The sequence below is a fragment of the Taudactylus pleione genome, unplaced genomic scaffold (assembly GCF_031769625.1).
Source record: "Taudactylus pleione unplaced genomic scaffold, aTauple2 ptg000428l, whole genome shotgun sequence".
In the NCBI taxonomy this organism is placed as follows: domain Eukaryota; kingdom Metazoa; phylum Chordata; class Amphibia; order Anura; family Myobatrachidae; genus Taudactylus; species Taudactylus pleione.
This window is the reverse complement of record NW_028284830.1, coordinates 2,996,889-3,141,067: the sequence shown is the minus strand read 5'-3', so window position 1 is coordinate 3,141,067 and position 144,179 is coordinate 2,996,889.

Here is a 144,179-nt window from a genome sequence, read left to right as displayed (position 1 = left end):
AACGGTCAAGCCAGCCGGCCCTTTACTTATGACACAGGCGCACGCTTGGCACTACTTTGTTGATGCACGTGCGGCTACTGCGCACACAATTCACAAACACAGAAAATATATATTTTTTTGGTTTGGACTGGAGTGTACTTTGGGGGTTACAGCACCCTTTAACTGTCAAGCCAGCCGGCCCTTTACTTATGACACAGGCGTACGCTTGGCACTACTTTGTTGATGCACGTGCGGCTACTGCGCACACAATTCACAAACACAGAAAATATATATTTTATTGGTTTGGACTGGAGTGTACTTTGGGGGTTACAGCACCCTTTAACTGTCAAGCCAGCCGGCCCTTTACTTATGACACAGGCGCATGCTTGGCACTACTTTGTTGATGCACGTGCGGCTACTGCGCACACAATTCACAAACACAGAAAATATATATTTTTTTGGTTTGGACAGGAGTGTACTTTGGGGTTACAGCACCCTTTAACAGTCAAGCCAGCCAGCCCTTTACTTATGACACAGGCGCACGCTTGGCACTACTTTGTTGATGCATGTGCAGCTAGTGCGCACTCAATTCACAAACACAGAAAATATTTATTTTTTTGGTTTGGACTGGAGTGTACTTTGGGGGTTACAGCACCCTTTAACGGTCAAGCCAGCCAGCCCTTTACTTATGACACAGGCGCACGCTTGGCACTACTTTGTTGATGCACGTGCTGCTACTGCGCACACAATTCACAAACACAGAAAATAATTTTTTTTTGGTTTGGACTGGAGTGAACTTTGGGGGTTACAGCACCCTTTAACGGTCAAGCTAGCCGGCCCTTTACTTATGACACAGGCGCACGCTTGGCACTAGTTTGTTGATGCACGTGCGGCTAGTGCGCACACAATTCACAAACACAGAAAATATATATTTTTTTTAGTTTGGACTGGAGTGTACTTTGGGGGTTACAGCACCCTTTAACGGTCAAGCCAGCCGGCCCTTTACTTATGACACAGGCGCACGCTTGGCACTACTTTGTTGATTCACGTGCGGCTATTGCGCACACAATTCACAAACACAGAAAATAATTTTTTTTTTGGTTTGGACTGGAGTGTACTTTGGGGGTTACAGCACCCTTTAATGGTCAAGCCAGCCGGCCCTTTACTTATGACACAGGCGCACGCTTGGCACTACTTTGTTGATGCACGTGCGGCTACTGCGCACACATTTTACAAAAACAGAAAATATATATTTTTTTGGTTTGGACTGGAGTGTACTTTGGGGGTTACAGCACCCTTTAACGGTCAAGCCAGCCAGCCCTTTACTTATGACACAGGCGCACGCTTGGCACTACTTTGTTGATGCACGTGCGGCTACTGCGCACACAATTCACAAACACAGAAAATGTATATTTTTTTGGATTGGACTGGGGTGTACTTTGGGGGTTACAGCACCCTTTAACGGTCAAGCCAGCCGGCTCTTTACTTATGACACAGGTGCACGCTTGGCACTACTTTCTTGATGCATGTGCGGCTACTGCGCACACAATTCACAAACACAGAAAATATATTTTTTTTTGGTTTGGACTGGAGTGTACTTTGGGGGTTACAGCACCCTTTAACGGTCAAGCCAGCCGGCCCTTTACTTATGACACAGGCGCACGCTTGGCACTACTTTGTTGATGCACGTGCGGCTACTGCGCACACAATTCACAAACACAGAAAATATATATTTTTTTGGTTTGGACTGGAGTGTACTTTGGGGGTTACAGCACCCTTTAACGGTCAAGCCAGCTGGCCCTTTACTTATGACACAGGCGCACGCTTGGCACTACTTTGTTGATGCACGTGCGGCTACTGCGCACACAATTCACAAACACAGAAAATATTTTTTTTTTTGGTTTGGACTGGAGTGTACTTTGGGGGTTACAGCACCCTTTAACGGTCAAGCCAGCCGGCCCTTTACTTATGACACAGGCGCACGCTTGGCAATACTTTGTTGATGCACGTGCGGCTACTGCGCACACAATTCACAAACACAGAAAATATTTTTTTTTTTGGTTTGCACCGGAGTGTACTTTGGGGGTTACAGCACCCTTTAACGGTCAAGCCAGCCGGCCCTTTACTTATGACACAGGCGCACGCTTGGCACTACTTTGTTGATGCACGTGCGGCTACTGCGCACACAATTCACAAACACAGAAAATATATATTTTTTGGTTTGGACTGGAGTGTACTTTGGGGGTTACAGCACCCTATAACGGTCAAGCCAGCCAGCCCTTTACTTATGACACAGGCGCACGCTTGGCACTACTTTGTTGATGCACGTGCGGCTAGTGCGCACACAATTCACAAACACAGAAAATATATATTTTTTTGGTTTGGACTGGAGTGTACTTTGGGGGATACAGCACCCTTTAACGGTCAAGCCAGCCGGCCATTTAATTATGACACAGGCGCACGCTTGGCACTACTTTGTTGATGCACGTGCGGCTACTGCGCACACAATTCACAAACACAGAAAAAAAAATTTTTTTTGGTTTGGACTGGAGTGTACTTTGGGGGATACAGCACCCTTTAACGGTCAAGCCAGCCGGCCCTTTACTTATGACACAGGCGCACGCTTGGCACTACTTTGATGATGCACGTGCGGCTACTGCGCACACAATTCACAAACACAGAAAATAATTTTTTTTTTGGGTTGGACTGGAGTGTACTTTGGGGGTTACAGCACCCTTTAACGGTCAAGCCAGCCGGCCCTTTACTTATGAAACAGGCGCACGCTTGGCACTACTTTGTTGATGCACGTGCGGCTAATGCGCACACAATTCACAAACACAGAAAATATTTTTTTTTTTGGTTTGGACTGGAGTGTACTTTGGGGGTTACAGCACCCTTTAACGGTCAAGCCAACCGGCCCTTTACTTATGACACAAGCGCACGCTTGGCACTACTTTGTTGATGCACGTGCGGCTACTGCGCACACAATTCACAAACACAGAAAATAATTTTTTTTTTGGTTTGGACTGGAGTGTACTTTGGGGGTTACAGCACCCTTTAACAGTCAAGCCAGCCGGCCCTTTACTTATGACACAGGCGCACGCTTGGCACTACTTTGTTGATGCACGTGCGGCTACTGCGCACACAATTCACAAACACAGAAAATATTTTTTTTTTTGGTTTGCACCGGAGTGTACTTTGGGGGTTACAGCACCCTTTAACGGTCAAGCCAGCCGGCCCTTTACTTATGACACAGGCGCACGCTTGGCACTACTTTGTTGATGCACGTGCGGCTACTGCGCACACAATTCACAAACACAGAAAATATATATTTTTTGGTTTGGACTGGAGTGTACTTTGGGGGTTACAGCACCCTATAACGGTCAAGCCAGCCAGCCCTTTACTTATGACACAGGCGCACGCTTGGCACTACTTTGTTGATGCACGTGCGGCTAGTGCGCACACAATTCACAAACACAGAAAATATATATTTTTTTGGTTTGGACTGGAGTGTACTTTGGGGGATACAGCACCCTTTAACGGTCAAGCCAGCCGGCCATTTAATTATGACACAGGCGCACGCTTGGCACTAATTTGTTGATGCACGTGCGGCTACTGCGCACACAATTCACAAACACAGAAAAAAAAAATTTTTTTGGTTTGGACTGGAGTGTATTTTGGGGGATACAGCACCCTTTAACGGTCAAGCCAGCCGGCCCTTTACTTATGACACAGGCGCACGCTTGGCACTACTTTGATGATGCACGTGCGGCTACTGCGCACACAATTCACAAACACAGAAAATAATTTTTTTTTTTGGGTTGGACTGGAGTGTACTTTGGGGGTTACAGCACCCTTTAACGGTCAAGCCAGCTGGCCCTTTACTTATGACACAGGCGCACGCTTGGCACTACTTTGTTGATGCACGTGCGGCTACTGCGCACACAATTCACAAACACAGAAAATATATTTTTTTTTTGTTTGGACTGGAGTGTACTTTGGGGGTTACAGCACCCTTTAACGGTCAAGCCAGCTGGCCCTTTACTTATGACACAGGCGCACGCTTAGCAATACTTTGTTGATGCACGTGCGGCTACTGCGCACACAATTCACAAACACAGAAAATATTTTTTTTTTTGGTTTGCACCGGAGTGTACTTTGGGGGTTACAGCACCCTTTAACGGTCAAGCCAGCCGGCCCTTTACTTATGACACAGGCGCACGCTTGGCACTACTTTGTTGATGCACGTGCGGCTACTGCGCACACAATTCACAAACACAGAAAATATATATTTTTTGGTTTGGACTGGAGTGTACATTGGGGGTTACAGCACCCTATAATGGTCAAGCCAGCCAGCCCTTTACTTATGACACAGGCGCACGCTTGGCACTACTTTGTTGATGCACGTGCGGCTAGTGCGCTCACAATTCACAAACACAGAAAATATATATTTTTTTGGTTTGGACTGGAGTGTACTTTGGGGGTTACAGCACCCTTTAACGGTCAAGCCAGCCGGCCATTTAATTATGACACAGGCGCACGCTTGGCACTACTTTGTTGATGCACGTGCGGCTACTGCGCACACAATTCACAAACACAGAAAATAATTTTTTTTTTTGGTTTGGACTGGAGTGTACTTTGGGGGATACAGCACCCTTTAACGGTCAAGCCAGCCGGCCCTTTACTTATGACACAGGCGCACGCTTGGCACTACTTTGATGATGCACGTGCGGCTACTGCGCACACAATTCACAAACACAGAAAATAATTTTTTTTTTGGGTTGGACTGGAGTGTACTTTGGGAGTTACAGCACCCTTTAACGGTCAAGCCAGCCGGCCCTTTACTTATGACACAGGCGCACGCTTGGCACTACTTTGTTGATGCACGTGCGGCTACTGCGCACACAATTCACAAACACAGAAAATATATATTTTTTTGGTTTGGACTGGAGTGTACTTTGGGGGTTACAGCACCCTTTAACGGTCAAGCCAGCCGGCCCTTTACTTATGACACAGGCGCACGCTTGGCACTAGTTTGTTGATGCACGTGCGGCTAGTGCGCACACAATTCACAAACACAGAAAATATATATTTTTTTTAGTTTGGACTGGAGTGTACTTTGGGGGTTACAGCACCCTTTAACGGTCAAGCCAGCCGGCCCTTTACTTATGACACAGGCACACGCTTGGCACTACTTTGTTGATTCACGTGCGGCTATTGCGCACACAATTCACAAACACAGAAAATAATTTTTTTTTTGGTTTGGACTGGAGTGTACTTTGGGGGTTACAGCACCCTTTAACGGTCAAGCCAGCCGGCCCTTTACTTATGACACAGGCGCACGCTTGGCACTACTTTGTTGATGCACGTGCGGCTACTGCGCACACAATTCACAAAAACAGAAAATATATATTTTTTTGGTTTGGACTGGAGTGTACTTTGGGGGTTACAGCACCCTTTAATGGTCAAGCAAGCCAGCCCTTTACTTATGACACAGGCGCACGCTTGGCACTACTTTGTTGATGCACGTGCGGCTACTGCGCACACAATTCACAAACACAGAAAATATATTTTTTTTTGGATTGGACTGGAGCGTACTTTGGGGGTTACAGCACACTTTAACGGTCAAGCCAGCCGGCCCTTTACTTATGACACAGGCGCACGCTTGGCAATACTTTGTTGATGCACGTGCGGCTACTGCGCACACAATTCACAAACACAGAAAATATATTTTTTTTTGGTTTGGACTGGAGTGTACTTTGGGGGTTACAGCACCCTTTAACGGTCAAGCCAGCCGGCCCTTTACTTATGACACAGGCACACGCTTGGCACTACTTTGTTGATGCACGTGCGGCTACTGCGCACACAATTCACAAACACAGAAAATATATATTTTTTTGGTTTGGTCTGGAGTGTACTTTGGGGGCTACAGCACCCTTTAATGGTCAAGCCAGCCGGCCCTTTACTTATGACACAGGCACACGCTTGGCACTACTTTGTTGATGCACGTGCTGCTACTGCGCACACAATTCACAAACACAGAAAATGTATATTTTTTTGGATTGGACTGGGGTGTACTTTGGGGGTTACAGCACCCTTTAACAGTCAAGCCAGCCGGCTCTTTACTTATGACACAGGTGCACGCTTGGCACTACTTTCTTGATGCATGTGCGGCTACTGCGCACACAATTCACAAACACAGAAAATATATATTTTTTTGGTTTGGACTGGAGTGTACTTTGGGGGTTACAGCACCCTTTAACGGTCAAGCCAGCCGGCCCTTTACTTATGACACAGGCGCACGCTTGGCACTACTTTGTTGATGCACGTGCGGCTACTGCGCACACAATTCACAAACACAGAAAATATATATTTTTTTGGTTTGGACTGGAGTGTACTTTGGGGGTTACAGCACCCTTTAACGGTCAAGCCAGCTGGCCCTTTACTTATGACACAGGCGCACGCTTGGCACTACTTTGTTGATGCACGTGCGGCTACTGCGCACACAATTCACAAACACAGAAAATATTTTTTTTTTTGGTTTGGACTGGAGTGTACTTTGGGGGTTACAGCACCCTTTAACGGTCAAGCCAGCTGGCCCTTTACTTATGACACAGGCGCACGCTTGGCAATACTTTGTTGATGCACGTGCGGCTACTGCGCACACAATTCACAAACACAGAAAATATTTTTTTTTTTGGTTTGCACCGGAGTGTACTTTGGGGGTTACAGCACCCTTTAACGGTCAAGCCAGCCGGCCCTTTACTTATGACACAGGCGCACGCTTGGCACTACTTTGTTGATGCACGTGCGGCTACTGCGCACACAATTCACAAACACAGAAAATATATATTTTTTGGTTTGGACTGGAGTGTACTTTGGGGGTTACAGCACCCTATAATGGTCAAGCCAGCCAGGCCTTTTACTTATGACACAGGCGCACGCTTGGCACTACTTTGTTGATGCACGTGCGGCTAGTGCGCACACAATTCACAAACACAGAAAATATATATTTTTTTGGTTTGGACTGGAGTGTACTTTGGGGGATACAGCACCCTTTAACGGTCAAGCCAGCCGGCCATTTAATTATGACACAGGCGCACGCTTGGCACTACTTTGTTGATGCACGTGCGGCTACTGCGCACACAATTCACAAACACAGAAAAAATTTTTTTTTTTTGGTTTGGACTGGAGTGTACTTTGGGGGATACAGCACCCTTTAATGGTCAAGCCAGCCGGCCCTTTACTTATGACACAGGCGCACGCTTGGCACTACTTTGATGATGAACGTGCGGCTACTGCGCACACAATTCACAAACACAGAAAATAATTTTTTTTTGGGTTGGACTGGAGTGTACTTTGGGGGATACAGCACCCTTTAACGGTCAAGCCAGCCGGCCCTTTACTTATGACACAGGCGCACGCTTGGCACTACTTTGTTGATGCACGTGCGGCTACTGCGCACACAATTCACAAACACAGAAAATATATTTTTTTTTGGTTTGGACTGGAGTGTACTTTGGGGGTTACAGCACCCTTTAACGGTCAAGCCAGTCGGCCCTTTACTTATGACACAAGCGCACGCTTGGCACTACTTTGTTGATGCACGTGCGGCTACTGCGCACACAATTCACAAACACAGAAAATAATTTTTTTTTTGGTTTGGACTGGAGTGTACTTTGGGGGTTACAGCACCCTTTAACAGTCAAGCCAGCTGGCCCTTTACTTATGACACAGGCGCACGCTTGGCACTACTTTGTTGATGCACGTGCGGCTACTGCGCACACAATTCACAAACACAGAAAATATATATTTTTTTGGTTTGGACTGGAGTGTACTTTGGGGGTTACAGCACCCTTTAACGGTCAAGCCAGCTGGCCCTTTACTTATGACACAGGCGCACGCTTGGCACTACTTTGTTGATGCACGTGCGGCTACTGCGCACACAATTCACAAACACAGAAAATATATTTTTTTTTGGTTTGGACTGGAGTGTACTTTGGGGGTTACAGCACCCTTTAACGGTCAAGCCAGCCGGCCCTTTACTTATGACACAGGCGCACGCTTAGCAATACTTTGTTGATGCACCTGCGGCTACTTCGCACACAATTCACAAACACAGAAAATATTTTTTTTTTTGGTTTGCACCGGAGTGTACTTTGGGGGTTACAGCACCCTTTAACGGTCAAGCCAGCCGGCCCTTTACTTATGACACAGGCGCACGCTTGGCACTACTTTGTTGATGCACGTGCGGCTACTGCGCACACAATTCACAAACACAGAAAATATATATTTTTTGGTTTGGACTGGAGTGTACTTTGGGGGTTACAGCACCCTATAACGGTCAAGCCAGCCGGCCCTTTACTTATGACACAGGCGCACGCTTGGCACTACTTTGTTGATGCACGTGCGGCTAGTGCGCTCACAATTCACAAACACAGAAAATATATATTTTTTTGGTTTGGACTGGAGTGTACTTTGGGGGTTACAGCACCCTTTAATGGTCAAGCCAGCCGGCCATTTAATTATGACACAGGCGCACGCTTGGCACTACTTTGTTGATGCACGTGCTGCTACTGCGCACACAATTCACAAACACAGAAAATAATTTTTTTTAGGGGTTTGGACTGGAGTGTACTTTGGGGGATACAGCACCCTTTAACAGTCAAGCCAGCCGGCCCTTTACTTATGACACAGGCGCACGCTTGGCACTACTTTGATGATGCACGTGCGGCTACTGCGCACACAATTCACAAACACAGAAAATAATTTTTTTTTTGGGTTGGACTGGAGTGTACTTTGGGGGTTACAGCACCCTTTAACGGTCAAGCCAGCCGGCCCTTTACTTATGACACAGGCGCACGCTTGGCACTACTTTGTTGATGCACGTGCGGCTACTGCGCACACAATTCACAAACACAGAAAATATATATTTTTTTGGTTTGGACTGGAGTGTACTTTGGGGGTTACAGCACCCTTTAACGGTCAAGCCAGCTGGCCCTTTACTTATGACACAGGCGCACGCTTGGCACTACTTTGTTGATGCACGTGCGGCTACTGCGCACACAATTCACAAACACAGAAAATATTTTTTTTTTTGGTTTGGACTGGAGTGTGCTTTGGGGGTTACAGCACCCTTTAACGGTCAAGCCAGCCAGCCCTTTACTTATGACACAGGCGCACGCTTAGCAATACTTTGTTGATGCACGTGCGGCTACTGCGCACACAATTCACAAACACAGAAAATATTTTTTTTTTGGTTTGCACCGGAGTGTACTTTGGGGGTTACAGCACCCTTTAACGGTCAAGCCAGCCGGCCCTTTACTTATGACACAGGCGCACGCTTGGCACTACTTTGTTGATGCACGTGCGGCTACTGCGCACACAAATCACAAACACAGAAAATATATATTTTTTGGTTTGGACTGGAGTGTACTTTGGGGGTTACAGCACCCTATAACGGTCAAGCCAGCCAGCCCTTTACTTATGACACAGGCGCACGCTTGGCACTACTTTGTTGATGCACGTGCGGCTAGTGCGCTCACAATTCACAAACACAGAAAATATATATTTTTTTGGTTTGGACTGGAGTGTACTTTGGGGGTTACAGCACCCTTTAATGGTCAAGCCAGCCGGCCATTTAATTATGACACAGGCGCACGCTTGGCACTACTTTGTTGATGCACGTGCGGCTACTGCGCACACAATTCACAAACACAGAAAATAATTTTTTTTGGGGGTTTGGACTGGAGTGTACTTTGGGGGATACAGCACCCTTTAACGGTCAAGCCAGCCGGCCCTTTACTTATGACACAGGCGCACGCTTGGCACTACTTTGATGATGCACGTGCGGCTACTGCGCACACAATTCACAAACACAGAAAATAATTTTTTTTTTGGGTTGGACTGGAGTGTACTTTGGGGGTTACAGCACCCTTTAACGGTCAAGCCAGCCGGCCCTTTACTTATGACACAGGCGCACGCTTGGCACTACTTTGTTGATGCACGTGCGGCTACTGCGCACACAATTCACAAACACAGAAAATATATATTTTTTGGTTTGGACTGGAGTGTACTTTGGGGGTTACAGCACCCTTTAACGGTCAAGCCAGCCGGCCCTTTACTTATGACACAGGCGCACGCTTGGCACTACTTTGTTGATGCACGTGCGGGTAGAGCGCACACAATTCACAAACACAGAAAATATATTTTTTTTTGGTTTGGACTGCAGTTTACTTTGGGGGTTACAGCACCCTTTAACGGTCAAGCCAGCCGGCCCTTTACTTATGACACAGGCGCACGCTTGGCACTACTTTGTTGATACACGTGCGGCTACTGCGCACAAAATTCACAAACACAGAAAATATATTTTTTTTTGGTTTGGACTGGAGTGTACTTTGGGGGTTACAGCACCCTTTAACTGTCAAGCCAGCCGGCCCTTTACTTATGACACAGGCGTACGCTTGGCACTACTTTGTTGATGCACGTGCGGCTACTGCGCACACAATTCACAAACACAGAAAATATATATTTTATTGGTTTGGACTGGAGTGTACTTTGGGGGTTACAGCACCCTTTAACTGTCAAGCCAGCCGGCCCTTTACTTATGACACAGGCGCATGCTTGGCACTACTTTGTTGATGCACGTGCGGCTACTGCGCACACAATTCACAAACACAGAAAATATATATTTTTTTGGTTTGGACAGGAGTGTACTTTGGGGGTTACAGCACCCTTTAACAGTCAAGCCAGCCAGCCCTTTACTTATGACACAGGCGCACGCTTGGCACTACTTTGTTGATGCATGTGCAGCTAGTGCGCACTCAATTCACAAACACAGAAAATATTTATTTTTTTGGTTTGGACTGGAGTGTACTTTGGGGGTTACAGCACCCTTTAACGGTCAAGCCAGCCGGCCCTTTACTTATGACACAGGCGCACGCTTGGCACTACTTTGTTGATGCACGTGCTGCTACTGCGCACACAATTCACAAACACAAAAAATAATTTTTTTTTTGGTTTGGACTGGAGTGAACTTTGGGGGTTACAGCACCCTTTAACGGTCAAGCCAGCCGGCCCTTTACTTATGACACAGGCGCACGCTTGGCACTAGTTTGTTGATTCACGTGCGGCTATTGCGCACACAATTCACAAACACAGAAAATAATTTTTTTTTTGGTTTGGACTGGAGTGTACTTTGGGGGTTACAGCACCCTTTAACGGTCAAGCCAGCCGGCCCTTTACTTATGACACAGGCGCACGCTTGGCACTACTTTGTTGATGCACGTGCGGCTACTGCGCACACAATTCACAAAAACAGAAAATATATATTTTTTTGGTTTGGACTGGAGTGTACTTTGGGGGTTACAGCACCCTTTAACGGTCAAGCCAGCCAGCCCTTTACTTATGACACAGGCGCACGCTTGGCACTACTTTGTTGATGCACGTGCGGCTACTGCGCACACAATTCACAAACACAGAAAATATATTTTTTTTTGGAATGGACTGGAGCGTACTTTGGGGGTTACAGCACACTTTAACGGTCAAGCCAGCCGGCCCTTTACTTATGACACAGGCGCACGCTTGGCACTACTTTGTTGATGCACGTGCGGCTACTGCGCACACAATTCACAAACACAGAAAATATATTTTTTTTTGGTTTGGACTGGAGTGTACTTTGGGGGTTACAGCACTCTTTAACGGTCAAGCCAGCCGGCCCTTTACTTATGACACAGGCACACGCTTGGCACTACTTTGTTGATGCACGTGCGGCTATTGCGCACACAATTCACAAACAAAGAAAATATATATTTTTTTGGTTTGGTCTGGAGTGTACTTTGGGGGCTACAGCACCCTTTAATGGTCAAGCCAGCCGGCCCTTTACTTATGACACAGGCGCACGCTTGGCACTACTTTGTCGATGCACGTGCTGCTACTGCGCACACAATTCACAAACACAGAAAATATATATTTTTTTGGTTTGGACTGGAGTGTACTTTGGGGGTTACAGCACCCTTTAACGGTCAAGCCAGCCGGCCCTTTACTTATGACACAGGCGCACGCTTGGCACTACTTTGTTGATGCACGTGCGGCTACTGCGCACACAATTCACAAACACAGAAAATATATATTTTTTTCGTTTGGACTGGAGTGTACTTTGGGGGTTACAGCACCCTTTAACGGTCAAGCCAGCCAGCCCTTTACTTATGACACAGGCGCACGCTTGGCACTACTTTGTTGATGCACGTGCGGCTACTGCGCACACAATTCACAAACACAGAAAATGTATATTTTTTTGGATTGGACTGGGGTGTACTTTGGGGGTTACAGCACCCTTTAACGGTCAAGCCAGCCGGCTCTTTACTTATGACACAGGTGCACGCTTGGCACTACTTTCTTGATGCATGTGCGGCTACTGCGCACACAATTCACAAACACAGAAAATATATTTTTTTTTGGTTTGGACTGGAGTGTACTTTGGGGGTTACAGCACCCTTTAACGGTCAAGCCAGCCGGCCCTTTACTTATGACACAGGCGCACGCTTGGCACTACTTTGTTGATGCACGTGCGGCTACTGCGCACACAATTCACAAACACAGAAAATATATATTTTTTTGGTTTGGACTGGAGTGTACTTTGGGGGTTACAGCACCCTTTAATGGTCAAGCCAGCTGGCCCTTTACTTATGACACAGGCGCACGCTTGGCACTACTTTGTTGATGCACGTGCGGCTACTGCGCACACAATTCACAAACACAGAAAATATTTTTTTTTTTGGTTTGGACTGGAGTGTACTTTGGGGGTTACAGCACCCTTTAACGGTCAAGCCAGCCGGCCCTTTACTTATGACACAGGCGCACGCTTGGCAATACTTTGTTGATGCACGTGCGGCTACTGCGCACACAATTCACAAACACAGAAAATATTTTTTTTTTTGGTTTGCACTGGAGTGTACTTTGGGGGTTACAGCACCCTTTAACGGTCAAGCCAGCCGGCCCTTTACTTATGACACAGGCGCACGCTTGGCACTACTTTGTTGATGCACGTGCGGCTACTGCGCACACAATTCACAAACACAGAAAATATATATTTTTTGGTTTGGACTGGATTGTACTTTGGGGGTTACAGCACCCTATAACGGTCAAGCCAGCCAGCCCTTTACTTATGACACAGGCGCACGCTTGGCACTACTTTGTTGATGCACGTGCGGCTAGTGCGCACACAATTCACAAACACAGAAAATATATATTTTTTTGGTTTGGACTGGAGTGTACTTTGGGGGATACAGCACCCTTTAACGGTCAAGCCAGCCGGCCATTTAATTATGACACAGGCGCACGCTTGGCACTACTTTGTTGATGCACGTGCGGCTACTGCGCACACAATTCACAAACACAGAAAAAATTTTTTTTTTTTGGTTTGGACTGGAGTGTACTTTGGGGGATACAGCACCCTTTAACGGTCAAGCCAGCCGGCCCTTTACTTATGACACAGGCGCACGCTTGGCACTACTTTGTTGATGCACGTGCGGCTACTGCGCACACAATTCACAAACACAGAAAATATATATTTTTTGGTTTGGACTGGAGTGTACTTTGGGGGTTACAGCACCCTTTAACGGTCAAGCCAGCCGGCCCTTTACTTATGACAAAGGCGCACGCTTGGCACTACTTTGTTGATGCACGTGCGGCTACTGCGCACACAATTCACAAACACAGAAAATATATATTTTTTTGGTTTGGACTGGAGTGTACTTTGGGGGTTACAGCACCCTTTAACGGTCAAGCCAGCTGGCCCTTTACTTATGACACAGGCGCACGCTTGGCACTACTTTGTTGATGCACGTGCGGCTACTGCGCACACAATTCACAAACACAGAAAATATATTTTTCTTTGGTTTGCACCGGAGTGTACTTTGGGGGTTACAGCACCCTTTAACGGTCAAGCCAGCCGGCCCTTTACTTATGACACAGGCGCACGCTTGGCACTACTTTGTTGATGCACGTGCGGCTACTGCGCACACAATTCACAAACACAGAAAATATATATTTTTTGGTTTGGACTGGAGTGTACTTTGGGGGTTACAGCACCCTATAACGGTCAAGCCAGCCAGCCCTTTACTTATGACACAGGCGCACGCTTGGCACTACTTTGTTGATGCACGTGCGGCTAGTGCGCTCACAATTCACAAACACAGAAAATATATTTTTTTTTGGTTTGGACTGGAGTGTACTTTGGGGGTTACAGCACCCTTTAATGGTCAAGCCAGCCGGCCATTTAATTATGACACAGGCGCACGCTTGGCACTACTTTGTTGATGCACGTGCGGCTACTGCGCACACAATTCACAAACACAGAAAATAATTTTTTTTTGGGGTTTGGACTGGAGTGTACTTTGGGGGATACAGCACCCTTTAACGGTCAAGCCAGCCGGCCCTTTACTTATGACACAGGCGCACGCTTGGCACTACTTTGATGATGCACGTGCGGCTACTGCGCACACAATTCACAAACACAGAAAATAATTTTTTTTTTGGGTTGGACTGGAGTGTACTTTGGGGGTTACAGCACCCTTTAACGGTCAAGCCAGCCGGCCCTTTACTTATGACACAGGCGCACGCTTGGCACTACTTTGTTGATGCACGTGCGGCTACTGCGCACACAATTCACAAACACAGAAAATATATTTTTTTTTGGTTTGGACTGGAGTGTACTTTGGAGGATACAGCACCCTTTAACTGTCAAGCCAGCCGGCCCTTTACTTATGACACAGGCGCACGCTTGGCACTACTTTGTTGATGCACGTGCGGCTACTGCGCACACAATTCACAAACACAGAAAATATATATTTTTTGGTTTGGACTGGAGTGTACTTTGGGGGTTACAGCACCCTTTAACGGTCAAGCCAGCCGGCCCTTTACTTATGACACAGGCGCACGCTTGGCACTACTTTGTTGATGCACGTGCGGCTAGAGCGCACACAATTCACAAACACAGAAAATATATATTTTTTTGGTTTGGACTGGAGTGTACTTTGGGGGTTACAGCACCCTTTAACGGTCAAGCCAGCCGGCCCTTTACTTATGACACAGGCGCACGCTTGGCACTACTTTGTTGATGCACGTGCGGCTACTGCGCACACAATTCACAAACACAGAAAATATATTTTTTTTTGGTTTGGACTGGAGTGTACTTTGGGGGTTACAGCACCCTTTAACTGTCAAGCCAGCCGGCCCTTTACTTATGACACAGGCGTACGCTTGGCACTACTTTGTTGATGCACGTGCGGCTACTGCGCACACAATTCACAAACACAGAAAATATATATTTTATTGGTTTGGACTGGAGTGTACTTTGGGGGTTACAGCACCCTTTAACTGTCAAGCCAGCCGGCCCTTTACTTATGACACAGGCGCATGCTTGGCACTACTTTGTTGATGCACGTGCGGCTACTGCGCACACAATTCACAAACACAGAAAATACATATTTTTTTGGTTTGGACAGGAGTGTACTTTGGGGGTTACAGCACCCTTTAACAGTCAAGCCAGCCAGCCCTTTACTTATGACACAGGCGCACGCTTGGCACTACTTTGTTGATGCATGTGCAGCTAGTGCGCACTCAATTCACAAACACAGAAAATATTTATTTTTTTGGTTTGGACTGGAGTGTACTTTGGGGGTTACAGCACCCTTTAACGGTCAAGCCAGCCGGCCCTTTACTTATGACACAGGCGCACGCTTGGCACTACTTTGTTGATGCACGTGCTGCTACTGCGCACACAATTCACAAACACAAAAAATAATTTTTTTTTTGGTTTGGACTGGAGTGAACTTTGGGGGTTACAGCACCCTTTAACAGTCAAGCCAGCCGGCCCTTTACTTATGACACAGGCGCACGCTTGGCACTAGTTTGTTGATGCACGTGCAGCTAGTGCGCACACAATTCACAAACACAGAAAATATATATTTTTTTTAGTTTGGACTGGAGTGTACTTTGGGGGTTACAGCACCCTTTAACGGTCAAGCCAGCCGGCCCTTTACTTATGACACAGGCGCACGCTTGGCACTACTTTGTTGATTCACGTGCGGCTATTGCGCACACAATTCACAAACACGGAAAATAATTTTTTTTTTGGTTTGGACTGGAGTGTACTTTGGGGGTTACAGCACCCTTTAACGGTCAAGCCAGCCGGCCCTTTACTTATGACACAGGCGCACGCTTGGCACTACTTTGTTGATGCACGTGCGGCTACTGCGCACACAATTCACAAAAACAGAAAATATATTTTTTTTTGGTTTGGACTGGAGTGTACTTTGGGGGTTACAGCACCCTTTAACGGTCAAGCCAGCCAGCCCTTTACTTATGACACAGGCGCACGCTTGGCACTACTTTGTTGATGCACGTGCGGCTACTGCGCACACAATTCACAAACACAGAAAATATATTTTTTTTTGGATTGGACTGGAGCGTACTTTGGGGGTTACAGCACACTTTAACGGTCAAGCCAGCCGGCCCTTTACTTATGACACAGGCGCACGCTTGGCACTACTTTGTTGATGCACGTGCGGCTACTGCGCACACAATTCACAAACACAGAAAATATATATTTTTTTGGTTTGGACTGGAGTGTACTTTGGGGGTTACAGCACTCTTTAACGGTCAAGCCAGCCGGCCCTTTACTTATGACACAGGCACACGCTTGGCACTACTTTGTTGATGCACGTGCGGCTACTGCGCACACAATTCACAAACACAGAAAATATATATTTTTTTGGTTTGGTCTGGAGTGTACTTTGGGGGATACAGCACCCTTTAATGGTCAAGCCAGCCGGCCCTTTACTTATGACACAGGCGCACGCTTGGCACTACTTTGTCGATGCACGTGCTGCTACTGCGCACACAATTCACAAACACAGAAAATATATATTTTTTTGGTTTGGACTAGAGTGTACTTTGGGGGTTACAGCACCCTTTAACGGTCAAGCCAGCCGGCCCTTTACTTATGACACAGGCGCACGCTTGGCACTACTTTGTTGATGCACGTGCGGCTACTGCGCACACAATTCACAAACACAGAAAATATATTTTTTTTTCGTTTGGACTGGAGTGTACTTTGGGGGTTACAGCACCCTTTAACGGTCAAGCCAGCCAGCCCTTTACTTATGACACAGGCGCACGCTTGGCACTACTTTGTTGATGCACGTGCGGCTACTGCGCACACAATTCACAAACACAGAAAATGTATATTTTTTTGGATTGGACTGGGGTGTACTTTGGGGGTTACAGCACCCTTTAACGGTCAAGCCAGCCGGCTCTTTACTTATGACACAGGTGCACGCTTGGCACTACTTTCTTGATGCATGTGCGGCTACTGCGCACACAATTCACAAACACAGAAAATATATATTTTTTTGGTTTGGACTGGAGTGTACTTTGGGGGTTACAGCACCCTTTAACGGTCAAGCCAGCCGGCCCTTTACTTATGACACAGGCGCACGCTTGGCACTACTTTGTTGATGCACGTGCGGCTACTGCGCACACAATTCACAAACACAGAAAATATATATTTTTTTGGTTTGGACTGGAGTGTACTTTGGGGGTTACAGCACCCTTTAACGGTCAAGCCAGCTGGCCCTATACTTATGACACAGGCGCACGCTTGGCACTACTTTGTTGATGCACGTGCGGCTACTGCGCACACAATTCACAAACACAGAAAATATTTTTTTTTTTGGTTTGGACTGGAGTGTACTTTGGGGGTTACAGCACCCTTTAACGGTCAAGCCAGCCGGCCCTTTACTTATGACACAGGCGCACGCTTGGCAATACTTTGTTGATGCACGTGCGGCTACTGCGCACACAATTCACAAACACAGAAAATATTTTTTTTTTTGGTTTGCACTGGAGTGTACTTTGGGGGTTACAGCACCCTTTAACGGTCAAGCCAGCCGGCCCTTTACTTATGACACAGGCGCACGCTTGGCACTACTTTGTTGATGCACGTGCGGCTACTGCGCACACAATTCACAAACACAGAAAATATATATTTTTTGGTTTGGACTGGAGTGTACTTTGGGGGTTACAGCACCCTATAACGGTCAAGCCAGCCAGCCCTTTACTTATGACACAGGTGCATGCTTGGCACTACTTTGTTGATGCACGTGCGGCTAGTGCGCACACAATTCACAAACACAGAAAATATATATTTTTTTGGTTTGGACTGGAGTGTACTTGGGGGATACAGCACCCTTTAACGGTCAAGCCAGCCGGCCATTTAATTATGACACAGGCGCACGCTTGGCACTACTTTGTTGATGCACGTGCGGCTACTGCGCACACAATTCACAAACACAGAAAAAATTTTATTTTTTTGGTTTGGACTGGAGTGTACTTTGGGGGATACAGCACCCTTTAACGGTCAAGCCAGCCGGCCCTTTACTTATGACACAGGCGCACGCTTGGCACTACTTTGATGATGCACGTGCGGCTACTGCGCACACAATTCACAAACACAGAAAATAAAAAATTTTTTGGGTTGGACTGGAGTGTACTTTGGGGGTTACAGCACCCTTTAACGGTCAAGCCAGCCGGCCCTTTACTTATGACACAGGCGCACGCTTGGCACTACTTTGTTGATGCACGTGCGGCTACTGCGCACACAATTCACAAACACAGAAAATATATATTTTTTTGGTTTGGACTGGAGTGTACTTTGGGGGTTACAGCACCCTTTAACGGTCAAGCCAGCCGGCCCTTTACTTATGACACAAGCGCACGCTTGGCAATACTTTGTTGATGCACGTGCGGCTAGTGCGCACACAATTCACAAACACAGAAAATATATATTTTTTTGGTTTGGACTGGAGTGTACTTTGGAGGATACAGCACCCTTTAACTGTCAAGCCAGCCGGCCCTTTACTTATGACACAGGCGCACGCTTGGCACTACTTTGTTGATGCACGTGCGGCTACTGCGCACACAATTCACAAACACAGAAAATATATATTTTTTGGTTTGGACTGGAGTGTACTTTGGGGGTTACAGCACCCTTTAACGGTCAAGCCAGCCGGCCCTTTACTTATGACACAGGCGCACGCTTGGCACTACTTTGTTGATGCACGTGCGGCTACTGCGCACACAATTCACAAACACAGAAAATATATATTTTTTTGGTTTGGACTGGAGTGTACTTTGGGGGTTACAGCACCCTTTAACGGTCAAGCCAGCCGGCCCTTTACTTATGACACAGGCGCACGCTTGGCACTACTTTGTTGATGCACGTGCGGCTACTGCGCACACAATTCACAAACACAGAAAATATATATTTTTTTTTTTGGACTGGAGTGTACTTTGGGGGTTACAGCACCCTTTAACTGTCAAGCCAGCCGACACTTTACTTATGACACAGGCGTACGCTTGGCACTACTTTGTTGATGCACGTGCGGCTACTGCGCACACAATTCACAAACACAGAAAATATATATTTTATTGGTTTGGACTGGAGTGTACTTTGGGGGTTACAGCACCTTTTAACGGTCAAGCCAGCCGGCCCTTTACTTATGACACAGGCGCATGCTTGGCACTACTTTGTTGATGCACGTGCGGCTACTGCGCACACAATTCACAAACACAGAAAATATATTTTTTTTTGGTTTGGACAGGAGTGTACTTTGGGGGTTACAGCACCCTTTAACAGTCAAGCCAGCCAGCCCTTTACTTATGACACAGGCGCACGCTTGGCACTACTTTGTTGATGCATGTGCAGCTAGTGCGCACTCAATTCACAAACACAGAAAATATTTATTTTTTTGGTTTGGACTGGAGTGTACTTTGAGGGTTACAGCACCCTTTAACGGTCAAGCCAGCCGGCCCTTTACTTATGACACAGGCGCACGCTTGGCACTACTTTGTTGATGCCCGTGCTGCTACTGCGCACACAATTCACAAACACAGAAAATAATTTTTTTTTTGGTTTGGACTGGAGTGAACTTTGGGGGTTACAGCACCCTTTAACGGTCAAGCCAGCCGGCCCTTTACTTATGACACAGGCGCACGCTTGGCACTACTTTGTTGATGCACGTGCGGCTAGTGCGCACACAATTCACAAACACAGAAAATATATATTTTTTTTAGTTTGGACTGGAGTGTACTTTGGGGGTTACAGCACCCTTTAACGGTCAAGCCAGCTGGCCCTTTACTTATGACACAGGCGCACGCTTGGCACTACTTTGTTGATTCACGTGCGGCTACTGCGCACACAATTCACAAACACAGAAAATATTTTTTTTTTTGGTTTGGACTGGAGTGTACTTTGGGGGTTACAGCACCCTTTAACGGTCAAGCCAGCCGGCCCTTTACTTATGACACAGGCGCACGCTTGGCACTACTTTGTTGATGCACGTGCGGCTACTGCGCACACAATTCACATACACAGAAAATATATTTTTTTTTGGTTTGGACTGGAGTGTACTTTGGGGGTTACAGCACCCTTTAACGGTCAAGCCAGCCAGCCCGTTACTTATGACACAGGCGCACGCTTGGCACTACTTTGTTGATGCACGTGCGGCTACTGCACACACAATTCGCAAACACAGAAAATATATATTTTTTTGGATTGGACTGGAGCGTACTTTGGGGGTTACAGCACCCTTTAATGGTCAAGCCAACTGGCCCTTTACTTATGACACAGGCGCACGCTTGGCACTACTTTGTTGATGCACGTGCGGCTACTGCGCACACAATTCACAAACACAGAAAATATATTTTTTTTTGGTTTGGACTGGAGTGTACTTTGGGGGTTACAGCACCCTTTAACGGTCAAGCCAGCCGGCCCTTTACTTAAGACACAGGCACACGCTTGGCACTACTTTGTTGATGCACGTGCGGCTACTGCGCACACAATTCACAAACACAGAAAATATATATTTTTTTGGTTTGGACTGGAGTGTACTTTGGGGGCTACAGCACCCTTTAATGGTCAAGCCAGCTGGCCCTTTACTTATGACACAGGCGCACGCTTGGCACTACTTTGTTGATGCACGTGCTGCTACTGCGCACACAATTCACAAACACAGAAAATATATATTTTTTTGGTTTGGACTGGAGTGTACTTTGGGGGTTACAGGACCCTTTAACGGTCAAGCCAGCCGGCCCTTTACTTATGACACAGGCGCACGCTTGACACTACTTTGTTGATGCACGTGCGGCTACTGCGCACACAATTCACAAACACAGAAAATGTATATTTTTTTGGATTGGACTGGAGTGTACTTTGGGGGTTACAGCACCCTTTAACGGTCAAGCCAGCCGGCCCTTTACTTATGACACAGGTGCACGCTTGGCACTACTTTCTTGATGCATGTGCGGCTACTGCGCACACAATTCACAAACACAGAAAATATATTTTTTTTTTGTTTGGACTGGAGTGTACTTTGGGGGTTACAGCACCCTTTAACGGTCAAGCCAGCCGGCCCTTTACTTATGACACAGGCGCACGCTTGGCACTACTTTGTTGATGCACGTGCGGCTACTGCGCACACAATTCACAAACACAGAAAATATATTTTTTTTTGGTTTGGACTGGAGTGTACTTTGGGGGTTACAGCACCCTTTAACGGTCAAGCCAGCTGGCCCTTTACTTATGACACAGGCGCACGCTTGGCACTACTTTGTTGATGCACGTGCGGCTACTGCGCACACAATTCACAAACACAGAAAATAATTTTTTTTTTGGTTTGGACTGGAGTGTACTTTGGGGGTTACAGCACCCTTTAACGGTCAAGCCAGCCGGCCCTTTACTTATGACACAGGCGCACGCTTGGCACTACTTTGTTGATGCACGTGCGGCTACTGCGCACACCATTCACAAACACAGAAAATATATATTTTTTTGGTTTGGACTGGAGTGTACTTTGGGGGTTACAGCACCCTTTAACAGTCAAGCCAGCCAGCCCTTTACTTATGACACAGGCGCACGCTTGGCACTACTTTGTTAAAGCACGTGCGGCTAGTGCGCACATAATTCACAAACACAGAAAATATATTTTTTTTTTGTTTGGACTGGAGTGTACTTTGGGGGTTACAGCACCCTTTAATGGTCAAGCCAGCCGGCCATTTACTTATGTCACAGGCGCACGCTTGGCACTACTTTGTTGATGCACGTGCGGCTACTGCGCACACAATTCACAAACACAGAAAATAATTTTTTTTTTGGTTTGGACTGGAGTGTACTTTGGGGGTTACAGCACCCTTTAACGGTCAAGCCAGCCGGCCCTTTACTTATGACACAGGCGCACGCTTGGCACTACTTTGTTGATGCACGTGCAGCTGCTGCGCACACAATTCACAAACACAGAAAATATATATTTTATTGGTTTGGACTGGAGTGTAGTTTGGGAGTTACAGCACCCTTTAACGGTCAAGCCAGCCGGCCATTTACTTATGACACAGGCGCACGCTTGGCACTACTTTGTTGATGCACGTGCGGCTAGTGCGCACACAATTCACAAACACAGAAAATATTTTTTTTTTTGGTTTGGACTGGAGTGTACTTTGGGGGATACAGCACCCTTTAACGGTCAAGCCAGCCGGCCATTTAATTATGACACAGGCGCACGCTTGGCACTACTTTGTTGATGCACGTGCGGCTACTGCGCACACAATTCACAAACACAGAAAAAAATTATTTTTTTTGGTTTGGACTGGAGTGTACTTTGGGGGATACAGCACCCTTTAATGGTCAAGCCAGCCGGCCCTTTACTTATGACACAGGCGCACGCTTGACACTACTTTGATGATGCACGTGCGGCTACTGCGCACACAATTCACAAACACAGAAAATAATTTTTTTTTTGGGTTGGACTGGAGTGTACTTTGGGGGTTACAGCACCCTTTAACGGTCAAGCCAGCCGGCCCTTTACTTATGACACAGGCGCACGCTTGGCACTACTTTGTTGATGCACGTGCGGCTACTGCGCACACAATTCACAAACACAGAAAATATATTTTTTTTTGGTTTGGACTGGAGTGTACTTTGGGGGTTACAGCACCCTTTAACGGTCAAGCCAGCCGGCCCTTTACTTATGACACAAGCGCACGCTTGGCAATACTTTGTTGATGCATGTGCGGCTAGTGCGCACACAATTCACAAACACAGAAAATATATATTTTTTTGGTTTGGACTGGAGTGTACTTTGGAGGATACAGCACCCTTTAACTGTCAAGCCAGCCGGCCCTTTACTTATGACACAGGCGCACGCTTGGCACTACTTTGTTGATGCACGTGCAGCTACTGCGCACACAATTCACAAACACAGAAAATATATATTTTTTGGTTTGGACTGGAGTGTACTTTGGGGGTTACAGCACCCTTTAACGGTCAAGCCAGCCGGCCCTTTACTTATGACACAGGCGCACGCTTGGCACTACTTTGTTGATGCACGTGCAGCTACTGCGCACACAATTCACAAACACAGAAAATATATATTTTATTGGTTTGGACTGGAGTGTAGTTTGGGAGTTACAGCACCCTTTAACGGTCAAGCCAGCCGGCCATTTACTTATGACACAGGCGCACGCTTGGCACTACTTTGTTGATGCACGTGCGGCTAGTGCGCACACAATTCACAAACACAGAAAATATATATTTTTTTGGTTTGGACTGGAGTGTACTTTGGGGGATACAGCACCCTTTAACGGTCAAGCCAGCCGGCCATTTAATTATGACACAGGCGCACGCTTGGCACTACTTTGTTGATGCACGTGCGGCTACTGCGCACACAATTCACAAACACAGAAAAAAATTATTTTTTTTGGTTTGGACTGGAGTGTACTTTGGGGGATACAGCACCCTTTAATGGTCAAGCCAGCCGGCCCTTTACTTATGACACAGGCGCACGCTTGACACTACTTTGATGATGCACGTGCGGCTACTGCGCACACAATTCACAAACACAGAAAATATATATTTTTTTGGTTTGGACTGGAGTGTACTTTGGGGGTTACAGCACCCTTTAACGGTCAAGCCAGCCGGCCCTTTACTTATGACACAAGCGCACGCTTGGCAATACTTTGTTGATGCATGTGCGGCTAGTGCGCACACAATTCACAAACACAGAAAATATATATTTTTTTGGTTTGGACTGGAGTGTACTTTGGAGGATACAGCACCCTTTAACTGTCAAGCCAGCCGGCCCTTTACTTATGACACAGGCGCACGCTTGGCACTACTTTGTTGATGCACGTGCGGCTACTGCGCACACAATTCACAAACACAGAAAATATATATTTTTTGGTTTGGACTGGAGTGTACTTTGGGGGTTACAGCACCCTTTAACGGTCAAGCCAGCCGGCCCTTTACTTATGACACAGGCGCACGCTTGGCACTACTTTGTTGATGCACGTGCGGCTACTGCGCACACAATTCACAAACACAGAAAATATATATTTTTTTGGTTTGGACTGGAGTGTACTTTGGGGGTTACAGCACCCTTTAACGGTCAAGCCAGCCGGCCCTTTACTTATGACACAGGCGCACGCTTGGCACTACTTTGTTGATGCACGTGCGGCTACTGCGCACACAATTCACAAACACAGAAAATATATATATTTTTTTTTGGACTGGAGTGTACTTTGGGGGTTACAGCACCCTTTAACTGTCAAGCCAGCCGGCCCTTTACTTATGACACAGGCGTACGCTTGGCACTACTTTGTTGATGCATGTGCAGCTAGTGCGCACTCAATTCACAAACACAGAAAATATTTATTTTTTTGGTTTGGACTGGAGTGTACTTTGGGGGTTACAGCACCATTTAACGGTCAAGCCAGCCGGCCCTTTACTTATGACACAGGCGCACGCTTGGCACTACTTTGTTGATGCCCGTGCTGCTACTGCACACACAATTCACAAACACAGAAAATAATTTTTTTTTTGGTTTGGACTGGAGTGAACTTTGGGGGTTACAGCACCCTTTAACGGTCAAGCCAGCCGGCCCTTTACTTATGACACAGGCGCACGCTTGGCACTACTTTGTTGATGCACGTGCGGCTACTGCGCACACAATTCACAAACACAGAAAATATATTTTTTTTTGGTTTGGACTGGAGTGTACTTTGGGGGTTACAGCACCCTTTAACTGTCAAGCCAGCCAGCCCTTTACTTATGACACAGGCGTACGCTTGGCACTACTTTGTTGATGCACGTGCGGCTACTGCGCACACAATTCACAAACACAGAAAATATATATTTTATTGGTTTGGACTGGAGTGTACTTTGGGGGTTACAGCACCCTTTAACTGTCAAGCCAGCCGGCCCTTTACTTATGACACAGGCGCATGCTTGGCACTACTTTGTTGATGCACGTGCGGCTACTGCGCACACAATTCACAAACACAGAAAATACATATTTTTTTGGTTTGGACAGGAGTGTACTTTGGGGGTTACAGCACCCTTTAACAGTCAAGCCAGCCAGCCCTTTACTTATGACACAGGCGCACGCTTGGCACTACTTTGTTGATGCATGTGCAGCTAGTGCGCACACAATTCACAAACACAGAAAATATTTATTTTTTTGGTTTGGACTGGAGTGTACTTTGGGGGTTACAGCACCCTTTAACGGTCAAGCCAGCCGGCCCTTTACTTATGACACAGGCGCACGCTTGGCACTACTTTGTTGATGCACGTGCTGCTACTGCGCACACAATTCACAAACACAAAAAATAATTTTTTTTTTGGTTTGGACTGGAGTGAACTTTGGGGGTTACAGCACCCTTTAACGGTCAAGCCAGCCGGCCCTTTACTTATGACACAGGCGCACGCTTGGCACTAGTTTGTTGATGCACGTGCGGCTAGTGCGCACACAATTCACAAACACAGAAAATATATATTTTTTTTAGTTTGGACTGGAGTGTATTTTGGGGGTTACAGCACCCTTTAACGGTCAAGCCAGCCGGCCCTTTACTTATGACACAGGCGCACGCTTGGCACTACTTTGTTGATTCACGTGCGGCTATTGCGCACACAATTCACAAACACAGAAAATAATTTTTTTTTTGGTTTGGACTGGAGTGTACTTTGGGGGTTACAGCACCCTTTAACGGTCAAGCCAGCCGGCCCTTTACTTATGACACAGGCGCACGCTTGGCACTACTTTGTTGATGCACGTGCGGCTACTGCGCACACAATTCACAAAAACAGAAAATACATATTTTTTTGGTTTGGACTGGAGTGTACTTTGGGGGTTACAGCACCCTTTAACGGTCAAGCCAGCCAGCCCTTTACTTATGACACAGGCGCACGCTTGGCACTACTTTGTTGATGCACGTGCGGCTACTGCGCACACAATTCACAAACACAGAAAATATATTTTTTTTTGGATTGGACTGGAGCGTACTTTGGGGGTTACAGCACACTTTAACGGTCAAGCCAGCCGGCCCTTTACTTATGACACAGGCGCACGCTTGGCACTACTTTGTTGATGCACGTGCGGCTACTGCGCACACAATTCACAAACACAGAAAATATATATTTTTTTGGTTTGGACTGGAGTGTACTTTGGGGGTTACAGCACTCTTTAACGGTCAAGCCAGCCGGCCCTTTACTTATGACACAGGCACACGCTTGGCACTACTTTGTTGATGCACGTGCAGCTACTGCGCACACAATTCACAAACACAGAAAATATATTTTTTTTTGGTTTGGTCTGGAGTGTACTTTGGGGGCTACAGCACCCTTTAATGGTCAAGCCAGCCGGCCCTTTACTTATGACACAGGCGCACGCTTGGCACTACTTTGTCGATGCACGTGCTGCTACTGCGCACACAATTCACAAACACAGAAAATATATATTTTTTTGGTTTGGACTGGAGTGTACTTTGGGGGTTACAGCACCCTTTAACGGTCAAGCCAGCCGGCCCTTTACTTATGACTCAGGCGCACGCTTGGCACTACTTTGTTGATGCACGTGCGTCTACTGCGCACACAATTCACAAACACAGAAAATATATATTTTTGTCGTTTGGACTGGAGTGTACTTTGGGGGTTACAGCACCCTTTAACAGTCAAGCCAGCCAGCCCTTTACTTATGACACAGGCGCACGCTTGGCACTACTTTGTTGATGCACGTGCGGCTACTGCGCACACAATTCACAAACACAGAAAATGTATATTTTTTTGGATTGGACTGGGGTGTACTTTGGGGGTTACAGCACCCTTTAACGGTCAAGCCAGCCGGCTCTTTACTTATGACACAGGTGCACGCTTGGCACTACTTTCTTGATGCATGTGCGGCTACTGCGCACACAATTCACAAACACAGAAAATATATTTTTTTTTGGTTTGGACTGGAGTGTACTTTGGGGGTTACAGCACCCTTTAACGGTCAAGCCAGCCGGCCCTTTACTTATGACACAGGCGCACGCTTGGCACTACTTTGTTGATGCACGTGCGGCTACTGCGCACACAATTCACAAACACAGAAAATATATATTTTTTTGGTTTGGACTGGAGTGTACTTTGGGGGTTACAGCACCCTTTAACGGTCAAGCCAGCTGGCCCTTTACTTATGACACAGGCGCACGCTTGGCACTACTTTGTTGATGCACGTGCGGCTACTGCGCACACAATTCACAAACACAGAAAATATTTTTTTTTTTGGTTTGGACTGGAGTGTACTTTGGGGGTTACAGCACCCTTTAACGGTCAAGCCAGCCGGCCCTTTACTTATGACACAGGCGCACGCTTGGCAATACTTTGTTGATGCACGTGCGGCTACTGCGCACACAATTCACAAACACAGAAAATATTTTTTTTTTTGGTTTGCACTGGAGTGTACTTTGGGGGTTACAGCATCCTTTAACGGTCAAGCCAGCTGGCCCTTTACTTATGACACAGGCGCACGCTTGGCACTACTTTGTTGATGCACGTGCGGCTACTGCGCACACAATTCACAAACACAGAAAATATATATTTTTTGGTTTGGACTGGAGTGTACTTTGGGGGTTACAGCACCCTATAACAGTCAAGCCAGCCAGCCCTTTACTTATGACACAGGTGCACGCTTGGCACTACTTTGTTGATGCACGTGCGGCTAGTGCGCACACAATTCACAAACACAGAAAATATATATTTTTTTGGTTTGGACTGGAGTGTACTTGGGGGATACAGCACCCTTTAACGGTCAAGCCAGCCGGCCATTTAATTATGACACAGGCGCACGCTTGGCACTACTTTGTTGATGCACGTGCGGCTACTGCGCACACAATTCACAAACACAGAAAAAATTTTTTTTTTTTGGTTTGGACTGGAGTGTACTTTGGGGGATACAGCACCCTTTATCGGTCAAGCCAGCCGGCCCTTTACTTATGACACAGGCGCACGCTTGACACTACTTTGATGATGCACGTGCGGCTACTGCGCACACAATTCACAAACACAGAAAATAATTTTTTTTTTGGGTTGGACTGGAGTGTACTTTGGGGGTTACAGCACCCTTTAACGGTCAAGCCAGCCGGCCCTTTACTTATGACACAGGCGCACGCTTGGCACTACTTTGTTGATGCACGTGCGGCTACTGCGCACACCATTCACAAACACAGAAAATATATATTTTTTTGGTTTGGACTGGATTGTACTTTGGGGGTTACAGCACCCTTTAACGGTCAAGCCAGCCGGCCCTTTACTTATGACACAAGCGCACGCTTGGCAATACTTTGTTGATGCATGTGCGGCTAGTGCGCACACAATTCACAAACACAGAAAATATATATTTTTTTGGTTTGGACTGGAGTGTACTTTGGAGGATACAGCACCCTTTAACTGTCAAGCCAGCCGGCCCTTTACTTATGACACAGGCGCACGCTTGGCACTACTTTGTTGATGCACGTGCGGCTACTGCGCACACAATTCACAAACACAGAAAATATATATTTTTTGGTTTGGACTGGAGTGTACTTTGGGGGTTACAGCACCCTTTAACGGTCAAGCCAGCCGGCCCTTTACTTATGACACAGGCGCACGCTTGGCACTACTTTGTTGATGCACGTGCGGCTACTGCGCACACAATTCACAAACACAGAAAATATATATTTTTTTGGTTTGGACTGGAGTGTACTTTGGGGGTTACAGCACCCTTTAACGGTCAAGCCAGCCGGCCCTTTACTTATGACACAGGCGCACGCTTGGCACTACTTTGTTGATGCACGTGCGGCTACTGCGCACACAATTCACAAACACAGAAAATATATATATTTTTTTTTGGACTGGAGTGTACTTTGGGGGTTACAGCACCCTTTAACTGTCAAGCCAGCCGGCCCTTTACTTATGACACAGGCGTACGCTTGGCACTACTTTGTTGATGCATGTGCAGCTAGTGCGCACTCAATTCACAAACACAGAAAATATTTATTTTTTTGGTTTGGACTGGAGTGTACTTTGGGGGTTACAGCACCCTTTAACGGTCAAGCCAGCCGGCCCTTTACTTATGACACAGGCTCACGCTTGGCACTACTTTGTTGATGCCCGTGCTGCTACTGCACACACAATTCACAAACACAGAAAATAATTTTTTTTTTGGTTTGGACTGGAGTGAACTTTGGGGGTTACAGCACCCTTTAACGGTCAAGCCAGCCGGCCCTTTACTTATGACACAGGCGCACGCTTGGCACTACTTTGTTGATGCACGTGCGGCTAGTGCGCACACAATTCACAAACACAGAAAATATATATTTTTTTTAGTTTTTACTGGAGTGTACTTTGGGGGTTACAGCACCCTTTAACGGTCAAGCCAGCCGGCCCTTTACTTATGACACAGGCGCACGCTTGGCACTACTTTGTTGATTCACGTGCGGCTACTGCGCACACAATTCACAAACACAGAAAATATATTTTTTTTTGGTTTGGACTGGAGTGTACTTTGGGGGTTACAGCACCCTTTAACGGTCAAGCCAGCCGGCCCTTTACTTATGACACAGGCGCACGCTTGGCACTACTTTGTTGATGCACGTGCGGCTACTGCGCACACAATTCACAAACACAGAAAATATATATTTTTTTGGTTTGGACTGGAGTGTACTTTGGGGGTTACAGCACCCTTTAACGGTCAAGCCAGCCAGCCCTTTACTTATGACACAGGCGCACGCTTGGCACTACTTTGTTGATGCACGTGCGGCTACTGCACACACAATTCGCAAACACAGAAAATATATATTTTTTTGGATTGGACTGGAGCGTACTTTGGGGGTTACAGCACCCTTTAACGGTCAAGCCAACCGGCCCTTTACTTATGACACAGGCGCACGCTTGGCACTACTTTGTTGATGCACGTGCGGCTACTGCGCACACAATTCACAAACACAGAAAATATATATTTTTTTGGTTTGGACTGGAGTGTACTTTGGGGGTTACAGCACCCTTTAACGGTCAAGCCAGCCGGCCCTTTACTTAAGACACAGGCACACGCTTGGCACTACTTTGTTGATGCACGTGCGGCTACTGCGCACACAATTCACAAACACAGAAAATATATTTTTTTTTGGTTTGGACTGGAGTGTACTTTGGGGGCTACAGCACCCTTTAATGGTCAAGCCAGCCGGCCCTTTACTTATGACACAGGCGCATGCTTGGCACTACTTTGTTGATGCACGTGCTGCTACTGCGCACACAATTCACAAACACAGAAAATATATATTTTTTTGGTTTGGACTGGAGTGTACTTTGGGGGTTACAGCACCCTTTAACGGTCAAGCCAGCCGGCCCTTTACTTATGACACAGGCGCACGCTTGGCACTACTTTGTTGATGCACGTGCGGCTACTGCGCACACAATTCACAAACACAGAAAATGTATATTTTTTTGGATTGGACTGGAGTGTACTTTGGGGGTTACAGCACCCTTTAACGGTCAAGCCAGCCGGCCCTTTACTTATGACACAGGTGCACGCTTGGCACTACTTTCTTGATGCATGTGCGGCTACTGCGCACACAATTCACAAACACAGAAAATATATATTTTTTTGGTTTGGACTGGAGTGTACTTTGGGGGTTACAGCACCCTTTAACGGTCAAGCCAGCCGGCCCTTTACTTATGACACAGGCGCACGCTTGGCAATACTTTGTTGATGCACGTGCGGCTACTGCGCACACAATTCACAAACACAGAAAATATATTTTTTTTTGGTTTGGACTGGAGTGTACTTTGGGGGTTACAGCACCCTTTAACGGTCAAGCCAGCTGGCCCTTTACTTATGACACAGGCGCACGCTTGGCACTACTTTGTTGATGCACGTGCGGCTACTGCGCACACAATTCACAAACACAGAAAATAATTTTTTTTTTGGTTTGGACTGGAGTGTACTTTGGGGGTTACAGCACCCTTTAACGGTCAAGCCAGCCGGCCCTTTACTTATGACACAGGCGCACGCTTGGCACTACTTTGTTGATGCACGTGCGGCTACTGCGCACACCATTCACAAACACAGAAAATATATATTTTTTTGGTTTGGACTGGAGTGTACTTTGGGGGTTACAGCACCCTTTAACAGTCAAGCCAGCCAGCCCTTTACTTATGACACAGGCGCACGCTTGGCACTACTTTGTTAAAGCACGTGCGGCTAGTGCGCACACAATTCACAAACACAGAAAATATATTTTTTTTTTGTTTGGACTGGAGTGTACTTTGGGGGTTACAGCACCCTTTAACGGTCAAGCCAGCCGGCCATTTACTTATGACACAGGCGCACGCTTGGCACTACTTTGTTGATGCACGTGCGGCTACTGCGCACACAATTCACAAACACAGAAAATAATTTTTTTTTTGGTTTGGACTGGAGTGTACTTTGGGGGTTACAGCAACCTTTAAGGGTCAAACCAGCCGGCCCTTTACTTATGACACAGGCGCACGCTTGGCACTACTTTGTTGATGCACGTGCGGCTACTGCGCACACAATTCACAAACACAGAAAATATATATTTTTTTGGTTTGGACTGGAGTGTACTTTGGGGGTTACAGCACCCTTTAATGGTCAAGCCAGCCGGCCCTTTACTTATGACACAGGCGCACGCTTGGCACTACTTTGTTGATGCACGTGCGGCTACTGCGCACACAATTCACAAACACAGAAAATATATATTTTTTTGGTTTGGACTGGAGTGTACTTTGGGGGTTACAGCACCCTTTAATGGTCAAGCCAGCCGGCCCTTTACATATGACACAGGCGCACGCTTGGCACTACTTTGTTGATGCACGTGCTGCTACTGCGCACACAATTCACAAACACAGAAAATAATTTTTTTTTTGGTTTGGACTGGAGTGTACTTTGGGGGTTACAGCACCCTTTAACAGTCAAGCCAGCCGGCCCTTTACTTATGACACAGGCGCACGCTTGGCACTACTTTGTTGATGCACGTGCGGCTACTGCGCACACAATTCACAAACACAGAAAATATATATTTTTTTGGTTTGGACTGGAGTGTACTTTGGGGGTTACAGCACCCTTTAAAGGTCAAGCCAGCTGGCCCTTTACTTATGACACAGGCGCACGCTTGGCACTACTTTGTTGATGCACGTGCGGCTACTGCGCACACAATTCACAAACAAAGAAAATATATTTTTTTTTGGTTTGGACTGGAGTGTACTTTGGGGGTTACAGCACCCTTTAACGGTCAAGCCAGCCGGCCCTTTACTTATGACACAGGCGCCCGCTTGGCACTACTTTGTTGATGCACGTGCGGCTACTGCGCACACAATTCACAAACACAGAAAATATATATTTTTTTGGTTTGGACTGGAGTGTACTTTGGGGGTTACAGCACCCTTTAACGGTCAAGCCAGCCGGCCCTTTACTTATGACACAGGCGCACGCTTGGCACTACTTTGTTGATGCACGTGCGGCTACTGCGCACACAATTCACAAACACAGAAAATATATATTTTTTTTTTTGGACTGGAGTGTACTTTGGGGGTTACAGCACCCTTTAACTGTCAAGCCAGCCGGCCCTTTACTTATGACACAGGCGTACGCTTGGCACTACTTTGTTGATGCATGTGCAGCTAGTGCGCACTCAATTCACAAACACAGAAAATATTTATTTTTTTGGTTTGGACTGGAGTGTACTTTGGGGGTTACAGCACCCTTTAACGGTCAAGCCAGCCGGCCCTTTACTTATGACACAGGCGCACGCTTGGCACTACTTTGTTGATGCCCGTGCTGCTACTGCACACACAATTCACAAACACAGAAAATAATTTTTTTTTTGGTTTGGACTGGAGTGAACTTTGGGGGTTACAGCACCCTTTAACGGTCAAGCCAGCCGGCCCTTTACTTATGACACAGGCGCACGCTTGGCACTACTTTGTTGATGCACGTGCGGCTAGTGCGCACACAATTCACAAACACAGAAAATATATATTTTTTTTAGTTTGGACTGGAGTGTACTTTGGGGGTTACAGCACCCTTTAACGGTCAAGCCAGCCGGCCCTTTACTTATGACACAGGCGCACGCTTGGCACTACTTTGTTGATTCACGTGCGGCTACTGCGCACACAATTCACAAACACAGAAAATATTTTTTTTTTTGGTTTGGACTGGAGTGTACTTTGGGGGTTACAGCACCCTTTAACGGTCAAGCCAGCCGGCCCTTTACTTATGACACAGGCGCACGCTTGGCACTACTTTGTTGATGCACGTGCGGCTACTGCGCACACAATTCACAAACACAGAAAATATATATTTTTTTGGTTTGGACTGGAGTGTACTTTGGGGGTTACAGCACCCTTTAACGGTCAAGCCAGCCAGCCCTTTACTTATGACACAGGCGCACGCTTGGCACTACTTTGTTGATGCACGTGCGGCTACTGCACACACAATTCGCAAACACAGAAAATATATTTTTTTTTGGATTGGACTGGAGCGTACTTTGGGGGTTACAGCACCCTTTAACGGTCAAGCCAGCCGGCCCTTTACTTATGACACAGGCGCACGCTTGGCACTACTTTGTTGATGCACGTGCGGCTACTGCGCACACAATTCACAAACACAGAAAATATATTTTTTTTTGGTTTGGACTGGAGTGTACTTTGGGGGTTACAGCACCCTTTAACGGTCAAGCCAGCCGGCCCTTTACTTAAGACACAGGCACACGCTTGGCACTACTTTGTTGATGCACGTGCGGCTACTGCGCACACAATTCACAAACACAGAAAATATATTTTTTTTTGGTTTGGACTGGAGTGTACTTTGGGGGCTACAGCACCCTTTAATGGTCAAGCCAGCCGGCCCTTTACTTATGACACAGGCGCATGCTTGGCACTACTTTGTTGATGCACGTGCTGCTACTGCGCACACAATTCACAAACACAGAAAATATATATTTTTTTGGTTTGGACTGGAGTGTACTTTGGGGGTTACAGCACCCTTTAACGGTCAAGCCAGCCGGCCCTTTACTTATGACACAGGCGCACGCTTGGCACTACTTTGTTGATGCACGTGCGGCTACTGCGCACACAATTCACAAACACAGAAAATGTATATTTTTTTGGATTGGACTGGAGTGTACTTTGGGGGTTACAGCACCCTTTAACGGTCAAGCCAGCCGGCCCTTTACTTATGACACAGGCGCACGCTTGGCACTACTTTCTTGATGCATGTGCGGCTACTGCGCACACAATTCACAAACACAGAAAATATATTTTTTTTTGGTTTGGACTGGAGTGTACTTTGGGGGTTACAGCACCCTTTAACGGTCAAGCCAGCCGGCCCTTTACTTATGACACAGGCGCACGCTTGGCACTACTTTGTTGATGCACGTGCGGCTACTGCGCACACAATTCACAAACACAGAAAATATATTTTTTTTTGGTTTGGACTGGAGTGTACTTTGGGGGTTACAGCACCCTTTAACGGTCAAGCCAGCTGGCCCTTTACTTATGACACAGGCGCACGCTTGGCACTACTTTGTTGATGCACGTGCGGCTACTGCGCACACAATTCACAAACACAGAAAATAATTTTTTTTTTGGTTTGGACTGGAGTGTACTTTGGGGGTTACAGCACCCTTTAACGGTCAAGCCAGCCGGCCCTTTACTTATGACACAGGCGCACGCTTGGCACTACTTTGTTGATGCACGTGCGGCTACTGCGCACACCATTCACAAACACAGAAAATATATATTTTTTTGGTTTGGACTGGAGTGTAGTTTGGGAGTTACAGCACCCTTTAACGGTCAAGCCAGCCGGCCCTTTACTTATGACACAGGCGCACGCTTGGCACTACTTTGTTGAGGCATGTGCGGCTACTGCGCACACAATTCACAAACGCAGAAAATATATATTTTTTTGGTTTGGACTGGAGTGTACTTTGGGGGTTACAGCAACCTTTAACGGTCAAACCAGCCGGCCCTTTACTTATGACACAGGCGCACGCTTGGCACTACTTTGTTGATGCACGTGCGGCTACTGCGCACACAATTCACAAACACAGAAAATATATATTTTTTTGGTTTGGACTGGAGTGTACTTTGGGGGTTACAGCACCCTTTAATGGTCAAGCCAGCCGGCCCTTTACTTATGACACAGGCGCACGCTTGGCACTACTTTGTTGATGCACGTGCGGCTACTGCGCACACAATTCACAAACACAGAAAATATATATTTTTTTGGTTTGGACTGGAGTGTACTTTGGGGGTTACAGCACCCTTTAATGGTCAAGCCAGCCGGCCCTTTACATATGACACAGGCGCACGCTTGGCACTACTTTGTTGATGCACGTGCTGCTACTGCGCACACAATTCACAAACACAGAAAATATATTTTTTTTTGGTTTGGACTGGAGTGTACTTTGGGGGTTACAGCACCCTTTAACAGTCAAGCCAGCCGGCCCTTTACTTATGACACAGGCGCACGCTTGGCACTACTTTGTTGATGCCCGTGCGGCTACTGCGCACACAATTCACAAACACAGAAAATATATATTTTTTTGGTTTGGACTGGAGTGTACATTGGGGGTTACAGCACCCTTTAACAGTCAAGCCAGCCGGCCCTTTACTTATGACACAGGCGTACGCTTGGCACTACTTTGTTGATGCACGTGCGGCTAGTGCGCACACAATTCACAAACACAGAAAATATATATTTTTTTGGTTTGGACTGGAGTGTACTTTGGGGGTTACAGCACCCTTTAACGATCAAGCCAGCCAGCGCTTTACTTATGACACAGGCGGACGCTTGGCACTACTTTGTTGATGCACGTGCGGCTACTGCGCACACAATTCACAAACACAGAAAATAATTTTTTTTTTGGTTTGGACTGGAGTGTACTTTGGGGGTTACAGCACCCTTTAACAGTCAAGCCAGCCGGCCCTTTACTTATGACACAGGCGCACGCTTGGCACTACTTTGTTGATGCACGTGCGGCTACTGCGCACACAATTCACAAACACAGAAAATACATATTTTTTTGGTTTGGACTGGAGTGTACTTTGGGGGTTACAGCACCCTTTAACGGTCAAGCCAGCTGGCCCTTTACTTATGACACAGGCGCACGCTTGGCACTACTTTGTTGATGCACGTGCGGCTACTGCGCACACAATTCACAAACACAGAAAATATATTTTTTTTTGGTTTGGACTGGAGTGTACTTTGGGGGTTACAGCACCCTTTAACGGTCAAGCCAGCCGGCCCTTTACTTATGACACAGGCGCACGCTTGGCAATACTTTGTTGATGCACGTGCGGCTACTGCGCACACAATTCACAAACACAGAAAATATTTTTTTTTTTGGTTTGCACCGGAGTGTACTTTGGGGGTTACAGCACCCTTTAACGGTCAAGCCAGCCGGCCCTTTACTTATGACACAGGCGCACGCTTGGCACTACTTTGTTGATGCACGTGCGGCTACTGCGCACACAATTCACAAACACAGAAAATATATATTTTTTGGTTTGGACTGGAGTGTACTTTGGGGGTTACAGCACCCTATAACGGTCAAGCCAGCCAGCCCTTTACTTATGACACAGGCGCACGCTTGGCACTACTTTGTTGATGCACGTGCGGCTAGTGCGCACACAATTCACAAACACAGAAAATATATATTTTTTTGGTTTGGACTGGAGTGTACTTTGGGGGTTACAGCACCCTTTAATGGTCAAGCCAGCCGGCCATTTACTTATGACACAGGCGCATGCTTGGCACTACTTTGTTGATGCACGTGCGGCTACTGCGCACACAATTCACAAACACAGAAAATATTTTTTTTTTGGGGTTTGGACTGGAGTGTACTTTGGGGGTTACAGCACCCTTTAACGGTCAAGCCAGCCGGCCCTTTACTTATGACACAGGCGCACGCTTGGCACTACTTTGATGATGCACGTGTGGCTACTGCGCACACAATTCACAAACACAGAAAATAATTTTTTTTTTGGGTTGGACTGGAGTGTACTTTGGGGGTTACAGCACCCTTTAATGGTCAAGCCAGCCGGCCCTTTACTTATGACACAGGCGCACGCTTGGCACTACTTTGTTGATGCACGTGCGGCTACTGCGCACACAATTCACAAACACAGAAAATATATATTTTTTTAGTTTGGACTGGAGTGTACTTTGGGGGTTACAGCACCCTTTAACGGTCAAGCCAGCCGGCCCTTTACTTATGACACAGGCGCACGCTTGGCAATACTTTGTTGATGCACGTGCGGCTACTGCGCACACTATTCACAAACACAGAAAATAATTTTTTTTTTGGTTTGGACTGGAGTGTACTTTGGAGGATACAGCACCCTTTAACTGTCAAGCCAGCCGGCCCTTTACTTATGACACAGGCGCACGCTTGGCACTACTTTGTTGATGCACGTGCGGCTACTGCGCACACAATTCACAAACACAGAAAATATATATTTTTTGGTTTGGACTGGAGTGTACTTTGGGGGTTACAGCACCCTATAACGGTCAAGCCAGCCAGCCCTTTACTTATGACACAGGCGCACGCTTGGCACTACTTTGTTGATGCACGTGCGGCTAGTGCGCACACAATTCACAAACACAGAAAATATATATTTTTTTGGTTTGGACTGGAGTGTACTTTGGGGGTTACAGCACCCTTTAATGGTCAAGCCAGCCGGCCATTTACTTATGACACAGGCGCATGCTTGGCACTACTTTGTTGATGCACGTGCGGCTACTGCGCACACAATTCACAAACACAGAAAATATTTTTTTTTTTGGTTTGGACTGGAGTGTACTTTGGGGGTTACAGCACCCTTTAACGGTCAAGCCAGCCGGCCCTTTACTTATGACACAGGCGCACGCTTGGCAATACTTTGTTGATGCACGTGCGGCTACTGCACACACAATTCACAAACACAGAAAATATTTTTTTTTTGGTTTGCACCGGAGTGTACTTTGGGGGTTACAGCACCCTTTAATGGTCAAGCCAGCCGGCCCTTTACTTATGACACAGGCGCACGCTTGGCACTACTTTGTTGATGCACGTGCGGCTACTGCGCACACAATTCACAAACACAGAAAATATATATTTTTTGGTTTGGACTGGAGTGTACTTTGGGGGTTACAGCACCCTATAACGGTCAAGCCAGCCAGCCCTTTACTTATGACACAGGCGCACGCTTGGCACTACTTTGTTGATGCACGTGCGGCTAGTGCGCACACAATTCACAAACACAGAAAATATATATTTTTTTGGTTTGGACTGGAGTGTACTTTGGGGGTTACAGCACCCTTTAACGGTCAAGCCAGCCGGCCATTTAATTATGACACAGGCGCACGCTTGGCACTACTTTGTTGATGCACGTGCGGCTACTGCGCACACAATTCACAAACACAGAAAAAATTTTTTTTTTTGGTTTGGACTGGAGTGTACTTTGGGGGATACAGCACCCTTTAACGGTCAAGCCAGCCGGCCCTTTACTTATGACACAGGCGCACGCTTGGCACTACTTTGATGATGCACGTGCGGCTACTGCGCACACAATTCACAAACACAGAAAATAATTTTTTTTGGGGGTTGGACTGGAGTGTACTTTGGGGGTTACAGCACCCTTTAACGGTCAAGCCAGCCGGCCCTTTACTTATGACACAGGCGCACGCTTGGCACTACTTTGTTGATGCACGTGCGGCTACTGCGCACACAATTCACAAACACAGAAAATATATATTGTTTTGGTTTGGACTGGAGTGTACTTTGGGGGTTACAGCACCCTTTAACGGTCAAGCCAGCCGGCACTTTACTTATGACACAAGCGCACGCTTGGCAATACTTTGTTGATGCACGTGCGGCTAGTGCGCACACAATTCACAAACACAGAAAATATTTTTTTTTGGGGTTTGGACTGGAGTGTACTTTGGAGGATACAGCACCCTTTAACTGTCAAGCCAGCCGGCCCTTTACTTATGACACAGGCGCACGCTTGGCACTACTTTTTTGATGCACGTGCGGCTACTGCGCACACAATTCACAAACACAGAAAATATATATTTTTTGGTTTGGACTGGAGTGTACTTTGGGGGTTACAGCACCCTTTAACGGTCAAGCCAGCCGGCCCTTTACTTATGACACAGGCGCACGCTTGGCACTACTTTGTTGATGCACGTGCGGCTACTGCGCACACAATTCACAAACACAGAAAATATATATTTTTTTGGTTTGGACTGGAGTGTACTTTGTTTGTTACAGCACCCTTTAACGGTCAAGCCAGCCGGCCCTTTACTTATGACACAGGCGCACGCTTGGCACTACTTTGTTGATGCACGTGCGGCTACTGCGCACACAATTCACAAACACAGAAAATATATATTTTTTTTTTTTGGACTGGAGTGTACTTTGGGGGTTACAGCACCCTTTAACTGTCAAGCCAGCCGGCCCTTTACTTATGACACAGGCGTACGCTTGGCACTACTTTGTTGATGCACGTGCGGCTACTGCGCACACAATTCACAAACACAGAAAATATATATTTTATTGGTTTGGACTGGAGTGTACTTTGGGGGTTACAGCACCCTTTAACGGTCAAGCCAGCTGGCCCTTTACTTATGACACAGGCGCATGCTTGGCACTACTTTGTTGATGCACGTGCGGCTACTGCGCACACAATTCACAAACACAGAAAATATATATTTTTTTGGTTTGGACAGGAGTGTACTTTGGGGGTTACAGCACCCTTTAACAGTCAAGCCAGCCAGCCCTTTACTTATGACACAGGCGCACGCTTGGCACTACTTTGTTGATGCATGTGCAGCTAGTGCGCACTCAATTCACAAACACAGAAAATATTTATTTTTTTGGTTTGGACTGGAGTGTACTTTGGGGGTTACAGCACCCTTTAACGGTCAAGCCAGCCGGCCCTTTACTTATGACACAGGCGCACGCTTGGCACTACTTTGTTGATGCCCGTGCTGCTACTGCGCACACAATTCACAAACACAGAAAATAAATTTTTTTTTGGTTTGGACTGGAGTGAACTTTGGGGGTTACAGCACCCTTTAACGGTCAAGCCAGCCGGCCCTTTACTTATGACACAGGCGCACGCTTGGCACTACTTTGTTGATGCACGTGCGGCTAGTGCGCACACAATTCACAAACACAGAAAATATATATTTTTTTTAGTTTGGACTGGAGTGTACTTTGGGGGTTACAGCACCCTTTAACGGTCAAGCCAGCCGGCCCTTTACTTATGACACAGGCGCACGCTTGGCACTACTTTGTTGATTCACGTGCGGCTACTGCGCACACAATTCACAAACACAGAAAATATTTTTTTTTTGGTTTGGACTGGAGTGTACTTTGGGGGTTACAGCACCCTTTAACGGTCAAGCCAGCCGGCCCTTTACTTATGACACAGGCGCACGCTTGGCACTACTTTGTTGATGCACGTGCGGCTACTGCGCACACAATTCACAAACACAGAAAATATATATTTTTTTGGTTTGGACTGGAGTGTACTTTGGGGGTTACAGCACCCTTTAACGGTCAAGCCAGCCAGCCCTTTACTTATGACACAGGCGCACGCTTGGCACTACTTTGTTGATGCACGTGCAGCTACTGCGCACACAATTCGCAAACACAGAAAATATATATTTTTTTGGATTGGACTGGAGCGTACTTTGGGGGTTACAGCACCCTTTAACGGTCAAGCCAACCGGCCCTTTACTTATGACACAGGCGCACGCTTGGCACTACTTTGTTGATGCACGTGCGGCTACTGCGCACCCAATTCACAAACACAGAAAATATATTTTTTTTTGGTTTGGACTGGAGTGTACTTTGGGGGTTACAGCACCCTTTAACGGTCAAGCCAGCCGGCCCTTTACTTAAGACACAGGGACACGCTTGGCACTACTTTGTTGATGCACGTGCGGCTACTGCGCACACAATTCACAAACACAGAAAATATATATTTTTTTGGTTTGGACTGGAGTGTACTTTGGGGGCTACAGCACCCTTTAATGGTCAAGCCAGCTGGCCCTTTACTTATGACACAGGCGCACGCTTGGCACTACTTTGTTGATGCACGTGCTGCTACTGCGCACACAATTCACAAACACAGAAAATATATATTTTTTTGGTTTGGACTGAAGTGTACTTTGGGGGTTACAGCACCCTTTAACGGTCAAGCCAGCCGGCCCTTTACTTATGACACAGGCGCACGCTTGGCACTACTTTGTTGATGCACGTGCGGCTACTGCGCACACAATTCACAAACACAGAAAATGTATATTTTTTTGGATTGGACTGGAGTGTACTTTGGGGGTTACAGCACCCTTTAACGGTCAAGCCAGCCGGCCCTTTACTTATGACATAGGTGCACGCTTGGCACTACTTTCTTGATGCATGTGCGGCTACTGCGCACACAATTCACAAACACAGAAAATATATTTTTTTTTGGTTTGGACTGGAGTGTACTTTGGGGGTTACAGCACCCTTTAACGGTCAAGCCAGCCGGCCCTTTACTTATGACACAGGCGCACGCTTGGCACTACTTTGTTGATGCACGTGCGGCTACTGCGCACACAATTCACAAACACAGAAAATATTTTTTTTTTTGGTTTGGACTGGAGTGTACTTTGGGGGTTACAGCACCCTTTAACGGTCAAGCCAGCTGGCCCTTTACTTATGACACAGGCGCACGCTTGGCACTACTTTGTTGATGCACGTGCGGCTACTGCGCACACAATTCACAAACACAGAAAATAATTTTTTTTTTGGTTTGGACTGGAGTGTACTTTGGGGGTTACAGCACCCTTTAACGGTCAAGCCAGCCGGCCCTTTACTTATGACACAGGCGCACGCTTGGCACTACTTTGTTGATGCACGTGCGGCTACTGCGCACACAATTCACAAACACAGAAAATATTTTTTTTTTTGGTTTGGACTGGAGTGTACTTTGGGGGTTACAGCACCCTTTAACGGTCAAGCCAGCCGGCCCTTTACTTATGACACAGGCGCACGCTTGGCACTACTTTGTTGAGGCATGTGCGGCTACTGCGCACACAATTCACAAATGCAGAAAATATATATTTTTTTGGTTTGGACTGGAGTGTACTTTGGGGGTTACAGCAACCTTTATCGGTCAAACCAGCCGGCCCTTTACTTATGAAACAGGCGCACGCTTGGCACTACTTTGTTGATGCACGTGCGGCTACTGCGCACACAATTCACAAACACAGAAAATATTTTTTTTTTTGGTTTGGACTGGAGTGTACTTTGGGGGTTACAGCACCCTTTAACGGTCAAGCCAGCCGGCCCTTTACTTATGACACAGGCGCACGCTTGGCACTACTTTGTTGATGCACGTGCGGCTACTGTGCACACAATTCACAAACACAGAAAATATATATTTTTTTGGTTTGGACTGGAGTGTACTTTGGGGGTTACAGCACCCTTTAATGGTCAAGCCAGCTGGCCCTTTACTTATGACACAGGCGCACGCTTGGCACTACTTTGTTGATGCACGTGCTGCTACTGCGCACACAATTCACAAACACAGAAAATATATATTTTTTTGGTTTGGACTGGAGTGTACTTTGGGGGTTACAACACCCTTTAACGGTCAAGCCAGCCGGCCCTTTACTTATGACACAGGCGCACGCTTGGCACTACTTTGTTGATGCCCGTGCGGCTACTGCGCACACAATTCACAAACACAGAAAATATATTTTTTTTTGGTTTGGACTGGAGTGTACATTGGGGGTTACAGCACCCTTTAACGGTCAAGCCAGCCGGCCCTTTACTTATGACACAGGCGCACGCTTGGCACTACTTTGTTGATGCACGTGCGGCTAGTGCGCACACAATTCACAAACACAGAAAATATATATTTTTTTGGTTTGGACTGGAGTGTACTTTGGGGGTTACAGCACCCTTTAACGATCAAGCCAGCCAGCGCTTTACTTATGACACAGGCGGACGCTTGGCACTACTTTGTTGATGCACGTGCGGCTACTGCGCACACAATTCACAAACACAGAAAATATATTTTTTTTTGGTTTGGACTGGAGTGTACTTTGGGGGTTACAGCACCCTTTAACGGTCAAGCCAGCCGGCCCTTTACTTATGACACAGGCGCACGCTTGGCAATACTTTGTTGATGCACGTGCGGCTACTGCGCACACAATTCACAAACACAGAAAATATTTTTTTTTTTGGTTTGCACCGGAGTGTACTTTGGGGGTTACAGCACCCTTTAACGGTCAAGCCAGCCGGCCCTTTACTTATGACACAGGCGCACGCTTGGCACTACTTTGTTGATGCACGTGCGGCTACTGCGCACACAATTCACAAACACAGAAAATATATATTTTTTGGTTTGGACTGGAGTGTACTTTGGGGGTTACAGCACCCTATAACGGTCAAGCCAGCCAGCCCTTTACTTATGACACAGGCGCACGCTTGGCACTACTTTGTTGATGCACGTGCGGCTAGTGCGCACACAATTCACAAACACAGAAAATATATATTTTTTTGGTTTGGACTGGAGTGTACTTTGGGGGTTACAGCACCCTTTAACGGTCAAGCCAGCCGGCCATTTACTTATGACACAGGCGCATGCTTGGCACTACTTTGTTGATGCACGTGCGGCTACTGCGCACACAATTCACAAACACAGAAAATAATTTTTTTTTTTGGTTTGGACTGGAGTGTACTTTGGGGGTTACAGCACCCTTTAACGGTCAAGCCAGCCGGCCCTTTACTTATGACACAGGCGCACGCTTGGCATTACTTTGATGATGCACGTGCGGCTACTGCGCACACAATTCACAAACACAGAAAATAATTTTTTTTTTGGGTTGGACTGGAGTGTACTTTGGGGGTTACAGCACCCTTTAATGGTCAAGCCAGCCGGCCCTTTACTTATGACACAGGCGCACGCTTGGCACTACTTTGTTGATGCACGTGCGGCTACTGCGCACACAATTCACAAACACAGAAAATATATATTTTTTGGTTTGGACTGGAGTGTACTTTGGGGGTTACAGCACCCTTTAACGGTCAAGCCAGCCGGCCCTTTACTTAAGACACAGGGACACGCTTGGCACTACTTTGTTGATGCACGTGCGGCTACTGCGCACACAATTCACAAACACAGAAAATATATTTTTTTTTGGTTTGGACTGGAGTGTACTTTGGGGGCTACAGCACCCTTTAATGGTCAAGCCAGCCGGCCCTTTACTTATGACACAGGCGCACGCTTGGCACTACTTTGTTGATGCACGTGCGGCTACTGCGCACACAATTCACAAACACAGAAAATGTATATTTTTTTGGATTGGACTGGAGTGTACTTTGGGGGTTACAGCACCCTTTAACGGTCAAGCCAGCCGGCCCTTTACTTATGACATAGGTGCACGCTTGGCACTACTTTCTTGATGCATGTGCGGCTACTGCGCACACAATTCACAAACACAGAAAATATATATTTTTTTGGTTTGGACTGGAGTGTACTTTGGGGGTTACAGCACCCTTTAACGGTCAAGCCAGCCGGCCCTTTACTTATGACACAGGCGCACGCTTGGCACTACTTTGTTGATGCACGTGCGGCTACTGCGCACACAATTCACAAACACAGAAAATATTTTTTTTTTTGGTTTGGACTGGAGTGTACTTTGGGGGTTACAGCACCCTTTAACGGTCAAGCCAGCTGGCCCTTTACTTATGACACAGGCGCACGCTTGGCACTACTTTGTTGATGCACGTGCGGCTACTGCGCACACAATTCACAAACACAGAAAATAATTTTTTTTTTGGTTTGGACTGGAGTGTACTTTGGGGGTTACAGCACCCTTTAACGGTCAAGCCAGCCGGCCCTTTACTTATGACACAGGCGCACGCTTGGCACTACTTTGTTGATGCACGTGCGGCTACTGCGCACACAATTCACAAACACAGAAAATATATATTTTTTTGGTTTGGACTGGAGTGTACTTTGGGGGTTACAGCACCCTTTAACGGTCAAGCCAGCCGGCCCTTTACTTAAGACACAGGGACACGCTTGGCACTACTTTGTTGATGCACGTGCGGCTACTGCGCACACAATTCACAAACACAGAAAATATTTTTTTTTTTGGTTTGGACTGGAGTGTACTTTGGGGGCTACAGCACCCTTTAATGGTCAAGCCAGCTGGCCCTTTACTTATGACACAGGCGCACGCTTGGCACTACTTTGTTGATGCACGTGCTGCTACTGCGCACACAATTCACAAACACAGAAAATATATATTTTTTTGGTTTGGACTGGAGTGTACTTTGGGGGTTACAGCACCCTTTAACGGTCAAGCCAGCCGGCCCTTTACTTATGACACAGGCGCACGCTTGGCACTACTTTGTTGATGCACGTGCGGCTACTGCGCACACAATTCACAAACACAGAAAATGTATATTTTTTTGGATTGGACTGGAGTGTACTTTGGGGGTTACAGCACCCTTTAACGGTCAAGCCAGCCGGCCCTTTACTTATGACATAGGTGCACGCTTGGCACTACTTTCTTGATGCATGTGCGGCTACTGCGCACACAATTCACAAACACAGAAAATATATATTTTTTTGGTTTGGACTGGAGTGTACTTTGGGGGTTACAGCACCCTTTAACGGTCAAGCCAGCCGGCCCTTTACTTATGACACAGGCGCACGCTTGGCACTACTTTGTTGATGCACGTGCGGCTACTGCGCACACAATTCACAAACACAGAAAATATTTTTTTTTTTGGTTTGGACTGGAGTGTACTTTGGGGGTTACAGCACCCTTTAACGGTCAAGCCAGCTGGCCCTTTACTTATGACACAGGCGCACGCTTGGCACTACTTTGTTGATGCACGTGCGGCTACTGCGCACACAATTCACAAACACAGAAAATAATTTTTTTTTTGGTTTGGACTGGAGTGTACTTTGGGGGTTACAGTACCCTTTAACGGTCAAGCCAGCCGGCCCTTTACTTATGACACAGGCGCACGCTTGGCACTACTTTGTTGATGCACGTGCGGCTACTGCGCACACAATTCACAAACACAGAAAATATTTTTTTTTTTGGTTTGGACTGGAGTGTACTTTGGGGGTTACAGCACCCTTTAACGGTCAAGCCAGCCGGCCCTTTACTTATGACACAGGCGCACGCTTGGCACTACTTTGTTGAGGCATGTGCGGCTACTGCGCACACAATTCACAAATGCAGAAAATATATATTTTTTTGGTTTGGACTGGAGTGTACTTTGGGGGTTACAGCAACCTTTATCGGTCAAACCAGCCGGCCCTTTACTTATGAAACAGGCGCACGCTTGGCACTACTTTGTTGATGCACGTGCGGCTACTGCGCACACAATTCACAAACACAGAAAATATATTTTTTTTTGGTTTGGACTGGAGTGTACTTTGGGGGTTACAGCACCCTTTAACGGTCAAGCCAGCCGGCCCTTTACTTATGACACAGGCGCACGCTTGGCACTACTTTGTTGATGCACGTGCGGCTACTGCGCACACAATTCACAAACACAGAAAATATATATTTTTTTGGTTTGGACTGGAGTGTACTTTGGGGGTTACAGCACCCTTTAATGGTCAAGCCAGCTGGCCCTTTACTTATGACACAGGCGCACGCTTGGCACTACTTTGTTGATGCACGTGCTGCTACTGCGCACACAATTCACAAACACAGAAAATATATATTTTTTTGGTTTGGACTGGAGTGTACTTTGGGGGTTACAGCACCCTTTAACGGTCAAGCCAGCCGGCCCTTTACTTATGACACAGGCGCACGCTTGGCACTACTTTGTTGATGCCCGTGCGGCTACTGCGCACACAATTCACAAACACAGAAAATATATTTTTTTTTGGTTTGGACTGGAGTGTACATTGGGGGTTACAGCACCCTTTAACGGTCAAGCCAGCCGGCCCTTTACTTATGACACAGGCGCACGCTTGGCACTACTTTGTTGATGCACGTGCGGCTAGTGCGCACACAATTCACAAACACAGAAAATATATATTTTTTTGGTTTGGACTGGAGTGTACTTTGGGGGTTACAGCACCCTTTAACGATCAAGCCAGCCAGCGCTTTACTTATGACACAGGCGGACGCTTGGCACTACTTTGTTGATGCACGTGCGGCTACTGCGCACACAATTCACAAACACAGAAAATATATTTTTTTTTGGTTTGGACTGGAGTGTACTTTGGGGGTTACAGCACCCTTTAACGGTCAAGCCAGCCGGCCCTTTACTTATGACACAGGCGCACGCTTGGCAATACTTTGTTGATGCACGTGCGGCTACTGCGCACACAATTCACAAACACAGAAAATATTTTTTTTTTTGGTTTGCACCGGAGTGTACTTTGGGGGTTACAGCACCCTTTAACGGTCAAGCCAGCCGGCCCTTTACTTATGACACAGGCGCACGCTTGGCACTACTTTGTTGATGCACGTGCGGCTACTGCGCACACAATTCACAAACACAGAAAATATATATTTTTTGGTTTGGACTGGAGTGTACTTTGGGGGTTACAGCACCCTATAACGGTCAAGCCAGCCAGCCCTTTACTTATGACACAGGCGCACGCTTGGCACTACTTTGTTGATGCACGTGCGGCTAGTGCGCACACAATTCACAAACACAGAAAATATATATTTTTTTGGTTTGGACTGGAGTGTACTTTGGGGGTTACAGCACCCTTTAACGGTCAAGCCAGCCGGCCATTTACTTATGACACAGGCGCATGCTTGGCACTACTTTGTTGATGCACGTGCGGCTACTGCGCACACAATTCACAAACACAGAAAATAATTTTTTTTTTTGGTTTGGACTGGAGTGTACTTTGGGGGTTACAGCACCCTTTAACGGTCAAGCCAGCCGGCCCTTTACTTATGACACAGGCGCACGCTTGGCACTACTTTGATGATGCACGTGCGGCTACTGCGCACACAATTCACAAACACAGAAAATAATTTTTTTTTTGGGTTGGACTGGAGTGTACTTTGGGGGTTACAGCACCCTTTAATGGTCAAGCCAGCCGGCCCTTTACTTATGACACAGGCGCACGCTTGGCACTACTTTGTTGATGCACGTGCGGCTACTGCGCACACAATTCACAAACACAGAAAATATATATTTTTTGGTTTGGACTGGAGTGTACTTTGGGGGTTACAGCACCCTTTAACGGTCAAGCCAGCCGGCCCTTTACTTATGACACAGGCGCACGCTTGGCACTACTTTGTTGATGCACGTGCGGCTAGTGCGCACACAATTCACAAACACAGAAAATATATATTTTTTTGGTTTGGACTGGAGTGTACTTTGGGGGTTACAGCACCCTTTAACGGTCAAGCCAGCCAGCCATTTACTTATGACACAGGCGCACGCTTGGCACTACTTTGTTGATGCACGTGCGGCTACTGCGCACACAATTCACAAACACAGAAAATAATTTTTTTTTTTGGTTTGGACTGGAGTGTACTTTGGGGGTTACAGCACCCTTTAACGGTCAAGCCAGCCAGCCCTTTACTTATGACACAGGCGCACGCTTGGCACTACTTTGATGATGCACGTGCGGCTACTGCGCACACAATTCACAAACATAGAAAATATTTTGTTATTTTGTTTGGAGTGTACTTTGGGGGTTACAGCACCCTTTAATGGTCAAGCCAGCCGGCCCTTTACTTATGACACAGGCGCACGCTTGGCTCTACTTTGTTGATGCACGTGCAGCTACTGCGCACACAATTCACAAACACACAAAAAATATAATTTTTTTGGTTTGAACTGGAGTGTACTTTGGGGGTTACAGCACCCTTTAACGGTCAAGCCAGCCGGCCCTTTACTTATGACACAGGCGCACGCTTGGCACTACTTTGTTGATGCACGTGCGCCTACTGCGCACACAATTCACAAACACAGAAAATATATATTTTTTTGGTTTGGACTGGAGTGTACTTTGGGGGTTACAGCACCCTTTAACGGTCTAGTCAGCCAGCCCTTTACTTATGACACAGGCGCACGCTTGGCACTACTTTGTTGATGCACGTGCGGCTACTGCGCACACAATTCACAAACACAGAAAATATATATTTTTTGGTTTGGACTGGAGTGTACTTTGGGGGTTACAGCACCCTTTAATGGTCAAGCCAGCCGGCCCTTTACTTATGACACAGGCGCACGCTTGGCACTACTTTGTTGATGCATGTGCGGCTAGTGCGCACACAATTCACAAACACAGAAAATATATATTTTTTTGGTTTGAACTGGAGTGTACTTTGGGGGTTACAGCACCCTTTAACGGTCAAGCCAGCCGGCCATTTACTTATGACACAGGCGCACGCTTGGCACTACTTTGTTGATGCACGTGCGGCTACTGCGCACACAATTCACAAAAACAGAAAATATATATTTTTTTGGTTTGGACTGGAGTGTACTTTGGGGGTTACAGCACCCTTTAACGGTCAAGCCAGCCAGCCCTTTACTTATGACACAGGCGCACGCTTGGCACTACTTTGTTGATGCACGTGCGGCTACTGCGCACACAATTCACAAACACAGAAAATATATATTTTTTTGGATTGGACTGGAGCGTACTTTGGGGGTTACAGCACACTTTAACGGTCAAGCCAGCCGGCCCTTTACTTATGACACAGGCGCACGCTTGGCACTACTTTGTTGATGCACGTGCGGCTACTGCGCACACAATTCACAAACACAGAAAATATATTTTTTTTTGGTTTGGACTGGAGTGTACTTTGGGGGTTACAGCACCCTTTAACGGTCAAGCCAGCCGGCCCTTTACTTATGACACAGGCACACGCTTGGCACTACTTTGTTGATGCACGTGCGGCTACTGCGCACACAATTCACAAACACAGAAAATATATATTTTTTTGGTTTGGTTTGGAGTGTACTTTGGGGGCTACAGCACCCTTTAATGGTCAAGCCAGCCGGCCCTTTACTTATGACACAGGCGCACGCTTGGCACTACTTTGTTGATGCACGTGCTGCTACTGCGCACACAATTCACAAACACAGAAAATATATATTTTTTTGGTTTGGACTGGAGTGTACTTTGGGGGTTACAGCACCCTTTAACGGTCAAGCCAGCCGGCCCTTTACTTATGACACAGGCGCACGCTTGGCACTACTTTGTTGATGCACGTGCGGCTACTGCGCACACAATTCACAAACACAGAAAATATATATTTTTTTCGTTTGGACTGGAGTGTACTTTGGGGGTTACAGCACCCTTTAATGGTCAAGCCAGCCAGCCCTTTACTTATGACACAGGCGCACGCTTGGCACTACTTTGTTGATGCACGTGCGGCTACTGCGCACACAATTCACAAACACAGAAAATGTATATTTTTTTGGATTGGACTGGGGTGTACTTTGGGGGTTACAGCACCCTTTAACGGTCAAGCCAGCCGGCTCTTTACTTATGACACAGGTGCACGCTTGGCACTACTTTCTTGATGCATGTGCGTCTACTGCGCACACAATTCACAAACACAGAAAATATATATTTTTTTGGTTTGGACTGGAGTGTACTTTGGGGGTTACAGCACCCTTTAACGGTCAAGCCAGCCGGCCCTTTACTTATGACACAGGCGCACGCTTGGCACTACTTTGTTGATGCACGTGCGGCTACTGCGCACACAATTCACAAACACAGAAAATATATATTTTTTTGGTTTGGACTGGAGTGTACTTTGGGGGTTACAGCACCCTTTAATGGTCAAGCCAGCTGGCCCTTTACTTATGACACAGGCGCACGCTTGGCACTACTTTGTTGATGCACGTGCGGCTACTGCGCACACAATTCACAAACACAGAAAATATTTTTTTTTTTGGTTTGGACTGGAGTGTACTTTGGGGGTTACAGCACCCTTTAACGGTCAAGCCAGCCGGCCCTTTACTTATGACACAGGCGCACGCTTGGCAATACTTTGTTGATGCACGTGCGGCTACTGCGCACACAATTCACAAACACAGAAAATATTTTTTTTTTTGGTTTGCACCGGAGTGTACTTTGGGGGTTACAGCACCCTTTAACGGTCAAGCCAGCCGGCCCTTTACTTATGACACAGGCGCACGCTTGGCACTACTTTGTTGATGCACGTGCGGCTACTGCGCACACAATTCACAAACACAGAAAATATATATTTTTTGGTTTGGACTGGAGTGTACTTTGGGGGTTACAGCACCCTATAACGGTCAAGCCAGCCAGCCCTTTACTTATGACACAGGCGCACGCTTGGCACTACTTTGTTGATGCACGTGCGGCTAGTGCGCACACAATTCACAAACACAGAAAATATATATTTTTTTGGTTTGGACTGGAGTGTACTTTGGGGGATACAGCACCCTTTAACGGTCAAGCCAGCCGGCCATTTAATTATGACACAGGCGCACGCTTGGCACTACTTTGTTGATGCACGTGCGGCTACTGCGCACACAATTCACAAACACAGAAAAAAAAATTTTTTTTGGTTTGGACTGGAGTGTACTTTGGGGGATACAGCACCCTTTAACGGTCAAGCCAGCCGGCCCTTTACTTATGACACAGGCGCACGCTTGGCACTATTTTGATGATGCACGTGCGGCTACTGCGCACACAATTCACAAACACAGAAAATAATTTTTTTTTTGGGTTGGACTGGAGTGTACTTTGGGGGTTACAGCACCCTTTAACGGTCAAGCCAGCCGGCCCTTTACTTATGACACAGGCGCACGCTTGGCACTACTTTGTTGATGCACGTGCGGCTACTGCGCACACAATTCACAAACACAGAAAATATTTTTTTTTTTGGTTTGGACTGGAGTGTACTTTGGGGGTTACAGCACCCTTTAACGGTCAAGCCAGCCGGCCCTTTACTTATGACACAGGCGCACGCTTGGCACTACTTTGATGATGCACGTGCGGCTACTGCGCACACAATTCACAAACACAGAAAATAATTTTTTTTTTGGGTTGGACTGGAGTGTACTTTGGGGGTTACAGCACCCTTTAATGGTCAAGCCAGCCGGCCCTTTACTTATGACACAGGCGCACGCTTGGCACTACTTTGTTGATGCACGTGCGGCTACTGCGCACACAATTCACAAACACAGAAAATATATATTTTTTGGTTTGGACTGGAGTGTACTTTGGGGGTTACAGCACCCTTTAACGGTCAAGCCAGCCGGCCCTTTACTTATGACACAGGCGCACGCTTGGCACTACTTTGTTGATGCACGTGCGGCTAGTGCGCACACAATTCACAAACACAGAAAATATATATTTTTTTGGTTTGGACTGGAGTGTACTTTGGGGGTTACAGCACCCTTTAACGGTCAAGCCAGCCAGCCATTTACTTATGACACAGGCGCACGCTTGGCACTACTTTGTTGATGCACGTGCGGCTACTGCGCACACAATTCACAAACACAGAAAATAATTTTTTTTTTTGGTTTGGACTGGAGTGTACTTTGGGGGTTACAGCACCCTTTAACGGTCAAGCCAGCCAGCCCTTTACTTATGACACAGGCGCACGCTTGGCACTACTTTGATGATGCACGTGCGGCTACTGCGCACACAATTCACAAACATAGAAAATATTTTGTTATTTTGTTTGGAGTGTACTTTGGGGGTTACAGCACCCTTTAATGGTCAAGCCAGCCGGCCCTTTACTTATGACACAGGCGCACGCTTGGCTCTACTTTGTTGATGCACGTGCAGCTACTGCGCACACAATTCACAAACACACAAAAAATATAATTTTTTTGGTTTGAACTGGAGTGTACTTTGGGGGTTACAGCACCCTTTAATGGTCAAGCCAGCCGGCCCTTTACTTATGACACAGGCGCACGCTTGGCACTACTTTGTTGATGCACGTGCGCCTACTGCGCACACAATTCACAAACACAGAAAATATATATTTTTTTGGTTTGGACTGGAGTGTACTTTGGGGGTTACAGCACCCTTTAACGGTCTAGTCAGCCAGCCCTTTACTTATGACACAGGCGCACGCTTGGCACTACTTTGTTGATGCACGTGCGGCTACTGCGCACACAATTCACAAACACAGAAAATATATATTTTTTGGTTTGGACTGGAGTGTACTTTGGGGGTTACAGCACCCTTTAATGGTCAAGCCAGCCGGCCCTTTACTTATGACACAGGCGCACGCTTGGCACTACTTTGTTGATGCATGTGCGGCTAGTGCGCACACAATTCACAAACACAGAAAATATATATTTTTTTGGTTTGAACTGGAGTGTACTTTGGGGGTTACAGCACCCTTTAACGGTCAAGCCAGCCGGCCATTTACTTATGACACAGGCGCACGCTTGGCACTACTTTGTTGATGCACGTGCGGCTACTGCGCACACAATTCACAAAAACAGAAAATATATATTTTTTTGGTTTGGACTGGAGTGTACTTTGGGGGTTACAGCACCCTTTAACGGTCAAGCCAGCCAGCCCTTTACTTATGACACAGGCGCACGCTTGGCACTACTTTGTTGATGCACGTGCGGCTACTGCGCACACAATTCACAAACACAGAAAATATATATTTTTTTGGATTGGACTGGAGCGTACTTTGGGGGTTACAGCACACTTTAACGGTCAAGCCAGCCGGCCCTTTACTTATGACACAGGCGCACGCTTGGCACTACTTTGTTGATGCACGTGCGGCTACTGCGCACACAATTCACAAACACAGAAAATATATATTTTTTTGGTTTGGACTGGAGTGTACTTTGGGGGTTACAGCACCCTTTAACGGTCAAGCCAGCCGGCCCTTTACTTATGACACAGGCACACGCTTGGCACTACTTTGTTGATGCACGTGCGGCTACTGCGCACACAATTCACAAACACAGAAAATGTATATTTTTTTGGTTTGGTTTGGAGTGTACTTTGGGGGCTACAGCACCCTTTAATGGTCAAGCCAGCCGGCCCTTTACTTATGACACAGGCGCACGCTTGGCACTACTTTGTTGATGCACGTGCTGCTACTGCGCACACAATTCACAAACACAGAAAATATATATTTTTTTGGTTTGGACTGGAGTGTACTTTGGGGGTTACAGCACCCTTTAACGGTCAAGCCAGCCGGCCCTTTACTTATGACACAGGCGCACGCTTGGCACTACTTTGTTGATGCACGTGCGGCTACTGCGCACACAATTCACAAACACAGAAAATATATATTTTTTTCGTTTGGACTGGAGTGTACTTTGGGGGTTACAGCACCCTTTAATGGTCAAGCCAGCCAGCCCTTTACTTATGACACAGGCGCACGCTTGGCACTACTTTGTTGATGCACGTGCGGCTACTGCGCACACAATTCACAAACACAGAAAATGTATATTTTTTTGGATTGGACTGGGGTGTACTTTGGGGGTTACAGCACCCTTTAACGGTCAAGCCAGCCGGCTCTTTACTTATGACACAGGTGCACGCTTGGCACTACTTTCTTGATGCATGTGCGTCTACTGCGCACACAATTCACAAACACAGAAAATATATATTTTTTTGGTTTGGACTGGAGTGTACTTTGGGGGTTACAGCACCCTTTAACGGTCAAGCCAGCCGGCCCTTTACTTATGACACAGGCGCACGCTTGGCACTACTTTGTTGATGCACGTGCGGCTACTGCGCACACAATTCACAAACACAGAAAATATATATTTTTTTGGTTTGGACTGGAGTGTACTTTGGGGGTTACAGCACCCTTTAATGGTCAAGCCAGCTGGCCCTTTACTTATGACACAGGCGCACGCTTGGCACTACTTTGTTGATGCACGTGCGGCTACTGCGCACACAATTCACAAACACAGAAAATATTTTTTTTTTTGGTTTGGACTGGAGTGTACTTTGGGGGTTACAGCACCCTTTAACGGTCAAGCCAGCCGGCCCTTTACTTATGACACAGGCGCACGCTTGGCAATACTTTGTTGATGCACGTGCGGCTACTGCGCACACAATTCACAAACACAGAAAATATTTTTTTTTTTGGTTTGCACCGGAGTGTACTTTGGGGGTTACAGCACCCTTTAACGGTCAAGCCAGCCGGCCCTTTACTTATGACACAGGCGCACGCTTGGCACTACTTTGTTGATGCACGTGCGGCTACTGCGCACACAATTCACAAACACAGAAAATATATATTTTTTGGTTTGGACTGGAGTGTACTTTGGGGGTTACAGCACCCTATAACGGTCAAGCCAGCCAGCCCTTTACTTATGACACAGGCGCACGCTTGGCACTACTTTGTTGATGCACGTGCGGCTAGTGCGCACACAATTCACAAACACAGAAAATATATATTTTTTTGGTTTGGACTGGAGTGTACTTTGGGGGATACAGCACCCTTTAACGGTCAAGCCAGCCGGCCATTTAATTATGACACAGGCGCACGCTTGGCACTACTTTGTTGATGCACGTGCGGCTACTGCGCACACAATTCACAAACACAGAAAAAAAAATTTTTTTTGGTTTGGACTGGAGTGTACTTTGGGGGATACAGCACCCTTTAACGGTCAAGCCAGCCGGCCCTTTACTTATGACACAGGCGCACGCTTGGCACTATTTTGATGATGCACGTGCGGCTACTGCGCACACAATTCACAAACACAGAAAATAATTTTTTTTTTGGGTTGGACTGGAGTGTACTTTGGGGGTTACAGCACCCTTTAACGGTCAAGCCAGCCGGCCCTTTACTTATGACACAGGCGCACGCTTGGCACTACTTTGTTGATGCACGTGCGGCTACTGCGCACACAATTCACAAACACAGAAAATATTTTTTTTTTTGGTTTGGACTGGAGTGTACTTTGGGGGTTACAGCACCCTTTAACGGTCAAGCCAGCCGGCCCTTTACTTATGACACAAGCGCACGCTTGGCACTACTTTGTTGATGCACGTGCGGCTACTGCGCACACAATTCACAAACACAGAAAATAATTTTTTTTTTGGTTGGACTGGAGTGTACTTTGGGGGTTACAGCACCCTTTAACAGTCAAGCCAGCCGGCCCTTTACTTATGACACAGGCGCACGCTTGGCACTACTTTGTTGATGCACGTGCGGCTACTGCGCACACAATTCACAAACACAGAAAATATTTTTTTTTTTGGTTTGCACCGGAGTGTACTTTGGGGGTTACAGCACCCTTTAACGGTCAAGCCAGCCGGCCCTTTACTTATGACACAGGCGCACGCTTGGCACTACTTTGTTGATGCACGTGCGGCTACTGCGCACACAATTCACAAACACAGAAAATATATATTTTTTGGTTTGGACTGGAGTGTACTTTGGGGGTTACAGCACCCTATAACGGTCAAGCCAGCCAGCCCTTTACTTATGACACAGGCGCACGCTTGGCACTACTTTGTTGATGCATGTGCGGCTAGTGCGCACACAATTCACAAACACAGAAAATATATATTTTTTTGGTTTGGACTGGAGTGTACTTTGGGTGATACAGCACCCTTTAACGGTCAAGCCAGCCGGCCATTTAATTATGACACAGGCGCACGCTTGGCACTACTTTGTTGATGCACGTGCGGCTACTGCGCACACAATTCACAAACACAGAAAAAAAAATTTTTTTTGGTTTGGACTGGAGTGTACTTTGGGGGATACAGCACCCTTTAATGGTCAAGCCAGCCAGCCCTTTACTTATGACACAGGCGCACGCTTGGCACTACTTTGATGATGCACGTGCGGCTACTGCGCACACAATTCACAAACACAGAAAATAATTTTTTTTTTGGGTTGGACTGGAGTGTACTTTGGGGGTTACAGCACCCTTTAATGGTCAAGCCAGCCGGCCCTTTACTTATGACACAGGTGCACGCTTGGCACTACTTTGTTGATGCACGTGCGGCTACTGCGCACACAATTCACAAACACAGAAAATATATTTTTTTGGGGTTTGGACTGGAGTGTACTTTGGGGGTTACAGCACCCTTTAACGGTCAAGCCAGCCGGCCCTTTACTTATGACAAAGCGCACGCTTGGCACTACTTTGTTGATGCACGTGCGGCTACTGCGCACACAATTCACAAACACAGAAAATAATTTTTTTTTTGGTTTGGACTGGAGTGTACTTTGGGGGTTACAGCACCCTTTAACAGTCAAGCCAGCCGGCCCTTTACTTATGACACAGGCGCACGCTTGGCACTACTTTGTTGATGCACGTGCGGCTACTGCGCACACAATTCACAAACACAGAAAATATATATTTTTTTGGTTTGGACTGGAGTGTACTTTGGGGGTTACAGCACCCTTTAACGGTCAAGCCAGCTGGCCCTTTACTTATGACACAGGCGCACGCTTGGCACTACTTTGTTGATGCACGTGCGGCTACTGCGCACACAATTCACAAACACAGAAAATATATTTTTTTTTGGTTTGGACTGGAGTGTACTTTGGGGGTTACAGCACCCTTTAACGGTCAAGCCAGCCGGCCCTTTACTTATGACACAGGCGCACGCTTAGCAATACTTTGTTGATGCACGTGCGGCTACTGCGCACACAATTCACAAACACAGAAAATATTTTTTTTTTTGGTTTGCACCGGAGTGTACTTTGGGGGTTACAGCACCCTTTAACGGTCAAGCCAGCCGGCCCTTTACTTATGACACAGGCGCACGCTTGGCACTACTTTGTTGATGCACGTGCGGCTACTGCGCACACAATTCACAAACACAGAAAATATATATTTTTGGGTTTGGACTGGAGTGTACTTTGGGGGTTACAGCACCCTATAACGGTCAAGCCAGCCAGCCCTTTACTTATGACACAGGCGCACGCTTGGCACTACTTTGTTGATGCACGTGCGGCTAGTGCGCTCACAATTCACAAACACAGAAAATATATATTTTTTTGGTTTGGACTGGAGTGTACTTTGGGGGTTACAGCACCCTTTAACGGTCAAGCCAGCCGGCCATTTAATTATGACACAGGCGCACGCTTGGCACTACTTTGTTGATGCACGTGCGGCTACTGCGCACACAATTCACAAACACAGAAAATAATTTTTTTTTTTGGTTTGGACTGGAGTGTACTTTGGGGGATACAGCACCCTTTAACGGTCAAGCCAGCCGGCCCTTTACTTATGACACAGGCGCACGCTTGGCACTACTTTGATGATGCACGTGCGGCTACTGCGCACACAATTCACAAACACAGAAAATAATTTTTTTTTTGGGTTGGACTGGAGTGTACTTTGGGGGTTACAGCACCCTTTAACGGTCAAGCCAGCCGGCCCTTTACTTATGACACAGGCGCACGCTTGGCACTAGTTTGTTGATGCACGTGCGGCTAGTGCGCACACAATTCACAAACACAGAAAATATATTTTTTTTTTAGTTTGGACTGGAGTGTACTTTGGGGGTTACAGCACCCTTTAATGGTCAAGCCAGCCGGCCCTTTACTTATGACACAGGCGCACGCTTGGCACTACTTTGTTGATTCACGTGCGGCTATTGCGCACACAATTCACAAACACAGAAAATAATTTTTTTTTTGGTTTGGACTGGAGTGTACTTTGGGGGTTACAGCACCCTTTAACGGTCAAGCCAGCCGGCCCTTTACTTATGACACAGGTGCACGCTTGGCACTACTTTGTTGATGCACGTGCGGCTACTGCGCACACAATTCACAAAAACAGAAAATATATATTTTTTTGGTTTGGACAGGAGTGTACTTTGGGGGTTACAGCACCCTTTAACGGTCAAGCCAGCCAGCCCTTTACTTATGACACAGGCGCACGCTTGGCACTACTTTGTTGATGCACGTGCGGCTACTGCGCACACAATTCACAAACACAGAAAATATTTTTTTTTTTGGATTGGACTGGAGCGTACTTTGGGGGTTACAGCACACTTTAACGGTCAAGCCAGCCGGCCCTTTACTTATGACACAGGCGCACGCTTGGCAATACTTTGTTGATGCACGTGCGGCTACTGCGCACACAATTCACAAACACAGAAAATATATTTTTTTTTGGTTTGGACTGGAGTGTACTTTGGGGGTTACAGCACCCTTTAACGGTCAAGCCAGCTGGCCCTTTACTTATGACACAGGCGCACGCTTGGCACTACTTTGTTGATGCACGTGCGGCTACTGCGCACACAATTCACAAACACAGAAAATATATATTTTTTTGGTTTGGTCTGGAGTGTACTTTGGGGGCTACAGCACCCTTTAATGGTCAAGCCAGCCGGCCCTTTACTTATGACACAGGCACACGCTTGGCACTACTTTGTTGATGCACGTGCTGCTACTGCGCACACAATTCACAAACACAGAAAATATATATTTTTTTGGTTTGGACTGGAGTGTACTTTGGGGGTTACAGCACCCTTTAACGGTCAAGCCAGCCGGCCCTTTACTTATGACACAGGCGCACGCTTGGCACTACTTTGTTGATGCACGTGCGGCTACTGCGCACACAATTCACAAACACAGAAAATATATATTTTTTTCGTTTGGACTGGAGTGTACTTTGGGGGTTACAGCACCCTTTAACGGTCAAGCCAGCCAGCCCTTTACTTATGACACAGGCGCACGCTTGGCACTACTTTGTTGATGCACGTGCGGCTACTGCGCACACAATTCACAAACACAGAAAATGTATATTTTTTTGGATTGGACTGGGGTGTACTTTGGGGGTTACAGCACCCTTTAACGGTCAAGCCAGCCGGCTCTTTACTTATGACACAGGTGCACGCTTGGCACTACTTTCTTGATGCATGTGCGGCTACTGCGCACACAATTCACAAACACAGAAAATATTTTTTTTTTTGGTTTGGACTGGAGTGTACTTTGGGGGTTACAGCACCCTTTAACGGTCAAGCCAGCCGGCCCTTTACTTATGACACAGGCGCACGCTTGGCACTATTTTGATGATGCACGTGCGGCTACTGCGCACACAATTCACAAACACAGAAAATAATTTTTTTTTTGGGTTGGACTGGAGTGTACTTTGGGGGTTACAGCACCCTTTAACGGTCAAGCCAGCCGGCCCTTTACTTATGACACAGGCGCACGCTTGGCACTACTTTGTTGATGCACGTGCGGCTACTGCGCACACAATTCACAAACACAGAAAATATTTTTTTTTTTGGTTTGGACTGGAGTGTACTTTGGGGGTTACAGCACCCTTTAACGGTCAAGCCAGCCGGCCCTTTACTTATGACACAAGCGCACGCTTGGCACTACTTTGTTGATGCACGTGCGGCTACTGCGCACACAATTCACAAACACAGAAAATAATTTTTTTTTTGGTTGGACTGGAGTGTACTTTGGGGGTTACAGCACCCTTTAACAGTCAAGCCAGCCGGCCCTTTACTTATGACACAGGCGCACGCTTGGCACTACTTTGTTGATGCACGTGCGGCTACTGCGCACACAATTCACAAACACAGAAAATATATTTTTTTTTGGTTTGCACCGGAGTGTACTTTGGGGGTTACAGCACCCTTTAACGGTCAAGCCAGCCGGCCCTTTACTTATGACACAGGCGCACGCTTGGCACTACTTTGTTGATGCACGTGCGGCTACTGCGCACACAATTCACAAACACAGAAAATATATATTTTTTGGTTTGGACTGGAGTGTACTTTGGGGGTTACAGCACCCTATAACGGTCAAGCCAGCCAGCCCTTTACTTATGACACAGGCGCACGCTTGGCACTACTTTGTTGATGCATGTGCGGCTAGTGCGCACACAATTCACAAACACAGAAAATATATATTTTTTTGGTTTGGACTGGAGTGTACTTTGGGTGATACAGCACCCTTTTACGGTCAAGCCAGCCGGCCATTTAATTATGACACAGGCGCACGCTTGGCACTACTTTGTTGATGCACGTGCGGCTACTGCGCACACAATTCACAAACACAGAAAAAAAAATTTTTTTTGGTTTGGACTGGAGTGTACTTTGAGGGATACAGCACCCTTTAACGGTCAAGCCAGCCGGCCCTTTACTTATGACACAGGCGCACGCTTGGCACTACTTTGATGATGCACGTGCGGCTACTGCGCACACAATTCACAAACACAGAAAATAATTTTTTTTTTGGGTTGGACTGGAGTGTACTTTGGGGGTTACAGCACCCTTTAATGGTCAAGCCAGCCGGCCCTTTACTTATGACACAGGCGCACGCTTGGCACTACTTTGTTGATGCACGTGCGGCTACTGCGCACACAATTCACAAACACAGAAAATATATTTTTTTGGGGTTTGGACTGGAGTGTACTTTGGGGGTTACAGCACCCTTTAACGGTCAAGCCAGCCGGCCCTTTACTTATGACAAAGCGCACGCTTGGCACTACTTTGTTGATGCACGTGCGGCTACTGCGCACACAATTCACAAACACAGAAAATAATTTTTTTTTTGGTTTGGACTGGAGTGTACTTTGGGGGTTACAGCACCCTTTAACAGTCAAGCCAGCCGGCCCTTTACTTATGACACAGGCGCACGCTTGGCACTACTTTGTTGATGCACGTGCGGCTACTGCGCACACAATTCACAAACACAGAAAATATATATTTTTTTGGTTTGGACTGGAGTGTACTTTGGGGGTTACAGCACCCTTTAACGGTCAAGCCAGCCGGCCCTTTACTTATGACACAGGCGCACGCTTAGCAATACTTTGTTGATGCACGTGCGGCTACTGCGCACACAATTCACAAACACAGAAAATATTTTTTTTTTTGGTTTGCACCGGAGTGTACTTTGGGGGTTACAGCACCCTTTAACGGTCAAGCCAGCCGGCCCTTTACTTATGACACAGGCGCACGCTTGGCACTACTTTGTTGATGCACGTGCGGCTACTGCGCACACAATTCACAAACACAGAAAATATATATTTTTTGGTTTGGACTGGAGTGTACTTTGGGGGTTACAGCACCCTATAACGGTCAAGCCAGCCAGCCCTTTACTTATGACACAGGCGCACGCTTGGCACTACTTTGTTGATGCACGTGCGGCTAGTGCGCTCACAATTCACAAACACAGAAAATATATATTTTTTTGGTTTGGACTGGAGTGTACTTTGGGGGTTACAGCACCCTTTAACGGTCAAGCCAGCCGGCCATTTAATTATGACACAGGCGCACGCTTGGCACTACTTTGTTGATGCACGTGCGGCTACTGCGCACACAATTCACAAACACAGAAAATAATTTTTTTTTTTGGTTTGGACTGGAGTGTACTTTGGGGGATACAGCACCCTTTAACGGTCAAGCCAGCCGGCCCTTTACTTATGACACAGGCGCACGCTTGGCACTACTTTGATGATGCACGTGCGGCTACTGCGCACACAATTCACAAACACAGAAAATAATTTTTTTTTTGGGTTGGACTGGAGTGTACTTTGGGGGTTACAGCACCCTTTAACGGTCAAGCCAGCCGGCCCTTTACTTATGACACAGGCGCACGCTTGGCACTACTTTGTTGATGCACGTGCGGCTACTGCGCACACAATTCACAAACACAGAAAATATATATTTTTTTGGTTTGGACTGGAGTGTACTTTGGGGGTTACAGCACCCTTTAACGGTCAAGCCAGCCGGCCCTTTACTTATGACACAGGCGCACGCTTGGCACTAGTTTGTTGATGCACGTGCGGCTAGTGCGCACACAATTCACAAACACAGAAAATATATTTTTTTTTTAGTTTGGACTGGAGTGTACTTTGGGGGTTACAGCACCCTTTAACGGTCAAGCCAGCCGGCCCTTTACTTATGACACAGGCGCACGCTTGGCACTACTTTGTTGATTCACGTGCGGCTATTGCGCACACAATTCACAAACACAGAAAATAATTTTTTTTTTGGTTTGGACTGGAGTGTACTTTGGGGGTTACAGCACCCTTTAACGGTCAAGCCAGCCGGCCCTTTACTTATGACACAGGTGCACGCTTGGCACTACTTTGTTGATGCACGTGCGGCTACTGCGCACACAATTCACAAAAACAGAAAATATATATTTTTTTGGTTTGGACAGGAGTGTACTTTGGGGGTTACAGCACCCTTTAACGGTCAAGCCAGCCAGCCCTTTACTTATGACACAGGCGCACGCTTGGCACTACTTTGTTGATGCACGTGCGGCTACTGCGCACACAATTCACAAACACAGAAAATATTTTTTTTTTTGGATTGGACTGGAGCGTACTTTGGGGGTTACAGCACACTTTAACGGTCAAGCCAGCCGGCCCTTTACTTATGACACAGGCGCACGCTTGGCAATACTTTGTTGATGCACGTGCGGCTACTGCGCACACAATTCACAAACACAGAAAATATATTTTTTTTTGGTTTGGACTGGAGTGTACTTTGGGGGTTACAGCACCCTTTAACGGTCAAGCCAGCTGGCCCTTTACTTATGACACAGGCGCACGCTTGGCACTACTTTGTTGATGCACGTGCGGCTACTGCGCACACAATTCACAAACACAGAAAATATATATTTTTTTGGTTTGGTCTGGAGTGTACTTTGGGGGATACAGCACCCTTTAATGGTCAAGCCAGCCGGCCCTTTACTTATGACACAGGCACACGCTTGGCACTACTTTGTTGATGCACGTGCTGCTACTGCGCACACAATTCACAAACACAGAAAATATATATTTTTTTGGTTTGGACTGGAGTGTACTTTGGGGGTTACAGCACCCTTTAACGGTCAAGCCAGCCGGCCCTTTACTTATGACACAGGCGCACGCTTGGCACTACTTTGTTGATGCACGTGCGGCTACTGCGCACACAATTCACAAACACAGAAAATATATATTTTTTTCGTTTGGACTGGAGTGTACTTTGGGGGTTACAGCACCCTTTAACGGTCAAGCCAGCCAGCCCTTTACTTATGACACAGGCGCACGCTTGGCACTACTTTGTTGATGCACGTGCGGCTACTGCGCACACAATTCACAAACACAGAAAATGTATATTTTTTTGGATTGGACTGGGGTGTACTTTGGGGGTTACAGCACCCTTTAACGGTCAAGCCAGCCGGCTCTTTACTTATGACACAGGTGCACGCTTGGCACTACTTTCTTGATGCATGTGCGGCTACTGCGCACACAATTCACAAACACAGAAAATATATTTTTTTTTGGTTTGGACTGGAGTGTACTTTGGGGGTTACAGCACCCTTTAACGGTCAAGCCAGCCGGCCCTTTACTTATGACACAGGCGCACGCTTGGCACTACTTTGTTGATGCACGTGCGGCTACTGCGCACACAATTCACAAACACAGAAAATATATATTTTTTTGGTTTGGACTGGAGTGTACTTTGGGGGTTACAGCACCCTTTAATGGTCAAGCCAGCTGGCCCTTTACTTATTACACAGGCGCACGCTTGGCACTACTTTGTTGATGCACGTGCGGCTACTGCGCACACAATTCACAAACACAGAAAATATTTTTTTTTTTGGTTTGGACTGGAGTGTACTTTGGGGGTTACAGCACCCTTTAACGTTCAAGCCAGCTGGCCCTTTACTTATGACACAGGCGCACGCTTGGCAATACTTTGTTGATGCACGTGCGGCTACTGCGCACACAATTCACAAACACAGAAAATATTTTTTTTTTTGGTTTGCACCGGAGTGTACTTTGGGGGTTACAGCACCCTTTAACGGTCAAGCCAGCCGGCCCTTTACTTATGACACAGGCGCACGCTTGGCACTACTTTGTTGATGCACGTGCGGCTACTGCGCACACAATTCACAAACACAGAAAATATATATTTTTTGGTTTGGACTGGAGTGTACTTTGGGGGTTACAGCACCCTATAACGGTCAAGCCAGCCAGCCCTTTACTTATGACACAGGCGCACGCTTGGCACTACTTTGTTGATGCATGTGCGGCTAGTGCGCACACAATTCACAAACACAGAAAATATATATTTTTTTGGTTTGGACTGGAGTGTACTTTGGGGGATACAGCACCCTTTAACGGTCAAGCCAGCCGGCCATTTAATTATGACACAGGCGCACGCTTGGCACTACTTTGTTGATGCACGTTCGGCTACTGCGCACACAATTCACAAACACAGAAAAAAAATTTTTTTTTTGGTTTGGACTGGAGTGTACTTTGGGGGATACAGCACCCTTTAATGGTCAAGCCAGCCGGCCCTTTACTTATGACACAGGCGCACGTTTGGCACTACTTTGATGATGCACGTGCGGCTACTGCGCACACAATTCACAAACACAGAAAATATATATTTTTTGGGTTTGGACTGGAGTGTACTTTGGGGGTTACAGCACCCTTTAACGGTCAAGCCAGCTAGCCCTTTACTTATGACACAGGCGCACGCTTGGCACTACTTTGTTGATGCACGTGCGGCTACTGCGCACACAATTCACAAACACAGAAAATATATTTTTTTTTGGTTTGGACTGGAGTGTACTTTGGGGGTTACAGCACCCTTTAACGGTCAAGCCAGCCGGCCCTTTACTTATGACACAGGCGCACGCTTAGCAATACTTTGTTGATGCACGTGCGGCTACTGCGCACACAATTCACAAACACAGAAAATATTTTTTTTTTTGGTTTGCACCGGAGTGTACTTTGGGGGTTACAGCACCCTTTAACGGTCAAGCCAGCCGGCCCTTTACTTATGACACAGGCGCACGCTTGGCACTACTTTGTTGATGCACGTGCGGCTACTGCGCACACAATTCACAAACACAGAAAATATATATTTTTTGGTTTGGACTGGAGTGTACTTTGGGGGTTACAGCACTCTATAACGGTCAAGCCAGCCAGCCCTTTACTTATGACACAGGCGCACGCTTGGCACTACTTTGTTGATGCACGTGCGGCTAGTGCGCTCACAATTCACAAACACAGAAAATATATATTTTTTTGGTTTGGACTGGAGTGTACTTTGGGGGTTACAGCACCCTTTAACGGTCAAGCCAGCCGGCCATTTAATTATGACACAGGCGCACGCTTGGCACTACTTTGTTGATGCACGTGCGGCTACTGCGCACACAATTCACAAACACAGAAAATAATTTTTTTTTTTGGTTTGGACTGGAGTGTACTTTGGGGGATACAGCACCCTTTAACGGTCAAGCCAGCCGGCCCTTTACTTATGACACAGGCGCACGCTTGGCACTACTTTGATGATGCACGTGCGGCTACTGCGCACACAATTCACAAACACAGAAAATAATTTTTTTTTTGGGTTGGACTGGAGTGTACTTTGGGGGTTACAGCACCCTTTAACGGTCAAGCCAGCCGGCCCTTTACTTATGACACAGGCGCACGCTTGGCACTACTTTGTTGATGCACGTGCGGCTACTGCGCACACAATTCACAAACACAGAAAATATATATTTTTTTGGTTTGGACTGGAGTGTACTTTGGGGGTTACAGCACCCTTTAACGGTCAAGCCAGCCGGCCCTTTACTTATGACACAGGCGCACGCTTGGCACTAGTTTGTTGATGCACGTGCGGCTAGTGCGCACACAATTCACAAACACAGAAAATATATTTTTTTTTTAGTTTGGACTGGAGTGTAATTTGGGGGTTACAGCACCCTTTAACGGTCAAGCCAGCCGGCCCTTTACTTATGACACAGGCGCACGCTTGGCACTACTTTGTTGATTCACGTGCGGCTATTGCGCACACAATTCACAAACACAGAAAATAATTTTTTTTTTGGTTTGGACTGGAGTGTACTTTGGGGGTTACAGCACCATTTAACGGTCAAGCCAGCCGGCCCTTTACTTATGACACAGGTGCACGCTTGGCACTACTTTGTTGATGCACGTGCGGCTACTGCGCACACAATTCACAAAAACAGAAAATATATATTTTTTTGGTTTGGACAGGAGTGTACTTTGGGGTTTACAGCACCCTTTAACGGTCAAGCCAGCCAGCCCTTTACTTATGACACAGGCGCACGCTTGGCACTACTTTGTTGATGCACGTGCGGCTACTGCGCACACAATTCACAAACACAGAAAATATATTTTTTTTTGGATTGGACTGGAGCGTACTTTGGGGGTTACAGCACATTTTAACGGTCAAGCCAGCCGGCCCTTTACTTATGACACAGGCGCACGCTTGGCAATACTTTGTTGATGCACGTGCGGCTACTGCGCACACAATTCACAAACACAGAAAATATATTTTTTTTTGGTTTGGACTGGAGTGTACTTTGGGGGTTACAGCACCCTTTAACGGTCAAGCCAGCCGGCCCTTTACTTATGACACAGGCGCACGCTTGGCACTACTTTGTTGATGCACGTGCGGCTACTGCGCACACAATTCACAAACACAGAAAATATTTTTTTTTTTGGTTTGGTCTGGAGTGTACTTTGGGGGCTACAGCACCCTTTAATGGTCAAGCCAGCCGGCCCTTTACTTATGACACAGGCACACGCTTGGCACTACTTTGTTGATGCACGTGCTGCTACTGCGCACACAATTCACAAACACAGAAAATATATATTTTTTTGGTTTGGACTGGAGTGTACTTTGGGGGTTACAGCACCCTTTAACGGTCAAGCCAGCCGGCCCTTTACTTATGACACAGGCGCACGCTTGGCACTACTTTGTTGATGCACGTGCGGCTACTGCGCACACAATTCACAAACACAGAAAATATATATTTTTTTCGTTTGGACTGGAGTGTACTTTGGGGGTTACAGCACCCTTTAACGGTCAAGCCAGCCAGCCCTTTACTTATGACACAGGCGCACGCTTGGCACTACTTTGTTGATGCACGTGCGGCTACTGCGCACACAATTCACAAACACAGAAAATGTATATTTTTTTGGATTGGACTGGGGTGTACTTTGGGGGTTACAGCACCCTTTAACGGTCAAGCCAGCCGGCTCTTTACTTATGACACAGGTGCACGCTTGGCACTACTTTCTTGATGCATGTGCGGCTACTGCGCACACAATTCACAAACACAGAAAATATATTTTTTTTTGGTTTGGACTGGAGTGTACTTTGGGGGTTACAGCACCCTTTAACGGTCAAGCCAGCCGGCCCTTTACTTATGACACAGGCGCACGCTTGGCACTACTTTGTTGATGCACGTGCGGCTACTGCGCACACAATTCACAAACACAGAAAATATATATTTTTTTGGTTTGGACTGGAGTGTACTTTGGGGGTTACAGCACCCTTTAACGGTCAAGCCAGCTGGCCCTTTACTTATTACACAGGCGCACGCTTGGCACTACTTTGTTGATGCAAGTGCGGCTACTGCGCACACAATTCACAAACACAGAAAATATTTTTTTTTTTGGTTTGGACTGGAGTGTACTTTGGGGGTTACAGCACCCTTTAACGTTCAAGCCAGCTGGCCCTTTACTTATGACACAGGCGCACGCTTGGCAATACTTTGTTGATGCACGTGCGGCTACTGCGCACACAATTCACAAACACAGAAAATATTTTTTTTTTTGGTTTGCACCGGAGTGTACTTTGGGGGTTACAGCACCCTTTAACGGTCAAGCCAGCCGGCCCTTTACTTATGACACAGGCGCACGCTTGGCACTACTTTGTTGATGCACGTGCGGCTACTGCGCACACAATTCACAAACACAGAAAATATATATTTTTTGGTTTGGACTGGAGTGTACTTTGGGGGTTACAGCACCCTATAACGGTCAAGCCAGCCAGCCCTTTACTTATGACACAGGCGCACGCTTGGCACTACTTTGTTGATGCACGTGCGGCTAGTGCGCACACAATTCACAAACACAGAAAATATATATTTTTTTGGTTTGGACTGGAGTGTACTTTGGGGGATACAGCACCCTTTAACGGTCAAGCCAGCCGGCCATTTAATTATGACACAGGCGCACGCTTGGCACTACTTTGTTGATGCACGTTCGGCTACTGCGCACACAATTCACAAACACAGAAAAAATTTTTTTTTTTTGGTTTGGACTGGAGTGTACTTTGGGGGATACAGCACCCTTTAATGGTCAAGCCAGCCGGCCCTTTACTTATGACACAGGCGCACGCTTGGCACTACTTTGATGATGCACGTGCGGCTACTGCGCACACAATTCACAAACACAGAAAATATATATTTTTTGGGTTTGGACTGGAGTGTACTTTGGGGGTTACAGCACCCTTTAACGGTCAAGCCAGCTAGCCCTTTACTTATGACACAGGCGCACGCTTGGCACTACTTTGTTGATGCACGTGCGGCTACTGCGCACACAATTCACAAACACAGAAAATATATTTTTTTTTGGTTTGGACTGGAGTGTACTTTGGGGGTTACAGCACCCTTTAACGGTCAAGCCAGCCGGCCCTTTACTTATGACACAGGCGCACGCTTAGCAATACTTTGTTGATGCACGTGCGGCTACTGCGCACACAATTCACAAACACAGAAAATATTTTTTTTTTTGGTTTGCACCGGAGTGTACTTTGGGGGTTACAGCACCCTTTAACGGTCAAGCCAGCCGGCCCTTTACTTATGACACAGGCGCACGCTTGGCACTACTTTGTTGATGCACGTGCGGCTACTGCGCACACAATTCACAAACACAGAAAATATATATTTTTTGGTTTGGACTGGAGTGTACTTTGGGGGTTACAGCACTCTATAACGGTCAAGCCAGCCAGCCCTTTACTTATGACACAGGCGCACGCTTGGCACTACTTTGTTGATGCACGTGCGGCTAGTGCGCTCACAATTCACAAACACAGAAAATATATATTTTTTTGGTTTGGACTGGAGTGTACTTTGGGGGTTACAGCACCCTTTAACGGTCAAGCCAGCCGGCCATTTAATTATGACACAGGCGCACGCTTGGCACTACTTTGTTGATGCACGTGCGGCTACTGCGCACACAATTCACAAACACAGAAAATAATTTTTTTTTTTGGTTTGGACTGGAGTGTACTTTGGGGGATACAGCACCCTTTAACGGTCAAGCCAGCCGGCCCTTTAGTTATGACACAGGCGCACGCTTGGCACTACTTTGATGATGCACGTGCGGCTACTGCGCACACAATTCACAAACACAGAAAATAATTTTTTTTTGGGGTTGGACTGGAGTGTACTTTGGGGGTTACAGCACCCTTTAACGGTCAAGCCAGCCGGCCCTTTACTTATGACACAGGCGCACGCTTGGCACTACTTTGTTGATGCACGTGCGGCTACTGCGCACACAATTCACAAACACAGAAAATATATATTTTTTTGGTTTGGACTGGAGTGTACTTTGGGGGTTACAGCACCCTTTAACGGTCAAGCCAGCCGGCCCTTTACTTATGACACAGGCGCACGCTTGGCACTAGTTTGTTGATGCACGTGCGGCTAGTGCGCACACAATTCACAAACACAGAAAATATATTTTTTTTTTAGTTTGGACTGGAGTGTACTTTGGGGGTTACAGCACCCTTTAACGGTCAAGCCAGCCGGCCCTTTACTTATGACACAGGCGCACGCTTGGCACTACTTTGTTGATTCACGTGCGGCTATTGCGCACACAATTCACAAACACAGAAAATAATTTTTTTTTTGGTTTGGACTGGAGTGTACTTTGGGGGTTACAGCACCCTTTAACGGTCAAGCCAGCCGGCCCTTTACTTATGACACAGGCGCACGCTTGGCACTACTTTGTTGATGCACGTGCGGCTACTGCGCACACAATTCACAAAAACAGAAAATATATATTTTTTTGGTTTGGACAGGAGTGTACTTTGGGGGTTACAGCACCCTTTAACGGTCAAGCCAGCCAGCCCTTTACTTATGACACAGGCGCACGCTTGGCACTACTTTGTTGATGCACGTGCGGCTACTGCGCACACAATTCACAAACACAGAAAATATATTTTTTTTGGTTTGGACTGGAGTGTACTTTGGGGGTTACAGCACTCTATACCGGTCAAGCCAGCCAGCCCTTTACTTATGACACAGGCGCACGCTTGGCACTACTTTGTTGATGCACGTGCGGCTAGTGCGCTCACAATTCACAAACACAGAAAATATATATTTTTTTGGTTTGGACTGGAGTGTACTTTGGGGGTTACAGCACCCTTTAACGGTCAAGCCAGCCGGCCATTTAATTATGACACAGGCGCACGCTTGGCACTACTTTGTTGATGCACGTGCGGCTACTGCGCACACAATTCACAAACACAGAAAATAATTTTTTTTTTTGGTTTGGACTGGAGTGTACTTTGGGGGATACAGCACCCTTTAACGGTCAAGCCAGCCGGCCCTTTACTTATGACACAGGCGCACGCTTGGCACTACTTTGATGATGCACGTGCGGCTACTGCGCACACAATTCACAAACACAGAAAATAATTTTTTTTTTGGGTTGGACTGGAGTGTACTTTGGGGTTTACAGCACCCTTTAATGGTCAAGCCAACCGGCCCTTTACTTATGACACAGGCGCACGTTTGGCACTACTTTGTTGATGCACGTGCGGCTACTGCGCACACAATTCACAAACACAGAAAATATATATTTTTTTGGTTTGGACTGGAGTGTACTTTGGGGGTTACAGCACCCTTTAACGGTCAAGCCAGCCGGCCCTTTACTTATGACACAGGCGCACGCTTGGCACTAGTTTGTTGATGCACGTGCGGCTAGTGCGCACACAATTCACAAACACAGAAAATATATTTTTTTTTTAGTTTGGACTGGAGTGTACTTTGGGGGTTACAGCACCCTTTAACGGTCAAGCCAGCCGGCCCTTTACTTATGACACAGGCGCACGCTTGGCACTACTTTGTTGATTCACGTGCGGCTATTGCGCACTCAATTCACAAACACAGAAAATAATTTTTTTTTTGGTTTGGACTGGAGTGTACTTTGGGGGTTACAGCACCCTTTAACGGTCAAGCCAGCCGGCCCTTTACTTATGACACAGGCGCACGCTTGGCACTACTTTGTTGATGCACGTGCGGCTACTGCGCACACAATTCACAAAAACAGAAAATATATATTTTTTTGGTTTGGACAGGAGTGTACTTTGGGGGTTACAGCACCCTTTAACGGTCAAGCCAGCCAGCCCTTTACTTATGATACAGGCGCACGCTTGGCACTACTTTGTTGATGCACGTGCGGCTACTGCGCACACAATTCACAAACACAGAAAATATATATTTTTTTGGATTGGACTGGAGCGTACTTTGGGGGTTACAGCACACTTTAACGGTCAAGCCAGCCGGCCCTTTACTTATGACACAGGCGCACGCTTGGCAATACTTTGTTGATGCACGTGCGGCTACTGCGCACACAATTCACAAACACAGAAAATATATATTTTTTTGGTTTGGACTGGAGTGTACTTTGGGGGTTACAGCACCCTTTAACGGTCAAGCCAGCCGGCCCTTTACTTATGACACAGGCACACGCTTGGCACTACTTTGTTGATGCACGTGCGGCTACTGCGCACACAATTCACAAACACAGAAAATATATATTTTTTTGGTTTGGTCTGGAGTGTACTTTGGGGGCTACAGCACCCTTTAATGGTCAAGCCAGCCGGCCCTTTACTTATGACACAGGCACACGCTTGGCACTACTTTGTTGATGCACGTGCTGCTACTGCGCACACAATTCACAAACACAGAAAATATATATTTTTTTGGTTTGGACTGGAGTGTACTTTGGGGGTTACAGCACCCTTTAACGGTCAAGCCAGCCGGCCCTTTACTTATGACACAGGCGCACGCTTGGCACTACTTTGTTGATGCACGTGCGGCTACTGCGCACACAATTCACAAACACAGAAAATATATTTTTTTTTCGTTTGGACTGGAGTGTACTTTGGGGGTTACAGCACCCTTTAATGGTCAAGCCAGCCAGCCCTTTACTTATGACACAGGCGCACGCTTGGCACTACTTTGTTGATGCACGTGCGGCTACTGCGCACACAATTCACAAACACAGAAAATGTATATTTTTTTGGATTGGACTGGGGTGTACTTTGGGGGTTACAGCACCCTTTAACGGTCAAGCCAGCCGGCTCTTTACTTATGACACAGGTGCACGCTTGGCACTACTTTCTTGATGCATGTGCGGCTACTGCGCACACAATTCACAAACACAGAAAATAAATTTTTTTTTGGTTTGGACTGGAGTGTACTTTGGGGGTTACAGCACCCTTTAACGGTCAAGCCAGCCGGCCCTTTACTTATGACACAGGCGCACGCTTGGCACTACTTTGTTGATGCACGTGCGGCTACTGCGCACACAATTCACAAACACAGAAAATATATATTTTTTTGGTTTGGACTGGAGTGTACTTTGGGGGTTACAGCACCCTTTAACGGTCAAGCCAGCTGGCCCTTTACTTATTACACAGGCGCACGCTTGGCACTACTTTGTTGATGCACGTGCGGCTACTGCGCACACAATTCACAAACACAGAAAATATTTTTTTTTTTGGTTTGGACTGGAGTGTACTTTGGGGGTTACAGCACCCTTTAACGTTCAAGCCAGCCGGCCCTTTACTTATGACACAGGCGCACGCTTGGCAATACTTTGTTGATGCACGTGCGGCTACTGCGCACACAATTCACAAACACAGAAAATATTTTTTTTTTTGGTTTGCACCGGAGTGTACTTTGGGGGTTACAGCACCCTTTAACGGTCAAGCCAGCCGGCCCTTTACTTATGACACAGGCGCACGCTTGGCACTACTTTGTTGATGCACGTGCGGCTACTGCGCACACAATTCACAAACACAGAAAATATATATTTTTTTGGATTGGACTGGAGCGTACTTTGGGGGTTACAGCACACTTTAACGGTCAAGCCAGCCGGCCCTTTACTTATGACACAGGCGCACGCTTGGCAATACTTTGTTGATGCACGTGCGGCTACTGCGCACACAATTCACAAACACAGAAAATATATTTTTTTTTGGTTTGGACTCGAGTGTACTTTGGGGGTTACAGCACCCTTTAACGGTCAAGCCAGCCGGCCCTTTACTTATGACACAGGCACACGCTTGGCACTACTTTGTTGATGCACGTGCGGCTACTGAGCACACAATTCACAAACACAGAAAATATATATTTTTTTGGTTTGGTCTGGAGTGTACTTTGGGGGCTACAGCACCCTTTAATGGTCAAGCCAGCCGGCCCTTTACTTATGACACAGGCACACGCTTGGCACTACTTTGTTGATGCACGTGCTGCTACTGCGCACACAATTCACAAACACAGAAAATATATATTTTTTTGGTTTGGACTGGAGTGTACTTTGGGGGTTACAGCACCCTTTAACGGTCAAGCCAGCCGGCCCTTTACTTATGACACAGGCGCACGCTTGGCACTACTTTGTTGATGCACGTGCGGCTACTGCGCACACAATTCACAAACACAGAAAATATATTTTTTTTTCGTTTGGACTGGAGTGTACTTTGGGGGTTACAGCACCCTTTAACGGTCAAGCCAGCCAGCCCTTTACTTATGACACAGGCGCACGCTTGGCACTACTTTGTTGATGCACGTGCGGCTACTGCGCACACATTTCACAAACACAGAAAATGTATATTTTTTTGGATTGGACTGGGGTGTACTTTGGGGGTTACAGCACCCTTTAACGGTCAAGCCAGCCGGCTCTTTACTTATGACACAGGTGCACGCTTGGCACTACTTTCTTGATGCATGTGCGGCTACTGCGCACACAATTCACAAACACAGAAAATATATTTTTTTTTGGTTTGGACTGGAGTGTACTTTGGGGGTTACAGCACCCTTTAATGGTCAAGCCAGCCGGCCCTTTACTTATGACACAGGCGCACGCTTGGCACTACTTTGTTGATGCACGTGCGGCTACTGCGCACACAATTCACAAACACAGAAAATATATTTTTTTTTGGTTTGGACTGCAGTGTACTTTGGGGGTTACAGCACCCTTTAACGGTCAAGCCAGCTGGCCCTTTACTTATTACACAGGCGCACGCTTGGCACTACTTTGTTGATGCACGTGCGGCTACTGCACACACAATTCACAAACACAGAAAATATTTTTTTTTTTGGTTTGGACTGGAGTGTACTTTGGGGGTTACAGCACCCTTTAACGTTCAAGCCAGCCGGCCCTTTACTTATGACACAGGCGCACGCTTGGCAATACTTTGTTGATGCACGTGCGGCTACTGCGCACACAATTCACAAACACAGAAAATATTTTTTTTTTTGGTTTGCACCGGAGTGTACTTTGGGGGTTACAGCACCCTTTAACGGTCAAGCCAGCCGGCCCTTTACTTATGACACAGGCGCACGCTTGGCACTACTTTGTTGATGCACGTGCGGCTACTGCGCACACAATTCACAAACACAGAAAATATATATTTTTTGGTTTGGACTGGAGTGTACTTTGGGGGTTACAGCACCCTATAACGGTCAAGCCAGCCAGCCCTTTACTTATGACACAGGCGCACGCTTGGCACTACTTTGTTGATGCACGTGCGGCTAGTGCGCACACAATTCACAAACACAGAAAATATATATTTTTTTGGTTTGGACTGGAGTGTACTTTGGGGGATACAGCACCCTTTAACGGTCAAGCCAGCCGGCCATTTAATTATGACACAGACGCACGCTTGGCACTACTTTGTTGATGCACGTTCGGCTACTGCGCACACAATTCACAAACACAGAAAAAAAATTTTTTTTTTGGTTTGGACTGGAGTGTACTTTGGGGGATACAGCACCCTTTAATGGTCAAGCCAGCCAGCCCTTTACTTATGACACAGGCGCACGCTTGGCACTACTTTGATGATGCACGTGCGGCTACTGCGCACACAATTCACAAACACAGAAAATATTTTTTTTTTTGGGTTGGACTGGAGTGTACTTTGGGGGTTACAGCACCCTTTAACGGTCAAGCCAGCCGGCCCTTTACTTATGACACAGGCGCACGCTTGGCACTACTTTGTTGATGCACGTGCGGCTACTGCGCACACAATTCACAAACACAGAAAATATATTTTTTTTTGGTTTGGACTGGAGTGTACTTTGGGGGTTACAGCACCCTTTAACGGTCAAGCCAGCCGGCCCTTTACTTATGACACAAGCGCACGCTTGGCACTACTTTGTTGATGCACGTGCGGCTACTGCGCACACAATTCACAAACACAGAAAATAATTTTTTTTTTGGTTTGGACTGGAGTGTACTTTGGGGGTTACAGCACCCTTTAACAGTCAAGCCAGCCGGCCCTTTACTTATGACACAGGCGCACGCTTGGCACTACTTTGTTGATGCACGTGCAGCTACTGCGCACACAATTCACAAACACAGAAAATATATATTTTTTTGGTTTGGACTGGAGTGTACTTTGGGGGTTACAGCACCCTTTAATGGTCAAGCCAGCTGGCCCTTTACTTATGACACAGGCGCACGCTTGGCACTACTTTGTTGATGCACGTGCGGCTACTGCGCACACAATTCACAAACACAGAAAATATATATTTTTTGGTTTGGACTGGAGTGTACTTTGGGGGTTACAGCACCCCATAACGGTCAAGCCAGCCAGCCCTTTACTTATGACACAGGCGCACGCTTGGCACTACTTTGTTGATGCACGTGCGGCTAGTGCGCTCACAATTCACAAACACAGAAAATATATATTTTTTTGGTTTGGACTGGAGTGTACTTTGGGGGTTACAGCACCCTTTAATGGTCAAGCCAGCCGGCCATTTAATTATGACACAGGCGCACGCTTGGCACTACTTTGTTGATGCACGTGCGGCTACTGCGCACACAATTCACAAACACAGAAAATAATTTTTTTTTGGGGTTTGGACTGGAGTGTACTTTGGGGGATACAGCACCCTTTAACGGTCAAGCCAGCCGGCCCTTTACTTATGACACAGGCGCACGCTTGGCACTACTTTGATGATGCACGTGCGGCTACTGCGCACACAATTCACAAACACAGAAAATAATTTTTTTTTGGGTTGGACTGGAGTGTACTTTGGGGGTTACAGCACCCTTTAACGGTCAAGCCAGCCGGCCCTTTACTTATGACACAGGCGCACGCTTGGCACTACTTTGTTGATACACGTGCGGCTACTGCGCACACAATTCACAAACACAGAAAATATATATTTTTTTGGTTTGGACTGGAGTGTACTTTGGAGGATACAGCACCCTTTAACTGTCAAGCCAGCCGGCCCTTTACTTATGACACAGGCGCACGCTTGGCACTACTTTGTTGATGCACGTGCGGCTACTGCGCACACAATTCACAAACACAGAAAATATATATTTTTTGGTTTGGACTGGAGTGTACTTTGGGGGTTACAGCACCCTTTAACGGTCAAGCCAGCCGGCCCTTTACTTATGACACAGGCGCACGCTTGGCACTACTTTGTTGATGCACGTGCGGCTAGAGCGCACACAATTCACAAACACAGAAAAAATATATTTTTTTGGTTTGGACTGGAGTGTACTTTGGGGGTTACAGCACCCTTTAATGGTCAAGCTAGCCGGCCCTTTACTTATGACACAGGCGCACGCTTGGCACTACTTTGTTGATGCACGTGCGGCTACTGCGCACACAATTCACAAACACAGAAAATATATATTTTTTTGGTTTGGACTGGAGTGTACTTTGGGGGTTACAGCACCCTTTAACTGTCAAGCCAGCCGGCCCTTTACTTATGACACAGGCGTACGCTTGGCACTACTTTGTTGATGCACGTGCAGCTACTGCGCACACAATTCACAAACACAGAAAATATATATTTTATTGGTTTGGACTGGAGTGTACTTTGGGGGTTACAGCACCCTTTAACTGTCAAGCCAGCCGGCCCTTTACTTATGACACAGGCGCATGCTTGGCACTACTTTGCTGATGCACGTGCGGCTACTGCGCACACAATTCACAAACACAGAAAATATATATTTTTTTGGTTTGGACAGGAGTGTACTTTGGGGGTTACAGCACCCTTTAACAGTCAAGCCAGCCAGCCCTTTACTTATGACACAGGCGCACGCTTGGCACTACTTTGTTGATGCATGTGCAGCTAGTGCGCACTCAATTCACAAACACAGAAAATATTTATTTTTTTGGTTTGGACTGGAGTGTACTTTGGGGGTTACAGCACCCTTTAACGGTCAAGCCAGCCGGCCCTTTACTTATGACACAGGCGCACGCTTGGCACTACTTTGTTGATGCACGTGCTGCTACTGCGCACACAATTCACAAACACAAAAAATAATTTTTTTTTTGGTTTGGACTGGAGTGAACTTTGGGGGTTACAGCACCCTTTAACGGTCAAGCCAGCCGGCCCTTTACTTATGACACAGGCGCACGCTTGGCACTAGTTTGTTGATGCACGTGCGGCTAGTGCGCACACAATTCACAAACACAGAAAATATATATTTTTTTTAGTTTGGACTGGAGTGTACTTTGGGGGTTACAGCACCCTTTAACGGTCAAGCCAGCCGGCCCTTTACTTATGACACAGGCGCACGCTTGGCACTACTTTGTTGATTCACGTGCGGCTATTGCGCACACAATTCACAAACACAGAAAATAATTTTTTTTTTGGTTTGGACTGGAGTGTACTTTGGGGGTTACAGCACCCTTTAACGGTCAAGCCAGCCGGCCCTTTACTTATGACACAGGCGCACGCTTGGCACTACTTTGTTGATGCACGTGCGGCTACTGCGCACACAATTCACAAAAACAGAAAATATATATTTTTTTGGTTTGGACTGGAGTGTACTTTGGGGGTTACAGCACCCTTTAACGGTCAAGCCAGCCAGCCCTTTACTTATGACACAGGCGCACGCTTGGCACTACTTTGTTGATGCACGTGCGGCTACTGCGCACACAATTCACAAACACAGAAAATATATATTTTTTTGGATTGGACTGGAGCGTACTTTGGGGGTTACAGCACACTTTAACGGTCAAGCCAGCCGGCCCTTTACTTATGACACAGGCGCACGCTTGGCACTACTTTGTTGATGCACGTGCGGCTACTGCGCACACAATTCACAAACACAGAAAATATATATTTTTTTGGTTTGGACTGGAGTGTACTTTGGGGGCTACAGCACCCTTTAATGGTCAAGCCAGCCGGCCCTTTACTTATGACACAGGCGCACGCTTGGCACTACTTTGTTGATGCACGTGCTGCTACTGCGCACACAATTCACAAACACAGAAAATATATATTTTTTTGGTTTGGACTGGAGTGTACTTTGGGGGTTACAGCACCCTTTAACGGTCAAGCCAGCCGGCCCTTTACTTATGACACAGGCGCACGCTTGGCACTACTTTGTTGATGCACGTGCGGCTACTGCGCACACAATTCACAAACACAGAAAATGTATATTTTTTTGGATTGGACTGGAGTGTACTTTGGGGGTTACAGCACCCTTTAACGGTCAAGCCAGCCGGCCCTTTACTTATGACACAGGTGCACGCTTGGCACTACTTTCTTGATGCATGTGCGGCTACTGCGCACACAATTCACAAACACAGAAAATATATTTTTTTTTGGTTTGGACTGGAGTGGACTTTGGGGGTTACAGCACCCTTTAACGGTCAAGCCAGCCGGCCCTTTACTTATGACACAGGCGCACGCTTGGCACTACTTTGTTGATGCACGTGCGGCTACTGCGCACACAATTCACAAACACAGAAAATATATTTTTTTTTGGTTTGGACTGGAGTGTACTTTGGGGGTTACAGCACCCTTTAACGGTCAAGCCAGCTGGCCCTTTACTTATGACACAGGCGCACGCTTGGCACTACTTTGTTGATGCACGTGCCGCTACTGCGCACACAATTCACAAACACAGAAAATAATTTTTTTTTTGGTTTGGACTGGAGTGTACTTTGGGGGTTACAGCACCCTTTAACGGTCAAGCCAGCCGGCCCTTTACTTATGACACAGGCGCACGCTTGGCACTACTTTGTTGATGCACGTGCGGCTACTGCGCACACCATTCACAAACACAGAAAATATATATTTTTTTGGTTTGGACTGGAGTGTACTTTGGGGGTTACAGCACCCTTTAACAGTCAAGCCAGCCAGCCCTTTACTTATGACACAGGCGCACGCTTGGCACTACTTTGTTAAAGCACGTGCGGCTAGTGCGCACACAATTCACAAACACAGAAAATATATTTTTTTTTTGTTTGGACTGGAGTGTACTTTGGGGGTTACAGCACCCTTTAACGGTCAAGCCAGCCGGCCATTTACTTATGACACAGGCGCACGCTTGGCACTACTTTGTTGATGCACGTGCGGCTACTGCGCACACAATTCACAAACACAGAAAATAATTTTTTTTTTGGTTTGGACTGGAGTGTACTTTGGGGGTTACAGCACCCTTTAACGGTCAAGCCAGCCGGCCCTTTACTTATGACACAGGCGCACGCTTGGCACTACTTTGTTGATGCACGTGCAGCTACTGCGCACACAATTCACAAACACAGAAAATATATATTTTATTGGTTTGGACTGGAGTGTAGTTTGGGAGTTACAGCACCCTTTAACGGTCAAGCCAGCCGGTCCTTTACTTATGACACAGGCGCACGCTTGGCACTACTTTGTTGAGGCATGTGCGGCTACTGCGCACACAATTCACAAACGCAGAAAATATATATTTTTTTGGTTTGGACTGGAGTGTACTTTGGGGGTTACAGCAACCTTTAACGGTCAAACCAGCCGGCCCTTTACTTATGACACAGGCGCACGCTTGGCACTACTTTGTTGATGCACGTGCGGCTACTGCGCACACAATTCACAAACACAGAAAATATATATTTTTCTGGTTTGGACTGGAGTGTACTTTGGGGGTTACAGCACCCTTTAATGGTCAAGCCAGCCGGCCCTTTACTTATGACACAGGCGCACGCTTGGCACTACTTTGTTGATGCACGTGCGGCTACTGCGCACACAATTCACAAACACAGAAAATATATATTTTATTGGTTTGGACTGGAGTGTACTTTGGGGGTTACAGCACCCTTTAATGGTCAAGCCAGCCGGCCCTTTACATATGACACAGGCGCACGCTTGGCACTACTTTGTTGATGCACGTGCTGCTACTGCGCACACAATTCACAAACACAGAAAATATATATTTTTTTGGTTTGGACTGGAGTGTACTTTGGGGGTTACAGCACCCTTTAACGGTCAAGCCAGCCGGCCCTTTACTTATGACACAGGCGCACGCTTGGCACTACTTTGTTGATGCCCGTGCGGCTACTGCGCACACAATTCACAAACACAGAAAATATATATTTTTTTGGTTTGGACTGGAGTGTACATTGGGGGTTACAGCACCCTTTAACAGTCAAGCCAGCCGGCCCTTTACTTATGACACAGGCGCACGCTTGGCACTACTTTGTTGATGCACGTGCGGCTAGTGCGCACACAATTCACAAACACAGAAAATATATATTTTTTTGGTTTGGACTGGAGTGTACTTTGGGGGTTACAGCACCCTTTAACGATCAAGCCAGCCAGCGCTTTACTTATGACACAGGCGGACGCTTGGCACTACTTTGTTGATGCACGTGCGGCTACTGCGCACACAATTCACAAACACAGAAAATAATTTTTTTTTTGGTTTGGACTGGAGTGTACTTTGGATGTTACAGCACCCTTTAACAGTCAAGCCAGCCGGCCCTTTACTTATGACACAGGCGCACGCTTGGCACTACTTTGTTGATGCACGTTTGGCTACTGCGCACACAATTCACAAACACAGAAAATATATATTTTTTTGGTTTGGACTGGAGTGTACTTTGGGGGTTACAGCACCCTTTAACGGTCAAGCCAGCTGGCCCTTTACTTATGACACAGGCGCACGCTTGGCACTACTTTGTTGATGCACGTGCGGCTACTGCGCACACAATTCACAAACACAGAAAATATATTTTTTTTTGGTTTGGACTGGAGTGTACTTTGGGGGTTACAGCACCCTTTAACGGTCAAGCCAGCCGGCCCTTTACTTATGACACAGGCGCACGCTTGGCAATACTTTGTTGATGCACGTGCGGCTACTGCGCACACAATTCACAAACACAGAAAATATTTTTTTTTTTGGTTTGCACCGGAGTGTACTTTGGGGGTTACAGCACCCTTTAACGGTCAAGCCAGCCGGCCCTTTACTTATGACACAGGCGCACGCTTGGCACTACTTTGTTGATGCACGTGCGGCTACTGCGCACACAATTCACAAACACAGAAAATATATATTTTTTGGTTTGGACTGGAGTGTACTTTGGGGGTTACAGCACCCTATAACGGTCAAGCCAGCCAGCCCTTTACTTATGACACAGGCGCACGCTTGGCACTACTTTGTTGATGCACGTGCGGCTAGTGCGCACACAATTCACAAACACAGAAAATATATATTTTTTTGGTTTGGACTGGAGTGTACTTTGGGGGTTACAGCACCCTTTAACGGTCAAGCCAGCCGGCCATTTACTTATGACACAGGCGCATGCTTGGCACTACTTTGTTGATGCACGTGCGGCTACTGCGCACACAATTCACAAACACAGAAAATAATTTTTTTGGGGGGTTTGGACTGGAGTGTACTTTGGGGGTTACAGCACCCTTTAACGGTCAAGCCAGCCGGCCCTTTACTTATGACACAGGCGCACGCTTGGCACTACTTTGATGATGCACGTGCGGCTACTGCGCACACAATTCACAAACACAGAAAATAATTTTTTTTTTGGGTTGGACTGGAGTGTACTTTGGGGGTTACAGCACCCTTTAATGGTCAAGCCAGCCGGCCCTTTACTTATGACACAGGCGCACGCTTGGCACTACTTTGTTGATGCACGTGCGGCTACTGCGCACACAATTCACAAACACAGAAAATATATATTTTTTTAGTTTGGACTGGAGTTTACTTTGGGGGTTACAGCACCCTTTAACGGTCAAGCCAGCCGGCCCTTTACTTATGACACAGGCGCACGCTTAGCAATACTTTGTTGATGCACGTGCGGCTACTGCGCACACAATTCACAAACACAGAAAATTTTTTTTTTTTTGGTTTGGACTGGAGTGTACTTTGGAGGTTACAGCACCCTTTAACTGTCAAGCCAGCCGGCCCTTTACTTATGACACAGGCGCACGCTTGGCACTACTTTGTTGATGCACGTGCGGCTACTGCGCACACAATTCACAAACACAGAAAATATATATTTTTTGGTTTGGACTGGAGTGTACTTTGGGGGTTACAGCACCCTTTAACGGTCAAGCCAGCCGGCCCTTTACTTATGACACAGGCGCACGCTTGGCACTACTTTGTTGATGCACGTGCGGCTACTGCGCACACAATTCACAAACACAGAAAATATTTTTTTTTTTGGTTTGGACTGGAGTGTACTTTGGGGGTTACAGCACCCTTTAACGGTCAAGCCAGCCGGCCGTTTACTTATGACACAGGCGCACGCTTGGCAATACTTTGTTGATGCACGTGCGGCTACTGCGCACACAATTCACAAACACAGAAAATATTTTTTTTTTGGTTTGCACCGGAGTGTACTTTGGGGGTTACAGCACCCTTTAATGGTCAAGCCAGCCGGCCCTTTACTTATGACACAGGCGCACGCTTGGCACTACTTTGTTGATGCACGTGCGGCTACTGCGCACACAATTCACAAACACAGAAAATATATATTTTTTGGTTTGGACTGGAGTGTACTTTGGGGGTTACAGCACCCTATAACGGTCAAGCCAGCCAGCCCTTTACTTATGACACAGGCGCACGCTTGGCACTACTTTGTTGATGCATGTGCGGCTAGTGCGCACACAATTCACAAACACAGAAAATATATATTTTTTTGGTTTGGACTGGAGTGTACTTTGGGGGTTACAGCACCCTTTAACGGTCAAGCCAGCCGGCCATTTAATTATGACACAGGCGCACGCTTGGCACTACTTTGTTGATGCACGTGCGGCTACTGCGCACACAATTCACAAACACAGAAAAAAATTTTTTTTTTTGGTTTGGACTGGAGTGTACTTTGGGGGATACAGCACCCTTTAACGGTCAAGCCAGCCGGCCCTTTACTTATGACACAGGCGCACGCTTGGCACTACTTTGATGATGCACGTGCGGCTACTGCGCACACAATTCACAAACACAGAAAATAATTTTTTTTGGGGGTTGGACTGGAGTGTACTTTGGGGGTTACAGCACCCTTTAACGGTCAAGCCAGCCGGCCCTTTACTTATGACACAGGCGCACGCTTGGCACTACTTTGTTGATGCACGTGCGGCTACTGCGCACACAATTCACAAACACAGAAAATATATTTTTTTTTGGTTTGGACTGGAGTGTACTTTGGGGGTTACAGCACCCTTTAACGGTCAAGCCAGCCGGCACTTTACTTATGACACAAGCGCACGCTTGGCAATACTTTGTTGATGCACGTGCGGCTACTGCGCACACAATTCACAAACACAGAAAATAAATATTTTTTGGTTTGGACTGGAGTGTACTTTGGGGGTTACAGCACCCTTTAATGGTCAAGCCAGCCGGCCCTTTACTTATGACACAGGCGCACGCTTGGCACTACTTTGTTGATGCACGTGCGGCTACTGCGCACACAATTCACAAACACAGAAAATATATATTTTTTTGGTTTGGACTGGAGTGTACTTTGGGGGTTACAGCACCCTTTAACGGTCAAGCCAGCCGGCCCTTTACTTATGACACAGGCGCACGCTTGGCACTACTTTGTTGATGCACGTGCGGCTACTGCGCACACAATTCACAAACACAGAAAATATATATTTTTTTTTTTGGGACTGGAGTGTACTTTGGGGGTTACAGCACCCTTTAACTGTCAAGCCAGCCGACCCTTTACTTATGACACAGGCGTACGCTTGGCACTACTTTGTTGATGCACGTGCGGCTACTGCGCACACAATTCACAAACACAGAAAATATATATTTTATTGGTTTGGACTGGAGTGTACTTTGGGGGTTACAGCACCCTTTAACGGTCAAGCCAGCTGGCCCTTTACTTATGACACAGGCGCATGCTTGGCACTACTTTGTTGATGCACGTGCGGCTACTGCGCACACAATTCACAAACACAGAAAATATATTTTTTTTTGGTTTGGACAGGAGTGTACTTTGGGGGTTACAGCACCCTTTAACAGTCAAGCCAGCCAGCCCTTTACTTATGACACAGGCGCACGCTTGGCACTACTTTGTTGATGCATGTGCAGCTAGTGCGCACTCAATTCACAAACACAGAAAATATTTATTTTTTTGGTTTGGACTGGAGTGTACTTTGGGGGTTACAGCACCCTTTAACGGTCAAGCCAGCCGGCCCTTTACTTATGACACAGGCGCACGCTTGGCACTACTTTGTTGATGCCCGTGCTGCTACTGCGCACACAATTCACAAACACAGAAAATATATATTTTTTTTAGTTTGGACTGGAGTGTACTTTGGGGGTTACAGCACCCTTTAACGGTCAAGCCAGCCGGCCCTTTACTTATGACACAGGCGCACGCTTGGCACTACTTTGTTGAGGCATGTGCGGCTACTGCGCACACAATTCACAAACGCAGAAAATATATATTTTTTTGGTTTGGACTGGAGTGTACTTTGGGGATTACAGCAACCTTTAACGGTCAAACCAGCCGGCCCTTTACTTATGACACAGGCGCACGCTTGGCACTACTTTGTTGATGCACGTGCGGCTACTGCGCACACAATTCACAAACACAGAAAATATATATTTTTTTGGTTTGGACTGGAGTGTACTTTGGGGGTTACAGCACCCTTTAATGGTCAAGCCAGCCGGCCCTTTACTTATGACACAGGCGCACGCTTGGCACTACTTTGTTGATGCACATGCGGCTACTGCGCACACAATTCACAAACACAGAAAATATATTTTTTTTTGGTTTGGACTGGAGTGTACTTTGGGGGTTACAGCACCCTTTAATGGTCAAGCCAGCCGGCCCTTTACATATGACACAGGCGCACGCTTGGCACTACTTTGTTGATGCACGTGCTGCTACTGCGCACACAATTCACAAACACAGAAAATATATATTTTTTTGGTTTGGACTGGAGTGTACTTTGGGGGTTACAGCACCCTTTAACGGTCAAGCCAGCCGGCCCTTTACTTATGACACAGGCGCACGCTTGGCACTACTTTGTTGATGCCCGTGAGGCTACTGCGCACACAATTCACAAACACAGAAAATATATATTTTTTTGGTTTGGACTGGAGTGTACATTGGGGGTTACAGCACCCTTTAACAGTCAAGCCAGCCGGCCCTTTACTTATGACACAGGCGCACGCTTGGCACTACTTTGTTGATGCACGTGCGGCTAGTGCGCACACAATTCACAAACACAGAAAATATATATTTTTTTGGTTTGGACTGGAGTGTACTTTGGGGGTTACAGCACCCTTTAACGATCAAGCCAGAGAGCGCTTTACTTATGACACAGGCGGACGCTTGGCACTACTTTGTTGATGCACGTGCGGCTACTGCGCACACAATTCACAAACACAGAAAATAATTTTTTTTTTGGTTTGGACTGGAGTGTACTTTGGGGGTTACAGCACCCTTTAACAGTCAAGCCAGCCGGCCCTTTACTTATGACACAGGCGCACGCTTGGCACTACTTTGTTGATGCACGTGCGGCTACTGCGCACACAATTCACAAACACAGAAAATATATATTTTTTTGGTTTGGACTGGAGTATACTTTGGGGGTTACAGCACCCTTTAACGGTCAAGCGAGCTGGCCCTTTACTTATGACACAGGCGCACGCTTGGCACTACTTTGTTGATGCACGTGCGGCTACTGCGCACACAATTCACAAACACAGAAAATATATTTTTTTTTGGTTTGGACTGGAGTGTACTTTGGGGGTTACAGCACCCTTTAACGGTCAAGCCAGCCGGCCCTTTACTTATGACACAGGCGCACGCTTGGCAATACTTTGTTGATGCACGTGCGGCTACTGCGCACACAATTCACAAACACAGAAAATATTTTTTTTTTTGGTTTGCACCGGAGTGTACTTTGGGGGTTACAGCACCCTTTAACGGTCAAGCCAGCCGGCCCTTTACTTATGACACAGGCGCACGCTTGGCACTACTTTGTTGATGCACGTGCGGCTACTGCGCACACAATTCACAAACACAGAAAATATATATTTTTTGGTTTGGACTGGAGTGTACTTTGGGGGTTACAGCACCCTATAACGGTCAAGCCAGCCAGCCCTTTACTTATGACACAGGTGCACGCTTGGCACTACTTTGTTGATGCACGTGCGGCTAGTGCGCACACAATTCACAAACACAGAAAATATATATTTTTTTGGTTTGGACTGGAGTGTACTTTGGGGGTTACAGCACCCTTTAACGGTCAAGCCAGCCGGCCATTTACTTATGACACAGGCGCTTGCTTGGCACTACTTTGTTGATGCACGTGCGGCTACTGCGCACACAATTCACAAACACAGAAAATATTTTTTTTTTGGGGTTTGGACTGGAGTGTACTTTGGGGGTTACAGCACCCTTTAACGGTCAAGCCAGCCGGCCCTTTACTTATGACACAGGCGCACGCTTGGCACTACTTTGATGATGCACGTGCGGCTACTGCGCACACAATTCACAAACACAGAAAATAATTTTTTTTTTGGGTTGGACTGGAGTGTACTTTGGGGGTTACAGCACCCTTTAATGGTCAAGCCAGCCGGCCCTTTACTTATGACATAGGCGCACGCTTGGCACTACTTTGTTGATGCACGTGCGGCTACTGCGCACACAATTCACAAACACAGAAAATATATATTTTTTTAGTTTGGACTGGAGTGTACTTTGGGGGTTACAGCACCCTTTAACGGTCAAGCCAGCCGGCCCTTTACTTATGACACAGGCGCACGCTTGGCAATACTTTGTTGATGCACGTGCGGCTACTGCGCACACAATTCACAAACACAGAAAATATTTTTTTTTTTGGTTTGGACTGGAGTGTACTTGGAGGATACAGCACCCTTTAACTGTCAAGCCAGCCGGCCCTTTACTTATGACACAGGCGCACGCTTGGCACAACTTTGTTGATGCACGTGCGGCTACTGCGCACACAATTCACAAACACAGAAAATATATATTTTTTGGTTTGGACTGGAGTGTACTTTGGGGGTTACAGCACCCTTTAACGGTCAAGCCAGCCGGCCCTTTACTTATGACACAGGCGCACGCTTGGCACTACTTTGTTGATGCACGTGCGGCTACTGCGCACACAATTCACAAACACAGAAAATATTTTTTTTTTTGGTTTGGACTGGAGTGTACTTTGGGGGTTACAGCACCCTTTAACGGTCAAGCCAGCCGGCCCTTTTCTTATGACACAGGCGCACGCTTGGCAATACTTTGTTGATGCACGTGCGGCTACTGCGCACACAATTCACAAACACAGAAAATATTTTTTTTTTTGGTTTGCACCGGAGTGTACTTTGGGGGTTACAGCACCCTTTAATGGTCAAGCCAGCCGGCCCTTTACTTATGACACAGGCGCACGCTTGGCACTACTTTGTTGATGCACGTGCGGCTACTGCGCACACAATTCACAAACACAGAAAATATATATTTTTTGGTTTGGACTGGAGTGTACTTTGGGGGTTACAGCACCCTATAACGGTCAAGCCAGCCAGCCCTTTACTTATGACACAGGCGCACGCTTGGCACTACTTTGTTGATGCATGTGCGGCTAGTGCGCACACAATTCACAAACACAGAAAATATATATTTTTTTGGTTTGGACTGGAGTGTACTTTGGGGGTTACAGCACCCTTTAACGGTCAAGCCAGCCGGCCATTTAATTATGACACAGGCGCACGCTTGGCACTACTTTGTTGATGCACGTGCGGCTACTGCGCACACAATTCACAAACACAGAAAAAAAATTTTTTTTTTGGTTTGGACTGGAGTGTACTTTGGGGGATACAGCACCCTTTAACGGTCAAGCCAGCCGGCCCTTTACTTATGACACAGGCGCACGCTTGGCACTACTTTGATGATGCACGTGCGGCTACTGCGCACACAATTCACAAACACAGAAAATAATTTTTTTTTGGGGTTGGACTGGAGTGTACTTTGGGGGTTACAGCACCCTTTAACGGTCAAGCCAGCCGGCCCTTTACTTATGACACAGGCGCACGCTTGGCACTACTTTGTTGATGCACGTGCGGCTACTGCGCACACAATTCACAAACACAGAAAATATATATTTTTTTGGTTTGGACTGGAGTGTACTTTGGGGGTTACAGCACCCTTTAACGGTCAAGCCAGCCGGCACTTTACTTATGACACAAGCGCACGCTTGGCAATACTTTGTTGATGCACGTGCGGCTAGTGCGCACACAATTCACAAACAGAAAATATTTTTTTTTTGGGTTTGGACTGGAGTGTACTTTGGAGGATACAGCACCCTTTAACTGTCAAGCCAGCCGGCCCTTTACTTATGACACAGGCGCACGCTTGGCACTACTTTGTTGATGCACGTGCGGCTACTGCGCACACAATTCACAAACACAGAAAATATATATTTTTTGGTTTGGACTGGAGTGTACTTTGGGGGTTACAGCACCCTTTAACGGTCAAGCCAGCCGGCCCTTTACTTATGACACAGGCGCACGCTTGGCACTACTTTGTTGATGCACGTGCGGCTACTGCGCACACAATTCACAAACACAGAAAATATATATTTTTTTGGTTTGGACTGGAGTGTACTTTGGGGGTTACAGCACCCTTTAACGGTCAAGCCAGCCGGCCCTTTACTTATGACACAGGCGCACGCTTGGCACTACTTTGTTGATGCACGTGCGGCTACTGCGCACACAATTCACAAACACAGAAAATATATATTTTTTTTTTTGGGACTGGAGTGTACTTTGGGGGTTACAGCACCCTTTAACTGTCAAGCCAGCCGGCCCTTTACTTATGACACAGGCGTATGCTTGGCACTACTTTGTTGATGCACGTGCGGCTACTGCGCACACAATTCACAAACACAGAAAATATATTTTTTTTTGGATTGGACTGGAGCGTACTTTGGGGGTTACAGCACCCTTTAATGGTCAAGCCAACCGGCCCTTTACTTATGACACAGGCGCACGCTTGGCACTACTTTGTTGATGCACGTGCGGCTACTGCGCACACAATTCACAAACACAGAAAATATATTTTTTTTTGGTTTGGACTGGAGTGTACTTTGGGGGTTACAGCACCCTTTAACGGTCAAGCCAGCCGGCCCTTTACTTAAGACACAGGGACACGCTTGGCACTACTTTGTTGATGCACGTGCGGCTACTGCGCACACAATTCACAAACACAGAAAATATATATTTTTTTGGTTTGGACTGGAGTGTACTTTGGGGGCTACAGCACCCTTTAATGGTCAAGCCAGCTGGCCCTTTACTTATGACACAGGCGCACGCTTGGCACTACTTTGTTGATGCACGTGCGGCTACTGCGCACACAATTCACAAACACAGAAAATGTATATTTTTTTGGATTGGACTGGAGTGTACTTTGGGGGTTACAGCACCCTTTAACGGTCAAGCCAGCCGGCCCTTTACTTATGACACAGGTGCACGCTTGGCACTACTTTCTTGATGCATGTGCGGCTACTGCGCACACAATTCACAAACACAGAAAATATATTTTTTTTTGGTTTGGACTGGAGTGTACTTTGGGGGTTACAGCACCCTTTAACGGTCAAGCCAGCCGGCCCTTTACTTATGACACAGGCGCACGCTTGGCACTACTTTGTTGATGCACGTGCGGCTACTGCGCACACAATTCACAAACACAGAAAATATATTTTTTTTGGTTTGGACTGGAGTGTACTTTGGGGGTTACAGCACCCTTTAACGGTCAAGCCAGCTGGCCCTTTACTTATGATACAGGTGCACGCTTGGCACTACTTTGTTGATGCACGTGCGGCTACTGCGCACACAATTCACAAACACAGAAAATAATTTTTTTTTTGGTTTGGACTGGAGTGTACTTTGGGGGTTACAGCACCCTTTAACGGTCAAGCCAGCCGGCCCTTTACTTATGACACAGGCGCACGCTTGGCACTACTTTGTTGATGCACATGCGGCTACTGCGCACACAATTCACAAACACAGAAAATATTTTTTTTTTTGGTTTGGACTGGAGTGTACTTTGGGGGTTACAGCACCCTTTAACGGTCAAGCCAGCCGGCCATTTACTTATGACACAGGCGCACGCTTGGCACTACTTTGTTGATGCACGTGCGGCTACTGCGCACACAATTCACAAACACAGAAAATATTTTTTTTTTTGGTTTGGACTGGAGTGTACTTTGGGGGTTACAGCACCCTTTAACGGTCAAGCTAGCCGGCCATTTACTTATGACACAGGCGCACGCTTGGCACTACTTTGTTGATGCACGTGCGGCTACTGCGCACACAATTCACAAACACAGAAAATAATATTTTTTTTGGTTTGGACTGGAGTGTACTTTGGGGCTTACAGCACCCTTTAACGGTCAAGCCAGCCGGCCCTTTACTTATGACACAGGCGCACGCTTGGCACTACTTTGTTGATGCACGTGCAGCTACTGCGCACACAATTCACAAACACAGAAAATATATATTTTATTGGTTTGGACTGGAGTGTAGTTTGGGAGTTACAGCACCCTTTAACGGTCAAGCCAGCCGGCCCTTTACTTATGACACAGGCGCACGCTTGGCACTACTTTGTTGATGCACGTGCGGCTACTGCGCACACAATTCACAAACACAGAAAATATATATTTTTTTGGTTTGGACTGGAGTGTACTTTGGGGGTTACAGCACCCTTTAATGGTCAATCCAGCCGGCCCTTTACTTATGACACAGGCGCACGCTTGGCACTACTTTGTTGATGCCCGTGCGGCTACTGCGCACACAATTCACAAACACAGAAAATATATATTTTTTTGGTTTGGACTGGAGTGTACATTGGGGGTTACAGCACCCTTTAACGGTCAAGCCAGCCAGCCCTTTACTTATGACACAGGCGCACGCTTGGCACTACTTTGTTGATGCACGTGCGGCTAGTGCGCACACAATTCACAAACACAGAAAATATATTTTTTTTTGGTTTGGACTGGAGTGTACTTTGGGGGTTACAGCACCCTTTAACGATCAAGCCAGCCAGCGCTTTACTTATGACACAGGCGGACGCTTGGCACTACTTTGTTGATGCACGTGCGGCTACTGCGCACACAATTCACAAACACAGAAAATAATTTTTTTTTTGGTTTGGACTGGAGTGTACTTTGGGGGTTACAGCACCCTTTAACAGTCAAGCCAGCCAGCCCTTTACTTATGACACAGGCGCACGCTTGGCACTACTTTGTTGATGCACGTGCGGATACTGCGCACACAATTCACAAACACAGAAAATATATATTTTTTTGGTTTGGACTGGAGTGTACTTTGGGGGTTACAGCACCCTTTAATGGTCAAGCCAGCTGGCCCTTTACTTATGACACAGGCGCACGCTTGGCACTACTTTGTTGATGCACGTGCGGCTACTGCGCACACAATTCACAAACACAGAAAATATATTTTTTTTTGGTTTGGACTGGAGTGTACTTTGGGGGTTACAGCACCCTTTAACGGTCAAGCCAGCCGGCCCTTTACTTATGACACAGGCGCACGCTTGGCAATACTTTGTTGATGCACGTGCGGCTACTGCGCACACAATTCACAAACACAGAAAATATATATTTTTTGGTTTGGACTGGAGTGTACTTTGGGGGTTACAGCACCCTATAACGGTCAAGCCAGCCAGCCCTTTACTTATGACACAGGCGCACGCTTGGCACTACTTTGTTGATGCACGTGCGGCTAGTGCGCACACAATTCACAAACACAGAAAATATATATTTTTTTGGTTTGGACTGGAGTGTACTTTGGGGGTTACAGCACCCTTTAACGGTCAAGCCAGCCGGCCATTTACTTATGACACAGGCGCATGCTTGGCACTACTTTGTTGATGCACGTGCGGCTACTGCGCACACAATTCACAAACACAGAAAATAATTTTTTTTTTTGGTTTGGACTGGAGTGTACTTTGGGGGTTACAGCACCCTTTAACGGTCAAGCCAGCCGGCCCTTTACTTATGACACAGGCGCACGCTTTTCAATACTTTGATGATGCACGTGCGGCTACTGCGCACACAATTCACAAACACAGAAAATAATTTTTTTTTGGGGTTGGACTGGAGTGTACTTTGGGGGTTACAGCACCCTTTAATGGTCAAGCCAGCCGGCCCTTTACTTATGACACAGGCGCACGCTTGGCACTACTTTGTTGATGCACGTGCGGCTACTGCGCACACAATTCACAAACACAGAAAATATATATTTTTTTGGTTTGGACTGGAGTGTACTTTGGGGGTTACAGCACCCTTTAACGGTCAAGCCAGCCGGCCCTTTACTTATGACACAGGCGCACGCTTGGCACTACTTTGTTGATGCACGTGCGGCTACTGCGCACACAATTCACAAACACACAAAATATATATTTTTTTGGTTTGGACTGGAGTGTACTTTGGGGGTTACAGCACCCTTTAACTGTCAAGCCAGCCGGCCCTTTACTTATGACACAGGCGCACGCTTGGCACTACTTTGTTGATGCACGTGCGGCTACTGCGCACACAATTCACAAACACAGAAAATATATATTTTTTGGTTTGGACTGGAGTGTACTTTGGGGGTTACAGCACCCTTTAACGGTCAAGCCAGCCGGCCCTTTACTTATGACACAGGCGCACGCTTGGCACTACTTTGTTGATGCACGTGCGGCTAGTGCGCACACAATTCACAAACACAGAAAATATATATTTTTTTGGTTTGGACTGGAGTGTACTTTGGGGGTTACAGCACCCTTTAACGGTCAAGCCAGCCAGCCATTTACTTATGACACAGGCGCACGCTTGGCACTACTTTGTTGATGCACGTGCGGCTACTGCGCACACAATTCACAAACACAGAAAATAATTTTTTTTTGGGGTTGGACTGGAGTGTACTTTGGGGGTTACAGCACCCTTTAACGGTCAAGCCAGCCGGCCCTTTACTTATGACACAGGCGCACGCTTGGCACTACTTTGTTGATGCACGTGCGGCTACTGCGCACACAATTCACAAACACAGAAAATATATATTTTTTTGGTTTGGACTGGAGTGTACTTTGGGGGTTACAGCACCCTTTAATGGTCAAGCCAGCCGGCACTTTACTTATGACACAAGCGCACGCTTGGCAATACTTTGTTGATGCACGTGCGGCTAGTGCGCACACAATTCACAAACACAGAAAATATTTTTTTTTTGGGTTTGGACTGGAGTGTACTTTGGAGGATACAGCACCCTTTAACTGTCAAGCCAGCCGGCCCTTTACTTATGACACAGGCGCACGCTTGGCACTACTTTGTTGATGCACGTGCGGCTACTGCGCACACAATTCACAAACACAGAAAATATATATTTTTTGGTTTGGACTGGAGTGTACTTTGGGGGTTACAGCACCCTTTAACGGTCAAGCCAGCCGGCCCTTTACTTATGACACAGGCGCACGCTTGGCACTACTTTGTTGATGCACGTGCGGCTACTGCGCACACAATTCACAAACACAGAAAATATATATTTTTTTGGTTTGGACTGGAGTGTACTTTGGGGGTTACAGCACCCTTTAACGGTCAAGCCAGCCGGCCCTTTACTTATGACACAGGCGCACGCTTGGCACTACTTTGTTGATGCACGTGCGGCTACTGCGCACACAATTCACAAACACAGAAAATATATATTTTTTTTTTTGGGACTGGAGTGTACTTTGGGGGTTACAGCACCCTTTAACTGTCAAGCCAGCCGGCCCTTTACTTATGACACAGGCGTACGCTTGGCACTACTTTGTTGATGCACGTGCGGCTACTGCGCACACAATTCACAAACACAGAAAATATATATTTTATTGGTTTGGACTGGAGTGTACTTTGGGGGTTACAGCACCCTTTAACGGTCAAGCCAGCTGGCCCTTTACTTATGACACAGGCGCATGCTTGGCACTACTTTGTTGATGCACGTGCGGCTACTGCGCACACAATTCACAAACACAGAAAATATATTTTTTTTTGGTTTGGACAGGAGTGTACTTTGGGGGTTACAGCACCCTTTAACAGTCAAGCCAGCCAGCCCTTTACTTATGACACAGGCGCACACTTGGCACTACTTTGTTGATGCATGTGCAGCTAGTGCGCACTCAATTCACAAACACAGAAAATATTTATTTTTTTGGTTTGGACTGGAGTGTACTTTGGGGGTTACAGCACCCTTTAACGGTCAAGCCAGCCGGCCCTTTACTTATGACACAGGCGCACGCTTGGCACTACTTTGTTGATGCCCGTGCTGCTACTGCGCACACAATTCACAAACACAGAAAATAATTTTTTTTTTGGTTTGGACTGGAGTGAACTTTGGGGGTTACAGCACCCTTTAACGGTCAAGCCAGCCGGCCCTTTTCTTATGACACAGGCGCACGCTTGGCACTACTTTGTTGATGCACGTGCGGCTAGTGCGCACACAATTCACAAACACAGAAAATATATATTTTTTTTAGTTTGGACTGGAGTGTACTTTGGGGGTTATAGCACCCTTTAACGGTCAAGCCAGCCGGCCCTTTACTTATGACACAGGCGCACGCTTGGCACTACTTTGTTGATTCACGTGCGGCTACTGCGCACACAATTCACAAACACAGAAAATATTTTTTTTTTTGGTTTGGACTGGAGTGTACTTTGGGGGTTACAGCACCCTTTAACGGTCAAGCCAGCCGGCCCTTTACTTATGACACAGGCGCACGCTTGGCACTACTTTGTTGATGCACGTGCGGCTACTGCGCACACAATTCACAAACACAGAAAATATATATTTTTTTGGTTTGGACTGGAGTGTACTTTGGGGGTTACAGCACCCTTTAACGGTCAAGCCAGCCAGCCCTTTACTTATGACACAGGCGCACGCTTGGCACTACTTTGTTGATGCACGTGCGGCTACTGCGCACACAATTCGCAAACACAGAAAATATATATTTTTTTGGATTGGACTGGAGCGTACTTTGGGGGTTACAGCACCCTTTAACGGTCAAGCCAACTGGCCCTTTACTTATGACACAGGCGCACGATTGGCACTACTTTGTTGATGCACGTGCGGCTACTGCGCACACAATTCACAAACACAGAAAATATATATTTTTTTGGTTTGGACTGGAGTGTACTTTGGGGGTTACAGCACCCTTTAACGGTCAAGCCAGCCGGCCCTTTACTTAAGACACAGGGACACGCTTGGCACTACTTTGTTGATGCACGTGCGGCTACTGCGCACACAATTCACAAACACAGAAAATATATATTTTTTTGGTTTGGACTGGAGTGTACTTTGGGGGCTACAGCACCCTTTAATGGTCAAGCCAGCTGGCCCTTTACTTATGACACAGGCGCACGCTTGGCACTACTTTGTTGATGCACGTGCTGCTACTGCGCACACAATTCACAAACACAGAAAATATATATTTTTTTGGTTTGGACTGGAGTGTACTTTGGGGGTTACAGCACCCTTTAACGGTCAAGCCAGCCGGCCCTTTACTTATGACACAGGCGCACGCTTGGCACTACTTTGTTGATGCACGTGCGGCTACTGCGCACACAATTCACAAACACAGAAAATGTATATTTTTTTGGATTGGACTGGAGTGTACTTTGGGGGTTACAGCACCCTTTAACGGTCAAGCCAGCCGGCCCTTTACTTATGACACAGGTGCACGCTTGGCACTACTTTCTTGATGCATGTGCGGCTACTGCGCACACAATTCACAAACACAGAAAATATATTTTTTTTTGGTTTGGACTGGAGTGTACTTTGGGGTTTACAGCACCCTTTAACGGTCAAGCCAGCCGGTCCTTTACTTATGACACAGGCGCACGCTTGGCACTACTTTGTTGATGCACGTGCGGCTACTGCGCACACAATTCACAAACACAGAAAATATATTTTTTTTTGGTTTGGACTGGAGTGTACTTTGGGGGTTACAGCACCCTTTAACGGTCAAGCCAGCTGGCCCTTTACTTATGACACAGGCGCACGCTTGGCACTACTTTGTTGATGCACGTGCGGCTACTGCGCACACAATTCACAAACACAGAAAATATATTTTTTTTTGGTTTGGACTGGAGGGTACTTTGGGGGTTACAGCACCCTTTAACGGTCAAGCCAGCCGGCCCTTTACTTATGACACAGGCGCACGCTTGGCACTACTTTGTTGATGCACGTGCGGCTACTGCGCACACAATTCACAAACACAGAAAATATTTTTTTTTTTGGTTTGGACTGGAGTGTACTTTGGGGGTTACAGCACCCTTTAACGGTCAAGCCAGCCGGCCATTTACTTATGACACAGGCGCACGCTTGGCACTACTTTGTTGATGCACGTGCGGCTACTGCGCACACAATTCACAAACACAGAAAATAATATTTTTTTTGGTTTGGACTGGAGTGTACTTTGGGGCTTACAGCACCCTTTAATGGTCAAGCCAGCCGGCCCTTTACTTATGACACAGGCGCACGCTTGGCACTACTTTGTTGATGCACGTGCAGCTACTGCGCACACAATTCACAAACACAGAAAATATATATTTTATTGGTTTGGACTGGAGTGTAGTTTGGGAGTTACAGCACCCTTTAACGGTCAAGCCAGCCGGCCCTTTACTTATGACACAGGCGCACGCTTGGCACTACTTTGTTGAGGCATGTGCGGCTACTGCGCACACAATTCACAAACGCAGAAAATATATATTTTTTTGGTTTGGACTGGAGTGTACTTTGGGGGTTACAGCACCCTTTAACGGTCAAGCCAGCCGGCCCTTTACTTATGACACAGGCGCACGCTTGGCACTACTTTGTTGATGCACGTGCGGCTACTGCGCACACAATTCACAAACACAGAATATATATATTTTTTTGGTTTGGACTGGAGTGTACTTTGGGGGTTACAGCACCCTTTAACTGTCAAGCCAGCCGGCCCTTTACTTATGACACAGGCGCACGCTTGGCACTACTTTGTTGATGCACGTGCGGCTACTGCGCACACAATTCACAAACACAGAAAATATATATTTTTTGGTTTGGACTGGAGTGTACTTTGGGGGTTACAGCACCCTTTAACGGTCAAGCCAGCCGGCCCTTTACTTATGACACAGGCGCACGCTTGGCACTACTTTGTTGATGCACGTGCGGCTAGTGCGCACACAATTCACAAACACAGAAAATATATATTTTTTTGGTTTGGACTGGAGTGTACTTTGGGGGTTACAGCACCCTTTAACGGTCAAGCCAGCCAGCCATTTACTTATGACACAGGCGCACGCTTGGCACTACTTTGTTGATGCACGTGCGGCTACTGCGCACACAATTCACAAACACAGAAAATAATTTTTTTTTGGGGTTGGACTGGAGTGTACTTTGGGGGTTACAGCACCCTTTAACGGTCAAGCCAGCCGGCCCTTTACTTATGACACAGGCGCACGCTTGGCACTACTTTGTTGATGCACGTGCGGCTACTGCGCACACAATTCACAAACACAGAAAATATATATTTTTTTGGTTTGGACTGGAGTGTACTTTGGGGGTTACAGCACCCTTTAATGGTCAAGCCAGCCGGCACTTTACTTATGACACAAGCGCACGCTTGGCAATACTTTGTTGATGCACGTGCGGCTAGTGCGCACACAATTCACAAACACAGAAAATATTTTTTTTGGGGGTTTGGACTGGAGTGTACTTTGGAGGATACAGCACCCTTTAACTGTCAAGCCAGCCGGCCCTTTACTTATGACACAGGCGCACGCTTGGCACTACTTTGTTGATGCACGTGCGGCTACTGCGCACACAATTCACAAACACAGAAAATATATATTTTTTGGTTTGGACTGGAGTGTACTTTGGGGGTTACAGCACCCTTTAACGGTCAAGCCAGCCGGCCCTTTACTTATGACACAGGCGCACGCTTGGCACTACTTTGTTGATGCACGTGCGGCTACTGCGCACACAATTCACAAACACAGAAAATATATATTTTTTTGGTTTGGACTGGAGTGTACTTTGGGGGTTACAGCACCCTTTAACGGTCAAGCCAGCCGGCCCTTTACTTATGACACAGGCGCACGCTTGGCACTACTTTGTTGATGCACGTGCGGCTACTGCGCACACAATTCACAAACACAGAAAATATATATATTTTTTTTTGGGACTGGAGTGTACTTTGGGGGTTACAGCACCCTTTAACTGTCAAGCCAGCCGGCCCTTTACTTATGACACAGGCGTACGCTTGGCACTACTTTGTTGATGCACGTGCGGCTACTGCGCACACAATTCACAAACACAGAAAATATATATTTTATTGGTTTGGACTGGAGTGTACTTTGGGGGTTACAGCACCCTTTAACGGTCAAGCCAGCTGGCCCTTTACTTATGACACAGGCGCATGCTTGGCACTACTTTGTTGATGCACGTGCGGCTACTGCGCACACAATTCACAAACACAGAAAATATATTTTTTTTTGGTTTGGACAGGAGTGTACTTTGGGGGTTACAGCACCCTTTAACAGTCAAGCCAGCCAGCCCTTTACTTATGACACAGGCGCACACTTGGCACTACTTTGTTGATGCATGTGCAGCTAGTGCGCACTCAATTCACAAACACAGAAAATATTTATTTTTTTGGTTTGGACTGGAGTGTACTTTGGGGGTTACAGCACCCTTTAACGGTCAAGCCAGCCGGCCCTTTACTTATGACACAGGCGCACGCTTGGCACTACTTTGTTGATGCCCGTGCTGCTACTGCGCACACAATTCACAAACACAGAAAATAATTTTTTTTTTGGTTTGGACTGGAGTGAACTTTGGGGGTTACAGCACCCTTTAACGGTCAAGCCAGCCGGCCCTTTTCTTATGACACAGGCGCACGCTTGGCACTACTTTGTTGATGCACGTGCGGCTAGTGCGCACACAATTCACAAACACAGAAAATATATATTTTTTTTAGTTTGGACTGGAGTGTACTTTGGGGGTTATAGCACCCTTTAACGGTCAAGCCAGCCGGCCCTTTACTTATGACACAGGCGCACGCTTGGCACTACTTTGTTGATTCACGTGCGGCTACTGCGCACACAATTCACAAACACAGAAAATATTTTTTTTTTTGGTTTGGACTGGAGTGTACTTTGGGGGTTACAGCACCCTTTAACGGTCAAGCCAGCCGGCCCTTTACTTATGACACAGGCGCACGCTTGGCACTACTTTGTTGATGCACGTGCGGCTACTGCGCACACAATTCACAAACACAGAAAATATATATTTTTTTGGTTTGGACTGGAGTGTACTTTGGGGGTTACAGCACCCTTTAACGGTCAAGCCAGCCAGCCCTTTACTTATGACACAGGCGCACGCTTGGCACTACTTTGTTGATGCACGTGCGGCTACTGCGCACACAATTCGCAAACACAGAAAATATATATTTTTTTGGATTGGACTGGAGCGTACTTTGGGGGTTACAGCACCCTTTAACGGTCAAGCCAACTGGCCCTTTACTTATGACACAGGCGCACGATTGGCACTACTTTGTTGATGCACGTGCGGCTACTGCGCACACAATTCACAAACACAGAAAATATATATTTTTTTGGTTTGGACTGGAGTGTACTTTGGGGGTTACAGCACCCTTTAACGGTCAAGCCAGCCGGCCCTTTACTTAAGACACAGGGACACGCTTGGCACTACTTTGTTGATGCACGTGCGGCTACTGCGCACACAATTCACAAACACAGAAAATATATATTTTTTTGGTTTGGACTGGAGTGTACTTTGGGGGCTACAGCACCCTTTAATGGTCAAGCCAGCTGGCCCTTTACTTATGACACAGGCGCACGCTTGGCACTACTTTGTTGATGCACGTGCTGCTACTGCGCACACAATTCACAAACACAGAAAATATATATTTTTTTGGTTTGGACTGGAGTGTACTTTGGGGGTTACAGCACCCTTTAACGGTCAAGCCAGCCGGCCCTTTACTTATGACACAGGCGCACGCTTGGCACTACTTTGTTGATGCACGTGCGGCTACTGCGCACACAATTCACAAACACAGAAAATGTATATTTTTTTGGATTGGACTGGAGTGTACTTTGGGGGTTACAGCACCCTTTAACGGTCAAGCCAGCCGGCCCTTTACTTATGACACAGGTGCACGCTTGGCACTACTTTCTTGATGCATGTGCGGCTACTGCGCACACAATTCACAAACACAGAAAATATATATTTTTTTGGTTTGGACTGGAGTGTACTTTGGGGGTTACAGCACCCTTTAACGGTCAAGCCAGCCGGTCCTTTACTTATGACACAGGCGCACGCTTGGCACTACTTTGTTGATGCACGTGCGGCTACTGCGCACACAATTCACAAACACAGAAAATATATTTTTTTTTGGTTTGGACTGGAGTGTACTTTGGGGGTTACAGCACCCTTTAACGGTCAAGCCAGCTGGCCCTTTACTTATGACACAGGCGCACGCTTGGCACTACTTTGTTGATGCACGTGCGGCTACTGCGCACACAATTCACAAACACAGAAAATATATTTTTTTTTGGTTTGGACTGGAGGGTACTTTGGGGGTTACAGCACCCTTTAACGGTCAAGCCAGCCGGCCCTTTACTTATGACACAGGCGCACGCTTGGCACTACTTTGTTGATGCACGTGCGGCTACTGCGCACACAATTCACAAACACAGAAAATATTTTTTTTTTTGGTTTGGACTGGAGTGTACTTTGGGGGTTACAGCACCCTTTAACGGTCAAGCCAGCCGGCCATTTACTTATGACACAGGCGCACGCTTGGCACTACTTTGTTGATGCACGTGCGGCTACTGCGCACACAATTCACAAACACAGAAAATAATATTTTTTTTGGTTTGGACTGGAGTGTACTTTGGGGCTTACAGCACCCTTTAATGGTCAAGCCAGCCGGCCCTTTACTTATGACACAGGCGCACGCTTGGCACTACTTTGTTGATGCACGTGCAGCTACTGCGCACACAATTCACAAACACAGAAAATATATATTTTATTGGTTTGGACTGGAGTGTAGTTTGGGAGTTACAGCACCCTTTAACGGTCAAGCCAGCCGGCCCTTTACTTATGACACAGGCGCACGCTTGGCACTACTTTGTTGAGGCATGTGCGGCTACTGCGCACACAATTCACAAACGCAGAAAATATATATTTTTTTGGTTTGGACTGGAGTGTACTTTGGGGGTTACAGCAACCTTTAACGGTCAAACCAGCCGGCCCTTTACTTATGAAACAGGCGCACGCTTGGCACTACTTTGTTGATGCACGTGCGGCTACTGCGCACACAATTCACAAACACAGAAAATATATATTTTTTTGGTTTGGACTGGAGTGTACTTTGGGGGTTACAGCACCCTTTAACGGTCAAGCCAGCCGGCCCTTTACTTATGACACAGGCGCATGCTTGGCACTACTTTGTTGATGCACGTGCGGCTACTGCGCACACAATTCACAAACACAGAAAATATATATTTTTTTGGTTTGGACTGGAGTGTACTTTGGGGGTTACAGCACCCTTTAATGGTCAAGCCAGCCGGTCCTTTACTTATGACACAGGCGCACGCTTGGCACTACTTTGTTGATGCACGTGCTGCTACTGCGCACACAATTCACAAACACAGAAAATATATATTTTTTTGGTTTGGACTGGAGTGTACTTTGGGGGTTACAGCACCCTTTAACGGTCAAGCCAGCCGGCCCTTTACTTATGACACAGGCGCACGCTTGGCACTACTTTGTTGATGCCCGTGCGGCTACTGCGCACACAATTCACAAACACAGAAAATATATATTTTTTTGGTTTGGACTGGAGTGTACATTGGGGGTTACAGCACCCTTTAACGGTCAAGCCAGCCGGCCCTTTACTTATGACACAGGCGCACGCTTGGCACTACTTTGTTGATGCACGTGCGGCTAGTGCGCACACAATTCACAAACACAGAAAATATATTTTTTTTTGGTTTGGACTGGAGTGTACTTTGGGGGTTACAGCACCCTTTAACGGTCAAGCCAGCCGGCACTTTACTTATGACACAAGCGCACGCTTGGCAATACTTTGTTGATGCACGTGCGGCTAGTGCGCACACAATTCACAAACACAGAAAATAATTATTTTTTTTGGTTTGGACTGGAGTGTACTTTGGGGGTTACAGCACCCTTTAATGGTCAAGCCAGCCGGCCCTTTACTTATGACACAGGCGCACGCTTGGCACTACTTTGATGATGCACGTGCGGCTACTGCGCACACAATTCACAAACACAGAAAATAATTTTTTTTTTGGGTTGGACTGGAGTGTACTTTGGGGGTTACAGCACCCTTTAATGGTCAAGCCAGCCGGCCCTTTACTTATGACACAGGCGCACACTTGGCACTACTTTGTTGATGCACGTGCGGCTACTGCGCACACAATTCACAAACACAGAAAATATATATTTTTTTGGTTTGGACTGGAGTGTACTTTGGGGGTTACAGCACCCTTTAACGGTCAAGCCAGCCGGCCCTTTACTTATGACACAGGCGCACGCTTGGCACTACTTTGTTGATGCACGTGCGGCTACTGCGCACACAATTCACAAACACAGAAAATATATATTTTTTTTTTTGGGACTGGAGTGTACTTTGGGGGTTACAGCACCCTTTAACTGTCAAGCCAGCCGGCCCTTTACTTATGACACAGGCGTACGCTTGGCACTACTTTGTTGATGCACGTGCGGCTACTGCGCACACAATTCACAAACACAGAAAATATATATTTTATTGGTTTGGACTGGAGTGTACTTTGGGGGTTACAGCACCCTTTAACGGTCAAGCCAGCTGGCCCTTTACTTATGACACAGGCGCATGCTTGGCACTACTTTGTTGATGCACGTGCGGCTACTGCGCACACAATTCACAAACACAGAAAATATATTTTTTTTTGGTTTGGACAGGAGTGTACTTTGGGGGTTACAGCACCCTTTAACAGTCACGCCAGCCAGCCCTTTACTTATGACACAGGCGCACACTTGGCACTACTTTGTTGATGCATGTGCAGCTAGTGCGCACTCAATTCACAAACACAGAAAATATTTATTTTTTTGGTTTGGACTGGAGTGTACTTTGGGGGTTACAGCACCCTTTAATGGTCAAGCCAGCCGGCCCTTTACTTATGACACAGGCGCACGCTTGGCACTACTTTGTTGATGCACGTGCGGCTAGTGCGCACACAATTCACAAACACAGAAAATATATTTTTTTTTTAGTTTGGACTGGAGTGTACTTTGGGGGTTATAGCACCCTTTAACGGTCAAGCCAGCCGGCCCTTTACTTATGACACAGGCGCACGCTTGGCACTACTTTGTTGATTCACGTGCGGCTACTGCGCACACAATTCACATACACAGAAAATATTTTTTTTTTTGGTTTGGACTGGAGTGTACTTTGGGGGTTACAGCACCCTTTAACGGTCAAGCCAGCCGGCCCTTTACTTATGACACAGGCGCACGCTTGGCACTACTTTGTTGATGCACGTGAGGCTACTGCGCACACAATTCACAAACACAGAAAATATATATTTTTTTGGTTTGGACTGGAGTGTACTTTGGGGGTTACAGCACCCTTTAACGGTCAAGCCAGCCAGCCCTTTACTTATGACACAGGCGCACGCTTGGCACTACTTTGTTGATGCACGTGCGGCTACTGCGCACACAATTCGCAAACACAGAAAATATATTTTTTTTTGGATTGGACTGGAGCGTACTTTGGGGGTTACAGCACCCTTTAACGGTCAAGCCAACTGGCCCTTTACTTATGACACAGGCGCACGATTGGCACTACTTTGTTGATGCACGTGCGGCTACTGCGCACACAATTCACAAACACAGAAAATATATTTTTTTTTGGTTTGGACTGGAGTGTACTTTGGGGGTTACAGCACCCTTTAACGGTCAAGCCAGCCGGCCCTTTACTTAAGACACAGGGACACGCTTGGCACTACTTTGTTGATGCACGTGCGGCTACTGCGCACACAATTCACAAACACAGAAAATATATATTTTTTTGGTTTGGACTGGAGTGTACTTTGGGGGCTACAGCACCCTTTAATGGTCAAGCCAGCTGGCCCTTTACTTATGACACAGGCGCACGCTTGGCACTACTTTGTTGATGCACGTGCTGCTACTGCGCACACAATTCACAAACACAGAAAATATATATTTTTTTGGTTTGGACTGGAGTGTACTTTGGGGGTTACAGCACCCTTTAACGGTCAAGCCAGCCGGCCCTTTACTTATGACACAGGCGCACGCTTGGCACTACTTTGTTGATGCACGTGCGGCTACTGCGCACACAATTCACAAACACAGAAAATGTATATTTTTTTGGATTGGACTGGAGTGTACTTTGGGGGTTACAGCACCCTTTAACGGTCAAGCCAGCCGGCCCTTTACTTATGACACAGGTGCACGCTTGGCACTACTTTCTTGATGCATGTGCGGCTACTGCGCACACAATTCACAAACACAGAAAATATATATTTTTTTGGTTTGGACTGGAGTGTACTTTGGGGGTTACAGCACCCTTTAACGGTCAAGCCAGCCGGTCCTTTACTTATGACACAGGCGCACGCTTGGCACTACTTTGTTGATGCACGTGCGGCTACTGCGCACACAATTCACAAACACAGAAAATATATATTTTTTTGGTTTGGACTGGAGTGTACTTTGGGGGTTACAGCACCCTTTAACGGTCAAGCCAGCTGGCCCTTTACTTATGACACAGGCGCACGCTTGGCACTACTTTGTTGATGCACGTGCGGCTACTGCGCACACAATTCACAAACACAGAAAATATTTTTTTTTTTGGTTTGGACTGGAGGGTACTTTGGGGGTTACAGCACCCTTTAACGGTCAAGCCAGCCGGCCCTTTACTTATGACACAGGCGCACGCTTGGCACTACTTTGTTGATGCACGTGCGGCTACTGCGCACACAATTCACAAACACAGAAAATTTTTTTTTTTTTGGTTTGGACTGGAGTGTACTTTGGGGGTTACAGCACCCTTTAACGGTCAAGCCAGCCGGCCATTTACTTATGACACAGGCGCACGCTTGGCACTACTTTGTTGATGCACGTGCGGCTACTGCGCACACAATTCACAAACACAGAAAATAATATTTTTTTTGGTTTGGACTGGAGTGTACTTTGGGGCTTACAGCACCCTTTAACGGTCAAGCCAGCCGGCCCTTTACTTATGACACAGGCGCACGCTTGGCACTACTCTGTTGATGCACGTGCAGCTACTGCGCACACAATTCACAAACACAGAAAATATATATTTTATTGGTTTGGACTGGAGTGTAGTTTGGGAGTTACAGCACCCTTTAACGGTCAAGCCAGCCGGCCCTTTACTTATGACACAGGCGCACGCTTGGCACTACTTTGTTGAGGCATGTGCGGCTACTGCGCACACAATTCACAAACGCAGAAAATATATATTTTTTTGGTTTGGACTGGAGTGTACTTTGGGGGTTACAGCAACCTTTAACGGTCAAACCAGCCGGCCCTTTACTTATGAAACAGGCGCACGCTTGGCACTACTTTGTTGATGCACGTGCGGCTACTGCGCACACAATTCATAAACACAGAAAATATATATTTTTTTGGTTTGGACTGGAGTGTACTTTGGGGGTTACAGCACCCTTTAACGGTCAAGCCAGCCGGCCCTTTACTTATGACACAGGCGCATGCTTGGCACTACTTTGTTGATGCACGTGCGGCTACTGCGCACACAATTCACAAACACAGAAAATATATATTTTTTTGGTTTGGACTGGAGTGTACTTTGGGGGTTACAGCACCCTTTAATGGTCAAGCCAGCCGGTCCTTTACTTATGACACAGGCGCACGCTTGGCACTACTTTGTTGATGCACGTGCTGCTACTGCGCACACAATTCACAAACACAGAAAATATATTTTTTTTTGGTTTGGACTGGAGTGTACTTTGGGGGTTACAGCACCCTTTAACGGTCAAGCCAGCCGGCCCTTTACTTATGACACAGGCGCACGCTTGGCACTACTTTGTTGATGCCCGTGCGGCTACTGCGCACACAATTCACAAACACAGAAAATATATATTTTTTTGGTTTGGACTGGAGTGTACATTGGGGGTTACAGCACCCTTTAACGGTCAAGCCAGCCGGCCCTTTACTTATGACACAGGCGCACGCTTGGCACTACTTTGTTGATGCACGTGCGGCTAGTGCGCACACAATTCACAAACACAGAAAATATATTTTTTTTTGGTTTGGACTGGAGTGTACTTTGGGGGTTACAGCACCCTTTAACGATCAAGCCAGCCAGCGCTTTACTTATGACACAGGCGGACGCTTGGCACTACTTTGTTGATGCACGTGCGGCTACTGCGCACACAATTCACAAACACAGAAAATAATTTTTTTTTTGGTTTGGACTGGAGTGTACTTTGGGGGTTACAGCACCCTTTAACAGTCAAGCCAGCCAGCCCTTTACTTATGACACAGGCGCACGCTTGGCACTACTTTGTTGATGCACGTGCGGCTACTGCGCACACAATTCACAAACACAGAAAATATATATTTTTTTGGTTTGGACTGGAGTGTACTTTGGGGGTTACAGCACCCTTTAACGGTCAAGCCAGCTGGCCCTTTACTTATGACACAGGCGCACGCTTGGCACTACTTTGTTGATGCACGTGCGGCTACTGCGCACACAATTCACAAACACAGAAAATATATTTTTTTTTGGTTTGGACTGGAGTGTACTTTGGGGGTTACAGCACCCTTTAACGGTCAAGCCAGCCGGCCCTTTACTTATGACACAGGCGCACGCTTGGCAATACTTTGTTGATGCACGTGCGGCTACTGCGCACACAATTCACAAACACAGAAAATATATATTTTTTGGTTTGGACTGGAGTGTACTTTGGGGGTTACAGCACCCTATAACGGTCAAGCCAGCCAGCCCTTTACTTATGACACAGGCGCACGCTTGGCACTACTTTGTTGATGCACGTGCGGCTAGTGCGCACACAATTCACAAACACAGAAAATATATATTTTTTTGGTTTGGACTGGAGTGTACTTTGGGGGTTACAGCACCCTTTAACGGTCAAGCCAGCCGGCCATTTACTTATGACACAGGCGCATGCTTGGCACTACTTTGTTGATGCACGTGCGGCTACTGCGCACACAATTCACAAACACAGAAAATAATAATTTTTTTTGGTTTGGACTGGAGTGTACTTTGGGGGTTACAGCACCCTTTAACGGTCAAGCCAGCCGGCCCTTTACTTATGACACAGGCGCACGCTTGGCACTACTTTGATGATGCACGTGCGGCTACTGCGCACACAATTCACAAACACAGAAAATAATTTTTTTTTTGGGTTGGACTGGAGTGTACTTTGGGGGTTACAGCACCCTTTAATGGTCAAGCCAGCCGGCCCTTTACTTATGACACAGGCGCACGCTTGGCACTACTTTGTTGATGCACGTGCGGCTACTGCGCACACAATTCACAAACACAGAAAATATATATTTTTTTGGTTTGGACTGGAGTGTACTTTGGGGGTTACAGCACCCTTTAACGGTCAAGCCAGCTGGCCCTTTACTTATGACACAGGCGCACGCTTGGCAATACTTTGTTGATGCACGTGCGGCTACTGCGCACACAATTCACAAACACAGAAAATATTATTTTTTTTGGTTTGGACTGGAGTGTACTTTGGAGGATACAGCACCCTTTAACTGTCAAGCCAGCCGGCCCTTTACTTATGACACAGGCGCACGCTTGGCACTACTTTGTTGATGCACGTGCGGCTACTGCGCACACAATTCACAAACACAGAAAATATATATTTTTTGGTTTGGACTGGAGTGTACTTTGGGGGTTACAGCACCCTTTAACGGTCAAGCCAGCCGGCCCTTTACTTATGACACAGGCGCACGCTTGGCAATACTTTGTTGATGCACGTGCGGCTACTGCGCACACAATTCACAAACACAGAAAATATTTTTTTTTTTGGTTTGGACTGGAGTGTACTTTGGAGGATACAGCACCCTTTAACTGTCAAGCCAGCCGGCCCTTTACTTATGACACAGGCGCACGCTTGGCACTACTTTGTTGATGCACGTGCGGCTAGTGCGCACACAATTCACAAACACAGAAAATATATTTTTTTTTGGTTTGGACTGGAGTGTACTTTGGGGGTTACAGCACCCTTTAACGGTCAAGCCAGCCAGCCATTTACTTATGACACAGGCGCACGCTTGGCACTACTTTGTTGATGCACGTGCGGCTACTGCGCACACAATTCACAAACACAGAAAATAATTTTTTTTTTTGGTTTGGACTGGAGTGTACTTTGGGGGTTACAACACCCTTTAACGGTCAAGCCAGCCAGCCCTTTACTTATGACACAGGCGCACGCTTGGCACTACTTTGATGATGCACGTGCGGCTACTGCGCACACAATTCACAAACATAGAAAATAATTTTTTTTTTGGTTTGGACTGGAGTGTACTTTGGGGGTTACAGCACCCTTTAACGGTCAAGCCAGCCGGCCCTTTACTTATGACACAGGCGCACGCTTGGCACTACTTTGTTGATGCACGTGCGGCTACTGCGCACACAATTCACAAACACAGAAAATATTTTGTTATTTTGTTTGGAGTGTACTTTGGGGGTTACAGCACCCTTTAATGGTCAAGCCAGCTGGCCCTTTACTTATGACACAGGCGCACGCTTGGCTCTACTTTGTTGATGCACGTGCGGCTACTGCGCACACAATTCACAAACACACAAAAAATATAATTTTTTTGGTTTGAACTGGAGTGTACTTTGGGGGTTACAGCACCCTTTAACGGTCAAGCCAGCCGGCCCTTTACTTATGACACAGGCGCACGCTTGGCAATACTTTGTTGATGCACGTGCGGCTACTGCGCACACAATTCACAAACACAGAAAATATATATTTTTTTGGTTTGGACTGGAGTGTACTTTGGGGGTTACAGCACACTTTAACGGTCTAGTCAGCCAGCCCTTTACTTATGACACAGGCGCACGCTTGGCACTACTTTGTTGATGCACGTGCGGCTACTGCGCACACAATTCACAAACACAGAAAATATATATTTTTTGGTTTGGACTGGAGTGTACTTTGGGGGTTACAGCACCCTTTAACGGTCAAGCCAGCCGGCCCTTTACTTATGACACAGGCGCACGCTTGGCACTACTTTGTTGATGCATGTGCGGCTAGTGCGCACACAATTCACAAACACAGAAAATATATATTTTTTTGGTTTGGACTGGAGTGTACTTTGGGGGTTACAGCACCCTTTAACGGTCAAGCCAGCCGGCCATTTACTTATGACACAGGCGCACGCTTGGCACTACTTTGTTGATGCACGTGCGGCTACTGCGCACACAATTCACAAACACAGAAAATAATTTTTTTTGGTTTGAACTGGAGTGTACTTTGGGGGTTACAGCACCCTTTAACGGTCAAGCCAGCCGGCCCTTTACTTATGACACAGGCGCACGCTTGGCACTACTTTGTTGATGCACGTGCGGCTACTGCGCACACGATTCACAAACACAGAAAATATATATTTTTTTGGTTTGGACTGGAGTGTACTTTGGGGGTTACAGCACCCTTTAACGGTCTAGTCAGCCAGCCCTTTACTTATGACACAGGCGCACGCTTGGCACTACTTTGTTGATGCACGTGCTGCTACTGCGCACACAATTCACAAACACAGAAAATATATATTTTTTGGTTTGGACTGGAGTGTACTTTGGGGGTTACAGCACCCTTTAACGGTCAAGCCAGCCGGCCCTTTACTTATGACACAGGCGCACGCTTGGCACTACTTTGTTGATGCATGTGCGGCTAGTGCGCACACAATTCACAAACACAGAAAATATATATTTTTTTGGTTTGGACTGGAGTGTACTTTGGGGGTTACAGCACCCTTTAACGGTCAAGCCAGCCGGCCATTTACTTATGACACAGGCGCACGCTTGGCACTACTTTGTTGATGCACGTGCGGCTACTGCGCACACAATTCACAAACACAGAAAATAATTTTTTTTGGTTTGGACTGGAGTGTACTTTGGGGGTTACAGCACCCTTTAACGGTCAAGCCAGCCGGCCCTTTACTTATGACACAGGCGCACGCTTGGCACTACTTTGTTGATGCACGTGCAGCTAGTGCGCACACAATTCACAAACACAGAAAATATATATTTTTTTGGTTTGGACTGGAGTGTACTTTGGGGGTTACAGCACCCTTTAACGGTCAAGCCAGCCGGCCATTTACTTATGACACAGGCGCACGCTTGGCACTACTTTGTTGATGCACGTGCGGCTACTGCGCACACAATTCACAAACACAGAAAATAATTTTTTTTTTGGTTTGGACTGGAGTGTACTTTGGGGGTTACAGCACCCTTTAACGGTCAAGCCAGCCGGCCCTTTACTTATGACACAGGCGCACGCTTGGCACTACTTTGATGATGCACGTGCGGCTACTGCGCACACAATTCACAAACACAGAAAATAATTTTTTTTTTGGTTTGGACTGGAGTGTACTTTGGGGGTTACAGCACCCTTTAACGGTCAAGCCAGCCGGCCCTTTACTTATGACACAGGCGCACGCTTGGCACTACTTTGTTGATGCACGTGCGGCTACTGCGCACACAATTCACAAACACAGAAAATATATATTTTTTTGGTTTGGACTGGAGTGTACTTTGGGGGTTTTAGTACCCTTTAACGGTCAAGCCAGCCGGCCCTTTACTTATGACACAGGCGCACGCTTGGCACTACTTTGTTAATGCACGTGCGGCTACTGCGCACACAATTCACAAACACAGAAAATTATTTTTTTTTTGGTTTGGACTGGAGTGTACTTTGGGGGTTACAGCACCCTTTAACGGTCAAGCCAGCCGGCCCTTTACTTATGACACTGGCGCACGCTTGGCACTACTTTGTTGATGCACGTGCGGCTACTGCGCACACAATTCACAAACACAGAAAATAATTTTTTTTTTGGTTTGGACTGGAGTGTACTTTGGGGGTTACAGCACCCTTTAATGGTCAAGCCAGCCGGCCCTTTACTTATGACACAGGCGCACGCTTGGCACTACTTTGTTGATGCACGTGCGGCTACTGCGCACACAATTCACAAACACACAAATAATATTATTTTTTTAGCACTTGGGGGAGCACCCCTGATGGACAGAGCACCCCCTGGACAACACTACAGCACCCCTTTAGGACTGGGACACTGCACAGGACTTTGGAGTGGACACAGCCCCTATGGAGAACTGACTGCACAACACAGTCCAGCCAGCCCCTATGGACTTTGAAGTAGTGGACACAGCCCCTATTAACAACAGCAGCACAGCACAACACAGCCAGCCGCTATGGACTTTGAAGTAGTGGACAACAGCAGCACAGCGCAGCACAGCACAGCACAGCACAACACTACTCTGCACTACACTACTCTACACTACACAGCCCAGCCAGCCCTAACTCCCACCCTCCCTCTTCACTGTCCACAGCCGACTGAGAAAATGGCGCCGACGCGGGTACCTTATATAGGATCCAAAACCCGCGAGACTCGGAAGGCGGGATGATGACGTTTTGCCTCGATTTCAGATCCGAGTCAGGCGGGAAAAGTCGAGCCTGACTCGGATCGGCCTCGGATCGGGGGGGCTCGGGGGGGTTCGGATTTCAGAAATCCGAACCCGCTCACCCCTAGTGTGTATATATATATATATTGTGACACAGTTAGGTTAGGGGGTCCCTCTCCTGGGTAGAGGACTCCTTCCTTTCACACACAGCAGCTGGGAAACAGTACGCCAGACTGGATACAAGTACAAGCTGGTCGGCGCCAGTCTTTATTGTATAATGTCAGAAACAACATAAAGAAAACATAAACAAAAATCCTAGCCCTGTCGGGGCACTATCTTCACAGGTAGTTCCCTCACTACCAGGGCCGCCATCAGGGGGGTACAGCCGGTACTATTGTACCGGGCCCGGGCTCAGAGGGGGCCCGCAGAGTGCACATGATTCAGTCTTAGTCACAGGCAGATGACTTCCTGTGAGTACAAAGCAGTTTACTGCAGGACCGGTGCTCTGCGGGGCCCCCTGTCAGTGTCAGTCATTATGTGACTGCCAGCAGCTGCAGGGCCCCTTCTCATAGGAGGGCAGGACAGAGGCTTTGCTTTTAGCACTGCCTCACTTAAATTATTTGTGTCTCTCCCTCTGCACGAGTTATCCCCCACGCCGACGGATGTGTAAAGCCCACTTTCCCCGCCCCCTACCCGAGTCCCAGCCCCTCTTTTTCTCCTGCTCTTTATTACATGTCCTCTCCTTCAGATAGAGTGTGAGGTCCCTCCCTGCCCCTTTCCAGAGTCCCCGCCCCCTCCCCGAGTCCCCGCCCCCTCATGCTCTTCCTGGCCTGCTTGATGATGTCTCTGCATCTGCAGCCGTTGTGTGAGGGACACAGATCCTGCTGCGATGCTGCTAGCAGAGGTAAGTACCTTAGGGGGGCTCTGTACTTTATGTGGTGCCCCATAGTTATGGTGTCCCTGACTAACCTCTGTTAGTTAGGGAAATCACCTTTGCCTAGTGGCTCAGCCCTGTCCCCAGGGATATTGTAAAGTGCTGCCCTTGTATAAATATAATTTTTTCCAGGTGTCCCCTTGTACTTATACAGCATATCATTTTCAATATCCCTGTGGACAGGGTGGAGCCATTACTCAAAGGAATTGTCCCTAACAGAGGGGGTGGGGCACCACATTACAAAAATACAGGGGCTTTTAAACATGTCCATAAGGTACTCCTATACTGTATGTTAGCTCCCTGATAAAAAAAAAACCAGTGGTGACGATTAGGGGATCAAGGGAACACCTAGAAAACTGTGGGGTGTCTTCTATATTTATACAAGAGCAGCATATCATTTACAATATCCCTGGGGACAGGACTAAGCCACTAGGCAAAGGGGGTGCCCATAACCAAGACAGAGGTGACCCTATAATTATGGAGCACCATACTTATTCATGCTATGTGGGTTAGGTGGGGGTCTATACTTGTATTAATGGGAGGGGGGAGGGATGTGTAAGAGAAGTGTAAGCATTATCCTGAGGAGTGAGGTGGGTTGGGTGGGGTATTGCAATGTATCAGGGGGTTGTGAGGTGAATGAAGTAGTTGTCAAGAAAAAGAGATCAGTGTTTTTAAAGGCAAGCAGTAAGTGGTTGTAGTATAGGCCCACACATACATAGCTTATATATACATATACACACACATACATAGCTTATATATACATATACACACACACACATAGCTTATATATACATATACACACACACATAGCTTATATATACATATACACACACACACACACATAGCTTTTATTTACATATACACACACAGAGGAGGGAGGCCATGCCAGTACTTTATCTAGGTCTCCACTGGGTCTTAATCCACCTCCGAGACTCAGCCCGGCTTGTATGACTTCACGCCGTGCCACTATGCTGAGAGGAGGGGGGTGACAGGAGAGACATAGAAGGGGGGCTGGCTGGGAGACACAGAAGGGGGCCCTGTCTATTTTGTCAGTCCCGGGCCCCATAATTTCTGATGGCAGCCCTGCTCACTACCAGAACCTGGCAGGGCCTAATGCCCTCACCAGCAACAAGGGCACAGCACAACACTTACAGTTAGGTTTTCAAGTGTCTCTGAGCAAACTCCCTGTCTGCTCTCCCAGGTGAGACAATCAGCCCTCAACACACTAGGCTTATATTGGCCACTCTCAGGTGGAAACCCTAACAAGCCTGTTACCAGGCTGCGAGAACCAAAACCTGGAGTGGCCGTGGGTGGAGCCCTCCCTGTCCTCTCACCCACAACCCCCAGGTCCGAAACCGGCTTTTCAAAAAGCCGAAACTCAAGCCTGCTACACTGCAGACTTTCTCCTGGGGGTTTAAAACGCATAAGACAGGAATCTGGGACAAATGTACCTGCCACCGACCACTTTACCAATGATCCTATCACATATCCCCCCCCTTTGTTTCGACCTGTGGGGCGGAACAATTGAAGCCCCCAAACAATGAACGCGTGACAACGCGTCAGCATTGGCCAGCTGGCTTCCTGGCCTGTGTTCCACTGAAAATTTTAAAGTTTGCAACGCCAAGAACCATCTCGTAATTCTCGCATTACTGTCTTTATTTTCGGACATCCACTTCAAAGGGGCATGGTCAGTGATCAATTTGAACTTTCTTCCGACCAAGTAGTACCTGAGAGCCTCTAACGCCCACTTTATGGCCAACGCCTCCTTCTCCACTGTGGCATAGTTTCTCTCATGTACATTCAACTTTCTGCTTAGATAGAAAATAGGGTGTTCCTCACCCTCCTTGTTCTGGGACAGGACCGCTCCTATACCTACTTCTGATGCATCGGTTTGTACTATGAATTCCCTGTCAAAATTAGGAGTCATCAGGACTGTTTGGGAACACAACGCTACTTTCAACTCCTGAAAAGCTTTCTCCGCCTCAGGACTCCATTCTACCATGACTTTTTGTTTGCCTTTGGTCAGGTCAGTCAGTTGGACTGCCATGGTGGCAAAGTTGGGTATAAACCTCCTGTAGTACCCCGTAATTCCCAAGAAGGCTCTCACCTGCTTCTTATTCAGAGGTTGTGGCCAGTTTTGTATGGCATCAACCTTATTGAGCTGAGGCTTTATCAGGCCTCTGCCAATGGTGTATCCCAGATATTTTACTTCCTCCATGCCTAGACAACACTTTTTTGGGTTGGCTGTCAAACCTGCCTTATAGATGGAGTCCAAAACTGCTTGTACCCTGGGTAAGTGAGACTGCCATTCAGGACTATGAATGACCACATCATCCAGATAAGCAGCCGCATACCGTCTATGGGGCCTTAGAATCCTGTCCATCATTCTTTGGAAGGTAGCAGGTGCCCCATGTAGCCCGAAGTGCAACATCTTGTACTGAAACAAGCCCTCTGGTGCTGAAAAAGCTGTCTTTTGTTTGGCGCTCTCGGTTAACGGTACTTGCCAATACCCTTTGGTTAGGTCAAGAGTGGTTAAATACCTTGCCGTCCATAGTCTCTCAATCAATTCATCCACTCTTGGCATCGGGTAGGCATCGAATTTTGAAACACTGTTCAACTTTCGGAAGTCATTGCAGAAACGCACACTCCCGTCGGGCTTTGGAATCAACACAATGGGACTTGACCATTCACTATGTGATTCTTCAATAACCCCTAACTCTAGCATATTTTTAATTTCTTTCGACACCGATTCTCTTTGTGCTTCTGGCAACCTATAGGGCTTTAGATTAACTTTAACCCCTGGGTCAGTGATGATGTCATGTTTAATGACCGAGGTTTTCCCAGGTACGTCAGAGAACAGCACCCTATTTCTGATCAGAAACTCCTTGACCTCTTGTTGTTGAATTGCCGACAGGGTTTTTGCCACTGTCACTTCGGGAACTAAGGGCCCTGGATTTACTGGAGGGGCTCGGACGGCCGACAGTGCCGTTCTATCTTTCCAGGGCTTTAACAGATTTATATGGTATATCTGTTCCGGCTTTCTTTTCCCCGGCTGGTAAACTTTGTAATTGACCTGCCCCACTCTTTCTAAGATTTCAAATGGCCCTTGCCATTTAGTCAAAAGTTTATTTTCCACAGTGGGAACCAATACTAACACTCTGTCCCCAGGAGCAAAGCTGCGTAACCGAGCATTGCGGTTGTATACCCTCTGCTGTGCCTGTTGAGCCTGTGCCAGGTGCTCTCTCACTATCGGCACTACCGCAGCAATTCTCTCCTGCATTTGAGAAACATACTCAATCACGGTTTTGTAAGGACTAGACTGCCCCTCCCATGTCTCTTTGGCAATGTCTAGTAACCCCCTTGGGTGTCTCCCATACAACAAGTCGAAGGGTGAAAACCCAGTGGAGGACTGGGGAACTTCTCTTATGGCCAACAATAAATACGGCAATAAGTAATCCCAATCCCTACCATCCTTGTCGACCACTTTCCTAAGCATGTGTTTTAATGTCTTGTTAAACCTCTCGACCAGCCCATCGGTTTGGGGGTGATAAACCGAAGTTCTTAACTGTTCAATTTTGAACAGGCGACATAACTCTTTCATGACTTTTGACATAAACAGTGTACCCTGGTCAGTTAGTATCTCCTTGGGTATACCCAGCCTGCTAAAGACATGAACTAGCTCTCTGGCAATGGTCTTGGTTGACGTATTGCGCAACGGGATCGCTTCCGGGTACCTGGTAGCGTAATCCATTATGACCAGAATATACTGGTGTCCCCTGGCAGACTTCATTAAGGGTCCAACCAAATCCATCGCTATTCTTTCAAACGGCACCTCTATAATAGGCAATGGAACTAGTGGACCCTTAAAATGTGGCCTGGGAGCATGATACTGACACTCAGGGCAGGATGCGCAAAAGTCAGACACCTCTTTATGAAACCCGGGCCAGAAAAGCCTCTGCATTATTCGCTCAGTGGTTTTCTCTACCGCTAGATGGCCTGCCGTTATATGACCATGGGCCAGATCCAACACTGTTCTTCTGTAGGCTTTGGGAACTATTAGTTGTTCCACAATATCTTCCCCCTTCTTAGTCACCTGATATAACAAATCCTGACACATTGCCATGTGGGGATAGGACAAAGGAATATCAGGGTCTACGGGTTTACCATCAACTACTTTTACATTCACCCTGGCTTTTACCAAAGTAGGGTCATTCAACTGCTCCACAGCAAAGACCTCTCTTCTGACCTCTAAATCAGGCAGATGATCACCTGGCCCAACAACACTTCGCACCTCAATGGGAGGCACATCAATTGGCGGGCCACCGTCACGTTCCGCATTCTCTAGTTCGCCAACCATAGTTGAAAAAGGGAATAACTCTGACTCAGAAGAAACTCCCTCCTCCACTACATCGACAACCTTCTCAAATGGATCGGGGTTGTTCACCTCTGGAACAAAATGGCTTTCCCACAACTTCCAGAAGTGAGCAAAGTCTCTCCCCAATATTGCATCGTACACCAGACCATGCACCAAATCCACAGAAACTATAGCAGAGCCACATGGTGTCTCGATGTTCACCTCGGCTGTAACATAATATCGAGTATCCCCATGTATGCAGGTCACACCAACAGTTTTCCCTGTATGCCTCAAGGGGTTCACCAGCTCAGCTTTTATAAGTGTCACCAAGCTACCAGAGTCTAACTGTGCCTTTACTCGGTTGCCATCTACAGTGAGTACACACATGTGCTTATCAGTCTCAGCCTGCTGGTCAGCCGTACAGGCTGTCTGTGCAAAGAAAGACCCCCTGCGGTAGACATGAGCAGTATCACATTGCATAGGTTCAGTTGTAAGTGAACAATTAGCGGAAATATGGCGAAGCCACCACATCGGAAACACTGAGTCATATTAATGTCTAGTCGTTTATGGGGCAAGAACCTACCTGGCCTGGCAGGCCTGTCTCCAGGTTCTACACCCTCAGTTTTAGGTACATTCCACCACCCAGCACCCTTCTCCCCTGGAACAGTCTTACCAGTGTCTGTGGGAGTTCGCTGGTGCGCCATCGGGGCTCGGTGGGACATACTCATCAGCTCCTCAGCCGCCACGTACCTCTCCACCAGCTCGACCAACTGGTCCGCGGACTTAGGGTCTGCATGGCTCACCCACTTGCGCAGAGTCGCAGGTAACGATTGCAGGTACCGGTCCATCACGACCCTTTCCACGATCTGTGGTCCCGTCAGCGTCTCGAGCTGTAGCCATTTTGAGGACAGATGGACGAGGTCATGCATCTGCGAACATGGAGGCTTGTCCATATGGAACTCCCAGCGGTGGACCCGTTGGGCACGAACAAAGGTGGTGACTCCCAAGCGAGTTAGGATCTCCTGTTTTAGTTTTTTATAGTCCTTGGCATCAGCCAGGCATAAGTCGAAATAATCCTTTTGTGGCTCCCCAGACAAAAAAGGGGCCACCAGACTTGCCCACTGCTCCTTGGGCCAACTCTCCCTTTCGGCCGTTCTTTCAAATGCGGCGAGATAGGCCTCCACATCATCGCCCGAAGTAATCTTTTGGAGGAAGTGACTGACTCGTATGGAGTGATTGGTGGTGGGAGGACCAGTAGCAACATCTCTGGGCCGGGCGACCAGGTGCTGTACCACCTCTTTTATGGCCTGGCTGTTTTCCACTAAGGCCTGGCGGGTTTCCTCGATGGCGACCTGTTGTTGCCTCTGGGCTGTCTCCAAGGCCAACAGTTGCACCCTGGTGGATTCCTGCTGAGCCCAGGTAGATTCCTGCTGAAGTTTGTTCGTCTCCTGCTGAAGTTTGTTTGTCTCCTGCTGAGCTGCTGTAGCTTGGAGCAAGGCCTTAATAATGTCCTCCATTTTGTCCTGGGGTGTAGGTTGGAAGCTGAGCCTTGCCTCTCTGAGCATTGGCTGACGCCTCCTCTATGGGACTCCAAGGACACAGTGTTATTTCCACACTCACAAATTGGGTGTCTGTCCCTTTAATTTTTAAACGGAACGTTTTCCTCTTGCTGCAACTTCAGTGTGTGTGGTTGCCCGCATTCTCCACCATATTGTGACACAGTTAGGTTAGGGGGTCCCTCTCCTGGGTAGAGGACTCCTTCCTTTCACACACAGCAGCTGGGAAACAGTACGCCAGACTGGATGCAAGTACAAGCTGGTCGGCGCCAGTCTTTATTTTACAATGTCAGAAACAACATAAAGAAAACATAAACAAAAATCCTAGCCCTGTCGGGGCACTAACTTCACAGGTAGTTCCCTCACTACCAGAACCTGGCAGGGCCTAATGCCCTCACCAGCAACAAGGGCACAGCACAACACTTACAGTTAGGTTTTCAAGTGTCTCTGAGCAAACTCCCTGTCTGCTCTCCCAGGTGAGACAATCAGCCCTCAACACACTAGGCTTATATTGGCCACTCTCAGGTGGAAACCCTAACAAGCCTGTTACCAGGCTGTGAGAACCAAAACCTGGAGTGGCCGTGAGTGGAGCCCTCCCTCTCCTCTCACCCACAACCCCCAGGTCCCAAACCGGCTTTTCAAAAAGCCGAAACTCAAGCCTGCTACACTGCAGACTTTCTCCTGGGGGTTACACACACATGGCTGCTATAGCACAATCAATGCCTTTTTGTACACAGCGGCTGTGAAAAATCATGCAAAGGTCCCAGGAGCTGTCTTATGTAAAAAGATGCACACTGCCGGCTTCTCTGATCCAATGCTGCATCTGATGACTCAGCCATCGGATCAACTGTGTGACCATCGGACATCTGCGTAGCCCTCACGTTACTCAGGATGTCTGGTGAAATCCGCTGCCGGGGCCAGTGAAGCTGCATTTTCTGGAACACTGCCCATTGCTGCCCCCAAACTCCAGCAGCCAGTCAACCATGCTGCAGCTTTTGGGGCACTGCAAGCGACAACACAGACCCAGAACAGCAGAGCGCCTCCTAAACGTGTGCAGATCTTAGAGCATCAGAGGTGCATTAAATTGTACAGAAGCTTTTTTACAACAACCATTTTGGCCGCCATCCCAACGCTGAAGACAGACGTATCCAGTGCACGACTTCAGGAGAGTTAAAAGGGTAGAGAATTCTACAGGATGCCAGAATATATATCATACTGTATATATAACTGTAGTCCTTTATATATACCTTACTCCATACATTTACAGCACACATCAAAAGGCTCATTTTTCCATCTGTTTTATTTCTCAACCTGACATATTTCAGCACATTGTGCATGTGTCATAATAATAGTAATAATAATAATAAATCTTTTTTGGACTGATTTCCAGGTCATCGTTATAGTCTGGCCCTGATGAGAGTAACATTTTCATCCTAGTTTCTAGACTCGGATGAGCCAGTGCTTGAGATAGATACATGGTATCATAAGTGGTATCTTACAGTGCTGACGGCTGTTCTGATAATATAATGTGATAGTGAGAGATACATTGTATCATCAGTGGTATCTTACAGTGCTGACGGCTGTTCTGGTAATATAATGTGATAGTGAGAGATACATTGTATCATCAGTGGTATCTTACAGTGCTGACGGCTGTTCTAATAATATAATGTGATAGTGAGAGATACATTGTATCATCAGTGGTATCTTACAGTGCTGACGGCTGTTCTGATAATATAATGTGATAGTGAGAGATACATGGTATCATCAGTGGTATCTTACAGTGCTGACGGCTGTTCTAATAATATAATGTGATAGTGAGAGATACATTGTATCATCAGTGGTATCTTACAGTGCTGACGGCTGTTCTGGTAATATAATGTGATAGTGAGAGATACATTGTATCATCAGTGGTATCTTACAGTGCTGACGGCTGTTCTGATAATATAATGTGATAGTGAGAGATACATGGTATCATCAGTGGTATCTTACAGTGCTGACGGCTGTTCTGATAATATAATGTGATAGTGAGAGATACATTGTATCATCAGTGGTATCTTACAGTGCTGACGGCTGTTCTGATAATATAATGTGATAGTGAGAGATACATTGTATCATCAGTGATATCTTACAGTGCTGACGGCTGTTCTGATAATATAATGTGCTAGTGAGAGATACATTGTATCATCAGTGGTATCTTACAGTGCTGACGGCTGTTCTGATAATATAATGTGATAGTGAGAGATACATTGTATCATCAGTGATAGCTTACAGTGCTGACGGCTGTTCTGATAATATAATGTGCTAGTGAGAGATACATTGTATCATCAGTGGTATCTTACAGTGCTGACGGCTGTTCTGATAATATAATGTGATAGTGAGAGATACATTGTATCATCAGTGATAGCTTACAGTGCTGACGGCTGTTCTGATAATATAATGTGATAGTGAGAGATACATTGTATCATCAGTGGTATCTTACAGTGCTGACGGCTGTTCTGATAATATAATGTGATAGTGAGAGATACATTGTATCATCAGTGATATCTTACAGTGCTGACGGCTGTTCTGATAATATAATGTGATAGTGAGAGATACATTGTATCATCAGTGGTATCTTACAGTGCTGACGGCTGTTCTGATAATATAATGTGATAGTGAGAGATACATTGTATCATCAGTGATATCTTACAGTGCTGACGGCTGTTCTGATAATATAATGTGATAGTGAGAGATACATTGTATCATCAGTGATATCTTACAGTGCTGACGGCTGTTCTGATAATATAATGTGATAGTGAGAGATACATTGTATCATCAGTGATATCTTACAGTGCTGATGGCTGTTCTGATAATATAATATGATAGTGAGAGATACATTGTATCATCAGTGATATCTTACAGTGCTGACGGCTGTTCTGATAATATAATGTGATAGTGAGAGATACATTGTATCATCAGTGGTATCTTACAGTGCTGACGGCTGTTCTGATAATATAATGTGATAGTGAGAGATACATTGTATCATCAGTGGTATCTTACAGTACTGATGGCTGTTCTGACAATATAATGTGATATGTTGGGATGTTTTAAAGGGAAAATGCAGTAAAAACCCAGAAAACAGGGTTTTCACTGCATTTCCATATGTACTAAGCCCCGGCCACACTTTTATCGGTGCAGAGGGTAACGCCAGAAAAACCTGGCGTTACCCTATAGAAGCCTATGGGCTTCTCACCGCACCCCGCACCCGACACTTCACCGCCACCTCGCTGCACCGCCATCGCCCAGCGCTGGCCCCCACTCACCTGCTCTCCATGGTCGCCGGCTCGCGCTGCTCCTGGGTCCTCCGCCTCCTCCTCATCTTCTTCCAGGTGCAGGAAGGAGGAGGAGGAGCCCAGGGTGTCCTGCACAGATTACCAGCAGGAAGCTCCAGGGGCTCGGAGGGGGCTCGGTCCCACGGAGAACCCGTTACCCGTTGGCGGCTGCTTCCCAAAGGGCAGCTCTTATCGCAAGAACTGTCCTTTGCAAAACTAATCGCATATGTTAGAACATATGCGATTAGTAAGGTTGCGGTGACTGGCGGAATGATCACCACAACCTTAGTACATCCTGGCCATAGTGATAGATACATTGTATCATCAGCCATATCTAAAGGGGCTCATCCACTAGCAGACATAGAAACGACTGCACGATTACGACATTGTAATCGTGCAGTCATTTCACAGTCTGGTGCCTACACTGAACGTTCAGTCGTTCATTGTAAGCACATCATTCATCCCCTAACATGCTCAACCTGACGTTATCGTCAGGTTGACCAGCTTCTTTGTGCGATGATTGATGTCGGGAACGACCAGAGCGCATCGCTTGTTGTTTCCGACATTACACCCCCAATGTGTGCCTGATTACTGAGCGATTGCCGTAATCTTGCAATCGCTCAGTAATGTCGCGTAGTGGATACGTGGCATTACAGTGCAGACAACTGAGAGAGAAACATTGCATCCTCAGTGCTACAGTATCTTACAGTGCTGACAACTGTTCTGATGATATAATTTGACATCGAAAGATACAGACATAACTGTGATCACTGGAAACTGTTTCAAATGCAAGCTGGACTAAAGAAAATATATAAAAAATTGGCTATAAAAATAAATTACACTCTAAAAATATGACGGATTTTGGCTTAGACCTGATAGTAATAAATCTGTTTAAGCTAGTCTGCTCCCTTTGCCGCGAGAGGGCCAGTGGTCCAGGATTGTGACTTTAGTTTTACCGCACTCCCCACCGTCTAATAATGAATATAGAACATACCGTATATATATATATATATATATATATCAATCCTTAAAGGCTTAACACAAAAGGGCGTGATTGGGATTGCTCTGCCCAATTCTAATGCAAACTATAAATCCCTGTCTCCCAGGAAATCTTGAAAGCCACACAGATGTGGAAACAGTTTGTCTCTGATCCACCAGCAACCTCAAATTAACTTGCGGCAAAGTGGTGCTGATGGCTTTATGTTAGAAGAATTTCATATTCTTCCATTAGCTTAGCATATTTTACACACACACACAGACACACAGTCACACACACACACAGACACACAGTCACACACACACACAGACACACACACACACACACACACACAGTCACACACACACACAGACACACAGTTACACACACACACAGACACACAGTCACACACACACAGACACACAGTCACACACACACACACACACAGACACACAGTCACACAGACACACAGTCACACACACACACAGACACACAGTCACACACACACACAGACACACAGTCACACACACACACAGACACACAGTCACACACACACAGACACACAGTCACACACACACACACACACGGGGCCCCATTTGCTGGGAGTGGTGAGCCCAGGTTCTCCGTCTTCTGACACAGATTTCCTGGCTCCGGCTGAGCAGTTCCAGAAGTCATTCTGAGTACTCTTCAGCTTACTTACATGGCCGATGGACAGAGCACTCGGATCTGCGTAGCTGTCCTGCAGCATTAGAATATTTTCTCATCGATGCTGCGTCCACTCCAAATATGCAGCAGCAATGAGAACAGCTTACAGTACAACTCTGAGGGCGGGATGTACTAAAGGAAAAATGTGGTAAAAATCCCGTTTTCTGGGGTTTTACTGCATTTCCATATGTTCTAAGCCCTGTCCTCTCTTTTTTCGGCGCGGCGGATAATGTCAGAAAAATGTGGCGATACCCTATAGAAGCCTATGAGCTTATTACCGGACCCCACACCCGACGCTTCGCCACCGTCTCGCCACCCCGCCGTCGCCCAGGGCTGGCCCCCACTCACCTGCTGTCCATGGTCGCCGGCCCGCGCTCCTCCTGTGTCCTCCGTCTCTTCCTCCTCCTAATCTTCTTCCGGGTGCAGGGAGGAGGAGGAGCCCGGGGCCTCCTGCACATGTGACCAGCAGGAAGCTCCAGGGACTCGGAGGGGGCGGGGTCCCACGGAGACCCCGTCACCAGGCATCGGCTGCTTCGCAAAGGGCAGCTCTTATCGTAAGAGCTGTCCTTTGCAATACTAATCGCATAAGTTAGTACATATGTGATTAGTAAGGTTGTGGTGACTGGCGGAATGGTCACCGCAACCTTAGTACATCCCGGCCTGAATCAGGTACTGTGTGTTTTCATAGCTTGTCACACCAGTATAAATGCAAATGGTCCTAGTGCCAGATGGCTGAATTTTATTCACTGTGATTATGACCATGCGCGGACGAATAATCTTTTCGCTCAGCTCTCGGGCCATGTGGCTGGATCAGGGAATGCGTAGCCGGTAAGATGTTGAAAAAAATCATCAGCAGTATCCAATATAAAATATATATACACCTTTAGTCACGCAGGTGTTGTTGAATATATTGCAATATATTGATTTTAGGTTGAGCAATATGCTTTCTGCTAGACGTCGAGGAAAGGTGGTGGAGGCCAAACTCTTAGGCCATATAGGGGCCAATTGATTTACAGACGATGTGCCCCCAGGCCTCACCGCCATGTTCGGCTGTGCATGTATCTGCCTATTGCGGTGGCCTCAATATCGTTTCTTTTCGCGCGCCACTCTATGGGGTGCAAGGAGAAGGTACCAATGTTGCTGCTGTCATGTGGCAATCCAGAATGCCATATCACCTCCCTTGTGCCGCAATGAAGTCTACTCCAGTGGCGGATCTAGACTTTTGATTTAGGGGGGGCAGTTTAATGATAACACTGACTACTCCTATTTTCTATCCTGGCACCTCCCCTTTCTGGTCCCAACTCCTCCCATTGGTGACTCATACTGTGCTGCCTCACACAGCCAGACGTCAACTCAGTGTGCGGGCCGGGAAAAACGCAGGAGTCGTAGGAGGGGGTTTTCCTTGCATGCATGTATTGTGTGTGTATAAATATATATATATATATATATATATGTATATAAATATATATATATATATATAGTATTGCACATTCATATATTACATAGGGCACATACACACACGCATTACATAGGACACACACACATATATTACATATATTGATTACTGCCTATCTATACCTTCTAAAATCCTGCCTATACCTTCTAATATCCTGCCTATACCTTCTAATATCCTGCCTATACCTTCTAGTAATTGTCGCTATTTAGCATAATGAGTCGCGTAAGAAATAAATACCTTCAGACTTTGAGTGTGGTTCCAAAGCACAAAAAGTTATTTTTCAATATGAAAAATAACCTAAAGACAATTAGCACAAATAAATCATACAGACCCAAGGTACAGTTGTTACATACGCACGCGCTCTGGACCCAGATACCGGCATCAATTATAGAAACCTCCGTCATCAGCAAGGCAAGAAGACTGACATCTAAGTTTAGACAGCCCACATATATACTCTTACAGGGATAGGCAATACAATAGGACAGTTTGGCATAATTCCATTGGTTCTTCTTCTTGGTTGTTCTGTTACAGTATAGTTAATAGGTCAATTCGAATGGACACAAACAGCCTCCAACAGCCCTTTGTGTCCCTTTTTCCTGCTGCATGCTAATCTAAGCTGATAACATTACAGAGTACATTTTAATGTTTTAACTCTCTATAGTCCATAGTTTGTAGACAAATGTTGCGATCTTCTCACCGATGATACCGGAAATCTGTTGAGACACAGTGGATCAGTACAACACCAAACATGGTCTGCTTACCATGTACTAAACCTTAGTTATCAAATAACCTTTATTACACAACATTAATCATTACTGAATAAACCTTGAATATTACACTTTAATACTAGGGAACCTTTTATGTAAGTGTGCAGTGTGTAAGTATTGGGGAAATGGGAAAGGACGCTAGTTAGCGCTGTGCGACTACGTGTTTGTGGAGTACACCATGGTATGTGTTTTGCAGGGTTGATCATTTTATATGTTTTAGTGACTGTCTGTATTTATATGATGAGGACTTTTAACTTCTTTCTATTGCGTTGGAATCGCACGACGCTAAATAATAGCATCGCCGTATGTACTTATAATGGGCGAGATTCACTAAAATGGCGCTGGGTGGCCAGTTGCAAAATGGCGTCTCATTGCCATTCGCAAAATGGCATAATGCAGATTTAATTTTAAACCGATTCTGTCTCAGCCAATTATCCGGCTTCGACACATAGGACACATACACACACATATATTACATAGGACACCTACACACACATGTATTACATAGGATACATACATACATGCACATACACACACATATTACATAGGACACATACACACACTTATATTACATAGGACACATACACACACATATATTATATAGAACACATACACACACATATATTACATAGGACACATACACACACATATATTACATAGGACACATGCACATACACACACATATATTACATAGGACACATGCACATACACACACATACTACATAGGACACATACACACATATATTACATAGGACACATACACACATGCACATACACACACATTACATAGGACACACACACATATTACATAGGACGCATACACACACATATATTACATACAAACATACACATACTGTATATATATACATACATAGTCACAGACACTCTTTCACTTACTTTGTGATCCTATTCTGAGATGCTGCAGCAGGTTGTTGATGAGGTTGATGCTGGCCAGTTCCATCATTAGGCTCCGCCCCCCTCGGCACAATCTCGTGATTCGTGGGTCTTCAGGAGTGGGTGATATTAAAATTATGCAGTTCTTATAAATGCTATTCATTTTGGCACCGCCCCCCTATAGACCCGCGAATCGCAGCATAACGCAGGGGGTGGTTGAGTACTGCCGGCACCTGATTGGTTGCTTTGGGCAACATCTCCACTTCTAAAAACTCTCACTTTAGTAAATTTACCCCTAATAGTATAGAAATAGTAGTGGGCATTCCTAATAAAGGAGCCTGAACGTTTTCTATTGGCTCCCAACTAATAACACAGACAGATAAATACCAAAATGATGAAAACCTTCATGGGGCTAAAAAAAACACCTAAACCAAAATTAAGAAGAAATAACGCAATCCAGAGGTTCCAAACTCGGTCCTCAAGGCACCCTAACAGTCCAGGTTTTAAGGCTATCCATGGTTGAGCAAAGATGGGTAAATCAAAAGACTGAGGTACTAATTAAGTCACCTGTGTCCAAGCATGGTTATCCTTAAAGCCTGGAAAGTTAGGGTGCCTTGAGTTGAGGTTTGAGTTTGGAACCTCTGATGCAAACAATTCTCTTATTGTCCATAGAAGCTCAGATATTCTTATCCGATGTGAAAGGTTCTCAATAAAACAATGGCCCTCATTCAGAGCCACTCGCTAGCGGCAGTACGCTCGTTCCGAGCGATGTTTGCACATCTGCGCATGCGTACGGTTTATAATACGCATGCGCGAACCAGTCAGTGCGGCCGAAAATCATTTGTACGCAATATAGCGAGTGCCTGCTATTTTGAGTGACAGAATGAGGCGTATGTGGGTGGTAACAGGGGAAGGTGCTTGAAAACGGGGAGTGGAGATCCGATCGCAGGCGTGCTTAAAGGTCAAAACGGGCGTTTTAAGGGAGTGCATAATTAATACAGCAGCGTCATTGACCACGTCACTGGTTTTTTTTAACTCAGAACTGCTCGCAAAATAGCGGTTGAAAACACCAACCACAAGAATAGCGAGCAGTTCATATCCTGTTCGATGTACTCGATTAATCTAATAAATAGCGGACATGACGTATGGTGCGAGCGGCCAGGGGGCGTTTTTATCAAATAAACGAGCGTATGTTTTGCTCGCTCGTTCAGACTTAGAGGTGTGAACAGACTGCAATGTGCGAACGGATCATTTGCATAGCCACCCCTTGTTTTTGAACGAACGAACGCAAATAGCGAACGGCTCTGAATGAGGGCCTATGTCTTTATCCAGATTCCGGTTTTCCTTAGTTCCAAAGATGCATATGATCTAAACTTTTGGTTTCTCATTTTATCAGATACACTGAACAAAATAGAAAGGAATAGGTCTAGTGCAGACCATCCAATATAGGATTTAGATTACACTACAGTTCTCATGAATTTAAATAAAAAAAAATACAAAATTAGTACAGGGAGTAAAATGACACATGTAGGTGTCAGAACCAATAGATATCTAAAAGGGACTTTAAGAATATTTTTGCCTCATTTCCCGTTGTTTACAATGGATCCCAATTGAAAATCTATACATTATTTATTTACTTATTACCAGTTATTGATATAGCATACACACAAATTCCGAAGCGCCTTACAGAGAATATTTGGACATTCGCATCAGTCCCTGCCCCAGTGGAGCTTACAATCTATATTCCATACCACATGCTCTCATGGGAAGCAATCGGGAAGCCGACTGCCTAAATACCGGCAGCCGGCTTCCTGACTGTCTTATCCCGGCAAGGCATACATGCCTACTCTCCCGGGAATCGCGGGAGGCTCCCGATTTTTCGGGTAACCCCCCGCGATCCCGGAAGGGCAGGCATATCTCCCGCATCCCGCCCACTTCCTAGTGAAGTGGGCAGGATGGGGAGATTTTACCTGAAATTATCGGGTCCGTCGGGAAGGGGCGGGGCTAAATTAGGCAAATCGCGTCATTTAGCCCCGCCCCCTCCTCACGGACCCACGAATCACGGGGGTTTTCTGTAAAGGGGGCGGGGCCTAATGCCGCCTATCGTCTGGCCCCGCCCCCCGAAGAGGAGAGCAGCAGGTCCCCCTCCTGCTGCTCCCGGAAAGCTGCTCAGCAAAGTAGGTAAGTATGCGGCAAGGGTGAAATGCCGGGCGTCTAGATGTAGGGTTAGGTTTAGGGTTCCCGGGGGGACTGAGGGTTAGGCACCCCCCCGAGAGGGTTAGGGTTAGGCTAGGGGGAGGGAGGGTTAGGCACCCCCGGGGGGGACTTAGGGTTAGGCACCCCCCCCGGGGACTTAGGTTTAGGCAGCGGGGAAGGGGGTGGTTAGGGTTAGGCACTTAGAGGGGGGAGGTTAGGGTTAGGCACTTGGGGGGGAAGTTAGGGTTAGGCACCCCTAAGGAGGGTTAGGGTTAGGGGGGTTAGGTTAGGTTAGTCTATACTTACCTATCCACGATCGGGATTTCCAGCGCTGTCAAGCTTCTGCTGCTTCGAACTCTGCTCCTGTCGGGCTGCCGCTGACGGACACCCATATCACCAATGATACCCATTCCGCTCACACACATACACACTAGGGGTTAATTTTTGCCGGGAGCCAAAAAACCTACCGGTATATTTTTGGAGTGTGGGAGGAAACCGGAGCACCCGGAGGAAACCCACGGAAGCACAGGGAGAATATGCAAACTCCACACAGTTAGGGCTCACACGAAGCTTCTGGCAGAAATGACATCATACGTGTTTCCGGTTTCTGGCAATGAGTTTAACATGTGGAGCTGTTGTCCATATCGCATATCCACTTCCGGCAAATGACATATCCTGCTCCTTTCCAATTGGATGGCACGGATCAACATATATATTGTGCTTGGGCCCAGATTCACTACGGGTCGCCATATAGCGTACGCACGCAGTTCAACTGCGATAGTATGCTAATTCATAGCGATCACAATGCCACCGCAGCACTACATAAGGACGCCCGCTTCATCTACACGCACATCCATAATGATTAGCAAGACTGAGAAAACATTGGTACAATCGCATACCATCGGACCCATACGCACAGTAAAGGCAGCTCTGACCTCACTCAGGAATTGCTAACTTCAGCGCACGCTATGAGGCATCAGGCTGCGTAGGGTATCGGAGTGGATAATTTATGCATGCCCCTGCAGCGGCGTTGAAACACACTGGCACGCCTGCGTTCGGTCGACCACCACCCCTGTCACCTCCCCGCAAATGGCACTTCCAGCAGTCCCAATCGCAGTGGCCAGTTTGAAGAACACGCACTGCGATGCATGCACAGTACGCAGCAGTCAGCCGATTGTGTGCGCATTAGCAACTGCGATCCAAGCTGAATCAGGCATTTAGTTGTTATGTTAGCAAACTGGAAGTAAACTGGCGGCATACAACTTTCTGTTTTGGTTCTGCCCTAGATTCTTCAAATAAAGGACTGTTTTGATAATTCTTTATAACTTTCATATAAAACAGGACTTCAATAATGTAATATTCATATTACTAAGTGGATTAATCTTTGTTTAAAAGTTATCCAGAAACCGTAAGTGTACATTCGGGATGGCACTTCCAGTTTATTATATTATCTTATTACTTATTTAAAGTCTTTATATTTCATTATGGAACTTTATATGGGATTATATGACACTAATATATCAAATAATTTATGTAAATACCTATTTTTTATAATTTTGCAAGTTATATAGAATTGACACTTCCATGTCAAAGGAGCCATGTTTTACATCAACACCATAGTGGCACCAAACTGGATGAGAGACACCGCGTTTCCTGAAAGCAAACCTCTTTAGAGGATAGGGCAGGCCTCCCTTCCTCTCTTTTCTCTCTCTCTCCCCCTCTTTTCTCACCTCCAATCATGTCTTAGGCCGGGATGTACTAAGGTTGCGGTGACCATTCCGCCAGTCACCGCAACCTTACTAATCGCATATGTACTAACATATGCGATTAGTATCACAAAGCGCAGCTCTTGCGATAAGAGCTCCCTTTGCGAAGCAGCCGACGCCGGGTGACGGGGTCTGTGTGGGACCCCGCCCCTTCTGAGCCCTGGAAGCTTCCTGCTGGTCACCTGCTGGTCCGGGTGCAGGGAGTCCTCCTCCTCCCTGCACCTGGAAGAAGATTAGGAGGAGGCGGAGGACCCAGGAGAAGCGCGGGCCGGCGACCATGGAGAGCAGGTGAGTGCGGGCTAGCGCTGGGCAACGGCGGGGCGTTGAGGCGGCGGCGAACCATCGGGAGCAGGGTGTATTAAGAAGCCCATAGGCTTCTATAGGGTAACGCCAGGTTTTTCTGGCGTTACCCGCTGCACCGATAAAAGTGCGGCCGGGCCTTAGTACATATGGAAATGCGGTAAAAACCCTGAAAACAGGGTTTTTACCGCATTTTTCCTTTAGTACACCCCGGCCATACTCCCTTGGGAATACTGCTGGTCATCCTTTACAGACAGGTTTAGTCTGCATGGGTGAGATAGGCCAGCCGTGGGGTCCCCCTGCTCACTTTGCATTGGGAACTCCACCTCTAGCTCCTGGTGGATAAACAGCAGTTTGTGGGCAATGCTGCTCGGACACAGCGGCCAGTAGAAGAGCCATCATCAGTGGCAGTGGGGGCTGTCAGTGAGAGGGGGAGCGAGATAATGCACATGGATGCATCTGTATAATTATAGCATAATCATATGTCACATTACTTGCTTTAAACATAGAATCTTCTTTTCAGAATAAGGTGCAATACTTGTAACTAAAAGGAAATATTCTGCAACGTTTCTTACAACCCAAAATACATCTCTAGAGACCTCTTGTAACACGTTCCATAACAAGACAGTACAAGCAGTGTAATGTTAACACACCTCTAATTCAGAAGTTGTTACCAACACATTAAGGTGTTTTACCTCAAAAGACAGAATAATCTACAGTTCATTCTACCACGTAAGGTAAAACCGTACATAACACATGACCTCTAATGTCTACATCATCCTAGTTACCGCAGAAGAACGGCCTCGGCGACAGTAACTGCCTCCAGTATTATTATCAGACAGAGAATTAAAGGCATAGGCTTATCCCACGGTAGAAATGACAGCTAAATGGCATTACATGGAGGTAGCAGGGACGTGCAGTCACAGTAGGCATGGGAGGCAGAGCCTCCTCTATCATACTCCCTGTCAGACTTCAGAGTTTTGACAATAAAAATGATTAGAATAATACAAAGAAGATCTTTATAACTTAGAAATAACTTCTTTGTATTATTCTGAGCGTTTTTATATGAAAAAAACTAAACAAATTTGCAGAACTCCCTAGAAATACAGGGAGAGAGGAGAGATGAGGCAGTAAGAGCTCACCTTCACCTCTTATATAGCTCAGACACTGCCTGGAGCTGGGGGCTGGGCCACGAAGCAGCCAATAAAACACAGAGAAAAAAAATCTAATGGAGGCATGCCTCACTGTGAGGGGGCGCGCCTTGAGCTCTGATGGACACCTCTGAAAATCAGGTGACCAGTCCTGAAAGTACTCAGACATCGGAGCTCAGTAGCAGCACTAAGGAGGGAAGGAAATCGGCATATGCAGACAGAGGAAACACACAAAGAAGAAAAAGGTGAGGAGGGTCCGCTGCTAGTGGGAGATCTGTGTATGTGGGGGAAATCTTTTGTGCTAAGGGGGATCTTTTGTGCTAGTGGGAGATATGTGTGAGGGGGATCTGTGCTACAGAGAATCTGTGTTTAGGGGGATCTGTGTGAGGGGGGCAGGTTCAGATACTGTATGTGTTTGTAAATCTGGCTCTGATACAAGCCAGTGCCTCCCCATCCATTGACCTCAACGCACGTCCCTGGGAGGTAGATGACATTACATGGAGGTAGATGACATTACATGGAGCTAGACTACATTACATGCAGGTAGGTGATATTACATGGAGCTACTGTACTGTAGATGACATTACATGGAGGTAGATGACATTACATGGAGGTAGATTACATTACATGGAGCTAGACTACATTACATGGAGGTAGGTGATATTACACGGAGCTACTGTACTGTAGATGACATTACATGGAGGTAGATTACATTACATGGAGCTAGACTACATTATATGGAGGTAGGTGACATTAAATGGAAGCATAATACCGTGGACAGAGTCTTGATAGTTCTCTGGTTATTCCGCCATTAGTTAAAATATCAGACAGACGGAATACGGCTCAGAGATGTTGGCGGTGCTTATATAATATTACACCTCCAGCGCGTGTTAATGATGTAGCCATGGACTTCAGCGTGTGATGAAAGTTACAGGTTACTCTAGGTCCTTTGCATAGACATTAACCTCTTAAGACTGCACATTGTTAAATAAGGCCAGGGACCCTCTAGCATTTGCACAACCAAAGTTCGCTGACCGGTAAGGGCAAACACACTTGGCATGTGGTTGTCAAATTTGCAGTTTTGCTCCTGCTCAAGAGGGTACTGCACTGGTGCTAATGTGATCGGCCTTGCATTAAATGCATTGGATGGAGCTGGCAGCTTTTGGAAAATCACAATGGCGAGGCAGGCCGGAATGAGAGTTACATCACTAGTGGGTATAGGCAGTGGCGGGCTGGGCCGGGGGGCAGGGTGCCATGTGCCCCCCGGGCCGCAACATCATGCGGGCCGCGGGCAGTCTGTGTCACTGTGACACAGACTGCACCGCGTGTGTAGCGCTGACCGGATGGAGTTCGGTCAGCGCTACACAGCACAAACACACAGCCGCCGGAGCCGGCAGCTTTGTGTTTGCTGTAATCAGCAGCCGCTGAGAGTCTGTCAGACTTTCATCAGCTGCTGCTCCTCCCACTGCGGGAGCCATCTTCCGGCTCCCGCAGTGGGTAATGGGAGAGACGTCGTCATGATGACGTCTCTCCCATAATGCAAAGCGGCCGGAGGAGCCGGTAGAAGCGTCGGGATCAGAAGCAGGAGTTTCAGGTGTTTTTTTATTTTTTTATTAAGTCCCTCTCTACTGGGGGGGGGGACTACTAGGGGTACTACCAGGGGGGGATCACTATGGGGGCACTACCAGGGGGGATTACTACTGGGGGCACTACCAGGGGGGGATTACTACTGGGGGCACTACCAGGGGGGAGATCTACTACTGGGGGAACTACAAGGGGGGACTACTACTACTAGGGGCACTACAAGGGGGGCTACTACTGGGGGCACTACAAGTGGGTACTACTACTACTGGGGGCACTACAAGGGGGGGACTACTACTAGGGGCACTACAAGGGGAGGGGACTACTACTAGGGGCACTGCACAGGGGGAGGGGACTACTACTAGGGGCACTACATAGGGGAGGGGACTACCACTGGGGGCACTGCATCGAGGGGCCACTGCTGGGGGCTCTATATAAAGGGCAATACTGGGGGTACTGTATAGGGGGGAGACTACAACTGGGGCCACTATTTAAGGGGCATTGCATAAGGGTTACCACTATTGGGGGCACTGCATGGGGGGTGGACTGCTACTGGGGGCACTATATAAGGGGCACTGCATAGGGGGTACCACTATTGGGGCACTATATAAGGGGCTTACTACTGGGGGCACAAGGGGCACTGCACAGGGGGGACCACTACTGGGGGCACTATATAAGGGGCTTACTACTGGGGGCACAAGGGGCACTTCATAGGGGGGTATCACTACTGGGGGCACTACTGGGGGCCTGCATAAGGGTGTTCTCTCCTGTGGCACACGGGGGCACCACGACAGGCGGCTGCCCCTAATCTTTATTTTTACCTTACATTAATCCCGCCTCCTCCCTGAAACACTTGAGGGGGGGCGGCGCCGTAGCACGCACGTTCATCGCGCACCCTGGCTACACGCTACTCCTCTGCCAGTGCCGCCTGCATGCATTTGCCCCCCAGGCTAAAAGTTGCCAGCCAGCCCCTGGGTATAGGGCTCCTAAGAACCAATGGGTTCCGCAATCAAGTGCATTTTTGTGCATCGTATAGTGTGGCCCCAGCTCATATGGCAGGTTAAGTTCTGGACCCCTTGCGAATAGGGAACATCGCAGAAAATTATGGAAAAAGCAGATACTGTAGCATGCTCACACTACTGATTCACATACGCTGTAAGTACAGTAGCTATATCTATTGCAATGGACATATTGCTTACCTTAAACGCTGTCCTCTGACGTAATTGTTCAATAATCTTTTTTAAACTATTAAATATACTAATAAAAGGACATCAAACAATTGTACTAGTTTTTTTTTACTAGCATTTAAAGAATGCAAAAAGAAACCTGTGGTTATGTGGCCCAGTCCTGGTACAGGCAGCAACTGGCAGTATGGCAAAGCTGCAGCCCTATTCCGCCATAGGGTCCATTGCTAGTTTCTTCCATTTACAATGTGCAGCCATTTTATAGCACTTCCTGTATGATGAGTGTTGCTTGATGACATCACTACTGGACCCGCTCACATAAGTCCACCCATAAGAATTATGGGCCCCCTGGCAAATTTTGATTCTGTGTCCCCATTACTGTAATCTTGGTGCTCCTGTAGCTTTCTACCCACATCCAGGGCTTGGAAGATAAGGAAGGGCGTGGCCAAATCTTGAAGGCATGGTCACACCTCCTCCTTTAAAAAACTCATTCAAATCTATTATGGATGCCTCCAAGTGGAGCATTTTTCCCCCTCAACTGCTGGCCCGGGCCCCCCGACTCTGCCCCTCGAATAAGCCTGGGGTTCGATAATTAGTACCCTCATTCTCTGCGCACCTTCCCACATCCCACATGTTTCCATTGTACAATTTTCACCTGCACCCTCATGACAATAGATACACCAGTGGCATTAACCCAAACTAAGCAGCTTTAGACCCCCCCCCCATTTCGATATAGACATGTGCTCCGGACCATTTTTGCTCAAATTGGATTTGGCTCTGATTCGTCGTCCGGTTTTGGATTTGGATTTGCCAATCCGCAGTGACTGGTTTTGGATTTGGATTTTTTTTTTTCAAAAATTAACAAAAAAAGCTAAAATCACATAATTTGGGCCTTTTTTGTTCCAAGAGTATTACTAACCTCAATAACATTAATTTCCAGTAATTTCCAGTCAATTTTGACCACCTTACAGCTCACAATATTGCTTTCATCCAGTTTAGGCAAAAAGGTTGCACCGAGCTAGCTGGCAGACTAAGCTAAGCGACAGAAGTAGGCGGCACAAACACAAGACATGACAGTTCAACTTTCAAAATGGCACATCTAGGAAAAAGAGTGGCACCGCAGTGGCGGACAAGATGGCAGTTTAATATAAACTATATGATGCTATAGAATGTTTTCATTAATCAAGAATTAGATCAGAGGCCCAATGGCAGTACTGGGAAATGGAGGTGAAGTATGTAGTGGAGATTAATTGATTGAGTAATTGATTGATTGGTTAATTATAATTTTATTACTGCTATAAAAAAAACTGAGAAGTGGAAAATGCTAATAAAAAATAAGTACCCAAATTGGATGAAAGTGGTGCATTAATTAATTGATTGAGTAATTGATTAATTAATTATAATTGATTGATTAAGAAAATTAAAATGAAGGCCATAAAAGATTACATTGTTAATAGCCAAGGATTCCTCACAAGAAAGAGAAGCCAAGAAATGTAATAGTTGCACGAGCAGCTACCTCCAAATCTGCCTACTAATAAATATGAGAAGGTTGACCTGCTGACCATACTACTACCTCCCCCCCAGTTGGGTAACACACCCCTGTAGTATATTTATGGCTTATGAGCACCAGATAGGATGGACACAGCAGCCACTGGACACAGGGAGAGGATAGACACAGCAGCAACCACTGGACACAGGGAGAGGATAGACACAGCAGCAACCACTGGACACAGGGAGAGGATAGACACAGCAGCAACCACTGGACACAGGGAGAGGATAGACACAGCAGCAACCACTGGACACAGGGAGAGGATAGACACAGCAGCAACCACTGGACACAGGGAGAGGATAGACACAGCAGCAACCACTGGACACAGGGAGAGGATAGACACAGCAGCAACCACTGGACACAGGGAGAGGATAGACACAGCAGCAACCACTGGACACAGGGAGAGGATAGACACAGCAGCAACCACTGGACACAGGGAGAGGATAGACACAGCAGCAACCACTGGACACAGGGAGAGGATAGACACAGCAGCAACCACTGGACACAGGGAGAGGATAGACACAGCAGCAACCACTGGACACAGGGAGAGGATAGACACAGCAGCAACCACTGGACACAGGGAGAGGATAGACACAGCAGCAACCACTGGACACAGGAACTCGAGTGGACACAGCACAGCAGCAGCCACTGAAGGTGGAGAGGATGGACACAGCACAGCAGCCACTGGACATGTTAGCACAGACTGGAGCCAGTGTGAAGTGGTGCCCGAATCACCACCGGAGGAACTTATATAGGATTCAAAGCCTATGAAAATCCAACGCTGGGATGATGACATTTTGCTTCAATTTGGAATCTGAGCAAGGCGGAACACCGAAGCCGCCGCTCGCATCCACTGGAATCCATTAAGTTTCAGAAAACCAAGCCCACACATCTCTAGTCAGAAGAGACATTTATTCATATATTTTTCATATTTACACACTACAAATTAAATGTTCATAGAGGATTCATGTCAATTTCAGCTCTCATTTTACTTTATACATGTACGACGGTTTCTAGAACATCACTTTGGGCAAAGTACGAGGCAGTAAAGTGTTATTCACATAATTACAGCAATCATTTCAGCATGATAATACCAGCAAATGGCATTTACTGGACTGTGGGAAGGGAAACCGTCATTTCAGCAAAGGTGACATTACAATCGCTGATGTCTCTTTCATCTCAGGTTATTATATCTTTACATACTTTTTCAATTACTTAACTGTGTTTAGATGACTTGTATCTCGCTGTGCAAATTACCCCTCAAACAGCTGGAGGAAACAGCTTTAGTCTTCGTTTCATTGGAAAAGTTTGAAGTTGGTTTATTGCGCAGAGGATGATTTTTAAAAGCTTTATAAATAATATGCACACAAAGATCTGTGGCCAGTGCATCCTGCATTCCCTGTTTAACAGGTACCAATAAATTCAGACAGTGAACTTAAATTACGTTATGTGCATGTTTCATCAGCTTAGTAAATACTTGCTTCTGTTACACTGTGGGATAGGTATTTCGTACCTTTTCCTGATGCTAAAAGTATCAAATTCTAAACTATAAAAAGCTATATACCCTGAAGGGCTGCATTGAGAATTTACGGTTCAGTGCAACCCTGCCATGCTGCAGAACATATTTTTTTTTTCCTATAGTAGCATATACTGTAAGCCAATTTGATAAACAAGTATAATGTAATAGGTCCTGATTCAGAGTTGCACGCAATGCCAATATTTTCGCAGATGAGCGATTATCGGTAAACTGTAACCGTGCATGGGTCTAAGTCGCACTGTGCATGTGTCAAGGTACATTACCATAGTCGTCCGCAATGACTTTTCTCTCTGATTGACAGTAAGGAAGCGTTTGGGGGAGGTAACAGGGATTGGCAGCAAAGAACACAGGCATGTCACGACTGTTTTCTGGGCATGTCACACCCTGCATCTGCGATCCCGTACGCAGTGCCAACTGTCGACTTAGGGGTCTATTTACTAAGCAGTGTTAGGAACCAGAGTGAAAAGTGATAAGAAAGTGATAAGGTGCCAGTCAATCAGCTCCCAACTATCATCTCAAAGGCTGTGTTTGAAAAATGACAGTTGGGAGCTGATTGGCTGGCACCTTATCACTTTCTTATCACTTTCCACTCTGTCTCCTAACACTGCTTAGTAACTAGACCCCTTATTGCCTCCAGAGCTGTTATGCTGATTAATAATGTTACCAACAGCATCAGTGATTGGATTTAAACAAAAAAGTAGAATCTCTAATTTATTTTTTTGTAAGTAGCTACTGTGTAGAGAGAAATATTTTACTCTTTAGCTATATTATAATGTCAACCACATAAACATTGAATAATTTGAAAACATTTCCACTGAGAATGCTGCCTATCTATTCACTAGGAACTAGGGATGTGCGCCGGACCATTTTTGCCGGATTTGGATTTGGTTCTAATTCATCGTCTGGCTTTGGATTTGGATTTGGATTTGCCAAACTGCGGTGACTGGCTTTGGATTTGGATTTGGACTTGGAATTTTTTTTACAAAAATTGACAAAAAAAAGCTAAAATCACATAAATTGGTCTTTTTTTTCTTCCTAGAGTATTATTAACCTCAATAACATTAATTTCCAGTCTATTTAGACCATATCACAGCTTATAATATTGTTTTCAACATTATTTGCCAAAGGTTGCAGTGAGCTAACTGGTTACCAAGCGACAGAGCAGCGGCACAACGGCACAGACACCACAGTATAAAGCACATCTATGACACATTGCCACACAGCAGTGGCAGAAATGAAAAGTAGTGCACCCACCCAATGGGGTACGGCCAGCAGAATCACAGTATTTGTTTACAAAGTGGGCTACGGCCCAAGGAGTCACAGTGCACAATCTTATTCACATTACACCGCACATAGTGCCCCTGATTCACATTACACCATAAAGTAGTGTCTCTTATTTATGTTACGACACACAGTAGTGCCCCTTTTACACAATGCCCACAGTGGTATGCCCCCCCAGTAGTAGGCCCCCCCAGTAGTATGGCCCCCAGGAGTATGGCCCCAGTAGTAGGCCCCCCAGTAGAGGCCCCCCCAGTAACAGGCCCCCCCAGTAGCAGGCCCCCAGTATTATACCCCCCAGTAGCATGCTACCCCACTAGTATGCCCCCAAGTAGCAGACCCCCCCATAGCAGGCGCCCCCAGTAGCAGCCCCCCCTCCAGTAGCAGGCCCCCCCAGTAGTATGGCCCCGCCCAGTAGTATGGCCCCCCAGTAGCAGGCCCCCCCAGTAGTATGGTCCCCAGTATTATGCCCCCCAGTAGCAGGGCCCCAAGTAGTATGACCCCCCCAGTAGTATGCCCCCCCAGTAGCAGGTCCCCCAGTAGTATGGCCCCCCCAGTAGTATGCCCCCCCAGTAGCAGGGCCCCGAGTAGTATGACCTCCAGTAGCAGGCCCCCCCAGTAGAATGGCCCCCCAGTAGTATGCCCCCCCAAGTAGCAGACCCCCCCAGTAGTATGAACCCCCAGTAGATATGCCCCCCCGTAGCTGTGCCCCCCAGTAGCGCCCCCGGCCCTTACACACATAAAAAAAAAAAACTTACCTGAATACCTGCTCCCACGCCATCCGCTCTGCATCCACGTGCCGAGGAGGGAGCCAGAAGACGGAGCTCATGAGTGAGCTCCAGCCGGCTCCCTCCGTGCAGCAGCCAATAAGAGTCTGTGTGACTCTCATTGGCTGCTGTAACAAACACACAGCTGCCGCTGGCGGCTGTGTGTTTGTTCTGTGTAGGGCAGAGCGCTATCACAGCGGTCTGCCCTACACAATAGGAGCCCTGATGTCGGATTCTCTAGCGAGAATCCAACATCAGGCGGCCGCCGTTTGGCCCCGAACGGGGATCCGAGTCAGGCGGGGAACACCCGAACAGCGTTCGGGTGGACTCGGATCCCCTATGTTTGCAGCGGTTCGGATTCCACAGAATCCGAACCGCTCATCTCTACTAGGAACCAGTGACATCACTGAGAATGCAGCCTATCTATTCACTAGGAACCAATGACATAACTGAGAATACAGCCTATACATTCACTAGACACCAGTGATATCATTGAACTGAGAATGTAGCCTATCCATTCATTATGAACCAGTGATATTACTGAGAATACAGCCTATCCATTCACTAAGAACCAGTGACATCACGTAGAATGCAGCCTATCTATTGAACCAGTGACATCACGTAGAATGCAGCCTATCTATTCACTAGGAACCAGTGACATCACTGAGAATGCAGCCTATCTATTCACTAGGAACCAGTGACATCACTGAGAATGCAGCCTATCCGTTTACTAGGAACAACTGACATCATAGAGATTGCAGCCTATCCATTCACTAGGAGCTAGTGACATCATCACTGAGAATGCAGCCTATCTATTCACTAGGTAACAGTGACATCAATGAGAATACAGCCTATACATTCACTAGAAACCAGTGATATCACTGAACTGAGAATGTAGCCTATCCATTCACTAGAAACCAGTGACATCACTGAACTGAGAATGCAGCCTATCCATTCACTAGGAACTAGTGACATTATCACTGAGAATGCAGCCTATCTATTCACTAGGAACCAGTGAAATTACTGAGAATTGTCGAAGCTGGATTAGTGGCTGAGATGGAATCAGCGTAAAAATTAGCGTGCGCAACACCATCTTGCGAATGGCAGCTAGACTCCATTTTAGAAACAACAATCTGCAAGACGCCATTTTGCGACCAGCGCCATTTTAAGTTACAACTCACGAGCTAAGTACAGATGGCAATGTTTTTGATAATCTACCAAAAACAACTAGAAAAACAGCCTCCTGAGAAAAGTAAATAGAACAGACAATACACCAGAATACTGTGTGTTTTACATACAAATTGGGAATCCCTGTTTATAGACAAGTATAGTTGTGGCAATTGTAATATAACCCAGACATTGATATACACAATTGAATTTGAATCCTAAACAGGTTTTAGTCCCACACCGAGACAGAATGGCCCCGGCTTCACAGCTGGGGGTAACACATTTGCATTGCAGTTTGAAACTGTAAGTAAGGAATGAGATATGTGTATGTATATATATATATATATATATATATATATATGTATATATATATATGTATATATATATGTGTATGTGCATGTATATATATATGTATATGTTATCGAAGCTGGATTATTGGCTGAGACATGATCAGTTTAAAATTGAATCGCAGCGGCACCATCTTGCGACTGGCTGCTAGACTCCATTTTAGAAACAAGAATCTGCAAGACGCCATTTTGAGACCAGCGCCAATTTAAGTTACAACTCACCGGCTAAGTACAGATGGCAATGTTTTTGATAATCTAACAAGGGCAACTGGAACAACAGCCCCTGAGAAAAAGTAAATAGAATAGACAATGCACCTGAATACTGTGAGTGTTTTACATACAAATTGGGAATCCCTGTATGTAATCAAGTATAGTTGTGGCAATTGTAATATAACCCAGGCATTGACCTACACAATTGAATTTGTCTGAATCCTAAACAGGTTTTAGTCCCACACCCAGACAGAATGGCCCTAGCTTCACAGCTGGGGGTAACACACTTGCATTACAGTTTGAAACTGTAAATAAGGAATGAGATATATGTGTGTGTATATATATATATATATGTATATATGTATGTATGCACATATATATATATATATGTGTATGGAATCTCATGCATGAACACCACACATTACGCACAGTTGAGCTGCTAACATGACGCTCAGTAGCGAATGCACAATATCCTGCATGCGAACGCTGTTTATTAGCTGCCTGCGTGCACATCTGCCCCAAATCAGATAAACCTAACTAGCGTCTTTTCCCATATCCCTAATACTTACATAATGCACACTTACACAAAAGGTTCCATAGCTATAAAGTAAAAGATTCAAGTTTTATTCATTTATTACAAATGCTGTGAAATAAAGACTATTTTGGTATCTAAGGTTTAATACATGATAAGTAAGCCATGTTTAATATTATACTGATCCGCACTTTATCCACAGCTTCCCGGTATCAACGGTGTGAAGATCGCATCATGCATTCTCAACTTATGGACCGCAGAGACTTCAAGCAACAAAATGTATATGATATGAACAACTGTTAGGATGTTGCATGAGGTGGGAAACCAGAGACCCCCAGTTGTTGGAGGCTGGATTGGGTCTA